The sequence below is a fragment of the Chiloscyllium plagiosum genome, unplaced genomic scaffold (assembly GCF_037043375.1).
Source record: "Chiloscyllium plagiosum isolate Xiang-an unplaced genomic scaffold, Cpla_swu_hap1 HiC_scaffold_44, whole genome shotgun sequence".
NCBI classification, from domain to species: Eukaryota; Metazoa; Chordata; class Chondrichthyes; order Orectolobiformes; family Hemiscylliidae; genus Chiloscyllium; species Chiloscyllium plagiosum.
The window spans coordinates 56646222-56790400 of record NW_028270182.1 but is presented as its reverse complement, the minus strand read 5'-3'; positions in this window follow the sequence as shown (position 1 = coordinate 56790400).

The window sequence follows — 144179 nt, the reverse complement described above, 5'->3', positions numbered from 1 at the left end:
GTTACTGTGATCATGGGGAATTTAATATGCAAGTGGAATGGGAAACCAGGTTGGTAGTGGGTCACAAGAAAAGGAATTTGAGGAATGTCTACAGGATGTCTTTTTGGAGCATCATGTGGTGGAGCCCATTCGGGAACAGATGACAGTGGATTTAATGATGCAGGCTAGACATGGGAGCTTAAGGTGAAGGAAAACTTCAGAAGCAGTAATCAGAACATGGTTGAATTTATTCTGCAATTTGAGAGAGAGAAGATAGAATCAGAGTTAACAATATTTCAGCTGAATAAAGGCAACTGGAGAGGCATAAGGGAGAAGCTGGGTAGAATTGACCGGGACAGGGGTCTATCAGGAAATACAGGAAAACAGCAAAGGCAGGAGATTCCAAGATTAATTCAGGAGACACTGTAGAGACCCATGCTGAGTAATACAGACATGGTACAGGGAGGATGAGTCAACCAGGGCTGACGAGGGAAGTCAGGGATTGCATATAAGCAAAAGAGCAAGCATATAATGCGGTGAAGGGCAGTGGGAAACTGGAGAATTGGATCCAACAGAAGGCAAGAAAAAATAAATAAGGAGGGAGAAGATTAATTATGGGGGGTAAGCTAACCAGTAATATCAAGGAAACTGTGTGAGATTTTTTATATATATAAAGTAAAAAAGTGAGGTAAAAGTGAAAATGGACCACTGGGGAATTATGCTGGAGAGACAGTAGTGGAAACAAAGAAATGGCTGAGGAACTTTGCATCAATCTTCATGGTGGAAGACACGAGTAATTTTCCAAGAATTGAAGAGAGTGAGAGGGCAGAGCTGAGTATGGTGGCCATCATCGAGAAGAACATGTTAGAAAACGGAATGGCCTGAATGTGGATAAATCACCTGGACCAGTTGGACTACACCCCAGCCTTGTAAGGGAGGTACCTGAAGAGTTAGCGCAAGCGTAAGTGGTAATCTTTCAGGAATGAGTAAAATCAGGAAAGGTCCAAGTGGCTGTATAATTGCCAACATGACACCCTGTTTAGTAAGGGAGTTAGGCAGAAGATGGAAAATTACAGACGGATTAGCCTAACCTTGGTTGTGGGTAATATCATGGAATTCATCGTGAAGAATGGGATTTCTGATACTTGGAGGTCTTTGGTAAAATAGGACAGAGACAGAATGGTTTCATCAAGGGAAGGTCATGCCTGACAAACCGGCTAGAATACTTTGAGGGAGTAATGAGCAGATTAGATTAAGGCGAACCAATAGATGTTATCCATTTGCACCTCAAGAATCCTTTGACAAGATGTCATGCATGAGGCTATTGAGAAAGATAGAGGCCCATGGCGTTAGTGGAAAGGTGCTAACATGGATAGAAGTTTGGCTGTCTGACAGAAAGCAGAGAGTGGCAATAAAAGGGGTCTTCTCAGGATGGCAGCCAGTGACAAGTGGTGTTCCACAAGACTCAGTGTTGGGACCACAACTTTTCACTTTGTGCACACATTATCTATATGAAGGAACCGAGGGCATTCTGGCTAAGCTTTCAAACAGTGCAAAGATAGTGGTTCGGCTGCAAGATCTCCTCAACTTCCCACACCTCCGCCCTTGCATTCCACCCTTCCAACTACAACAAGTTCGAACTTCTCTGGTGCTCACCTTCCATCTCACCAACCTCAGGATTCAACGCATCATCCTCTGCCATTTCTGCCACCAACTGTCAGACCCCACCACCAGAGATATACTTGCCTCCCCACCCCGATCATCATACTGCTGAGACCATTTCCTCACAACTCCCTCGTTAGGTGCATGCGCCTCCACTAAGCCACCTTCCACTCCCGGCACCTTCACTTGCCATTGCAAGAGATATGAAATCTGTGCCAACACCTCATTCCTCACCTCCACCGAAGGCCCCAAAGGATCCTTCCACATCAGACAGAGAACATCCTGTCCATCCAAACATTTCTTCTCGTCTGTCCATTGTTCCTGGTCTCCTTTACATTGGCGAGACAGGACATCAACTTGTAGAACGGTTCAGGGAACACTCTCGGAACACACAAACCCAACAACCCCACTGCCCTGCGGCTGAATACTTCAACCCCCCCTCCCACTCTGCCGAGGCCTTGCAAGTTTTTGGCCTCCTCCACTGCCAAATTCTAGCCACTTGACGTCTGAAGGAAGAACGCATCATTTTCTGTCTTGGAACCCTCCAAAGAGACGGTATCAAGGACAATTTCACCAGTTTCCTCATTTCCCTTCCCTCCACCTTATCCCAGATCAAACCCTCCAACTCAGAACCACCCTCTTGAACTGTCCTACCTGTCCGAGAATGGTGCTAGGAATGAAAAGCTTAACATATGAAGAATATTTGAGGGCTCTGGATCTTATTTGATAGAGTTCAGAAGGATGTTAGGAGGTCTAATTGAAACTTACAGAATACTAATGGCCTGGGACAGAGTGGATTTTGGGAAGATATATCCAATGGTAGGAGAGACTAGTACCCGAGGGGACAGAGTAAAGAGAAGACCTTTTCGAACAGAGATAAGGAGAAACCTCTTCAGCCAGAGAGCGGTGAATCTATGGAATTCACTGCCACAGAGGGCTGTTGAGTCCAGGTCATTGGGTGTATTTAAGAGTGAGACAGATAGGTTCTTGATTGTAAAGGGGATCAAGGGTTACAGGTAGAAAGCGGGAGAATGGGGTTGAGAAGCTTAACAGCCATCATTGAATGGCGGAGTAGGCTCAATTGATTGGCATCGATAACATTAACAGCATGACCCTCACCTGCCCATTCTGATCCTCGAATAACCATCTGAATTGTGTGTCACGTCATATTTTCTGTTAACATAGCCATGCCATTTGTCTGTTATAACTCATGTTGTCATAGGCACATTTTCCTGTCAGATTATGGACGAGAAAAGTTTTCTCCATATTTTACTGTCATTATAATTACTGATCAGTAGTTACAGACTGTATGTTTCCATTTATAAATAGTGAAACTTGTTTATGTTCTGACAATTCTTTGTCATTACTCCCATATCCAAGGCAGATTGAATGATTACACGCATTCAATCAACCAACTCCAATATTCCTTCCCTCAGTGACCCCCACATATCCCATGCCAAATGTGTAAATTTTAAACGATCTTTTGAATTTTAATAAAATCAATATTGAATTGAAAGGGGTTAACTGGAGCTATTTGTTCAGTGACTGTGATTAATGTCAATCTCCGTGGATCTAATTATCCCAGTGGAGAGTTTCCATCATTGAATGATAAATTGGCTCTTTTCAATGTGTTATTCCATATTCTGAGTAGGAACATCACTGACAGCACTAACAGGGATCAGCAGCTCGAGAGACAGGGGGAGGAGAGATCAGAATCTGAGAACATTAGACTGGAACGTTATAATAATAGTTCAGAATCTGTGGACCGTGTATTGGAACGTTCCAACAATGGATCAGAATCTAAGATCAGTAAACTGGAATGGTACAACAGTGTATCAGAATCTGAGAACTTTAGACTGGAATGATCCAACAATCTTTCAGAATCTGAGATCATTCGACTGGAATGGTTCAACAATGTATCAGAATCTGAGAAAATTAGACTGGAATATTACAATAACAGACAGGAGTTTATACTCGGGTCTTTACTATCTTTCTCAGCCTTGGATATCATTAGCATCACGGATCCAGGATATCCTTTGGATTATTCAAGGTGGTTACTATCCCATCCTCGCTATAGTTGGTGTTCCTGGTAAGTCATTATATTTGTCTACTAAACTGGGTTGAACTGAATTTCTGCTCATGATATTTAAATTTTGTAAAGTGCAAGACAATGTCTTCAGTTCCAAACAAAACCTCCTTTCCTTATAAATTATAACTATCAAACTACTATTTATAAATTACTCAATGATATGTGAGAAGGAACCAGACTGTTCTCAAACTCCATAATCCACTTTGCCCTTCACAGGTTTATATGTCCATCTCCTCTTCACTCACCAATCCTGTCCAATATGACCGTCATGATATCCCAGTCTCGTTCTCAGTCTCAGTGCAACTTCTGAATAAACCATGATTTGTGCCTTTGTTTAATCCGAATGCAACAGTTTCAAGTTCCTTCTAACCACATGTCCCTCACTAAATAATTGCTCTTGAGTACGTTTAACTTATTCTCTACACAAATAGGATGACTGTTTATGGTGTTCAAGCCATTGAATCATAATCTAGAGCCACAGAATAATATCCTGTTAATATCTCATGAGGGAAATTGGTGGAATTTAAAAACAACTATTTTCATTTGCTATGAAAGCCCATCTGCTTGCCCCAAGTCCTTTAGGGAAGTAAATGTGTTATTCTTCTCTATTCAGGTTTCAGTGTGGCTTCTGTGATGAACATGTGGGTGTACCACACCTTTAAGAGAATTAAAAGCCAGCAATAACTACTTGACAGCACCAAGTGTTCAGAAAAATAGATTTAATGTAACATTTGGTCGAACAACTCGATTAACTCACTGTCTTAAGACAAAAAACAAATTCAGCCAAACAGTTTAAATTATATCCCAAAATACCCATCTCCAATCACGATTGAAGTTAGTATATTGAGAATCTTAAAAGTCAATGACAAAATCCAATGGTTTGGGGGTACAAGACCGTGGGAAATTGAACAGCTGAGAGGAGAACTGCCAAGTTACCAGCATGCAAAGACTGCCTGAAAAATGAATCTCCTCGCGGTATCTTTATTGATTAGTAACTGGTGAAGCAGAATCCCAAAGAAGAAAAGAAGACAGGAATATGGAGAAGAACTGAAAGCAGCTTGGTTTTGAGATAAAAAGTTTCGTTTTGTAAATCTTAATTAGGAGTATAATCGGAGGAGTATAGTGGGGGTGGGGGGGAGCGGGGGAGGTGAAAGATAGGTTAGAGTAAGAAGTCGTAATTAGTCGTTCGTCTATTATTCCTCGTTATACTTTAAGAAATAAAGTTGTTAATTTTTACTTTAAAGAGTATTGGACTCTAGAATTAACACAGATTACTGCAGTGGATAAATCTTTTCTCTGTTGCTGGTTTTAAATTAAGCAGGAGAATTTATCCTATGTTGTAACACTACAACCCCACAGGAATGTGCTTTACTCTTTACTGTCGTGTGGAACAGCTGAAACGGCTACTCAGTTCAAGATCGGCATAACATGCTGCCCTGACCAGGGCTGCATACATCCAGTGAGAGAAGAACAGCAGTAAAGATAGCTCCCTTCCTATGCCTGTTTCCCGTATTCCTACAGCTCATTTCTATTCAGGTAGGTGATCATCCCCTAGTTTAGGTGAATTCAATCTCATTGAAATTCTCCCCGAGAGTGATGCACATCTCCATACGCATCTCTGGTGCTGCCTTTATTGATGCTGACGTACACATGTAAGGGACTTATAAATTCCATGTCAGTCGTAGTGCATAGAAAAGGAATGGCTTTTTTGTGGCACAGGTAAGAAACGGCGATGTCTAAGTTTGAGAAAAGGATTATTGCGATCATCCCTGAGTGTTGTTGAGGGTGTATTTGGGGTAGTGTGGATACACTTTCTCTCAAGTTTCATCAGACTAATCCCTGGGATGATGGCACCATGAGCAGTGGGTGAAGCTCAGTGAGAGAATAAGAGGTGATTGTATTGAACCTTAAGGGGGATGGACAGTCACTCATGATGTTCTAAACAGACACTGTTACGGTGATAAATTCCATGTTTTTTTTTTTACTCGGGTTACATGATTCTCAATAGGTTAAGAGCCTCTGAGGAAGTTCCCCTCATCCCACCCCCACTCCACATATTGATTGAGAGAGACAGAGAGTCAGTCTTTAAAAAAAACTCTCCCCACATTAATACAGTGCGTTTAGCGTGTGATCCTGCATTAAACGTCACGTTATCCACAATCCCGACAACAGCCACAATACCTTCATTCTAAAACAGTTAACTATTCCTACCAGCTTATGACGTCCATGGAGAACATGGGTCTGTCTTCTCAGAGATGGAAGATGCCTCTCTGAGACTTGACACAAAACATCTGTCTTCCTTCCTCACTGCGAGCAAACCACGTTAAAGTGTCATCTGTCCCACAGGTAATAGAGCCATGAGGAACATCGTGGAGCCATCTCTGAGTGCATTCTGTGCTGCATTGATTTGTCAGGTTGGAACATCAATGACACCCTCCTGTTCCTGTATAAGTGTCTCGAGGTGCTGAATGGCCTCCTCCAGGTCCCATGTAACAGGTTCATGGGTCTGACTTGGCCCTGCCTGTTCCTGCTTAACAGCTTGAGAATGAGCTCTTCATTTTACTGTGGAAATGTAGAGTGCCTGGCGGGGTTGTTACATGAATTTTACTGACACTTTAACATCACAAGCCTGAATGAACTCCGGGTCTTACTGCGCATGAACACAGACTAGTTCAGGAGCTGAGGTGTGACACATTGTTCTGAACATTGGGTGATCTTCAGTGACCATCCCCCTTTCTGATCTTATGATGAGGAAAGACAGTGATAAAGCAGCTGAAGAAGTTTGTTTTGAGGCAGCTACCCTGAGGATCTCTTGCAGAGATGTCCCAGGACTGAGAGGATTGTCGGTCACCGACCACAAACAACTTCCTTTGTGCTATTAAAGACCCCAAATAGTGGGGAGAGTACACCTGGTTCCCATTAAGCTCAAATAAGTAGGTGGTCCTGATGCAATCCTCAGTCAAATACTGCCTTGTTATCAAGGCCATTCACTCTTTCCTGAGCCCCTGTGTTCACATCTTGTTCATATCAATAGATGATGGTGTTTGTGCAGGGAGTGTTTTCCTCTCATAGAGTAATCAATGCCAGGAATTACCTGGGATAGCGGTTGAGGGAATGACATTACTGAAAGTATTCAAAGAGATAGAGTATGAATTTTTGACCTGTCAGAGTGCTAAGGGGTGTGAAGAATTGGACATTAAAGACGAATTAATGCTAACAGTAGATCAGCCATGTTGGTATACAATGGTTTGATCGTCCGAGTTACCAAATCTTGCTTCTGATGTTGTCATATTCTGTCAGTACAAAGTTAATGATTGTAATTTTCTGAACGTTCTGTTATTGAATGTTGCAGTCAGAGAGAGTAAAGTATTTTGTGAGTCATCTCTGGGTGAGGTGTCGGGGCTATATTCACAGTGAATCTGGGTCTGCCACATGACCAGCAAATGAAGCACAAGTTGCAGAGAGGAGACACTCTGTAAAGAGACCAAAGTCTTTCGAAACCAGCCTGGTTTTCCAAATAACATTTTCCAAACCACACTAAACCGTGTGTGACAGTCTTGAGGGATTAAATGATATCCTGTGTTACTGTGGACCAGGTATTTGGAGCAGGTGGCCTCCATCTGCTACTTTAAGGATCTGTGAGGGACTGAATGGAACATAGGAACACAGGACTGAGCAGCAGGAGTGGGCCATTATATACTTTGTCACCGCTCCAATACTCACAAAGTCCATGGGTTATGTGATTGTGGCCTCAGCAGCACTTTTCTGTCTGTATACCATTTTCCTACGTTCACGTGTCTGTCAAATGTTTGAATAAAACACAACTTTGAATAAATTTAAACATCCAGGCACCACAAACTTCTGGGGAAGGGAATGTCCACTTGAACAGCGCTTTGAGAATTTCTCATTTGTGTTCCCACAAATGTTGGAGGCTCACTGTTTCCTTTTCCAGTCCCACTCCTCCACTGTTTACAACAAATTTTAAATGCAACCAGTTTAGTGAGGTGGCCAATGATATCGGTCTCAGAGTAGGTCATTTTCTAGAAAAAACATCTGAGACACAGAAAGTTGAACTCATAACACTTGTTAAAGTGATACAGTGCCCCAAACGTTATTCTGCCTTTGAAGTTATTCTGCTCACACAAGCTGCTGGTAATTGGATTTTCTTTCTGGAACAGTTGGATTTGGCTGAATTACCTTTGTTTCAGGCAGTGGAGAGATTCCAATGAATCCTCACCAGGAATCCTTCACAAGTGGTAAAGGTAACTCAGGGATTTTATGATCTCACATTTTGCTATTGGGCGGAACAAAGTAAGTGAGAGGGATCAATCAGCTGCCACTTCTCAGGCAGAGCACATTTTTCTCCCTCTCTGTGTTGAAACATACAATAATGTCAATTGGACACCAAACTGGACCTTGTATGATCTCCTGGAATATTCTCTGGAAAAGCTGATTATGGACTATATGCAGGTGTGTCATTGCTCTTGTTGTACACAGTGCCTTTCTATCCCCAAAAAATGTTCCCACTTGAAAATTTGTTGATATGCTTTCATGTGTTTGTGTAATTTGTATTTATTGGTAGTACGTATGTTAATATCAATACAACTTTTTCTTAAAATTGATTCTCTAGCTTTAGTCTTCCTGATAAAAGAAAATATGTGTCAAGCTGATGCACTTTTCAGAACGTCATGGATGTTCAATAATATTTCCCAAGTAAGTTCGAAACTGATAATTCCCCCATTATTTCCTTTTTTTAGTTTCTGGGATCAAAAACGCAGGCAGTGTATCAGATGTGGTCTCAGCAATGCCCTGTACAGATGCAGTAAAACATTCATGTGATTAAACCTGATACCCTTTGATAATAACAGCATCATTCCACTTACCTTCCAAGTCACTTGCTGCATCTGCAGACTGACTTTATATGATTCATGTCCCAGGAACATGGAGACCGCCTGAATCACAGAGTTCTGCAGTCTCTCTCCATTTATATTGTTTACCATTGTTTATCCTTCCTGCCAAAATAGACAACTCACCTAATGTTCTTTCTGCTGCAGGTTTGCTCACTAACCAGTTACATCTTTGCAACCTGAAAATAAACATTTATTTATATTCTCTACTTCCTGTTAGCGAAAGCTTCCCTCTTCCTGTGTAGAAGTTCAGGCAGGTTGAATTGCCTCCTCCTGGGCTGTGTAATGTGCTCAACGGGTTGCATTACTTCATTCCATATTCCTGTGTAACTCCTTCGAGGAGCAGAATGTCTCCTCTTGTCTCATTGTAACGATCCTGTTAGACAGAATCGGTTGGTCCCCAACGCTGTAACAGCATCGAGGGTTGGATTGAGAGAACAACACGTGGGGTAGGGGCAGCGGTATATCACTGTAACAGCCTCGTGGGGTGCATTGAGGCTACAACACATGTGTTAGCGGCAGCAATATATCTGTGTAACAGCCTCGAGGGTGGATTAAGGGAACAACACATTCGGTTAGGGGCAGTAGTTGGCCATTCAGCGGCACCATTCAGAACGCTTATGGCTGATCCGAATGTGTCTTACCAACCACCTCCTGTCTGTTCCCAATAAACATTCACACTCCTGTTCAGCCAAATCAGTCGTGCTCAGCGTTGAATATCTTCAAAAACCGAGTTTTCACTGCTTCCTGAGAATGAGGACACCACGGAAAGCACAACACTAAAGGGAAAGGGACGTCCTTATTTCAATGTGGGACACTATATTTTAAACTGTATTAACCTAACATCAAATCACCACTTCTTTTCAGACATAAGGGCACAATAATTAGGAATAAACATAAATCATTCCGGACTTCAATCCTCTCCCACATTCCCACTGACCTTTTCCAATCAAATATGTATCAAACCCAGCCTCTGCTGCTGTCTCAGATAGAGAATACCTGATAGCATAACACCACACGAGCATTAAAGCAAGGAGCAGAATGAGACCATTCGGCTCATCGAGTCTAAATTTCCATTCAATAATTTCTTATATGTACCTCAACCTCATTCTTCTGCCTTCTCCCTAGAATCCTTGCTCCCCTTACAAATCCAAAACGCATCGATTTGCGTCTTAATGACACTAGTGTCTGTGCGTCTGTGTGTCTGTGTATGTGTGCGTATGTGTCTGTATGAATTTGCGTGTGTGTCTGTATGTGTGTGTGTGTATGTGTCCGTGCCTGTTTGTGTATGTATGCGCATGTGTCTGTGTGTGTATGCGTGTATTGTAGCCTCAATGCACCCCACGAGGCTGATATGCGCGTGTGTGTTTGCGTGTGTGTCTATGTGCTTGTTATCTGTGTGTTTGTGTGTCTACCTCTGTCTGTCTGTGTATCAGCCTGTGTGTTTCTTATCTATGTTTATGTCTATTTGTATGTGACTGTATATGTCTCTGTGCGTTTCTACATATGTGTATGCCTATCTCCTTGTAAGTATTGTGTGTTCATATATTGGAGTGTTTACCAATACTTCTGTGTATTTCTGTGTCTGCGCCTCTGTGTAGTGAGGTATCTGTGGGTTTTTTTTTGGAAATGAAATGACTGCCATTGGAATTGCCAGTGGGTTTAAAATGAGAATTGCCCTTCAATGAACATTGCTCCTTACTCGGTCGGTGGGACATGGATGTTTCAGAAACTCCACAATAGGCGTCCCCGTCCTCTCCGGCTCGCACCAGGATCCTCCCCACATGGGGAGGGGGAGGGGGTGAGGGGATGGATATCGGAAACTCCGCCACCCAACTTAGACCTTTCTGTCCTATTCCAGGCTGTTTCTCCTGCATTAGGAAAAAGGGAGAGCGGGAGGGAGAGTGGGAGTGGGTGCCCTGTCCTTAGTGCCGGTGTAGGTGGGGGGAATTGTGAGGTGTCTGGAAAGAGTCAGTCGACAGTTTGAACCAATATATTATTAGTGTGGGGCTATTGCGTAGGTGACAGTGAAAGAGAGAAAGAAAGTTGCTAAATTCAATAGTGAGAGTGGTCGTGCCTGAGCCTTATTTGGAGATAGAGCATGAACCTTGTTCGGGGATAGGTGCTATAACACATATACAGTGAGTGTGAGGGATCAGTGAGAATACTGTGACACTTATCCAGACAGAGATGGGAGGATATTGTTGCTTGTCCTGAATTGATGGACGTTTCTTCAGATCATCTCATTGTCGAGTTCAGCCTCCCCGAATGTCTTGTCCAAGTCTATCACTAACAACGACACAGACCTATCCCTCATATTCCACAGAATCAGTTCAGGTGGAGCATACAAATAGCAAGGCAAAAGCAAATATTGATGCATTATATTTCTAAACCAAAACACTTGCGAAAAATCTGAGTACCATATGCTCTTAAAATTAGATATGCAAGTATTGTGGATACTGTGGTCTTATTGGATGGTCTCAAGTTGCATCTAAACTGCATTAACTAAGTGACTGCTCATGTTGTGAAAAATAAATTCCCTAAGCGTATATGAGGTATGTTGAAGAGTATGTTGTGAAGCAAACTACAGAACAGGTTATTTTGGATTTGGTGTTGTGTGGTCAGGAGGGCTAATCATAACCTTGCTCTGAAGCAGCTTTTAAGGAAGAGGGGCATTAATAAGGTGCACTTTACACGGTGCCTGTATACAATATAGAATGATTGAACATTCTGGTTAAACATCATGGAAGACTGGAGGCTGGAGGGTCAAGTTAGCTTCAGTGAATTGGGAAAGTACAATATAACATTCAGTGGGTGACAAGCAATAGAGTCCTACAGCACGGAGACAGGCTCTTTGGCTCAAACCAGTCTATTCTGACCAACATGTCCATCCACCCTAACCCCATTTCCCTTCCATTGCTCCATATCCTTCTAATCCTTCCTATCCATGTTTTGTCCAAATGCCTTTTAAATGTTGTTAATGTTCCCGCCTCAACCACTTCCACTGGCAGCACATTCCATATGTGTACCAGCCTGTGTGTAAAACAGTTGTTCGTCAGGCTCTCTTTTATTCTGTCCCATCTGACCTTACACTGATGCCCTCTAGTCCGTGATTATCCCATCCTGGGAAAAAAAAGACTGAGTGCATTCACTCGGTCCATGCCTGTCATGATCTTATACACTTCTGTCAGATCCCCCTGAACCTCATACACTCTAAAGTAAAAAGTCCTAGCTTGTCCAACCTCTCCCTATAACTCAGACCATTGAGACGGTAACAACCTTGTAAATTTCTTCAGCAGTCTTTCCAATTTAATAACACCCTTTCTGTAGCAAATTGAACAAAACTGAACATTACGCGACCAGGATGGCCTCACCAGCATCCTATATGACTGCAACGTAACTCCCTGATGTCGATACTCAGTGATATACACTGACTAAGGCCAGTGTGCCGAAAGCTTTCGTCATTGTCTGTCTACCTCTGACTCAACTTGCCGAGAACCATGCACCTGAATTCCAAGGTCCCTCTGTTCCACTACACTCCTTAGGATCCAACCATTCACCATGAAACTCCAACCTTGATCTGACTTTCTAAAATGCAAGAACTTACACTGATCTATATTAAAATCCATTTGCCATTTCTCAGACAGCTGATCAAGGTACTGCTGTAATTTCTGAAATTTCTGATAACCTTCCTCACTCTCCATGATGCCGCTTATTTTAGTGTCATCTTCAAACTTACGAATCATGCCTGTACATTCTCATCTAAATCATAGATTTATGTAATATGTAGTGGTCCCAGCACCAACCCCTGAGGCATTCCACTAATCACAGGCCTCCATTCTGACCGGCATTTTTCCAGTATTACCCGCTGCTTCTTATCATCAAAGCAATTTTGTACCTAATTTGCCAACTCCCCTTCAATTCCATGCGATTTAACCTTCCAGAGCAGCGTACCATATGGAACCTTATTGAAGGCCTTACCGGAATCCATCTAAACTACATATACCACCCGGACCTCCTCAACATTGCTGGTCACTTTATCAAAGAATTCCAACAAAATTGTGAGTCATGATCTCCTTTACACAAACTCTAATGCTGAATTTGATGAAGGGCTTTTGCCCGAAACATCGATTTTCCTGCTCCTCGAATGCTGCCTGACCTGCTCTGCTTTTCCAACACCATTCAAATCATACTCCGAATCATACCCTGTCTTTCCAACTGCATGTATATCTAATTTATCCGAATCTTCTCAAGTAACCTACCCACTAGATTTTTGGTCTACTGGTCTTTAGTTCCCAGGTTCATCTTTGTAGCCGTTCTTGAATACGGCTCAGCATTTGCTACGCTCCAGTTGTCCGGGACCTCACTCGTTGGCCAGAAATGGTAGAAAAGAGCCAAGCAGTGCTCCCGCAAGTTCTTCTCTATCCTCCTATACTCCTGCGGTGTTCCTGAATATATCTGGTCAGGACCAGGAGTTTTTAGAAATACTGCAAAGTCTGAAAAATACGTCTATTTATTTCAGGTACAAACAGCAAAGAGTGAGCAAGTGACTCAATGATGGTTAACATAACAAATTAGAAAATATGTTAATCAGAGAAAGTGACTTCAGAACAATTCCAGATATTGTGGAAACCTGAGAATTCTCAGAAATTAACGATCCGAAAAGGAAGGCCATGAAACTGAAAAGGAAATCAAAAAGAGAACATACATGCTAACAAACAGGAACAAAAAGGCTGCATCAATCTACGATCGATATTTCAAAGGAAACAAAATAAAAGCAAGGTCAAATGTGGAAATTTGTAATCGGGAGATGAGAGGTCAATGTGGAGAACAGGGAAATGGCCGAGAAATAACCAGTTACTTTGCATCTGTCTTCATGGAGTAATATCCAGGAAATCCCCCAGCAATACCAAGTGAACATATCGGACTTCTGGAGCTAAAGACATAAAGTCAATTCATATCAGTAACAAGGTAGTACTTGAACATGTAGCTGGATTGAGCATTGCGAAGTACTTCCTATCAAAATGTCGGAAATAAATCACCAATAGAAGTATTAATTGCACTGTCGATGACTGTGTTTTATTTTCCTGTACATTCTGCAGAGGGCAGAATCTATTGTGGATAAATGGAAGTTAGCAAACATGATCCAAGCACTATAGATGAATGGAAGGGATCCAAACAGTTACGAAGGGAAAAAGACATAGCGTGGAGAACTGCAGACCAATTAATTTGACATCTGTAGGGAAACGTTTGAAATCTATTACACAGGATGAGATTTTTGATATTTAGAAATTAATAGCAACAATGGAGAGAATCAGCATGCATTTTTGAGAAAGAAATCATACTTGATAAACTTCGCAATTGTTTGGAATTGTTTCTTGCAGCATAGATAATGGGGAACCACTAGAAGTGGCATATGTTGGATTGTCTGAAGGATTTCTATAAGAACTCAAATAATGAGTTCGTAAGTGCAATGAATGTGAAGGGTAATTGGAGGAATATATGTAAGTGGAAAGTTAAAGTTTGGTTCGCCTTCATTTAAGAGAATCCGAACATTGATGTAAAGACATGTTGAAGCAGTTTCACAGCGTGTTGGTGGGACTGTACCTGGAGTATTGTGCACAGTTTTGGTGACCGAATCTTAGAAAGAATATACTGACCACAGAGGATGTGCAATGGGCATTTTCCAGATTAATTCCTCAAATAGCGAGATTGCCTGATGAGGAAACTCTGCCTATTTTCTCGAGAGTTTCAAAGAATGAGAGGTGGGTCACAGTGAAAGTTAGAACATTCACAAACTTATGACAAGTTGGAAATTAACAGAATGCTTCCCTGGCTGTCTATTCTACATTCAAGGCAAATAATGACATGATCTGGGAGAGGACAGTTAAGACTACAATAAGGAGGACATTCTTCACTTAGAGGGGACTGACTAACACAGAGGCATGGAAACATGCTGGCAGGGCAAGATTAGGGAGAATCCCCAGATAATCTACAAGTGTGTGAAGTGGAACAGAATATCGAGGGAACAGTTAGGACTCATTCATGACTTGCCAAGTTGCACCCAAATCAACTTTAGTGGTAGGAGACAGGAGGTAGTGGTAGAAGACTGTTTGTGTGACAGGAGGCCAGTGTCCAATGGTGTACCCCAGTGATCAGTGTTATGCCCCTTATTATTTGTGATTTGGAGGTGCTGGTGTTGGACTGAGGTGGACAATACTAAACATCACATAACACCAGCTTACAGTCTAACACGTTTATTCAGAGGCACGAGCATTTGAAGCGCTGCTTCTTCATCAAAATGCACAACCACCTGATGAAGAAGCAACACTTCGAATGCTCGTGCCTCTGAATAAACCTGTTAGACTATAAGCTGATGTTGTGTGATTTTTAATCTTTTTACTTGTGGTATTCATAAATGATCCAGCTGTGAATATGGACGAGGGGTGGGGCGGGGTCATCAGTAAGTCTGTGTTTGATACAATGATTGTCCGGGTGGTTGGCAGTGAGAAGGAAAGTCTTATGTTTCAGGAAGATAGAGAGGAAATGGTCAGATGGTTGGATCAATGGCAGATGGAACGTAATTCTGACAAATATGAGGTGATGGGCTTTGGAAGAAGGAACCAGACAGGGGAGTACTCAATGAATGGCAGCACACTAAGAACGTCAGGGTGTGCTTCTCCACACATCCCTGAATGTGACCTGACAAGTTAACACACAATTTGAGAAAACATAGCCGCTGTTAATATAACCTTTATTCATCGAAGCATAGATTATAAGACCTATGCGGAATTTCGGTGAGGCCAAGATGGAATACTGTGTGTAGTTCTGGGAGCCACATTACAGGAAGGATGTGATTGTACTGGAGGGGTGCAGAGGAGATTCACCAGGATGTTCCCTGGAATGGAGCATATCAGCTATTGAGAGAGGCCGGATAAGCTTGGGTTGTTTAGTTTGGAGGAGAGAAGGATGAGGGGGCCGTGATTCAGAAGGATAGGTTTACGAGGGACATGGACACAGTGGATAGACAACAGCTGTTCCTTTTAGTCAAAGGGCAACAATTTTAAAATGAAGGGTTTGAGGTTTCGTGAGGATTTGAGGACTGTTTGTCACCCAGAGTGTGTTGGGGTTTGTTATGCGCTTCTTGAGACGGGAGTTATTATGGTAACCTCGAAACCATTAGAAAATACACAGTTGTGCACTTGAAATTCTATAAGCCTCTCGGCTACAGGCCTTGTGTCGGAAAGTGGGACGAATGTCGACCGTGCTGTATTTCTGATGGTACAGAGTCTGTGCTTCTGGTTGTGGACAGTCAATCATTGAGTAGCTTAAGATAGTAATCGATGGTTTTCTGAAGAATATCTTATCAAAACGTATATGAGTGAACTTCTAATATCTTCTGAAAATATGTCAATGGCAAAACTAAGAGAAAAATGTGCAACTTTCTTACAGTCTGTTACCAAATAATTGAGGTCCGGGAAATAGCAGAACTATGGAACAAATATTTCAAATATGCCCTCACAGAAGAAGGCAAAACAAAAAAGAAAACTTCCTAGCAATACCAGGGAACTTTAGTCTGGTGAGAAAAAAGGAATAGAATGAAATTAGCAACTAACAGTTTTAGAGAAAGTATTGGATTGAAAGTAATGAGCATAGACAAAGTGAACAGAGATTTATGAAATGGGAATCATATTTGACAAAGTGGCTTTTAGCAAAATTATGGAGAAGGTATCAATGCAATACGATTGAAATCTCAGAAAGATTTCTGATAAAGCCCCAAGCGTTTTGTGCAAATTCGAATTCTATAGGATTGGGGCTAATATATGTTCATGGTTTTAGAATGGGACAGCTGGCAGGAAACACTGAGTAGGAATAAAACCATGATTTTTGAATGGAAGGCTTGGAGGATATAACAAGGATCGGGTTTTTGGATCCAGTTAATCCCAATACACATCATATCTTTGGTTGAGGGTCTCAAATGCAATATTCCCAAGTCTGCTGACAGCACTAAACGATGTCAGCTTGTGAGTGGATGAGGAGCTCCAAGGTGACTGAAACAAATGTAGTGACTGGGCAAATACCTGGCAGATGGAGAGCAATGGGAGAGATGTGATGTTGTGTACGTTGATGGGAACCATAGAATGGCAGCCTATCATTTGAAAAGAGATTGGTTGAAAAATGTTGCTCTATAAAGGAACGTAAGCTCGACTTTGTTTATTTCTGCGCAGCCTTCCGAGTCCATGTAGAGCATTGAGTTCTGAAGCCAGAAGTCAATAGTGGGAATGGCATTGGCACGCTGACCAGTGTACATAGACCAGCAAGTGGTGAACTGCAACATTGAAAAGAATCTAGATCTCCCTGTACACCAGTCACTGAAAGCTATATTGCAGGAGCAGTAAGCAGTTAGCAAGGTAAATGGCGTATTGACCTTCGTTTCAGGGAGATTTGAATACAGAGGTAAGGGTCATTTACTGCAGCTGTATAGGGCCTTAGTGGGACCACATCTCGAACACTGTGCAGTATTCTGTGCAGTTTTGGTCTCCTTACCTTATAAACGACAAACCTGACATTGAGAGAGTGCAGTGAAGGATGACCAGACTGATCTCTGGGATGACAGGCTTGTTGTGGGAGCAGTGTTCGGGGCAACTGAGCCTGTATTCCATGGGCTTTAGGAAAATGAGTGGAGATCTCATTGAAATACATAAAACTCCGACAGGGCGAGACAAATTGGAAGCAGGGATGATAATTTCCCAGGCTGGGGTGCCCTAAACAAGGGTCCACAGCAATATCGCATTTAGTAAATATGTGTTATTGGAGAACTGCCTGTATATTGAATGGAGGAGCAAAATTGATGGAGCGAAGGGATTACAGCAGTTCCTATTTTATAAATCACAATGTTTAAACATATTCAGAGAAATGAACACTGTATGGGAAAAACTGCATCGAGAAGACGTTCGACCATGAATTAGCATGGGGAAAGCTCAATGTGTTGAATCACCTCCTCCTTTCCCGACGTTTCTGTGCAGTCTGTGGGAAAGCTCTGTAAAAGTTGTCATTAGCGCTCAGCTGTTAGGAAGGAGGCCTCTGCAGGGTCAACAGGACTGTGTTTCCCATTCCCGATTCAGAGACCATTGAAAAATTTATCAAATGTCTGTGTGTCTGTAGTCACTTTTAGACCAGACCAGGAAAGCAGGGGAGATTCACTGCCTGAAAGTATATTGGTGAAGGAGATCAATGTTTACAATCATCATTGGACACAAGATCACTATTACTGACACCAAATTTTAGGTCTCGATATTTTATTAACTTTTAACTTGCACCAGCTGCCAGACCATTAGCCTGGTCTGGATAAGTAATCCAGTGACATTTCCACAATAGCACCATCTCCACTTGGGGACCTATCGGAAACCACACTAGCCAGGTTATTTTTGTGTTGCTTTGCAACTCTGTCAAAAAGAACTCTCACCAATTTGACTGTCGTGATGGCACTGAAGGAGTGGTAAATTGTCAGATTGTAGTTATTCCCCTCTTAGGGGATTGGACATATTTGAGTAATCTTCCACATTGTCAGGGAGATGACAGAGTTGGAGCTGGAATGAAACAGCTTCCTCAGGGACATGGCTTTTGTGCAGCACAAGCCTTCAGTCCTGTTGAAGGAATGGTGTCAGGGCTCATTGCCTTTGCCGTTTCTATTGTGTTCAGCTATTTCTTCATGTCAAGTGCAGCGAATCGAATTGATTGAAAACTGCCATCTGTGATTCTGTGGTATTATGATGAGGATGAGGTGTTTCATCCACTCAACAATGTTTCATCCGTAATGCCATCTTCAGTGATCGAAGTAAATGCGTTTCCCTCTGTTTTTCTCCCTGACCATGATTAAGATGTCTGTAGTGTCACTGACGCCAGTCTTATGCAGTTTCAGAATCAAGGAACTTGTCACCATGCATTATTGTTCAGTCCCCAATGTACGGCGCTCCAGGTTGGACGGGATGTTTGAGCATCTTTGACATACTTCTTTAGAAATTGTTCAAAAACAGAAATTGCTGAAGAAACTTCAGACGATGTTGCAGCATCTTCTGAAGTGAATGCAGAGTGAAACTTTCAGGTCCAGTGAACCTCTATAAAGCTCCCAGTTTCTCCAGCAATTTTTCGATTTTTATTTGCAGTATCCATCGTTATTTGTTCTGTTCCTATTCATTTTTGCAGAAACTCAGCAGGTCTGTCTGCATCTGCAGAGACAGATAAACAGAGTTCGCGTTTCAATCCCTGTGTGGCACTTCTTCATAACTGAAAAGGATCGGAAACTGGGATTTGTAATCCCTTGTCAGAGGTGGGGGATGGGTGACAGGGAAAAGAGGTTATGGCAAAGAGGAGCGGGCTTTTAGCACTAGTGAACGAGAAGATGATATAAAATGGGTGTAAATTAAGACGTGGCTGGGGGAAATGGATTCTCTCTATTGAGTACAAGATAAAGAAGATACAATCACACACGGTCAGAGGGAGGCCAGGAGGGAGAATATTGACTATGTGGCATTATATAGATCTGGCCTTAACTACTTTTTCACTGTCGAGATCATCACCACTTTTAGACAAAGAAATTCAAGTGTATATTGGCACTTCATATTGGCACTAGTGAACGTTTCTTGCTGCCTTAGTATTGTAATATGGAGAAAAATAAATAACAATATGAAGTTTGGGCTGAGTATTGCTTTACTGTCATGTTTAATATAGTTTCAAATTTGCAGTGCGTATCCTTAAATGCTTGTTCTTGAATTTAGTATCAGATGGAGTGTTGACGGTTGAGGGGTGACATTATAGAAGTTTATAAAATCACGAGAGGCATGGATAGGGTGAATAGCCAAGGCCTTTTCCACGGGATGCGGGAGTTCAAACATAGAGTGAATAGATTTAAGGTTAAAGAGGGAATATTTAAAAGGAACGAAGGAGCAACAATTTTACACAGAGTGTGGTTTGGGTATGGAATGAGCTGCCAGAGGAAGAGTGGTAGATACGTGTACAGCTACAACATTTAAAACTCATTTGGACAAACATATGAATGGGAAACATTTCGAGGCATATGGGTCAAATGAAAGCAGGTGGGACGAGCTTAATTTGGAAAACTTGGCCAGCATGGACATTTAGAAAAGCTTCACGCAGAGTCAGTGTGGTTTTGTGAAAGGGAAATTATATTTTGCCCTGTAAATCATGCAAAGTATTTCTGGAGATGTCTGAGAATGTTACAAGCAGACTTAGATCAGATTAGATTAAATTACAGTGTGGAAACAGGCCCTTCGGCCCAACAAGTCCACACAGCCCCGCCGAAGAACAACTCACCCATGCCCCTACATTTGCCCCTTACCTAACACTACGGGCAATTTAGCATGGCCAATTCACCTGACCTGCACATCCTTGGACTGTGGGAGGAAACCGGAGCACCCGGAGGAAACCCACGCAGACACAGGGAGAACGTGCAAACTCCACACAGTCAGTCGCCTGAGGCGGGAATTGAACCCGGGTCTCAGGCGCTGTGAGGCAGCAGTGCTAACCACTGCGCCACCGTGCCGCCCATAAAGGATAAAGGAAATCTGGTAGACACCAAGCTTTCCAGATATTTTCCACAAGGTATTAAAATAAAAGTTCTTACACAAGACAGAAGTTTGTGGGATGACGGATAATGTAGTAACATGGGATGATGATTGGTTAACACATAGAAATCGGAGAGTCAGGATTAATGGATCTTCATGATCAAGGTATATCTGGTGGAGTACACAAATATCAGTCCAATGACATCACTTATTCACAATCTATACTGATAGCCTGATGGAGGGAGCTGAGTGCAATACACATCCGAGGTTCTGAATGACTCTGAGAATCAAAAGGCAGGCTGTTATTTAATGAAGAGGACTTCCAGAAAAGGAGCAGTACAAAGGAATTGGAGTGTTCCTGTGTATGAAACATAAAGTCAGCATGCTGATGCAGCAAGTAACTAGGTTGGTTCATTAGACAGCTTCCTGGGCCGAAAGGGTTGAGTTATTGAGAACCTCTAAGATAGTGAGGCGATTATTCATTGGGGTTTAAATGAATGAGGAGTGATACTGCTGAAAAATACAAGACACAGAAGGGGCTTGAGAAGGTCAATATTGACAAGTTGTTTCCACTCCTGGGTGGAGTCTCAAACTCGAGGATATAGATATCGAATATGGAACATCAATTTCAATCTGAGACACAGAGTGATATCTTCTCTCAGAAGGTAGTGAATGTCCTGAATTCCATAACCCAGAGAGGTGTGGTGGGATACACGGAGTCGGCAAGAAAGTGCAGTTGAGCCCTGAAATACATTAGCCATGTTCTTATTAAATGACAGGGCTAGCTTGAGGGGTGGAATGACCTACTCCTGTTTCTATTTATTCATTTCACATGTTTTGCATTTGGTAAGTAACTGATTATTTTACTGGAAATTGTGTTGCACAATGCTGCATTCAGGAAGAAAAGAGGATTTGTTTGAGTTAACCCTGGGTGATGTATGAGGGCTGTATTCCCAGCGTATCTTGGTCTGTAACATGACACATATCTGGAGCAGAAGTTACAGAGAGGGGAAGCCTGGAAAGAGGGATTGTGGATGGGGGTTCACTTCCTGACCCAGCCTGGATTTTTCAAATACATTTCCCAAACTACACCAAACCATCAGAGTGGCCTCGATCTGCCACCACGTAGCAGATCGGAAGGGCTGAATGGAACATCAGAATACAGTGCTGAGGGACACGAGGGGGGCATTCGGCCCTTTGACACTACTCCCCCAGTAAATGAGGTCATGGCTCATCTCATTGTGGTCCGAGCTGCACTTGTCTCTCCATGCACCATTGTCCCTGATTCATCTGTCTATGGAAAATTAGCTGAAGCCAGCCTTAATATAATATAAAGATTCAGCCATACCAAACTACTGGGAAAGAGAATTCGCACTTGAATGAATTACCACTTAATGAATTTCTCCTAATTCTTGTTATGACTGAGGATGGAGGGTGTCACTGTTTCCTTTTCTAGTCCCACTCCTCTACTGCTCGCAGCAAATTTTAAATGCTACCACGTTGGTGATATGGGCGATGATAAAGGTCTCAGACTGGATCAGGTTCAGTGATAGGAACAAGTCAGGCAATTTCTTTAGTCAGCCTCAATTAACTAATCGAACTAACGGATGTGCATGGCGGATCTGTGGTTAGCACTGCTACCTCCTATGGGTTCAATTCCACCCTCGGGCGACGCTCTGTGTGGAGTCTGGGTATTCTCTATGCAGGTATCTGTATGGGTTTCCTCACAATGCTCCAATTTCCTCCCACAGTCCAAAGATATGCATCTTAGAGTGGATTGGCCATACTAAAAAGTTGCCCATGGTGCCTAGGTAGGTTAGTCATGGGAATGCAGAGTTACATGGATAGGGAAAGGGGGCAGGTCCGGGGGGATGCTGTTCGGAGGGTCAGTGTGGACTTGATGGAATGGATATCCTGCTTCCACACTGTAGAGATTCGAAAGAAATGACAAGAAATTTGGACAATACTCAGTGCGTATCTATCTGATCTACTCTCCTCTAGGTCTTGTATGTTTCAATAAGACCACCTCTCATGCCATGAATAACCTGTTAAAGCCTCCATAATATAAGGCCCTCATCCCTGGAAAACGTGAAGTGAAACATCCCCGAACTGCTTCCAATATAATTATATCCTTTCTCAGATAAGGAGACAAAGAAAAACTAATCGCAAACTCAGGACTTGATGTTTAGTTTTGTTTCCTCAGCATTGTAGGTCTTTGTAACTCTCTTCCCCACAGAGCATTGGAGGCAGAGATATTGAATATTTTTGAGGCACAGACAGAAGTTTCATAAATAACAACGGAGTCGAGGATTATCGGGGAATGGCAGGAATGTGCAGTGTGGCGGAAAATGTAGACAATGGTACCAAATGACACGGCTCCAGAACATCCATTAATATAATGCAAAACAAAATGATAATATTGGTAAAATGTTAAGGGGGAATCCAAGATGGCCACGATCCAGAAGGTCCGCTCTGCTGGGCTCTGCATCAATGCACGGGCAAAGTGGTTCTCTCACCCACTCCATCCCAGTCATTCACTTAAAATTCAACACTAAAAGAGCGATAGAATCTTTACTAACCCCGTTTTATCAAGTGGAAATTACAAAACATGGGAAAGGATCGAGTAAGTGCCAACACACGGTGAACCCGTCAGAAACATCGAGCATGGCCTGATGCTGTAGCTGCAACCCACTCTGCTCGTTACATGGACCCAGTTACTCACCAGGCCTTGGTCATTGAGTTCACCAAGTTACGTGAAATCATTGAAGCCATGATTGAAGAAGGGTTCAGCAGTGGCTAGAGCCGCTGTCAGCCGTGCTCCAAAAACATGACTTGAAAGCCTTGGAAACAGAACGGATGAGATTGAGCGCCGAACTGCAGTGGCAGAGACTACAACTGATTTCTCCAAGGAGCGGATGCTCGCCCTTGAAAGGCAGATCTGCACCTTAACTGAAAAAGATCACGACATTGAGAACAGGGGCAGGATGAAAAATGTTCACATCGTCGGTCTGCTGGACCAGTCGGCAGGTGGTCAGCCAGTGAGTATTTTTGAGAACTGGCTGCCGTGTTCCTTCACTTCGAAGCTGAAGAGGGACGGGTGAAGAGTGAGACAGTTCATCAGGTTATGGCGCGGAGGTCAGCCTCAGACCAGCGCCCTCGCCCTGTCCTTGAGCGATTACATAGTTATGGGGACAAACAAAGACTGATGGAAACTTCCAGAACACAGGGGAAAGATCCGATGGCTTTAATTCACGAGAGCTCCAGGATTATGATCTTTCAGGACATTTCAGCAGCGGTGATTCAAGAAAGAAAATCTTTTGATGATTTCAAGAGAAGAGTAAGGGAATTCGGGATTCAGTATTCCTTATGGTTCTGTATTGCTTTGAATGGCATACCTGGAACATTAAGGGGAGCCATCTGCCAGTCAAGAGGAAAAATATACTTTCTAGTCTTAAAAAGGAGAGGGTGAATGTTGTCCTATTGCAGGAGATGCACGTTGATGACAAGGATCATTTGACGTTACAGCAGGGCGGGTTTTATCGGGTTTATTTCTCGTCCTTTAATGCTAGGAGCAGGGGAGAAGCCATACTGGTCAGGAAGAATCTTCCATTTAAATTATTCGATTGTATGAGACACTCACGGGAGGATCATAATCCCTAAAGCCTTGAACTATGGGAAATAATACAGTATTCTGAATGTTTATTGCCCCCTGGCACACCCTCTTAAAATCCTGGTAATTACATTTGCCAAATTAAGTTATCTTGCAACGTGGCACATTATTGTAGAAGGAGATTTCAACTGTCTTATGGACCTCATGATGGGCAGAATGTTCAAACGGCCCCCAATATCCCCGTTATAATGTAAGCAATTAGTGGATGTGTGTACAGAACTAGATGGCAGAAATGGCACACGAGGGTTGATCTCTTCCCCATCCCTGCAACAGTATTAGATTTGGTGGCATCCTGCACAATTGGGAATAGTACCCCAAGATATCTGCCCCAGAAGTGGGATACATGCCACATAAGATTATGTTGGATACAGGTGAGGGTCTTATGTTTTTGTCAAATCCCACAATTTCAGGAGCTCACGTGATGTTATGCATTAATTCGCTTGTCACCTTTTCGGGCTATAAGATTAATTTTACAACGTTGGAGGCCATGCCTATGGGAGGCCTTAGGGAAATACCTGATGTTGACGGCAAATCCTGGTTTCCTTTTAAATGATCACGGTGGGGGGGGCGGGGGGAGGGGGTTTCTCTATTTAGGTATATTCATTACATCTGCCTTTGATAATTTATTTAACGTGAACTATGTCCATGTGTTTAACAAAATTAAACAAGACCTTCAAAGATGGGAGGCACTTCCAATATCCTGGCTAGGTCGAATAGCTCTTATTAAAATGATTGTCCTTCCTCATTTACTATACCCCGTGTGAATGCTTCCTTTGATGTTTCCCAGACAGATATTTAGGAGACATAATGCCTGGTTTAGCTCTTCTATTTGGCACCATAAGCAACTCTTTATCAAGCTAACCAAATTGTAACTACCCCCAGATTGTGGGGAGTAGATCTCCCAGATTAAAAGTTATCAATTAAGCTCTTTTTATCCTACATTAGTGCTCGGCGTCAATACGGTTAGATATTGAACCCTCTCAGACAAAGTGAACTCTTGTTATTAGATTACTTACAGTGTGGAAACAGGCCCTTCAGCCCAAGAACCCCACACTGACCCAGGCCCATTCCTCTACATTTACCCCTTCACCTAACACTAGCATGGCCAATTCACCTGACCAGCATATTTTTTGGACTGTGGGAAGAAACCGGAGCACCAGGAGACACCAGGAGAATGTGAAAACTCCACACAGTCAATTGACTGAGGCATGAATTGAACCCGGGTCTCTGGCGCTGGGAGGCAGCAATGCTAACCACTGTGCCACTGTACCGCCCACTGTTGTTCTTAGGCAAAATGACAATATTTATGGAGTATTGTAATAACCCAATAATTATCAATACTGTTAAAGCATGAATGACAATGCGTCAGATCGAGGGCAATACAGCCAAAACCATGTTCCTTACCTCTGCAATTGGTATACCGGGTTGTCATCCGGGGATAATGGATTCCAGGTTTAAACTGTGGACAACAAGGGCTGTACCTTGCTTGAGTGATTTAGAATTAGTAGAATCCCTACAGTGTGGATACAAGCCCTTGGGCCCAGCAAGTCCACTTCGACCTTTTGAAGAGTAACCCACCCAGACCCATTCCCCCACCATCCTATATTTACCCTGACTAATGCCCAAACCTACACATCCCTGAACACTATGAGTGATTTATCAATGACCAATTCATCTAACATGCACATCTTTTACTGTGGGAGGAAACCCGCACAGACACGACGAGAATTTTTTTTTTATCCACACAGCCAGTCACCCAAGGCCAGAACCAAAGCCAACACCCTGTTGCTGTGAGGCAGCAGTGCTAACCACAGAGCCACCACGTGTTATTTGATGGAGAAACAATGATGTCATTTGATCAAATAACTCGTATGGACTACCTAGTAGACACCTCTTCTGTGTTTTGTTTCAAGATCAGAGATTTGATTTTAAAAAAACACACTTTTGCCAGACTCTTACAGATCTGATAGAGGGAAAAGGGCGCCTATTGCTTAGAATGCACTCTCTGTCAGTACCCTTTATCATTAGTTGGAGAGTGTCCCTCAGACGAGACTGTGCAGCTTTGCGATGTCTGCTCGAGACAGTTGGGGGTTCAGAACACTTCGGAGACATGGGAGGACATTTGTGAAAATGTTTGAAGGATTTTGATCTGTAATAGGACCCTTTCCTTGCAGTTGAAAATTCTTCATAGGGTCTATCTTACTCTAGATGATCTCATAAAATGCAAAGTCAGATTATCTTCAGCATGTCCGAAATGCAGAATGACTACAGGCACTCTTACAATATAGATGATGCAGGCTTCGTCTATATTGGAGCACTGTGCCAGATGTGATAGAGTGGGTCTAGGGGACTGAATTGGAGATGGACCTGGTTTCGCTTTTCCTGGGCCTGTCCAGGGTAATTTACACAGATGCACATGGGAAAAATATTCTTACTTTCTGTGCTAGGAAAAGCATTCTGTTGTGTTGGATGTCTGAAACCCCCCGGTTTCTGTTGTGTCGTCGTAAGCTCTTCATGGAGAATATCCCTTTGGACCTTCTCAGCAGTATAGTGCACCAAAAAACAGAGATTTATGTAAGACCATGGCAGACCTTTTTGGATTACCGTGATACAGGCTTATCTGCCACTCTCAGAAGGGCTATTATACAGCCATGACGATATTATCTAATGAAATTTATATCCAAAGAGGAAGAATAATGAACATAAAAATGGATATCAGTTAATGCTCTTGAAGATCGAGAGCTATCATTTTGTTACGCTGAGCTGTATTATTTATTCATTATTTATTGTTTATTTTTGTTTTTCTTTTGTTTCGCTTAGTGTTTTTTTTAGCTTGTTTTGTATGTACATGCACATAGATGTAATTTTGATCAGTTATTTGAGTTGTGTTGTTATCGGTTTATTATAATATTAAAATTTTCCTTTTCAATAAAGATATTTTTAAAAGTATTAAAATGCTAACATTGATAGAATAGAAGCCCAAAGAACTCGCATTAGAGAGACCACTCATGGTGGTTTATCCTGAGGGTCACCACACCTCGGGTGTTGGGGTGAGGTTGAGAGAGCGTCCCCTTCATGGTAATCTCTATCAGTGTGAGGAACTGAACCTGTGCTGTTGGCATCCCTCGCATCACAAACCAGCTGTCTAGCCAACTGAGTGGGAGACTGTGTAACTGTTACGGATAGAAACAGTCACAGACAAAGGGCAAGAGGAACATCCATAACAAGGAAAGTGGTACAATTCAGATAATGGTCAAGATAACGGTTGGGGGTAAAAACGTTCTCTGCTCGAAATTGTATGTTGTAACAAGACGTGTTTAGAAGCTGTCTTTGATTTAATATAATTAAGGTGAGTGAAGTGAAATGACTAAGTGCGATTGGATATCTATAACCATAAAATAAGTGTAGATTTTTGTTTGGTCTGTGTAAAGCATGCTGAATGTTGCATGAAAGTTTATAGCTGATAGAATATACTGTGAGGAGAGTGCGTTCCATGGGAAATGCCCTCAAACAGGCATTGCAGATAACTGGGGTAAAAGTGCCTGAGTGCCGTCTGGACAGTGACAGGAACCCAGGGGTTGAATGACTGAAAGTTCCTGTAACATGGAACTGAGAAAACCATCAGATCAGCTGGGACCTTATTAAATACTAGAGCACGTTTGAAGGGCTGAATGGCCTCAACATGGATTGAAATGTGTGTGATTTGGAAAACGTGCATCTCTACTCCTTCTTCTTATGTGTTACACACTTGGGCACTGCCATTTTCCTGAAACTGGGCATTATTTGGAACATTATTTGGAACATTCCATATTCGATATTCTCCGGAATATACTCTAACTGTGTGGGGGGTATTGCAAAGGCAAGAGAGACAGAGAGGGAGACAGCAGAGCTGCTGTATGCCGCAGTGAGAGTGGTGGAGCATGAGTCTTGATTGGGGGTACGTGCTATAACATATATACCGTGAGTGTGAGGGAGCAGAGAGTATACGGTAACCCTTGTTCTGACAGAGCGGGGAAGGTTATTGATGCTTATACCGTATTTCTGGACATTTCTTCAGACCACAGATACTGCACTGAGCTGGGTGGTGAAGTCAGAACATGCTCGGTGCGCATGATGGTATGACCCCCTCTGGGAAGGGAATGGTCCCCCTCTGTACTAGCCCATCCACGACGCACACCATGCTCCGTCAACAAACTGTCGTGTAATTGCCCCTTATCTGCCATGCTTTGGGTAAACTGTACAGTGCTGCTCCAAACAGAGAAACCTCAGCTGTGTGCCCCTTGGCCTTTTAAAGATGGCACCAGTGCCAGAGAACACGGAATATCTAGGGACATCCGGGCGACTGTGAGTACCACTAATCATGTTGGATGGGAGAATCGGGCTGGCATTCACTGAGAGGTGGGTGGGTTGGGTAGTAAATGAGGTGAGTTCTATAAGACATCACCAGGAAACTAGCTCAGCTTCGTACAGACAATCCCTCTCTCACACTCAATGAAAATGAAACGGAGATAAATTACTGTTTTATACAGCTCAATGAGGCGAAGACTCTGCTGTCCTCACTCCCAGTTACAAAGCTGCAGAACAATGCTCATTCAGAACTCTCCATCACGTGAACTCAGAGCAATATCCCATTCACTCATAATTCTTCATAATACTGACCCATGTTGCATGATACCTTCAAAATGTCTTCATTTCAGCATGCTGAAACCTGTGAGCATGTCCTTCCATGACATTCTTTCTCAGTCTCTCCCTCTCTGTCTCCATCCCAAAACACACGGTTTTACAATCATACGGTTCTACTGCGTGGAAACAGGCCCTTCGGCCCAGCTGGTCCATGCTGACCAAAATGTAAGTCCACACTCACCCGATTGCCCTGCCCTTGCTCTGTATCCCTCTAATCCTTTCCTATCTGTGTATTTGTCCAAATGCCTTTTCAATGTTGTTATTGTACCTACTTTAACAACTTCCACTAATAGCTCAGTCCATATGCGTACCGCACTCTGTGTAAAAATGTTGCCCCTCAGGTTCCTTTTTATATTTTCCCTCTCCAAACTTTAACAAATGTCCTCTTGACCTTGATTCCCCAACCTTGCAAAAGAAAATTGAAATATTCACCCCGATGCATGTCTCTCATGATTTTATAAGAGTGACACTGCTATGAGAACCCCCTCAGTTTCTTACTCTGTTCTAGAAGTATGTTCTAACTTGTCCAACTTCTCCCTATTACTCAGACCCTTTAGCCCAGGAAACATCTTTGTAAATTTCTTCTACATTCTTTCTCATTCAATGATATCCTTTCTAGGGCAAGGTGAACAGAACTGAGCACAATACTTCAACAGCAGCATAACCAACATCCTGTACAACTGCAATATAATGACCCAACTTCTATACTCAATGCACTGATGAAGACCAGTGTGCCAACAGCCTTCTTCACTGACCTGTGTATCTGTGACTCCAGTTTCAGACAACGGTGAACCTGATCTCCAACGTCCTTTTGTTCCATTACACTCCTTAAGACCCTCTCATTCATCATTAAACTCCTACCTGGATTTGACTTTCCAAAATGCAAGACGTCACACTTATCTATATTAAACGCCATTTGCTATTTCTCAGCCCACTTTCCCAGCTGCAATTTCTGATAATGTTCCTCACTGTAAACGATACCTCCTATTTTAGTGACAGCTGCAAACTTACTAACCTTGCGTTGTGCACTCTGGTCCAAATGACTGATATAGATAAAAGCAGCAATGGGCCCAGTACCGACCCCTGAGGCAGTCCACTGGTCACAGGCCTCCAGTTCGACAAGCATACCTCCACCATAGCCATTTGCTTCATAATGTCAAGCCAATTGTGTCGCCAATTTGCCAGTTTACATTGGAGTGTCAGTTTACATTCTGTGGCAGGAGTAAAATGATTGAAACCGAATCTAGTTGTAAACATTTGTATGCTCTCAGTCAATGTAATGTATTTGCATTTCAGTCTACTAATAGAGGAAGATTAGGAGGTCTAAAATGAATCCATTTTTGTATATTGATGGATCATTTTATTGATGGTGGAGATGTAAGAATACTATCACTGTAAAAAGGTTACTTTCGCTCAGTTTATTTTTGAAGAGAGGTTTTAAAGGCAGAGGTGCAGAACTGCTGTCTGAAAACAGTTTAAGTAAATAACTAAGAAAGCCTTTAGGTTTTATTAAAACATTGGTAACAATGGAAGGGCAGTGGCCAGCTCTCCCAGACCAGGTTTCCTCGTTTTGTTTTTAGCTGCAGCATTCAGAAGCTGTTGGGGATCCCAGAATGGTTGGAAGTTCCAATACATGATCCCCAGCTGCCTTTCTCTCTGAGATCGCTGTTGATGTTGATTTCTCCTGGTTCAGAAAACTACATGTAAGAATTTGTATTTGAATATATCTTTGTGCCAAGCGGTGTATACCAAGAAGGTGTGGTATCTATTGTCTGTGTAAGTGTTCCAACTTATAAGCTATCTCAAAATGTCCTTCTCTTTGATTGTATTTTAACTAAAGCATTTGAATAGATTACATTTTGCTTAATGTCGAGTTGGTTGACCAGTCACAACATATCTGGAACGCACACTTCCCATATGTTTAAAATAAGGAAAGGTTTGGATCTAAGCCGCCTTCTTAAAATATTTTGTGGGGATCTGGACTTGTCCACAACATTTGTAGCCGAGGAGTTTGTGACTGAATCATTTTATTGAAAAGTTATTGGAGGTGCTGGGGACGGTTTACTGGAATTTGTGCTGTGAGCTACCTCAGACATTCAGGGAGACCTGAGGATTTGTTGACCCAATTCTGGATGGAGCATGGGGACTTTCGTTACAGCATCTGAGCCTGCAACATGAACAACAAATGGAGCAGAGGCTGCAGAGAGGGGAAGCTCTGAAACCACGGAGTGAGTGTGTGTGGGGAAAGGGATCTGAAGTATCCACCGCGGATTTTCCAGGAACAGCTTCTCAAGCTCCATTTAACCCAGGAGCAGATAGTGAGGGGACCCTGACTGAACAAGGAGCTGGTCACAGAGCGGTGTCACGTCCTTCAACCCGCAGCTGCATACGAGGCAGAGGACGGTTCTGTCAGTGGCTGTTAGGGTCACAGCTTCATTCAGCTTCTATGATCCGGTACTTTCCAGGCCGGACTGGGTGTCATATCCATCATCTCCCAGTATCTCAACATCAATGTCACCATTCGGTGACGGAGGATATATATGGTGGATGAGGTAAATACATCGTTTCTCCCTCAGCGGGAAGCTGCTGGGTGTATCCTTATTTTCCCAGTATAGTGGGATTCCTGATGGTGTACATGGCATCTGCGGTTAGCCATGTCAATGGGGAGAGGTAGAGGAACTGAAGGAGCTCTCACACTATGAATGTTACAGTGTGTCCATGCACAGTACATCATGTTGGTGAATACCCCTGTCCTGGCAGCAGTCACAGCCTCTTCATTCAGAAGCAAGCAGCCATTCCCATCGTCTTCGTCTCTCCATGTAGAAAGGAATAAATGTATCTTGGATAAAGACCGTCTCCTTGATACACATTTCAAAACACCATCCCCACCGCTAACCAACTACATCAAAATATTCCATGTGTACGGAGGGCAATGGGGTCACTTGGACTTTTTTGGGAGCAGACGATCAGGGATGAAACAAAACCTCCCCTGTCTGAACGGGTCTGAGTGAACCCCCCAGTACACAGTATCATTAATCCCTGTAATCCCTCTCCATTTCAATAACATACTGCCTTCCATTATTACTGGAAATGAAATGACAGATTATATCATGTTATATTCCACCTGCCAAATTATTATTCATTGCCTTTACCTCTCTGTATCTATCTATAGACCCTCTACCCTCTCTTGCTAATTTAATCTCTTGCTTATCACAGCAACATGACCAAACTCAGTATCTTTATATCTCTTCCATCCTCCTGATTATTGATATAGATTGTAAATAGTTGAGGACCCAGCGCTGGTCACTATGTGACTCCACTGGTTACGTTCTGTCAAACTGATTAAGAGTGATTTATCCGGAGTGCCTGCTTCCTGTTTTATACACAGTACTCCCCCATTACTGTGTAATACAGTGGAAAGGCTGAATATAAAAAAGGACCATCAGTCAGGAATCCAACCTCTCGAACATGCTCCACCATTGAATACAATCATGGCTGATGTCATCGCGCCCTCTGTTCCACTTTCCTGATATCTCTCCATCCTCAATCTCTAGTCTCTTGTTGTAGATTGCGCCACATGAAAAAAAAGCATTCCATCTCTACACTCTCAATTACATTTAGCATTTGCAGACCTCAATGAGATCTCCTTTCATTCTTACAAACTCAAGAGTATAGGCCTGAATTGCTCAATTTCTCTTCATAAGACAAACACTTCAAATTTGGAATCAATATAATGAACCTCTTCTGAATTGCCTCTAATGCAAATACCTCATTCCGCAGGACACACAAACTGTACTCCAGTACAGCCTCACAAATGCCTTGTATAGCTATACTAATACTCCCTACCTTTCTACTCTATCCTTCTATAAATAAATGCTGAAATTATGCTTGCATTTCTCAATACTTGCAGTACCCGCAGGCAGGTTTTTTTATGATAGCTGATACCCTGATCACTCTGTACCTGAGCACTTTGAAGTTTCTCTCCATTTAGATAATAATTTGCCTTTCTGTTACGCTGGCTAACTTGAATAACCCTATACTTATCCACTTCAATTTTCATTGCCAATTTTTTGCCCATTCAGCCAACCTATCCATGTAGTTTTAAATCTTTGCATCACCATTCCGAAGTACAACTGAAAATGTAGCTAAAGTATTTTCTATCCCGTCAAACGAGTAATAATATCGATCGCAAGTGATTGAGGCATGAGAACTGAAATCAATGGCACTCTACAAATTGCATTTTCCAAAAGAAAATGACACATTTATTCCATCTGACTCCATTTTGTTGTTTAACCAATCCTCCATCCAAGCTAATAAATTACTCCTAAACCAATGTTGTCTGATCTTACCACTTACTCTTTGGAGAAGCGTAACATCCAATGCCTTCTGGAAGACAAGTTATCACATATTTACGTAACTCAAGCAAACACTTTAAACTTGATTTAATCTTTGTAAAACAATGTTGACTCCGATGGATTGTGGTTTAACTTTACAAATGTCCTCAACAGTGGATTCTAATAATTTGCCTCAAATTACAGTAGTTTATTGTTACATTTTACTCATTAATGTATACAGCTATTGTAAGTTCTTCCATTTCGAAAACCTTTACATTTTCTTTGAATTCCTGTCTCATGGGCAAAAGGTGTTCAGAGATCTGCTCCAGTTGCTGCATAAGCGGTATGTGTGGCTGACTGGACTTATCATCCTGCTGGTGTACAAAATCGATGGGAAGAAGTCTTTCTGGCGTTCTCATGTTGTCATCTCCAAGGCCAGAATGACCACCTCCTGTTGATGCGTTAGAGGGGTGGGGGATGATGGAATCTTCCCGTTGCCGTGTAACATATTGAGGGGCTGATTGGTCTTCTCATATTAATCCATAATAGGTGGAGATACTGAACAGTCTCCTCGTGTATCCTGGAGATGGGACCAAGGGAGCAATTGGTCTTCTCTTGTTCCCATACAACAGACATGTGTCTGAATTACCTCCTTCTTTCTCATGAAATAAGTCTCAAATAGTTTTTATCCTTATCCAATTCCCTTGCATCAGGCTCGGTGGGTCTGAATGGCCTCCTGTTATCCCAGTGTAACAATCTCCAGTCACTGTGGGACCGCTTCCAGTTCCTCTGTTACAAACTTGAGGTATCTGAATGGACTGATCCTGTTGCTGTGTAACAGGATCCTGGTGTCGCATGGCCTACTCTGGGTCCAGTGTTATAGATTCGAGGGGCTGATTGGTCTCCTCCTGTAAATATACAACTGGCTCCAGGGACTGAAAAGCCTCGCCCTATTCTGGTGTAACAGGGTCAAAGGCCTGAATATCCTTCTGTTGTTCCTGTATAACAGGCTGGAGAACGGAATGGATTCCTCCACTACCTGTGTAATTCTCTTCAGTTGTTGACTCCTTCATGTCATCTATGTTGAAATAAGATCCGCTTTCATTTTTGTAAACTCCAATGGCTATCGGATCAACCTGATCATCCTTCCATTATAAGCTAGCATCTTCATTGCAGGAATCAGTTGAGGGGACCATTTCTGAGCTGCTTCCAATATAACAATATCCTTTCTTCATTGAAGAGACTAAATCTGTACACACTACTCCAGATGTGTTCTCACTAAGATCCTGTACAGCAGCAGCAATGCTTTACCACTCTGCTGTAAGGTTCCCACCCAGGTTAGAGCAGTCTCAGCTCTCTGGGGGAAATACAGAGCATTGTTGAACGATCATTGTCCTTCTCTACTCCACTAGCATAACGGGAAATCTGGAGAAAATGTCACAATGATGCTTAAGAAGATAATAAATAATGTGGTGAGATGATCTCTACCATTAATCTCCCCAAATCCCACGTCGCTCAGATTCTACCGAATCTAGTAAGGTGGAGCTTAAAAACAGCAAGGAGAAGGAAACATTGATGGGAATTATATATCAAAATGAAAGCTGCAATACAAATGTTGGGTATGTTATAAAACAGGAAAATGAGATATACACATTTGTGGCTACTGCAGTAATAATGTACTGTTTACATTATATCTAAACTCTGTTAACCCAACTGAATGCTAATGCTGGGAAAAATGGATTTCATGAGCATGTGTTAGATAGCTGGCATTAACATTTTGTCGAGCACGGAGCTAGAGATCAGGTTATTTAGAAATTGATGTTGGATGATCAGAAAAGCTAATTGAAAACTTTGCTGTCCAGGATCTTTTGGGAACAGTGACCACAATGCATTGGTTTTCTTTTATGCTGTTTGAGTACACGACAGTTTTTGTTTTATTTGAAGTAACCGTTATAAATCTGAATCATGCAACCCTGAAGGTGTGAGGAGACAGTGGGCACTGCAGATGCTGGAGATCAGTGGCGCTGGAAAAGCACAGTCAGTCAGCGTACTAGGAGCAGGACCATTGATGTTTCGGGCATAACCCTTCATCAGGAATGAGGCTTATGGGTCAATGGAGCTGAGAGATAAATGAGAAGGGGGTGTGGCAGGAGTCAGATAGCTAGGAATGCGATAGGTAGATGAAGGTGGTGTTGAAAGTGATAGGTGATGAAGGGAGACAGAATGCCTCATCTATTGCATCCATTAAACTCAGTGTGGTCTTCTCTACATTGGCGAGACATACGTGGATCATTTCAGAGAACATCGCTGGGATAGCCACATTGACCAACTCCACCACCTTGTGCTTGAATACTTTAACTCTCCTTTCCACTCTGCCAAGGACATGAGAATCCTGGGCCTCCTCCATCGCCAAACCATAACCACCCGAAGCATGGATGAAGAAAGGTTCTTCTTCTGCCTTGGGACCCTCCAATCACAGGGGATTATTTTGATTTCAGCAGTTTCCCCATTTCCCCTATCTCAACCTTATCCCAGTCCAATATTCCAACTCAGCACCCTCCCCCCTTTTGAACGTTCCTATGTGTTCATCTTCCTTCTCATCAATCTGGTCCACCTGCATCTCCGACCTAACCCTTTCAACCTCACCTTTAACTACCTATTAGGTCAAAGAAAGCAGCTTAGAAAAATGCCAAGTGCTGTAGTAAGCCAGTGGATTCGGAGAAATGTAGGACCCAGCAACTGATGACCAAGAAACTGAGAAGGAAATCAAAAAGCGAAACACCATGCAAACAAAAGAAAACCATAAAGACTGCTAAAGAAAAATATAAAGACTGCTGAAAAAAACGTACATCAGTGTATGAAACAAAAGTAAAAACAAGATCAAATGTGGAACAGTAGGTGTGAGGACAGCGTAATTTATTGAAGAGAACAGAGAAATCACAGGGGAAAGAAACAGTTTCTTTGTGTCTATCTTCATGGAAGAATGTCCAGAAATTCTCCCAGAAATACCAAGTGACCATGGGACTTGTGTAAGTAAAGTCTAAGATCATTCTTATCAGTGTTGAGGTCATCTTTGAAAAGAAAGCTGGATTGAGTATTTATAAACCTGACAGATCAGATGTACTTCATACAAGAATTTCAGAGGAAGCATCAATAGACGTATTGGTTGCACCGCAGATTTTCATGTTATTTTCCAATAATTCCCGAAAGATATTTAGCCAATCTGGATATGGCAAAGGTTATAAATATTATCCAACAGTTTAAGAAAGGATGAAGATGGAGAGTGGTGAACTACAGATCAGTTAACTTGTAATCCGCGGTCGGGTGTCTCTTGGGCTGAATTACAACGACCGTGTTACTGGATATATAGAAGGTAATGGGAAAACTGGGGAGGATGATAATGCATCGATGAAACGAAAACCATAAGTGGCAAACATTTTTTGGAATGGTTTGAAGATGATTCTTATGGACGTAGGCAACGAGGAGCTCATGGATAACGTATCGTTGGATATTCAGGAGGATCTTTTTTTAAGAACTCTCCCACTAACATCATAAGAAAAGTTAAAGTGAAAGGAATTGAGAAGAACGCGTGCAAATGGAAAACGAAAAATTAGGTTTACGTTCATGTGAATGTAATTGCAATATCGAAGATGTCATGCACCAGCTGCATATAGTGTTGCTGAGACTAAACGTAGAGCATTATGTACCGTTTGGATTCCCAATCTAAGATAGAATATACTGACTACAGAGGATCTGCAAAAGGTATTTTCCAGACTAATCCATAAAATAGGCAAGATTGTCGGATGGGGAAACTCAGCCTGTGATCTCGAGTTTCAAAAGATGATAGGTGATTGGAGTGAAACTTAGAAACTTAGAAACATAGAGGGGACTGAATAACAGAAGGACATGGAGAAGTGCAAGCAGACGAGATTAGGGAGAATCCCACGGTATTCTACACGGACAAGTAGAACAGAATAATCAGCAAACAGTGTCCATTAGAAAACAAAAGGGGGGCAATCAGTGCGTCAACCCGGAGAACATTGATAGATTGTTACATGAGACCATCTCAGCTGTTTTATTTAGGAGAAGGAGGATGCAGGTACAGAATTCGAGAAGATGCACTCGAAAGCTCTTCAACAGATTGATGTAAAATACGAGCAGGGGTTTGAGGCTTTGGCTGGTATAAAATTGGACCGATCCACTGGTCTGGATACTGTTGGAGTCAAGGGAGGAAATTTTAATTGGAATCTGACCAAAGGAGAGGTGCCAGAGGACAGGAGAGCAGCTAATATGATTCCACTTCACAGTAAGGGTGGTAGAGATTTGCCAAGGTAACTATGGTCGAGCGAGTATTAGATCACTTTTCGGGAAACTACTGGAGAAAATAGAGAAGGAGAAAATCATACTCCAATCAGAGTCGCAAGGTTTGATCAGGGATAATCATCATTACTTTATCAGAGTGAAGTCACACTTAATGAATTTGACTGAATTAGTTTGAGGAGGTCGCTTATTTAGTTTTGCAGCAAGGCCTTTGACAACGTTCCGCATGGGAAATTGAAAAAATAAAGTAAAATCTCAGAGTATCAAGGATAACTTGAAAAGTTACAACGAAAATTGTCTTAGTATCAGGAGGCAGAGGGTGGTGGGAGAAAGCTGTTTGTGTGACTGGAGACCAGTATCCCCTGCTCCAGATACTGAATTAGGCCATGTCCAAATGCGGCAAGATCTGGACAGTATCCAGGCTGACAAGTGGCAAGTAATATTCATGCCACACAAATGCCACACCGTGACCATCACCACTAAAATACAATTTAACCACTGCTGCTTGACATTCAATGGTGTTACTGTCACTGAATCCACAGTGGACTGCAGTGGTTCAACAAGGCAGCTCACCACCACCTTCTCAAGGGGCAATCAGGGACAGGCAATAAACGCTGGCCCAGCCAGTTACACCCAGATTCAGGAAATAAATATTATTTAAAAAAAATAACAGAGGAAGGTTGCTGGGATATCATAGAGATCGGTACTCAGGCCCCAACTGTTCACAATACCCATTAAACATTTGGTTGCAGGAATCAAATACAATATATCCCAACCTGCTGACAGAACTAAAGGATGTTGGATTGTGAGTGGGTGAGAAGGTTGTAAAAAAGATTCAAGGTGACTAAGACAAGTGGAGTGAATGGGCAAATACGTGGCAGATGGAGAGCAAGGTGTGTAGAGGTGACGGTGTGCCCTTCGGTGGGAACAATAGACTGGAAGCCTATAATTTGAAAAGGGATTGTTTGAAACATGTTGATCTACTCAACATGCTCCTTTTTTTGTTGTTTCCTTCTGCGCAGCCCACCGAGGTCCCTGCAGCGCAGTGAGGTCTGAATCAAGATGTCAATACTGGGAATGGCATTGGCACGCTGACCAGTGTATATATACCCACCAAGTGGGGAGCTGTAACATTACAAAGGATCTGGATCTCCCTGTACACCAGTCAATGAAAGCAATATTGCAGGAAAGAAAGTAATTAGGAAGATCAATGATGTGCTGACCTTCATTCCAAGGGGATTTGGGTCCAGGAGTAAGGGTGTCTTACTGCAGTTATACAGGGCCTTGGTGACACTCCATCTCAAACACTGTGCAGTATTGTGTGCAGGTTTGGTCTCCGTATCTCATAAAGGACAAACCTGACATTGAGGGAGAGCAGTGAAGGATGACCAGACCGATCTTTGTGATGACCGGCTTGTTGTGGGAGCAATGTTTGTGGCGACTGGGACTGCATTCCATGGAGTTTAGGAAATGGGTGGAGATCTCAGTGAGATATATAAAGCTCTGACAGTCTGAGACGGATTGGAAGCTGCGATGATAATTCCCCAGGCTGTGGTGTCTAAAACAAGGGGTCACAGTATTAGGTACAGACAGGCCATTCTGCAATGAGATGAGAATAAATGTCTGCACTGAGCGACTGGTGAACCTGGGGAATGCACTCGAACCTGAAAGCCAACACACTGAATATAAATAAGGATTTAGAGACAGTAAAGGAATGGTGGGCGAGCAGGAGAATGATGTGGAAATAAAGGGCAAGTCATCATTATATTGAATTGGTTGGAAACTCGATGGACCAAAGGGACTACTGCACTTCCTATTTTATAGCTTCCCAAGGTTAATCACATTAACGGATATATTAATTGTGTGGGATAAGTGCATTGTGGAGATGTTTGAACATGAACGACAATGAGGAAGTCTCAATGTGCTGTATGGCCGACTCCATTCCTGATGTTTCTGTACAGTCTGTGAGAAAGCTTTGTAAATGTTTGAGAGGGAGAGGATACAGTCGGAAGTGACAACATTTCTGTTGAATAAAGGGAACTATGGAGCTATGAGGGAGGAGCTGTCCAAAGTTCAATGGTGCAATACCTCAGCAGGGATGACAGTGGAGGAACAATGGCGGATATTTCTATGTATAATGCAGAAGTTGCAGGATCAGTTCATTTCTAAAAGGAAGAAAGATCCCAGGAGGAGGCATGGGCGGCCGTGGCTGACGAGGGATGTTAAGAAACAAATAAAGTTAAAAGAGAAAAGTATAACATAGCAAAGAAAAGTGGGAAAACGGAGGACTGGGAAGCTTTTAAAGAGCAACAGAGGATTACTAAGAAGGAAATACGCAGAGGAAAAATGAGGTACGAAGGTAAACTGGCCAATAATATAAAGGAGGATAGGAAAAGCTTTTTTAGGTATGTGTAAGGCAAAAAAAATGTTTAGGACTAAAATTGGGCCCTTGTCGACAGAAGCAGGAGAATATATTATGGGGAAAATAGAAATAGCAGAATAATTAAATTGGTACTTCAGATCTGTGTTCACTGGGAAACACAAGCAATCTCCCTGAGGTAACAGTGGCTGAAGGACCTGAACTTCAGGGAATTGATACTTGCCAGGATTTGATGTTGGAGAGACTGTTAGGTCTGAAGGTTGATAAGTCCCCGGGGGCTGATGGTCTGCATCCCAGGGTACTGAAGGAGGTGGCTCGAGAAATCGTGGTTGCATTGGTGATTATTTTCCAGACTTCGATAGATTCGGGGTCAGTTCCTGCGGATTGGAGGGTGGCTAATGTTATACCACTTGACAGAAAGGTTGGAGAGAGAAAGCAGGAAATTATAGACCAGTTAGTCTGACGTCAGTGGTGGGAAAGATGCTGGAGTCTATTATAAAGGATGAAATTACGGCACATCTGGATAGTAGTAACAGGATAGGTCAGAGTCAGCATGGATTAATGAAGGGGAAATCATGCTTGACTAATCTTCTGGAATTTTTTGAGGATGTAACTCTGAAGATGGACGAGGGAGATCCAGTAGATGTAGTGTACCTGGACTTTCAGAAAGCTTTTGATATAGTCCCACATCGCAGGTTAGTGTGCAAAATTAGGGCGCATGGTATTAGGGGCAAAGTACTAGCATGGATTGAAAATTGGTTGGCTGATAGAAAACAAAGGGTAGTGATAAACGGCTCCATTTCGGAATGGCAGGCAGTGACCAGTGGGGTACCGTAGGGATCCGTGCTGGGACCGCGGCTTTTTATAATATATGTTAATGATATAGAAGATGGTATCAGCAATAACATTAGCAAATTTGCTGATGATATAAAGTTGGGTGGCAGGGCGAAATGTGATGAGGATGTTAGGAGATTACAGGGTGGCCTGGACAAGTTAGGTGAGTGGGCAGATGCATGGCAGATGCAGTTTAATGTGGATAAATATATGGTTATCCACTTTGGTAGCAAGAACAGGAAGGCAGATTACTACCTCAATAGAATCAATTTAGGTAAAGGGGCAGTACAGAGAGATCTGCGCGTTCTTGTACACCAGTCAGTGAAGGTAAGCATGCAGGTACAGCAAGTAGTGAAGAAGGCTAATAGCATGCTGGCATTCATAACAAGAGGAATTGAGTATAGAAGCAAAGAGGTTCTTCTGCAGCTGTACAGGGCCCTGGTGAGACCACACCTGGAGTACTGCGTGCAGTTCTGGTCTCCACATTTGAGGAAAGACATTTCTGGCTATTGAGGGAGTGCAGCGTAGATTCACAAGGTCAATTCCTGGAATGACGGGGTTACCTTACACTGAAAGACTGGAGCGACTGGGTTTGTATACCCTTGAGTTTAGAAGACTGATAGGGGATCTGATTGGATGGGTGAGTGCTGAACTAGAGGACACAGCTTACAAATATGGGGTAGAATATTTAGGATAGAGATGAGGAGAAACTTCTTCACCCAGAGAGTGGTGGCTGTGTGGAATGCCCTGCCCCAGAGGGCAGTGGAGGCCCAGTCTCTGGATTCATTTAAGAAAGAGTTGGATAGAGCTCTCAAAGATAGTGGAATCAAGGGTTATGGAGATAAAGCAGGACTAGGATAATGATTAGGAATGATCAGCCATGATCATATTGAATGGTGGTGCAGGCTCGAAGGGCAGAATGGCCTCCTCCTGCACCTATTGTCTATTATTGTCACAAGCTCTCAGATGTTAGGAAAGAAGTCTCTGCAGTGTCAACAGGACTGTGTTCCCGTTCCCTTTTTCCGATGCTGAGGCGAGGGCCGGGTGTTCTGTCCAGGTTTATCCTTTAAGACCTCGGAGCAGTTTGATACAATAGAGTGTCTTGATTGGCCGATTCAGAGATCATTGAAAAGTTGTTGTGGTTCTGTTCGCTGAGCTGGAAGTGTTTGTTGCAAACGTTTCGTCCCCTGGCTAGGCGACATCATCAGTGCTTGGGAGCCTCCTGCGAAGCGCTTCTTTGATGTTTCCTCCGGTGTTGATAGTGATCTGTCCCTGCCGCTTCCGGTTGTCAGTTTCAGCTGTCCGCTGTAGTGGTTGGTATATTGGGTCCAGGTCGATGTGTTTGTTGATGGAGTTTGTGGATGAATGCCATGCCTCTAGGAATTCCCTGGCTGTTCTCTGTCTGCCTTGCCCTATGATAGTAGTGTTGTCCCAGTCGAATTCATATTGCTTGTTGTCTGCGTGTGTGGCTACTAAGGATAGCTGGTCGTGTCGTTTCGTGGCTCGTTGATGTTCATGTGTGTGGATTGTTAGCTGTCTTCCTGTTTGTCCTATATAATGTTTAGTGCAGTCCTTGCATGGTATTTTGCCCACTACATTCGTCTTGCTCATGTTGGGTATCGGGTCCTTCGTTCTGGTGAGTTGTTGTCTGAGCGTGGCTGTTGGTTTGTGTGCCGTTATGAGTCCTAGGGGTCGCAGTAATCTGGCAGTGAGTTCCGAGATGCTCTTGATGTATGGTAGTGTGGCTAGTCCTTTTGGTGTGGTATGTCCTCGTTCCGTGGTCTTTCCCTTAGGCATCTGCTGATGAAGTTGCGCGGGTATCCGTTTTTGGCGAATACCTTGTATAGGTGTTCCTCATCTTCTTTTTGCAGTCCTGGTGTACTGCAGTGTGTTGTGGCCCTTTTGAATAGTGTCCTGATGCAGCTTCGTTTGTGTGCGTTGGGGTGGTTACTTTCATAGTTTAGGACTTGGTCTGTGTGCGTGACTTTCCTGTATACTCTTGTAGTGAATTCTCCGTCTGGTGTTCTCTGTATCATCACACCTAGCAACAAATCAACGGAACACCCATGGGATCACCAATCTCGGGACTCATAGCAGAGGCAGTTATGCAAAGGTTAGAACAAACAGTCCTACCACAAATTCAACCCAAACTCTGGGTCAGATATGTCGATGACACGTTTGTAATCATTAAAAACACGGAAATAGAAAAACCACACAGGATCATCAACGCCATACTCACAGGAATCCGATTCACGAGAGAAGAAGAAAAGGATAGCAAACTCCCATTCCTAGACGTGATGGTACAGAGAACACCAGACGGAGAATTCACTACAAGAGTATACATTAGGGGCACGCTGTACAGATTAGATCTCGTTTGTAAGGAATGATTCCCTTACCACAGGCACGGGTGATGGTAACATGGGGGTAGAGTAAAGAAGCTGAGTGTTAAATCTGTGGAGCTGTGAGAGACGAAGAAATGGTGACGCTGAAACACGAGGAGTGGCAGCATCACTTATTTCCAAAACAGGCATTGACAGGGAGAGAAATTCCGTACTTTACCCAGGATTGATTGGTTTGATTTATTGCCACATGTACCTCAGTAGGGAAACACTTTATTTATGAGCAGTGGAGAAAGATCATAGTCAGCATGGCCAGACAGATCATAGGATGGAAATAAACTTGGACAGAGTAAGGCATACAGGTTACACGGAACAGGACATGCACTAGACAAGATCAACATGAACACGGTCAGCATTATTTGAACTTAGAGAGTCCATTCATCAGTCTAACGTGACGATCCCAATAGTTTATATGTCTTTACTAAATCTCCCCAAGTTATTGTGCAGTCGGCGTGTGAACCCGTACTGATCGTCATGTTGCTTACAATCCCCAACAGCAGCCACAATACCTTCCATCTCAAACCGGTAGCTTTTCCCAACAGCTTCCGCCCTACATAGAGAACACCAGGCTGTCTTCTCGGAGATGGAACATGCATTCTTGAGACTTCACACAAGACATATGGCTTATCTGCTCACCACTAGAAAACCACGTTAAAGTCCCACGTGTGTATCATAAGCAACGGAGCCAGGAGGAACAACGTGGGACAGTCTGTCTGTGCAGCCTCTACTCCAATTGTTCATCATGTTGGAGCATCAATCTGGAGACACTTAAGACTGCCGATGCTGGAGATCCGAGTTTCCAGCATCTACAGTCATTGTTTTTACCTAGTTGATTTTAACCCTACTGCGAATCCTCTTGCAAGGATGCCTGCCTTGAAGAAGTTTTCCTCCTCGAAGGGCTTTTGCCCGAAACGTCGATTTTACTGCTCCTCGGATGCTGCCTGAACTGCTGTGCTCTTCCAGCACCACTAATCCAGGATCAGAGTCGGTTGCTGGAAAAGCACAGCAGGTCAGGCAGCATCTGACAAGCAGGAGAATCGACGTTTCGGGAATAAGACATTCATCAGGAATCAGCATCAATTACCACATTCTTCCCCTGTGAAAGTGCATTGAGGTGGGAATGGCCTCCTACTGTTCCTGTATAAGTGACTCAAGGGGCTGATTGACTTCTTCCTCGTCCGATTGGACAGGGCCAAGGGCCTGACTGGTTACCCCGGTTCCTGTTTGATAGCTAAATGTACTGACAAGTGTGATGATGTTGTTGTCCTGGTTTCTTTGAAGAGAGAGATTGAACGATCGTTACCTAGCTGGTTAGTTAAGACACTTCAGTAACAGCGAGGCATGCCTTAGGTTTATTTTAATGTAACCTGAATGGGTGTGGCCAGCTCTCACAGATTAGGATCTCAGGGTTTTGGTTTCTCAGTAACATCAAAAACTATACGGGTCTCAACAGAGTTGGAAGCTTCAGGGAATGTCTCCTGGCTGCTACTCTCACTGAATTTTCTCTTGATGCTGTCACATTGCATCTGGAACAGACCCTTTACATTTCCTTTAAAATAAGAAAACATTAGAATCTAGGCTATTGCCTTCCAATATTCTCGAGGGGCTCTTGTGTAATCCATCACACTGGACTCCTTCTCTTCCTGTGTAATAGGCTGGAGGCACTGAATGGGCTGTCCCTGTTCTTCTCCAATAATATCAATGGGCTGAATGACTTCCTCATATTCCTGTGAAACCAGGGTGAAGTGCTGAATGAACTCTTGTTTTACTGTGGCAATAGGCAGTGCTGTTACATGAATGTTACAGACACGTTAACAGCACAGCTCTCAATGGAGTCTGGGTCTTGCTGCACATGGACACATACCAGTTCAGGAGCTGAGGGGGACAAAATGTTCTGAACATTGTGGAATCTTCAGTGACCATCCCCACTTCTGATCTTATGTTGGTGAGGGTGGGGACGGAAGACATTGATGAAGCAGCTGAAGTTGTTTGTGAAGAGGAAGCTACCCTGAGGATCTCCCACAGAGGTGACCCAGGACTGAGATGATGTCCATCTTCCTTTGTGCCATGTTTGACTCCAAACACTGGAGAATTTACTCTGATTCCCATTAAGTCCAGTTGTGTTAAGCTCCTTGATGTCAACAGAAGTCAACTACTGCCTTGATATCGGGGCCAGTCCATTTTACCTGAACCCTTGTCTCAACCTCTTTTGTTCATATCAATAAACCATGATATCGGAGCAGCAAGTGTTTTCTTCAAACAGGTGGGATTGAATGTCAGGATTTCTGTTCCCAAGAGTGTTCAGGGAGCGAGATGACTGAAAGTATTTGAAGAGGAGGTAGATGGATATTGATCTGTCAGAGGTGAGGGGTATGAGGAACTGGGTATTAAAGAGGATTTCAGACCGAGAGCAGATCAGCCACAATCTTAGTGAAGGACAAGGCAGGCTTGGGGAGTAAACTTCCTGCCCCTGTTTCTGATGTTCTCACATTCTGTTATTGGAAAGTTAGTGGGTGTTATTTTCATGAATTATGTTATTGCATATTGCAGTCAGGGAGACCAGATGATTTTGTGAGCCATCTCTGGGTGAGGTATGGAGGCTGTATTCACACGGAATCTGGGTCTATAACATGAAAAACAAATGAATCACAAGTTGCAGAGAGGGGAAGCTCTGTAAAGAGAGATGAGCGGCCTCTTTCATACCCAGCCTGGGTGTTCCAATTACATTTCCCAAATCACCTCAAAGCGTGTGGGACACTTTTGAAGGGCTGAATAGTCTCCTCTGTTTCTGTGCACCAGTTTATAGCAGTAAGTAGCCTCCAACTGCTCCTGTCTAGCAGGTTTGATGGGCTGAATGGAATACAGAAAAGTGGGACTGAGGAGCAGGAGTGGGTCATTAGATACTTTGAGCCTTCTCCACCAGGCACTAAGATTGTGGCTGATCAGGTTGGCGTCTCAGCCCCACTTTCCTGTCTATATCCCATTATGCATGATTCACTTCTCTGTCAAATATTTACCTAATGCAGCTTTCAATCAATGTGAGCATAGAGGCACGATAAACTTCCAGTGAAGAGAATTCCCACTTGAAAGGTCCTTTCAGAATTATTCGTCATCCTTTTTATAGAATCAGAAAGTCATGCAGAACGGAAACAGACCCGTTAGTCCAATCTGTTCACTCGGATTAGATATCAAATCTGATCCAGTCCCATTTGCCAGCATTTGGCCAATATCCCTCCTCTTTCAGATACTTTTTAAATGTGCGATTGTAACCGCCTTCAGCATTTCCTCTGACAGCACTTTCCGTACACACGCCACTCTCTGTGTGTAACATTTACCTTCAGGTCCCTTCTAAATCATTCGCCCTCTCCCCTTCAACCTATGCTCTCTTGTTCTGGTCTCCCCTATCCTTGGGAGCAGAGCGTGGATGTTCAAAATATCTATGCCCCTGATGATTTTATAAACCTCTATAATGCCACCCCTCAACCTCTGACTCACCAGGACAAAGCACCTCAACCTAATTAACCTCTCCCTAAAGCTCAAACTTCCAGTCCTGGAACATCTGTGTCTAAATCATTTCTACAGAAAACCGAGTTGTTCGCAGTATTCTTAAAGTGGTCTCACCAACATCCTGTACAGATGCAACATGCCACCACAACTCCTATACTCAATGCTCTGACTGATTAAGGGAAATGTACCAAATGTGTTCTGTCCCACATTGTTCCTGGAAAGTGGAGTTGCAGGTAGACAATGTACCTGCAGCCCTAACCCTTTGTTTGACAACACGCCCCAGGACCTTACCATTAAGTGTGTAATTCCTGCCCTGGTTTGCGTTCACAAAATTTATCTAAATTAAACTTCATCTCTCACTCCTTGCCCCTTTGTCCCATCTAATTGTGGTCTCGTTGTACTCTAAGATAATCTACTACACTACCTTTCTGATGTAATCTGTAACCTTACTAATTATGGCCCCAATATTCGCATTTAAATCCTTTACATAAATGATGAAATGCAGTGAACTCAGTACTGATTCTTACAACACACTGCTGCTCACAAGCCTCCAGTCTGAAAAATATCCCACTTCCTTCAAGCCAATTGTGACGAGCTTCCTCTGTATCTCTTGTGACCGAACCTTACTCATCTGCCTACCAATCAGAATGAAATACTTGCTATGAAGAGGGACTGAGTAGGTTAGGTTTATTTTCACTGGAAAAAAGGAGATTGAGGGGGGATTTGATTGAGGTTTACAAATTCATGAAGGGTATAGACAGGGTGGATAGAGAGGGGCTTTTTCCCAGGTTGAAGGATTCAGTAACGAGAGGTCGCACTTTCAAGGTGAGAGGTGGAATGTTTAAAGGGGATACACGCGGTAAGTACTTCACACAGAGGGTGGTGGGCATTTGGAACGTGTAGGCAGGCACTGTAGATTCATTTAAGATGCGTCTGGACAGATGCATGAGTAGGTGGGGAGCAGAGGGATACAGATGTTTAGGAATTGACCGACAGATTTAGACAGTACATTTGGATCGGCTCAGGCTTAGAGGGCGAAGTGCCTGTTCCTGGGATGTAAATTTTCTTTGTTCTTTGTTCTTTAAATGAACACCTTGCTGAAGTCCATATAGACAATGTCTACCAAACTGCATTCATCAATCTTCTTTGTTATCTCTTCAAAAAACTCAACCGAATTAATAAGACATGATTTCCCATGCAGAAAGACACGTTGTCTACCCCGATCAGCCCTTGCCTTCCCAAATGTATGTAAATGCTATCCCTCGGAATCCCCTCCAACAACTTACCCACCAATGACATCAGGCTCACCGGTCTATAGATCCATGGCTTTTTGGGGTCACTGTTTGCTTTTCTAGTCCCACTCCTCCACTGCTCACAACAAAAGTTAAATGTAACCAGGTTTGTGATATGGCCGATGATATCGGTCTCAGACTGGGTCAGGGTCAGTTTTAGCAACAAGTCAGGCTAGTTTCTTTAATCTGCACAAAACAACACGTTTATGATCCAGAGAAATGTTGTTCAAACTATGGTGGAAAGATTAATGGCAAACTGTTTGGGTATTGCAAATATATAATCAATGGCTTGGAAAGGATGGACGCAAATAAATTGTTTCCGTTAGGCGAGGAGACTAGGACTCGTGGGCACAGCCTTAGAATTAGAGGGGGTAAATTCAGAACAGAAATGCGGAAATATTTCTTCAGCCAGAGAGTGGTGGGGCCTGTGGAATTCATTGCCACGGAGTGCATTGGAGGCCGGGACGCTAAATGTCTTCAAGGCAGAGATTGATAAATTCTTGATGTCACAAGGAATTAAGGGCTACGGGGAGAATGCGGGTAAGTGGAGTTGATTAAATGGCAAAGTGGACCCGATGGGCCGAATGGCCTTACTTCCACTCCTATGTCTTATGGTCTTATGGTCTAATACCTCCCTTTCTAAACACAAACACACACACAAAGACATACACCCACAAACACATACACACACACACAGACACGCACAGATTAACAAAATTTCTGCAATTTTAATTTGAAATAACTTTGTCCAGATCTTATTGGAACTCATGACAAAAGTAAAAATTGAGATTGTCCAAAACGTTATTCTGCTTCTGAAGATATTGTACTCACACAGCTGCTAGCAATGGGATTTCATCCTGGGAGAGTTGGATTTGGCTGAATTCCCTTTGCTTTAGGCAGTGAGTAGATTCCAATGAACTCTGGTCAGGGAGCACCCAAAGGGTAGCACGGTGGTTAGCACTGTTACCTCACAGCACCAGAGACTTGGGTTCGATTCCAGCCTTGGGTGACTGTCTCTATGGAGTTTGCACATTCTCCACTTTCCTGTGTGAGCTTCTAATGGGTGATCCAGTTTCCTACCACAGCTCAAACTGTGTAGGTTTGGTGGATGTGTCACGCTAAATTGTCTGTAGTGTTCAGGGAAATCTAGGTTAGTTGCATTAGTCAGGGGTAAATATAGGGAAATGGGTTGGGAATGTTGGTATGGACTTGTTGGGCCGAAGGGCCTGTTTCAACATTGCAGGGATTCTATAAAAATAAGAATGGTAATGATGACTGTACAGTTTGTTTTAGCTTGCACACATTGCTGTGATGAGGAACAATGAAGGAGGGAGAGTGCAATAATCTCAGGAAGATTACATTTTCTGCCTCTCTGAGTTGAATTACACAATAATATCATTCTTTCCCAAACTTGATCATGTGAAGTCTCCTTGTACATTGTCAAACTATGTCTACATCACATTCCCTGTTCCATGTATGTGCATCATTGCTGCTGTCAAACACAGAGCTATACTCAAAGCAGAAAATGGTCCCGGCCGATTTGAAATATGTTTACATGGCCCTGCGTCATTAAAAAAATAAAATATTTAAGTATTCAGAATACCTATATTAAAATGAATGCATTTTTTAACAAATACAAAAATTGCTGTTAAAGCTCAGCAGGTCTGTCAGCTTCCAGATGCCTTTTACATGCTGTAGTTGTACCAGCCTCCACCACTTCCTCTGGCAGCTCATTCCATACGGACATCACCCTCTGCGTGAAAAGGTGCCCTTTAGGCCTCATCAAAACTTTTCCCCTCGCACTTTCGAACGATCCCCTCTAGTTTTGGACGCCCCAAAACTGGGGAAAAACCCTGTCTACTCACTCTATCCAGGACCGTCCTGATTTTATAAACCTTTACTGCTGCGAAGTGTGAGTCCAATCAACACGAATGGCTGTACTTTCAGTCATCCTGGGCCTAAATTCTGAAATTCAATACTGACACCTCTTCCTTCTCCTTCAAATCACAATTCTAAATCCATTTTAATCAGTTTGTTCAGATGTATCATGAGACACTTCTGTGGGCTTTACACCTAGACCTTTGTGCCCGGAGGTAGAGACACGTGCATCACTCAGCTTTACCCATAAAGCTGTAACAGTATTCTCCTGTGTGTTTGCTCATTAGCCTGTTATGACATGCTGTGACATACCTCTGCAACAGGAAGGACTTGAATCCAGGCCTTCTAGTCCAGAGATAGGAACACTACCACACAAGTTCAGGAATTCGAAGCAAATCCAGAGTTCTGGCTCAGAGGCAGGGACACTACCCACTACACTACCATACCCAGATTTTGGGTCATATTGTAGTGCCCACTTTCAGCTCGGTGTGGATTGATTATAATCAGGTTACCATTACTGAACTATACAAAACACTTAGTATTGTTAAACAATTGCAAGATATTTGTCTCAACTGTAGGATGTTGAGTGTATGTGCTACGCTGTCGAAATTAACTATGAACATCTTTAATCGCTATTATCTGTAGTCTGCAATATTAGGGAAAGAAATCCTGCAGCCATACTCTGCCCAATGAAGGGTCTCAAATGGATATTTATTACTGAACACCAGAGACGAAGGAAGAGATTAATTTCTGGTCACAAAACACCGATCACTCTTACCCCACTCTAACAATCGACTCCCCTCTTCCTGGCTGGTGATTACTGTCCAGCCTCTCCTCCCCACTGACTGTGTCTGCAATCGGTCCCTCCTCCCCCTAACCACACAAGGTAAACCAAGCTTAGGTTCTTTGTGAAAATCAAGGCTAGAGTGTGCAGGGCGTCTGGAGAGGGATGGGCATTTTAAAATTGAAGGGGAAGGGTGAGGTGGCAGTAATATCACACACCGGGCTGAGGGGTGGCAGGTGGAGTTTAGTTTGGATTAATGTGAGGTATTGAATTTGGTAAATCAAACAAGAGCAGGACCTATACAATTAAAAGTAGGGTTTTGGCAGTGTTGTAGGACAGAGACCTAGGCCGTCAAGGATAATTCCTTAAAATTTGCATCTCATACAGATAGTGTGGTTAAGAAGGTGTTTAACACACTTTCTTCATTGGTCAGTCCTTTGATTATCGGAATTGGGACGTCATGTTGTGGTTGTACAGGATATTGGTGAGACCTCTGCTGGAATGCTGTGTCCAGTCTGGTCTCCCTGTCCGCTCATTCCAAAGGCATACCACCCTCTGGGTGAAAAGGCTGCCCCTTAGTTCACTTTTAAATGTTTTCCCTCTCACCTTAAAACTATGCCCTCGAGTTTTGGTCTCCCCGCCCTTAGAAAACACCTTGACTATTCACTTTAATATTATTAAACTTGATAGTATTAAGCTGGAGAGGGTTGAGAACAGATTAACGTGGATGTTGTTAGGAATGGAGGGAGTGAGCGATAAGGAGAGGCTGGATAGTCTGGGACATTTTTTCACTGGAGAGGATGAGATTAAGGGGTAACTTTACAGGGGTTTATAAAATCATGAGGGGTACAGAGAAACTGAAGGGCTGATGTATTTTTCCTTGAGTTAGGGATTCAAAACTGAAGGATATTTTAAGGTGCAAGGAAAATGACTTACAAAAGTCACGAGACGTGATTGTTTTAGACAGAAGCTGGTTTGTGTGTGGAATGAACTTCCAGAGGAAATGGAGAAAGCAGGGACAGTTACAATGTTTACAGGATATTTAGATCAGTACATGGATAAGACATCAGTTTGGATGGTGCTGTGAGCAGCTGCCCTCTCCCTCCCCCTCTCTGAATGAATCCCTGTTGGTTTTCATCCTCTGCCAATGCCTGTGCAGTGGCGTGGGAAGGCCAGCAGAGGGTGGCATTGCATCACCTTAAGCACCACAGAGACTGCCAGACCTGCCCCACACAGAGACACACAGATACACACACTGTAATGGTTAGGACTCGGCGGGAAGCTCATCTCGTATCTTAAACTAAACATAAAGAAATGCTCAATTCGCCTCATAAACTGTTAAAATATGAGGGACAGAGAACTCCCAAATTCTACTGTTTAAATAAAAACATCAATTTATTTTTTCACTCTGAAAGTGAACTTTTTACATCAACTATTCTCAACTCTGAACCCCCTTTCTCTTAACTGCTTATTACCCGACTCCAGCTCTACAGCAATATACTGTTTCTGGGTCTGCCATCCTCTCACATCACAGGTGCTTGTAAGCTCTCAGTTCAGAACAACATCCACCCTCGCTTAAAGGTACAGTACACACTTTCAACTTCATCACATTATACCCTGATGAATATAGATAAGTGGAAACTATCCGGATTTCTCTTGCTCTGTGGTTTGTCAATATTTCATTTGCTCTGTCTCGTGTGTGTCACGACTTTTGTTGCTCCATTGACAGCATGTCATTATTCGACTCCGTCCATTGGAATTTATCAGACTTGCTCAGACTCGTGTGTGTGGGGCAGGATTTCAGTTGTTTCATGGGGACAGTGACGCTATGACAATTTCAGTGTTTGTAGATGGCACTGAACCTGGAAGAATTGTAAAGTCTATGGAGGACAGTATGGAACTCTAACAGGACAGTGACACGTTGGTGTCGTGTTCAGGTGTATCGCAGTTGTAGATCAATGCAGAGCTGTGTGAGGTGATACACTTTGGTAGGAAAGACAATGAAAGACAATATAAAACAGGTTGTACCGATATAAAGGGGCTGCAGGAGCAGAGAGCGCTGGGTGTATATGAGGACAGATTATTGAAGATGTCAGCACAAGTGGGGAGAGCAGTAACTATCACAGATTAGTTTCAGTATCTGAACTGTTTACAGCGGGAGGCGTAGGAGGGAGCCTCCGTGCTCCCTTCCTGGGGGAGGTGGGGGAGACGATGTTTTGTGAGCCCACCCTCCTGCCCGCCGAGACCGTGAGGATTCCATTTGTACCAGCTCGACACAAAAGGGAGATGGCATTAGGGCCACAGCTTCTAAGTTGTGCCGGGGGGAAACGGAGCTGCCAGTGGGTTTAAAGTGAGAATTGCCCTTCACTGAACATTGCTCCTTACTCGGTCGGTGGGACGTGGATGTTTCAGAATCCCCACACGAGGCGTCCCGGTCCTCTCCGACTTGTACCAGGGTCCTCTCCACATGGCAGGGGGAGGGGGTGAGGGAACGGATATCGGGCACTCCACCACCCGGCTTGCCCTTTCTGTCCTTTTCCAGGCAGTTTCTCCTGGAATGGAAGAAAGGGAGGGAGAGAGGGAGGGTGGGACTGTGTGGCCCTGCTGTTAGTGCTGGTGTAGGTGGGGATAATGGCAAATGTTGAGGTTTTCAGAGGGAGTCTGTCAACAGCGTTGTATCCATGCAATGTAATTGATGTGAGGGGTAAAGTGGACGGTGTGACAGAGAGAGAGAAAGACTGAGACTGAGACAGAGAGTAACAGAGAGACAGAGACAGAGAGAGAGAGGGAAGGTACAGCATGCAGCAGTGAGAGTGGTGGAGCATGAGCCTTGTTCGGGGTTGGTGCTATAACAGATATACAGTGAATGTGAGGGAGCAGAGAGAATACGGTGACCCTTATCCTGACAGAGTGGAGAAGGTTATTGATACTTGTCCTGTATTGCTGGACATTTCTTCAGACCGCTGATACTGCACTGAGCTGGGTGGGGAGCTCAGACCATGCTCGGTGGGTCTGGTGCTGTTACTCCCTCTGGGAAGAGATTGGTCCCCCTCTCTATTAGCCCAACCAGGGCCTCCATGCCCCTGTCGACAAACTGTGGTGTAATTTCCCCTCATCTGCCATGCTCGGGGTAAACTGTGTAGGGGAGCTCCTAATGGAGAAAGCTCAACAGTGTGTCCAGTTGCCTTTTGAAGATGGTATCACTGCCAAGGATTGCAGAATATCCAGGGATGTCCGGCCGACTGTACTCCAGCCATAATGGGTGGGAGAATCCGTCTGGTATGGAATGAGAGGAACACCAAGGGGTGGGGTGGGTAGGTAATGAGGTGATTTCAATAAGATATTACCAGGAAACTAGCTCAGCCTCGTGCAGACCATCCCTCTGTCACAGTCAATGAACATGTCACTGAGATAAGTTATTCTTTGATTCAGCCCAATGAGTCATAGATTCTTTTGAAGCCAATTCCAGCAACAAAAACTGCAGAACAAATACTCATCTGACCTCACAGTGTGGAAACAGGCCCTTCGGCCCGATAAGTCCACATCGACCCTCCGAAGAGCAACCCACCCAGACCCATTCTCCTACATTTACCCCTTCCCCTAACACTACAGGCAATTTAGCGTGGCCAATTCAGCTAAACTGCACAGTTTTTGCACTGTGGGAGGAAACGAGAGCACACGGAGGAAACCCAGACAGACACAGGGAGAATGTGCAAATTCCACACAGACAATTGCCTGAGGTGGGAATTGAAGCGCGGTGAAGCAGCAGTGCTAACCACTGTGCCACCGTGCTGCCCAATATCCCTTTTTCATATCTTTGCCGGTAAGACTGGCTCATGTTACAGGATGCTATCAAAGTGTGGACATTTCAGCATTCTGCAACCTGGGAACACATCCTTCCATGACACTGTCTCGCAGTCTCCCCCTCTCTGTCTAGACCCCAAATCCCTGTCATGTGGTGACATTTAAACAGATTCCTCCACCATCTCTCTCTGGCACTGCGTTTCACACCCACAGCACCCCCTTATCATGGCACAATGGTAAATGGATGTGAGCTGTCCATTCTCGCACTTCCAGCATGGGCTGCAACTTTCCCCACGCTGGGCAGTGATCTAACACTGTGCTCCTGAGCAATGCACTGAGGTTGTGTACACAGTCCTACATGCTGGGAGGATAACTGCTCCTGGTTTACAGATCAATGCACTGGGATGGGGTACACAGTCCTACATGCTGGGAGGATAACTGCTCCTGGTTTACAGATCAATGCACTGGGGTGGTTTACACAGTCCTACATGCTGGGAGGGTAACTGCTCCTGGGTTACATATCAATGCACTGGGGTGGTGTACACAGTTCTACATGCTGGGAGGATAACTGCTCCTGGTTTACAGATCAGTGCACTGGGGTGGTGTACACAGTCCTACATGCTGGGAGGGTAACTGCTCCTGGGTACAGATCAATGCACTGGGTTGGTGTACACAGTCCTACATGCTGGGAGGGTAACTGCTCTTGGGTAACAGATCAATGCACTGGGGTGGTGTACACAGTACTACATACAGGGAGAGTAACTGCTCCTGATTTACAGATCAACGCACTGGAGTGGCGTACACAGTCCTATATTCTGTGAGGGAAACTGCTCATGGTTTACAGATCAATGCACTGGGGTGGGGTACGCAGTCCTACATGCTGGGAGGTTAACTGCTCCTGGGTTACAGATCAATGCACTGGGGTGGTGTATACAGTTATACATGCTGGGAGGGTAACTGCTCCTGGTTTACAGATCAGTGCACTGGGGTGGTGTACACAGTCCTACATGCTGGGAGGGTAACTGCTCCTGGGTAACAGATCAATCCACTGGGGTGGTGTACACAGTACTACATACAGGGAGAGTAACTGCTCCTGGGTTACAGATCAATGCACTGGGTTGGTGTACACAGTCCTACATGCTGGGAAGGTAACTGCTCTTGGGTAACAGATCAATGCACTGGAGTGGCGTACACAGTACTACATACAGGGAGAGTAACTGCTCCTGATTTACAGATCAATGCACTGGGGTGGGGTACACAGTCCTACATGCGGGGAGGGTAACTGCTCCTGGTTTACAGATTAATTCACGGGTGACCACTGCACAGGTCGCTGTGCTGGTCAGACTAACTGGTTGAGGTTTATAGATAATGCCATGATGTGTTCTGTGCAGCTCCCCATGCTGGATGGATATTTGTTTCAGATTCACACATTAGTGCCCTGCTGTGGTCTGCACAGCTCCCAGTGCTGGACTGATATCTAGTCCGGGTTTATAGATCAATGCCCTGCTGTGGTATGTATAGCTCACTGCGCTAGACAGATATATGGTCTGGGTTTATACATCAATGCACTGCTGTGGTCTGCGCAGTGTTCCACTCTCGACTGATTACTGGATTGTATTGACCAGGGCAATGGATGAATCTGGACAGATTGTTGGGTTGTAATGAGCAGTACACTGGCCTGGTCTGCACAGTGTTCCACGGTGAACAGATATCTCCCTCTGGGTTGATGGCGTCTGGGCTGGTTCTGTGAGGTGGATTGAGAATGTGGCATATCTAACCATTTCAGCTGAACTGGCAATGCCTTTAGTTCCCATTCCTGTGATTGGACCCTCCGTCTCTCACCCCATTAATGTTACAGTGTTCCCAGGCACAGTACATCATGTTGGTGGGATGGATAGCGGGGAAAGTTGATGGACAGGTCAAGGAGTTCCCCGGAACGTGCTCTCCACAACATTCTATAACTGACATTCCCCGGAACGTTCTGTCCCTTACATTGTTTGTGAACGGCCGGACGTCAGTGATTGAACAAACTATAAGATCCCGAGGGAAGAGATCCCGTTCCAGGGAGAAGGAGACTCTGTTCCGAAGGCCCCTCAGGCAGTTAAAGGGGTGAATACGTTTTCCCTGCGTTTACATTTCTTCCTGACACAGGATCGACCACAATTTAGACCAAGATACAGAAATTCCCAACCTCTGTCTGTCTTCAGGAAACTGGGAGAGAATCCTTCAGGACAGCAACGTTTCCACCCTCCATATTAGGAACTGGGAAGGAGTGACCTGTGTCTGCTCTCGAGTGATCGAGTGTGTGGGAATGTTCTAAAAACCATCTGTCCTTATGGATATGTCTCTGTTTGTTTGGGGAGGGAGGGTTTCTTGTGGTCTATGTCACATTTTTGTCAATAATTCAGACCTTCCTATTTGTTATTCCAGCTCGAATAATTTTAATAAATCCCTGAATACAGGGACACATTTGAAAATCTCACTGGGTCCCCGATCAAACGGGTCCCTTTGCCTCCTGGCTGATGGATAATGTGTTTGTTTTCCTTCCTCACAGTTAACGTAGTGACCATCTACGTCATGCTTTATAAAGATTGTGGATTGTCTCCATGTGTCAGACGTTACCTGGGGGCCATGGCAGCGGCGGATCTCCTGGTCATTATCCTCGACCTGATCCTGAGACACATTCCCATTGTTTATGATGAACAGTTTTATTTCCTGATGGTCTCCGTCCCCGTGTGTAATATCCACGCCGTCCTGCTTTATGCAGCCACTGACTGCTCGGTCTGGTTCACCGTCACTTTCACCTTTGATCGGTTTGTGGCCATTTGTTGCCAGAAGCTGAAAAGTAAATATTGCAGTGAGAAAACGGCGGCTGTGGTTCTGGGAGCAGTGACTGTGCTGAGCTGTTTGAAGAACATTTTCTGGTATTTTATGCTCACGGCTCGGTATTGGCTGCGGAACGTCCCCTGGTTTTGTTTTGTCACATACGCTGTTCAATTCTCCAGTGTCTGGGTCACAATCGAGTTCCTCCACAACATTCTAACCCCATGTGTCCCATTTCTCCTGATTCTGCTGCTCAATGTTCTCACCGTCAGACATATTTTAGTGACCAGCAGAGCCCGCAGGAGACTCCGCGCTCACACCAATGGGGACGTTCAGTCTGACACAGAAATGAGAAGCCGAAAAAAATCCATCATTTTACTGTTTGTGATCTCGGCCAATTTCATCCTTTTATGGTCAACGTTAATGCTGTATTCTATATGGTACCGGATGTGGGATATTGGGTATCGGTCTGTGTATCTCCATTACGTTGTGCAGGATTTGGGCTTCATGCTGCAGCTCCTCAGTTGCTGCACAAACACCGCGATTTATGCCGTGACCCAGACTAAGTTCAGGCAGCAGCTGAAGAATGTGCTGAAATATCCCTTCACCCAAATCCATCCATCCATCAAATTCCCTCATTAATCAATCCATCCGGGATTTTCTCATTTCAGTTCAGTGTTTCAGCGATGGAGCAGCCTGTCGCTCTGGTAACAGACTGAGGGTAGCGCTGGTTTGTCCATCCTTTTCCCACAGGGGGGTTGCAGGGAAACATTTCAATGTTTCTCACAACTCAGGGGACAGTGAGTAAAGGCACCATCCCACTGACTGTATCCATCCCTTCCATTTGTAAACAATAAAAATGTTAATTAAAGCGTGCCGAGCAGCAGAGTGACCGATGTTGTTGTGTGTCTTTGTGTTGGAGAAGCTGAGCTGGAGAGAGACAGACTCAGCCCCAAGTCCTGGTCCTCAGGGAAGGGGAGGGCATCGCGCCCTGAGCTCAGGAGCAGGGTTTAACTCCCTCTTTCCCCCCACTGCAGCCTCTCCTCCACATTACCTCTCCCCAAACTCTTTCTCCTCCACATTACCTCTCCCCAAACTCTTTCTCCTCAATTCTCTCTCTCACTCTTTCAGCACACACTCTCTTTCTCAACCCTATCCCTCATCCCCTCTCTCTCAGACACCCCCAACCCCGGTTTCTCCACCTATCTCCACTCTTCCCTCTCCCGCTCTCTCTCGTGCCAACACTGTCTCCCTCCCACAATTACATCTCTACCCCATTTTGCCCACCTCCCACATCTCACCCTACCCTCCACATGCAGCCTCAATCCCAAACACTCCGTCTCCGGGTCAGAGGGAGAGGGAAGGACCAGGGAGACAGAGTATGTCAGAGAGAGAGGGTGGGACAGGAGGGAGAGAGATTCAGTCAGAGGGAAAGAGAAGGAGGTGGGGAGAGAGAGATACCGAGGGAAGTGGAGAGCGAGAAGGGGGAGAGAGAGAGATAGTGTGAGGGAGAGAGAGAGAGAGACACGGGAGGAGATAATGAGAGAGGGGGCGAGAGAGAGAGTGAGACTGAGAGAGGGGCGAGGGAGGGGACAAGAGAGAGAAAGAGAGAGAGAGGACGACGAGAGAGAGAAAGGGAGCAAGAGAGTAAGGGGAGGCGAGAGAGAGAAAAAAAGACAGGGCAGAGATAGAGAATGAGGGGGCGAGAGAGACACAGGGGTTGGGAGATGGGGGAAAGAGAAAGCGCGATGGATAGAGAGAGTTAGAGGAGGGAAGAGAGAGAGGTGCGAAGAGAGAGAGGGAGAGAGAGAGAGAGGCTGGATGAGAGAAAGGCGAGAGAGAGAGAGAGATGGTGTGAGAGAGAGGAAGGGCACAAAGGAGAGGGGGTGTGTGAGAGAGCGAGAGAGCGAGGGAGGGGCGACAGAGAGAGGGAGGTGGGGCGAGAGAGAAAGAGAGGGAGGGGAGTGAGAGAGAGAGTGAGGGGGAGAGAGAGAGAGGGAGGGGGCGAGAGAGAGGGAGGGGGCGAGAGAGAGAGGGAGGAGGACGAGAGAGAGGGAGGGAAGGGGCGAGAGAGAGAACGGGAGGGGCGAGAAAGAGAGAGAGGGAAGGGACGAGAGTGAGAGGGAGGGGGTGAGAGAGAGAGGGAGGGGGGCGAGAGTGAGAGGGAGGGGGTGAGAGAGAGGGAGGGGGACGAGAGAGAGAGAGGGAGGGGATGAGAGAGAGAGTGAGGGGAGAGAGAGAAAGGAAGGTGGCGAGAGAGAGCCAGGGAGGGGCGAAAGAGAGAGGGAGGTGGGGCGAGATGAAAGAGAGGGAGGGGGGTGAGAGAGAGAGTGAGGGGAGAGAGAAAAAGGAAGGTGGCGAGAGAGAGCGACGGAGGGGCGAGAGAGAGAGGGAGGTGGGGTGAGAAAAAAGAGGGAGGGGGGGCGAGAGAGAGAGGGAGGGGTTCGAGAGAGAGAGGGGGACAAGAGAGAGAGGGAGGGAAGGGGCGAGAGAGAGAACGGGAGGGGCAAGAGAGAGAGAGGGTGGGGGGCGAGAATGAGAGGGAGGGGGTGAGAGAGAGAGGGAGAGAGGGGGACGAGAGAGAGTTGGAGGGTGTGAGAGAGAGAGTGAGGGGGAGAGAGAGAAAGGTAGGTGGCAAGAGAGAGAGTAAGGGAGGGGGCGAGAGAGAGAGAGGGAAGGGGCGATAGAGAGAGAGGGAGGGGGCGAGAGAGAGGGAGTGGGTGAGAGAGAGAGAGGGAGGTGGCGAGAGAGGGAAAGAGAAGGAGGTGGCGAGAGAGAGAGGGACGGGGCGAGAGAGAGAGGGAGGGGGTGAGAGAGAGAGGGAGGGGTATTTAGAGAGAGGGGTGCGAGAGAGAGAGGGACGGGGACGAGAGAGAACGGGAGGGGGGTCGAGAGAGACAGGGGCGAGAGAGAGGGAGGGGGTGAGAGAGAGAGGGAGAGGCTGATCGAGAGCGGGAGGGAGAGAGAGGGAGGGAAGGGGCGTGAGAGAAAAAGGGAGGGGGCGAGAGAGAGAGGGAGGGGGCGAGAGAGAGAGAGGGAGGGGGGCTAGTGAGAGAGAAAAAGACGGCAGAGATCGAAATGATGGGGCGAGAGAGAGAAACAGGGGTTGGGAGCAAGGGAGAGAGGGAGAGAGAGAGATGGTGAGAGAGAGGAAGGGCACAAAAGAGAGAGGGGTGTGTGAGAGGGCGAGAGAGCGAGGGAGCGGCGAAAGAGAGAGGGGTTTGAGAGAGAGAGGGGCGAGAGAGAGGGAGGGGCGAGAGAGAGAGTGAGGGGGAGGAGAGAGAGAGAGGGAGGGGACGAGAGAGAGAGGAAAGGAGGCGAGAGAGAGATAGGGAGTGGGTGAGAGAGAGACGGCGGGGGAGAGAGAGAGAGAGGAAGGAGGGCGTGTGTGAGAGAGGGAAGGGGACAAGAGAGAGAGGGAGGGGGACGAGAGAGAAAGGGCGGGGACGAGAGAGAGTGGAAAGGGGGCGAGAGAGATAGAGGGAGGGGGTGAGAGAGAGAGTGAAGGGAGAGAGAGAGGGAGGGTGGCGGGAGAGAGAGAGGGAGGGGGACAAGAGAGAGATGGAGGTGGACGAGAGAGAGAGGCAGGGGACGAGAGAGAGAGAGGGAGGGGGTGAGAGAGAGAGTGAGGGGGAAGAGAGGGAGGGGTGCAGGAGAGAGAGGGAGAGAGTAGAGAAAGAGAGGGGCGAGACAGAGAGGGAGGGGGTGAGAGAGAGAGGGAGGGGAGAGAGAGAGGGAGGGGGTCATAAGAGAGAGAGGGAGGGTGTAGAGAGAGAGAGAGGGAGGGGGTGGGCAAGAGAGAGGGGGGGCGAGAGAGAGAGTGAGGGAAGGGGCAGGAGAGAGAGGGAGGGGTGAGAGAGAGAGAGGAAGGGGACGAGAGAGCGAGAGGGAGGAGGCGAGAGTGAGAGGGAGGGGGACAGGCAAGAGAGAGTGGGAGGGGGCCGAGAGAGAGAGAGAGGGTGGGGGTGGGGGGCGAGATAGACAGAGGGGGGAGACGAGAGAGAGAGAGGGAGGGAGGCGAGAGAGAGAGGGAGGGGGAAAGAGAGAGAGAGACGGAGAGGCGAGAGAGAGAGGGAGGGGGTGAGAGAGAGAGGGAGTGGGACGAGAGAGAACGAGGGGGACAAGAGAGAGAGGGAGGGGGGCGAGAGAGAGAGAGGGAGGTGGATGCAAGAGAGGGGGGCGAGAGAGGGAGGGGTGAGAGAGAGAGGGTAAGGGAGCCGAGAGAGCGAGAGGGAGGGGGCATGCGTGAGAGGAAGGGTGACGGGCGAGAGAGACTGGGAGGGGGCCTAGAGACAGAGAGAGGGAGTGGGAGAGGGTCGAGAGAGAGAGAGGGAGGGAGGCGAGAGAGAGAGGCAGAGGGTGATCGAGAGCGGGAGGGAGAGAGAGAGGGAGGGAAGGGGCGTGAGAGAGAGGGAGGGAAGGGGCGTGAGAGAAAAAGGGAGGGGGCGAGAGAGAGAGGGAGGGGTACAGGTGAAAGAGAGGGAGGGGGGTGAGAGAGAAAGGGAGGGGACGAGAGAGAGAGGGAGGGGTCGAGAGAGAGAGGCAGGGGGGTGAGAGAGAAAGGGAGGGGACAAGAGAGAGAGGGAGGGGGACGAGAGAGAGAGAGGGGACGAGAGAGAGTGGAAAGGGGGCGAGATAGAAAGAGGGAGGAGGTGAGAGAGAGAGAGGGAGGGGGAGAGAGAGTGGAAGAGGGCGGGAGAGAGGGAGGGAGGGGGACAAGAGAGAGGTGGAGAGGGACGAGAGAGAGAGGCAGGGGACGAAGAGAGAGGAAAGGGGACGAGAGAGAGAGGGAGGGTGTGAGAGAGAAAGGGAGTGGTGAAGAGAGGGAGGGGGGCGTGAGAGAGAGGGAGAGGGTAGAGAAAGAGAGGGGCGAGAGAGAGAGGGAGGCGGTGAGAGAGAGGGAGGGGAGAGAGAGAGAAGGGGTGTAAGAGAGAGAGGGAGGGTGTAGAGAGAGAGAGGAAGGGGGTGGGCAAGAGAGAGAGGGGGCGAGAGAGAGGGATGGGGACGAGAGAGAGAGGGAGTGGGCGTCAGAGAGAGAAACGAGGAGAGAGAGAGGGAGGGGGACGAGAGAGAGAGGGAGGGGGAGAGAGGGAGGGGGCGTGAGAGAGAGAGGGAGGGCGTAGAGAGAGAAAAGGGTGAGAGAGAGAGGGAGGGGGTGAGAGAGAGAGGGAGGGGGACAAGAGAGAGATGGAGGGGGACGAGAGAGAGAGATAGGGGACTAGAGAGAGAGGGAGGGGGGCTTGAGAGAGAGAGGGATGGGGACGAAAGAGAGAGGGAGTGGGCGTGAGAGAGATAGGGGACTAGAGAGAGAGGGAGGGGGGCTTGAGAGAGAGAGGGAGGGGGTGCAGAGAGAGGCGAGAGAGAGAGGGAGGGGGTGGGAGAGAGAGGGAGGGGAAGAGAGAGAGAAGGGGCGTGGGAGAGAGAGGGAGGGGGCCAAGAGAGAGAGGGAGGGTGACGAGAGAGAGAGGGAGGGGACGAGAGAGAGGAAAGGGGGCGAGAGTGAGAGAGGGAGGGGGGTGAGAGAGAGAGGGGAGAGGGAGAGAGAGTGAGAGAGGGTGAGAGACAGGACGAGGGGGTATAGAGAGAGGGGCGAGAGAGAGAGGGAGGGGGTGAGAGAGAGAGAGGGGGGTGGGAGAGTGAGAGGGAGGGGTAGAGAGAGGGAGTGGGTAGAGAGAGAGGGGCGAGAGAGAGAGGGAGGGGGTGAGAGAGAGAAGGAGGGGAGAGAGAGAGAGAGGGAGGGGGTGAGAGAGAGAGGGAGGGGGTGAGAGAGAGAGGGAGGGGAGAGAGAGAGAGTGGGGTGAGAGAGAGGGGGAGGGGGTAGAGAGCGAGAGGCGAGAGTGAGAGAGGGTGAGAGACAGGACGAGGGGGTATAGAGAGAGGGGCGAGAGAGAGAGGGAGGGGGTGAGAGAGAGAGAGGGGGGTGGGAGAGTGAGAGGGAGGGGTAGAGAGAGGGAGTGGGTAGAGAGAGAGGGGCGAGAGAGAGAGGGAGGGGGTGAGAGAGAGAAGGAGGGGAGAGGGAGAGAGAGGGAGGGGGTGAGAGAGAGAGGGAGGGGGTGAGAGAGAGAGGGAGGGGAGAGAGAGAGAGTGGGGTGAGAGAGAGGGGGAGGGGGTAGAGAGCGAGAGGCGAGAGTGAGAGAGGGTGAGAGACAGGACGAGGGGGTATAGAGAGAGGGGCGAGAGAGAGAGGGAGGGGGTGAGAGAGAGAGGGAGGGGGTGAGAGAGAGAGGGAGGGGAGAGAGAGAGAGTGGGGTGAGAGAGAGGGGGAGGGGGTAGAGAGCGAGAGGCGAGAGAGAGAGAGGGCAAGAGGGAGAGGGAGGGGGCGAGAGAGAGAGATGGAGGGAAGGGGTGAGAGAGAGAGAGAGGGATGGCAGAGAGAGAGGGAGTGGTGCGAGAGAGAGAGAGACAAAGAGGGGCGAGAGAGAGAGAGAGGGAGGGGGCTGTGAAAGAGAGTGGGATGGGACGTGAGAGAGAGGGAGGGGGATGGAGAGAGAGAGCGGGAGGGGGATGAGAGAGAGAGGGGGAGGGGGATGAGAGGGGAGGGGGAGGAGAGCGAGGGAGGTGATGAGAGGGTTAATGGGAGAGCGGGCGAGAGAGAGAGGGGACCAGAGAAGGGGAGAGAGAGAGAGAGAGAGGGAGTGAGACCAGAAAGAGAGAGTGAGTGGGACGAGAGAGAGAGAGGGAGGGGTCGAGAGAGAGAGGCAGGGGGACGAGAGAGAGAGAGAGGGGACGAGAGAGAGTGGAAAGGGGGCGAGATAGAAAGAGGGAGGGGGTGAGAGAGAGAGGGAGGGGGAGAGAGAGTGGAAGGGGGCGGGAGAGAGAGAGGGAGGGGGACAAGAGAGAGATGGAGGGGGACGAGAGAGAGAGGCAGGGGACGAAGAGAGAGGAAAGGGGACGAGAGAGAGAGGGAGGGGGTGAGAGAGAAAGGGAGTGGTGAAGAGAGGGAGCGGGGCGTGAGAGAGAGGGAGAGGGTAGAGAAAGAGAGGGGCGAGAGAGAGAGGGAGGCGGTGAGAGAGAGGGAGGGGAGAGAGAGAGAAGCGGTGTAAGAGAGAGAGGGAGGGTGTAGAGAGAGAGAGGAAGGGGTGGGCAAGAGAGAGAGGGGGGCGAGAGAGAGAGGGATGGGGACGAGAGAGAGAGGGAGTGGGCGTGAGAGAGAGAAACGGGGAGAGAGAGAGGGAGGGGGACGAGAGAGAGAGGGAGGGGGAGAGAGAGAGAGGGAGGCGGCGTGAGAGAGAGAGGGAGGGCGTAGAGAGAGAAAAGGGTGAGAGAGAGAGGGAGGGGGTGAGAGAGAGAGGGAGGGGGACAAGACAGAGATGGAGGGGGACGAGAGAGAGAGATAGGGGACTAGAGAGAGAGGGAGGGGGGCTTGAGAGAGAGGGAGGGGGTGCAGAAAGAGAGAGGCGAGAGAGAGAGGGAGGGGGTGAGAGAGAGAGGGAGGGGAAGAGAGAGAGAAGGGGCGTGGAAGAGAGAGGGAGGGGGACAAGAGAGAGAGGAGGGGGACGAGAGAGAGAGGGAGGGGACGAGAGAGAGGAAAGGGGGCGAGAGAGAGAGAGGGAGGGGGTGAGAGAGAGAGGGGAGAGGGAGAGAGAGTGAGAGTGGGTGAGAGACAGGACGAGGGGGTATAGAGAGAGGGGCGAGAGAGAGAGGGAGGGGGTGAGAGAGAGAAGGAGGGAAGAGAGAGAGAGGGAGGGGGTGAGAGAGAGGGGGAGGGGGTAGAGAGAGAGAGGCGAGAGAGAGAGAGAGGGGGTGGGCAAGAGGAAGAGGGAGTGGGCGAGAGAGAGAGACAAAGAGGGGCGAGAGAGAGAGAGGGAGGGGGGTGTGAAAGAGAGAGGGAGGGGACGTGAGAGAGAGGGAGGGGGATGGAGAGAGAGAGCGGGAGGGGGATGAGAGAGAGAGGGGGAGGGGGATGAGAGGGGAGAGGGAGGAGAGCGAGGGAGGTGATGAGAGGGTTAATGGGAGAGCGGGCGAGAGAGAGAGAGGGGACGAGAGAAGGGGAGAGAGAGAGAGAGGGAGTGTGACCAGAAAGAGAGAGTGAGGGGGACGAGAGAGAGAGAGGGAGGGGGTCGAGAGAGAGGGAGTGGGACAAGAGAGAGAGAGAGGGAGGGGGACGAGAGAGAGAGGGAGGGGTACGAGAGAGAGTGAGGGGGACGAGGGAGAGGGAAGGGGTCAAGAGAGAGAGGGAGGGGGGCGAGAGGGGAAGGGAGCCGAGAGAGCGAGAGGGAGGGGGCGTGCGTTAGAGGAAGGGGGACGGGCGAGAGAGACTGGGAGGGGGCCTAGAGACAGAGGGAGGGAGTGGGAGAGGGTCGAGAGAGAGAGGGAGGGAGTCGAGAGAGAGAGGCAGAGGGTGATCGAGAGCGGGAGGGAGAGAGAGAGGGAGGGAAGGGGCGTGAGAGAAAAAGGGAGGGGGCGAGAGAGAGAGGGAGGGGTACGAGTGAGAGAGAGGGAGGGGGGTGAGAGAGAAAGGAAGGGGACGAGAGAGAGAGGGAGGGGTCGAGAGAGAGAGGTGGGGGGGTGAGAGAGAAAGGGAGGGGTCAAGAGAGAGAGAGAGGGGGACGAGAGAGAGAGGGGACGAGAGAGAGTGGAAAGGGGCGAGATAGAAAGAGGGAGGGGGTGTGAGAGAGAGAGGGAGGGGGAGAGAGAGTGGAAGGGGGAGAGAGAGAGGGAGGGGTCACGAGAGAGATGGAGGGGGACGAGAAAGAGGCAGGGGACGGAGAGAGAGGAAAGGGGACGAGAGAGAGGGAAGGGGTGAGAGAGAGAGGGAGGGGTGAAGAGAGGGAGGGGGGCGTGAGAAAGAGGGAGAGGGTAGAGAAAGAGAGGGGCGAGAGAGGGAGGGAGGCGATGAGAGAGAGGGAGGGGGAGAGAGAGAGAAGGGGTGTAAGAGAGAGAGGGAGGGTGTAGAGAGAGAGAGGGAGGGGGTGGGCAAGAGAGAGAGGGGGGCGAGAGAGCTAGGGAGGGGGTGAGAGAGAGAGGGAGGGGAGAGAGAGAGAGTGGGGTGAGAGAGAGGGAGGGGGTGGGCGAGAGAGAGAGGGAGGGGGCGAGAGAGAGAGATGGAGGGAAGGGGTGAGAGAGAGAGAGAGAGGGATGGGCGAGAGAGAGGGAGTGGTGCGAGAGAGAGAGACAAAGAGGGGCGAGAGAGAGAGGGAGGGGTGTGTGAAAGAGAGAGAGGGAGGGGACGTGAGAGAGAGATGGAGGGGAGAGAGAGAGAGAGAGGGAGCGGGACAAGAGAGAGAGGGAGGGGACCGAGAGAGAGATAGGGGTCTATAGAGAGAGGGAGGGGGCGTGAGAGAGAGAGGGAGGAGGTACAGAGAGAGAGGCGAGAGAGAGGGGGAGGGGGTTAGAAAGAGAGAAGGAGGGGGTGAGAGAGGGAGGGAGGGGACGAGAGAGAGGAAAGGGTGCGAGAGAGAGAGAGAGGGAGGGGTGAGAGAGAGAGGGGGAGAGAGAGAGGGTGAGAGACAGGGCGAGGGTGTAGAGAGGGAGGGGTGAGAGAGAGAGGGAGGAGGTAGAGACAGAGAGGGAGGGGGTAGAGAGAGTGAGGCGAGAGAGAGAGGGAGGGTGTGAGAGAGAAGGAGGATAGAGAGAGAGAGGGAGGGGGTGAGAGAGAGAGAGGGAGGGGGTAGAGAGAGACGGGCGAGAGAGAGATGGAGGGGGTGAGAGAGGGAGAGGGAGGGGGGCGAGCGAGAGAGAGATGGAGGGAAGGGGTGAGAGAGAGAGAGGGATGGGCGAGAGAGAGCGAGTGGTGCGAGAGAGAGAGGGGAGGGGGAGGAGAGAGAGGGAGGTGATGAGAGGGTTAATGGGAGGGCCGGCGAGTGAGAGAGAGGGACGGGGGGGAGAGAGAGAGGGGGAGTGGGACCTGAAAGAGAGAGTGAGGGGGTCGAGAGAGAGAGAGGGAGGGGGTCGAGAGAGAGGGAAGACGACGAGAGAGAGGAGTGGGACAAGAGAGAGGGAGTGGGACAAGAGAGAGAGAGAGAGGGAGTGGGACGAGAGAGAGAGGGAGGGGGCGAGAGAGTGTGAGGGGGACGAGAGAGAGGGGTGTCAAGAGAGAGAGGGAGGGGGCGAGAGAGTGAGAGGGAGGTGGATGCGTGAGAGAGGGGGACGAGAGAGGGAGGACTGAGAGAGAGAGAGAGGAAGGGAACTATAGATAGAGGGAGGGGGACAAGAGAGAGAGGAAGGGGAACGAGAGAGAGCGAGAGGGGAACGAGAGAGAGGGAGGGGGACGAGAGAGAGGGAGGGGGACAAGAGATAGAGGGAGGGGCGAGAGAGAGAGAGAGGGAGGACGAGAGAAGGAGGGGGGAGAGAGAGAGGGAGGGGGTAGAGAGAGAGAGGGTGAAAGAGAGAGGGAGGGGGTGAGAGAGAGAGGGAGGGGAGAGAGAGAGAGTGGGGTGAGAGAGAGAGGGAGGGGGTAGAGAGAGAGAGGGGAGAGAGAGTGAGGGAGGGGGTGAGAGAGTGAGGGAGGCCGTGAGAGAGTGAGGGATGGGTTAGAGCGAGACGGGCGAGAGAGGGAGGGGGTGAGACAGAGGGAGGGGGTGGGCGAGAGGGAGAGGGACGGGGGCGAGAGAGAGAGATGGAGGGAAGCGGTGTGAGAGAGAGGGATGGGCGAGAGAGAGGGAATGTTGCGACGGAGAAAGAGTGAGGCGAGACAGAGAGAGGGAGCATGTGAGAGAAAGAGGGAGGGGGCAAGAGAGAGAGGGAGTGGGCGAGAGAGAGAGAGGGAGGTGGCGAGAGAGAGAGGGAGGGGGCGTGAGAGAGAGGGAGAGGGGAGAGAGAGAGGGAGAGAGGGGGATGAGAGAGAGAGTGAGGGGGTGAGAGAAAGTGGGAGGAGGGCGAAAGAGAGAGAGGCGTGCGAGAGAGGGAAGGGTTGGACGAGAGAGAGAGGGAGGGAAGGGGTGAGAGAGAGAAAGGGAGGGGGCGAGAGAGAGAGGGACGGACGAAAGAGAGAGAGGGAGAGGGGTGAGAGGGAGTGAGGGGGAGAGAGAGAGAGAAGGAGGGGGCGAGAGAGAGAGGCAGGGGGCGAGAGAGAGAGAGAGAGGGAGGAGGCGAGAGAGAGTATGAAGGGGCGAAAGAGAGGGAGGGGGACGAGAGAGAGAGGAAAGGGGGCGAGAGAGAGAGAGGGAGGGGGCGAGAGAGAGAGGTTGGGTGCGAGAGTGGGAGAGGGGTGCGAGAGAGAGAGAGGGAGGGGGCGAGAGCGAGAGGGAGCGGTCGAGCGAGAGGGAGGGAGGGTTTGAGAGAGAGAGAGAGAGATGGAGTAAGAGAGAGAGATGGAGGGGGGTGTGAGAGAGAAGGGTGTGAGAGAGCGAGGTAGGGGTGCGAGAGAGAGGGAGGGTGTGAGAGAGGGAGAGAGGGCGTGGGCGAGAGAGAGGGGGATGGGGGCGAGAGAGAGATGGAGGGGGTGTAGAGAGAGGGGGGCGAGAGAGAGGGAGGGGGACGAGAGAGAGAATGGGAGGGTGGGCGAGAGTGAGAGAGGGGGCACGGGAAAGAGAGGGAGGGAAGTGAGAGAGAGAGAGGGATTGGGACAAGAGAGAGAGGGAGGTGGATGAGAGAGAAAGGGAGGAAGGGTGAGAGATAAAGAGGGAGAGGGAGCGAGAGTGAGAGGGAGTGGGGCAGCCGTGAGAGAGGGAGGGGGCGAGAGAGAGAGAGGGAGGGGGCGAGAGAGAGTGAGGGAGGGGGCGAGAGAGAGAGAGGGAGGGGACGAGAGAGAGAGAGGGAGGGGACGAGAGAGAGGGAGGGGACGAGAGAGAGAGGGAGGGGGGATGAGAGAGAGGGGGGAGTGAGATGAGAGGTAGAGGGGAGGGCGACGAGAGCGAGGGAGGGGGATGAGAGAGTTAATGGGAGGGCGGGCGAGTGAGAGAGAGGGGACACGAGAGGTGGTGTGAGAGATAGAGAGGGAGTGGGACATAAGAGAGAGAGGGAGGGGGACGATAGTGGGGGGGACGAGAGAGAGGGAGGGGGACAAGAGAGAGAGGGAGGGGTTGAGAGAGAGGGGGCGTGAGAGAGGGAGAGGGAGGTGGACGCGAGAGAGAAAGGGGGCGAGAGAGGGACGGGGTAAGAGAGAGGGCGAGGAAGGGGGCGAGAGAGAGAGAGGGAGGGGGCGAGAGAGAGAGGGAGGGGGAGAGAGAGGGAGGGGGGGAGAGAGAGCGAGGGGTGGCGAGAGAGAGAGGGTGAGTGGGGCGAGAGAGAGAGAAAGAGGGGTCGAGAGAGAGAGGGGGAGGCGAGAGAGACAGAGGGAGGCGAGAGAAAGAGAGGGAGAGGGCGAGAGAGAGAGAGGCGAGAGAGAGAGGGAAGACGTGAGCGAGAGAGGGAGGGGGCAAGAGAGAGAGGATGGGGTGAGAGAGAGAGAGAGGGAGGGAGCGAGAGGGAGAGGGAGGGGGTCGAGAGAGAGAGGGAAGGGGCGAGTGAGAGAGGGGGGGTGAGAGAGAGAGAGGGAGGGGGAAGAGAGAGAGAGGGAGGGGGAGAGAGAGAGAGGGAAGGTGTGTGTGTGAGAGAGAGGGAGAGGGCAAGAGAGAGGGAGGGGGCAAGAGAGAGAGGGAGGGGTGAGAGTGAGAGAGGGAGGGGCGAGAGAGAGAGAGGGAGGGCGAGAGAGAGAGAGAGAGAGGGCGAGAGAGAGAGCGGGAGGGGGCGAGAGAGAGAGTGAGGGAGGGGCCGAGAGAGAGGGAGGGTTTGAGAGACAGGGGGCGAGAGAGAGAGTGGGAGGGGGCGAGAGAGAGAGGGGGTAAGAGAGAGAGGGGGTAAGGTGTGAGAGAGAGGGAGGGGGCAAAAGAGTGAGGGAGGGGGCGAGAGAGAGAGAGGGAGGTGGCGAGAGAGAGAGGGAGGGGGCGAGAGAGAGAGGGGAGGGGGCGAGAGAGAGAGCGAGGTGGCGAGCGAGAGGGAGGGAGGGGTTGAGTGAGAGAGAGGGATTGAGTGAGAGAGGGAGAGGCAGTGGGGTGTGAGAGAGAGAGAGGGGGTGAGAGAGCGAAGGAGGGGGTGCGAGAGAGAGGGAGTATGTGAGAGAGAGGATGAGTGGGGCGATAGAGAGAGGGAGGGGGCGAGAGAGAGAGAGGGAGGGTCGAGAGAGAGAGGGAGGCAAGAGAGACAGAGGGAGATGACAGATAGAGAGGGAGGGGAGAGATAAAAAGGGAGGTGAGAGAGAGAGAGGGAGGGGGCAAGAGACAGAGGAGGGGGTGAGAGAGACAGCGAGGGGGCGAGAGAGAGAGTGAGGGAGGGGGCGAGGGAAAGAGAGGAGATGGGAGAGAGAGGGGGGAGGGGTGAGAGAGAGAGAGGGAGGGGGTGAGAGAGACAGCGAGGGGGCGAGAGAGAGAGTGAGGGGGCGAGAGCGAGAGGGATGGAGTGAGAGAGAGAGGGAGTGGGGTGCGAGAGGGGAGCGAGAGAGAGAGGGAGGGGGCGAGAGAGGGGGAGGTGGGTGAGAGGGAGGGGCGAGAGAGAGAGGGAGGGGGCGAGAGAGAGAGGAAGAGGGAGAGAGAGGGGGATGGGAGAGAGAGGGGGGAGGGGTGAGAGAGAGAGGGAGGGGGTGAGAGAGACAGCGAGGGGGCGAGAGAGAGAGTGAGGGGGCGAGAGCGGGAGGGATGGAGTGAGAGAGAGAGGGAGTGGGGTGTGAGAGGGGAGCGAGAGAGAGAGGGAGGGGGCGAGAGAGAGGGAGGTGGGTGAGAGGGAGGGGCGAGAGAGAGAGCGAGGGGGCGAGAGAGAAAGAGAACGGGTGCGCGAGAGAGTGGGAGGGGGCGAGAGAGAGAGAGGGAGGAGGTGAGAGAGAAAGGGAGGGGGTGAGAGAGGGAGGGGGCGAGAGAGAGTGAGAGGGGTGAGAGAGAGAGGGAGGGTGTGAGACAGAGAGGAAGGGGGTGAGAGAGGGAGGGGGCGAGAGAGAGAGGGAGGGGGCGAGAGAGAGGGAGAGAAGTGGCGAGAGAGAGAGAGGGAGGGGGCGAGAGAGAGAGGGAGGAAGTGAGCGAGAGAGGGGGGCGAGCGAGAGGGAGGGAGGGGTTGAGAGAGAGAGGGGGATGTAGTGAGAGAGAGGGGGAGGGGATGTGAGAGAGAGGGGTGAGAGCGCGAGGGAGGGGGGCGAGAGAGAGGGAGGGGTTGAGAGGGGGACGAGAGAGTGAGGGAGGTGGGGAGAGAGAGAGAGAGGGAGGGGGCGAAAGAGAGAGAGGGAGAGGGTGAGAGAGGGAGAGGGAGGGGGACGAGAGAGAGGGGGGGAGAGAGAGGGGGAGAGAGATGGGTGGCGAGAGAGAGAGGATGAGTGGGGCGATAGAGAGAGGGAGGGGGCGAGAGAGAGAGGGGGGTCGAGAGAGAGAGGGAGGCGAGAGAGACAGAGGGAGATGACAGAGAGAAGGGAGGAGGGAGAGAGAAAGAGGGAGGAGAGAGAGAGAGAGGGAGGGGGCAAGAGACAGAGGAGGGGGTGAGAGAGACAGCGAGAGGGCGAGAGAGAGAGAGTGAGGGAGGGGGCGAGAGAGAGAGGAAGAGGGAGAGAGAGGGCGATGGGAGAGAGAGAGAGGGAGGGGGTGAGAGAGACAGCGAGGGGGCAAGAGAGAGAGTGGGAGCTGGGTGAGAGAGAGAGGGAGGGGGCGAGAGAGAGAGAGGGAGGAGGCGAGAGAGAGAGGGACGGGGCGAGAGCGAGAGGGATGGAGTGAGAGAGAGGGAGGTGGGTGTGAGGGAGGGGGCGAGAGAGAGAGGGAGGGGCGAGAGAGAAAGAGAACGGGTGCGCGAGAGAGTGTGAGGGTGCGAGAGAGAGTGAGAGGGGTGAGAGAGAGAGGGAGGGTGTGAGACAGAGAGGAAGGGGGTGAGAGAGGGAGGGGGCAAGAGAGAGAGGGAGGGGGCGAGAGAGAGAGGGAGGGGGAGAGAGCGAGGGAGGGTGTGAGAGAGAGGAAGGGGGCAAGAGAGAGAGGGCGGGGGCGAGAGAGAGAGAGGGAGGGGTTGAGAGAGAGAGGGGGATGGAGTGAGAGAGAGGGGAGGGGGATGTGAGAGAGAGAGGGGTGAGAGCGCGAGGGAGGGGGTGCGAGAGAGAGGGAGGGGTTGAGAGGGGGACGAGAGAGTGAGGGAGGTGAGAGAGAGAGAGGGAGGGGCAAGAGACAGAGGAGGGGGTGAGAGAGACAGCGAGGGGGCGAGAGAGAGAGTGAGGGAGGGGGCGAGAGAGAGAGGAAGAGGGAGAGAGAGGGCGATGGGAGAGAGAGAGGGGAGGGGTGAGAGAGAGAGAGGGAGGGAGTGAGAGAGGGGGGAGGGGAGAGAGAGAGGAGGAGGGGTGAGAGAGAGAGGGATGGGGCGTCAGAGAGAGAGGGTGGGGGACGAGAGAGAGGGGAGGGGGCAAGAGAGAGAGGGAGGGAGGTGAGAGAGAGAGGAAGTGGGGTGAGCGAGAGATAGGGAGGGGGCAAGAGAGAGAGGGAGGGGGCGAGAGAGAGGGAGGGGGCGAGAGAGAGAGGGAAGTGGTGCGAGAGAGAGGGAAGGGGCGAGAGAGAGATGGAGGGGGCGAGAGAGAGAGGGATGGGGTGAGAGAGAGAGAGAGGGAGGGGGTGAGTTAGAGAGGGAGGGGGTGAGAGAGAGAGAGGGAGGTGGCGAGAGAGAGTGGGAGCGCTGAGAGAGAGAGAGGGAGTGGTTGAGAGAGAGGGAGGGAGCGAGTGAGACAGGGAGGGGGCAAGAGAGAGAGGGAGGGGGTGAGAGAGAGAGAGGGAAGGGGAAGAGAGAGAGGGAGGGGGAAGAGAAAGAGAGAGAGGGAGGGTGTGTGTGTGAGAGAGAGGGAGGGGTCGAGAGAGAGGGTGGGGGCAAGAGAGAGAGGGAGGGGGTGAGAGAGAGAGGGAGGGTAGCTAGGGAGAGAGGGAGGGTGAGAGAGAGAGAGGAAGGTCGAGAGAGAGAGAGCGATGGGGCGAGTGAGAGTGACGGAGGGGGCGAGAGAGAGAGACGGAGGGGTTGAGAGAGAAAGGGAGGGAGCAAGAGAGAGAAAGGACGGGGGGTGAGAGAGAGAGAGGTAGGGGGTGAGAGAGGGAGAGGGAGGGGGACGAGAGAGTGGGAGGAGGAGAGAGAGAGATAAAGAGAGAGAGGGGTGTTGAGAGAGAGAGGGTGAGTGGTGCGAGAGAGAGAGGGAGTGGGCGAGAGAGAGAGAGGGAGGCTCGAGAGAGAGTGGGAGGCGAGAGACACAGAGGGAGGCGACAGAGAGAGTGAGGGGGCGAGAGAGAGAGGAAGGCGAGAGAGAGAGGGAGGGGCGTCGAGAGAGAGTGAGGGAGGGGGCGAGTGAGAGAGAGGGAGGGGGCAAGAGGAAGAGGAGGGAGCGGGTGAGAGAGAGAGAGGGAGGGGAGCGAGAGAGAGGGGGGCGAGCGAGAGAGAGGGAGGGCGAGAGAGAGAGAGAGAGAGGGAGGGGGTGATAGAGTGTGAGGGAGGGGGCGAGAGAGAGAGAGGGAGGGGTTGATGGAGAGAGGGAGGGGGCGAGAGAGAGGGGAGAGAGAGGGAAGGGGCGAGAGAGAGAGGGAGGGGAGAGACAGAGAGGGAGGGGGCGAGAGAGAGAGAGGGAGGTTGCGAGAGAGAGAGAGAGGGGGCGACAGAGAGAGAGGGAGGGGGCGAGAGAGAGAGGGAGGGTGCGAGAGAGAAAGGGCGGGGGCGAGAGAGAGAGAGGGAGGGGGTCGAGAGAGAGAGGGAGGGTGGCGAGAGAGAGATGGAGAGGGGCGAGAGACAGAGGAAGGGTGGCGAGAGAGTGATGGAGGGGGAGTGAGAGAAAGGAAGGCGAGTGAGAGGAGGGCGATTGAGAGGAGGGCGAGTCAAAGGAGGGCGAGTCAGAGGAGGGCGAGTGAGAGTTGGGCGAGCGAAGGTGACTGTGAGAGAGAGCCAGAACGAGAGCAAGAGACACAGAGAGATGAACAAAGGGGGGTGAGCAAGAGAGAGAGAGAGAGTAGAGGGAGGGGGATAGAGGGAGGTGGGATAGAGGGAGGGGGCAGAGGGAGGGGGGCAAAGGGAGGGGCGCAGAAAGAGAGGGTAGAGAGAGGTGTACAGACAGAGGGGGTCGATGGAGGGGGGTAGAGGGAGGGGGTAGAGGGAAGAGGAGTAGAGAGAGGGGGGTAGAGGGAGGGGTGTAGAGCGAGGGGGTAGATGGAGGGGGTAGAGGGAGGGGGTAGAGGGAGGGGGAGGGGGAGAGGTGGGGGAGAGGGACGGGGGTTGAGGGAGGGAGAGGGAGGGGGATGAGAGAGAGTGAGGTTGTGTGAGAGAGGGAGGGGGCGTGTGAGAGAGAGAGGGAGGGGGCGAGCGAGACAGGGAGGGTGCGAGAGAGAGGGAGGTGGGCGAGAGAGGGGGGGGGGGCGAGAGTGAAAGAGAACGCGAGTGAGAAAGCGTGAGGGGGGCGAGAGAGAGAGGGTGGAGGTAAGAGAGTGAGAGAGAGGGGTTGAGAGAGAGAGAGAGAAGGCGAGAGAGAGACGGAGGGAGCCAAGAGAGAGTGTGAGGGAGGGGGAGAGAGAGAGAGGAAGGGGGAGAGAGAGGGGGAGGGAGAGAGAGAGGGGAGGGGAGAGAGAGAGGGAGGGGTGAGACAGACAGCGAGGGGGCGAGAGAGAGAGTGGCAGCCGGGTGAGAGAGAGCGGGAGGGGGCGACAGAGAGAGAGGGTGGGGGGCGAGAGAGAGGGGAAGGGGGCAAGAGAGAGAGAGAGAGCGAGGGAGGCGAGAGAGAGAGGGAGTGGGGCGAGAGAGCGAGTGGGAGGGGGCAAGAGAGAGAGGGAGGGGGCGAGAGAGAGAGGGAGGGGGCGAGAGACAGAGAGGGAAGTGGTGTGAGAGAGAGAGGGAAGGGGCGAGAGAGAGATGGAGGGGGCGAGAGAGAGGGAGGTGACAAGAGAAAGAGAGGGGGCGGTGGTTGAGAGAGTGAGAAGGAGGGATCGAGAGAGAGAGGGATGGGGTGAGAGAGAGAGAGAGGGAGGTGTGAGTGAGAGAGAGAGGGGGTGAGAGACAGAGGGAGGGGGTGAGAGATAGTGGGAGGGGGTGAAAGAGAGAGAGAGGGAGGCGCGAGAGAGAGAGGGAGGATGTGAGAGAGAGAGGGAGGGAGGGGGCAAGAGAGAGAGGAGGGGGTGAGAGAGAGAGAGAGGGAGGTGGCGAGAGAGAGTGGGAGCGCTGAGAGAGAGAGGGAGTGGTTGAGAGAGAGGGAGGGAGCGAGTGAGACAGGGAGGGGGCAAGAGAGAGAGGGAGGGGATGAGAGAGAGAGAGAGGGAAGGGGAAGAGAGAGAGAGAGAGGGAGGGGGAAGAGAAAGAGAGAGAGGGAGGGTGTGTGTGTGAGAGAGAGGGAGGGGTCAAGAGAGAGAGGGTGGGGGCAAGAGAGAGAGGGAGGGGGTGAGAGAGAGAGGGAGGGTAGCTAGGGAGAGAGGGAGGGTGAGAGAGAGAGAGGAAGGTCGAGAGAGAGAGAGCGATGGGGCGAGTGAGAGTGACGGAGGGGGCGAGAGAGAGAGACGGAGGGGGTGAGAGAGAGAAAGGGAGGGAGCAAGAGAGAGAAAGGACGGGGGGTGAGAGAGAGAGGTAGGGGGTGAGAGAGGGAGAGGGAGGGGGACGAGAGAGTGGGAGGAGGAGAGAGAGAGATAAAGAGAGAGAGGGGTGTTGAGAGAGAGAGTGTGAGTGGTGCGAGAGAGAGAGGGAGTGGGCGAGAGAGAGAGAGGGAGGCTCGAGAGAGAGTGGGAGGCGAGAGACACAGAGGGAGGTGACAGAGAGAGAGTGAGGGGGCGAGAGAGAGAGGGAGGCGAGAGAGAGAGGGAGGGGCGTCGAGAGAGAGTGAGGGAGGGGGCGAGTGAGAGAGAGGGAGGGGAAGAGAAAGAGAGAGGGAGGGTGTGTGTGTGTGTGAGAGAGAGGGAGGGGCAAGAGAGAGAGGGAGGGGGCAAGAGAGAGAGGAGGGGGTGAGAGAGAGAGAGGGAGGGGGCGAGAGAGAGGGAGGGTGTCGAGAGAGAGAGGGAGGGGGCGAGTGGGAGAGAGGTAGGTGGCGAGAGAGAGAGTGGGAGGGGGCGAGAGAGAGAGGGAGGGGTAAGAGAGAGAGGGAGGTGGCGGGAGAAAGGACGGGACGGGTTGAGAGAGGGAGAGGGAGGGGGTGAGAGAGACAGCGAGGGGGCGAGAGAGAGAGAGTGAGGGAGGGCACGAGAGAGGGGGGAGGGGAGAGAGAGAAGGGGAGGGGTGAGAGAGCGAGGGAGGGGGAGAGAGAGACAGCGAGGGGGCGAGAGAGAGAGTGGGAGCTGTGTGAGAGTGAGTGGGAGGGGACGACAGAGAGAGAGGGTGGGTAAAGAGAGAGGGGGAGGGGGCAAGAGAGAGAGGGGGAGGGGGAGAGAGAGGGGAGGGCGAGAGAGAGAGGGATGGAGTGAGAGAGAGAGCGAGTGGGGTGTGAGAGAAAGAGAATGGGGGCGAGAGAGTGTGAGGGGGACGAGAGAGAGGGGGGGTGAGAGAATGAGGGAGGAGGTGAGAGAGAGGGAGGGGCAGAGAGAGGGACTGGGCGAGAGAGAGAGGGAGGGGGCGAGAGAGAGAAAGGGAGGGTGTGAGAGAGAAAGGGAGGGGCAGAGAGAGGGACTGGGCGAGAGAGAGAGGGAGGGGGCGAGAGAGAGAGAGGGAGGGTGTGAGAGAGAGAGAGGAAGTGGTCAAGAGAGAGGGGGAGCAGGCGAGAGAGAGAGGGTGGAGAGCGAGAGGGAGGGAGGGGTTGAGAGAGAGGGAGGGGCTGTGATAGAGAGAGGGGTGAGAGAGTGAGGGACAGGGTCCGAGAGAGAGGTATGGGTTGAGAGAGGGAGAGGGAGAGGTACGAGAGAGTGAGGGAGGGGGGAGAGAGAGTGAGGGGTGGCGAGAGAGAGGGTGAGTGGGGCGAGAGTGAGAGAGAGGGAGGGGGCGAGAGAGAGCGAGAGAGAGGGTCAAGAGAGAGAGAGGGAGGAGAGAGAGACAGAGGGAGGCGAGAGAGAGAGGGAGGGGGCGAGAGAGAGAGTAATGGGACGAGAGAGAGTGAGGGGGCGAGAGAGAGAGTGAGGGGGCGAGAGAGAGGGAAGGGGCGAGAGAGAGGGAAGGGGCGAGAGAGAGGGAAGGGGCGAGAGAGAGAGGGAAGGGGCGAGAGAGAGGGAGGCAGGGTGTGTGAGAGAGAGAGTAATGGGGCGAGAGAGCGAGGGAGGGGATGTGTGAGAGAGAGGGAGGGCGATGAGAGAGGGAGAGGGAGGGAGATGAGAGAGGGAGAGGAAGGTGGTTCAGAGAGAGAGTGAGGGTGTATGAGAGAGTGAGGGAGGGGGCGGGTGAGAGAGAGAGAAGGGGGCGAGAGAGAGAGGGAGGGGGCGAGAGAGAGGGAGTTGGGCGAGAGAGAGGGGGCGAGAGAGAAAGAGAACGGGGTTGAGAGAGTGTGAGGGGTGCGAGAGAGAGAGGGAGGAGGTGAGAGAGAGAGAGAGGAGGTGGGAGAGAGGGAGGGGGTGAGAGAGAGGGAGGAGGCGAGAGAGTGAGAGAGAGGGGGCAAGAGAGAGAGGGAGGGGGTCGAAGAGAGAGAGGGAGGGTGCGTGTGAGAGAGAGATAGGTGGCGAGAGAGAGAGGGGGAGGGGGTGAGAGAGGGAGGTGGCGGGAGAAAGAGCGGGAGGTGTTGAGAGAGAGAGGGGAGGGGATGAGAGAGACAGCGAGGGGGCGAGAGAGAGTGAGGGAGGGGGCGAGAGGGGGAGGGAGGGGGAGGGGTGAGAGAGTGAGGGAGGGGTGAGTGAGACAGCGAGAGGGCGAGAGAGAGAGTGGCAGCAGGGAGAGAGAGGGAGGAAGGGGGCGACAGAGAGAGAGGGTGGGGGACGATAGAGAGGTGGAGGGGGCAAGGGAGAGAGAGGGAGGGAGGCGAGAGAGAGAGTGAGGGAGGCGAGAGAGAGACGGAGGGGACGAGTGAGTGAGGGTTGGGGTGAGAGAGAGGGAACGATGGGGCGAGTGAGAGAGGGAGAGGGGTGAGAGAGAGAGAGGGAGGGGGCGAGAGAGAGGGAGGGAGGGAGCGAGAGAGAGAGGGAGGGGGCGAGAGAGAGAGAGGGAAGTGGTGTGTGTGAGAGAGGGAAGGGGCGAGAGAGAGAGGGAGGGGGCGAGAGAGAGATGGAGGGGGCGAAAGAGAGAGGGAGGGGGCGAGAGATATAGAGGGTAGTGGAGTGTGAGAGAGAGGGAATGGGCGAGAGAGAGAGAGGGCGGGGGCAAGAGAGACAGTGAGGGGGCGAGAGAGTGAGGGAGGCGGCGAGAGAGAGAGAGGGAAGTGGTGTGAGAGAGAGGGAAGTGGTGTGAGAGAGAGGGAAGGGGCGAGACAGAGGGGACGAGAGAGAGAGGGAGGGGGCGAGAGAGAGAAAGGGCGGAGGGCGAGAGAGAGAGAGGGAGGGGGCCGAGAGAGAGAGGTAGGGTGGTGAGAGAGAGATGGAGAGGGTCGAGAGAGAGAGGGAGGGTGGCGAGAGAGAGAGATGGAGGGGGAGTGAGAGAAAGGAGAGCGAGTGTGAGGAGGGCGAGTCAGAGGAGGGCGTGTCAGAGGAGGGCGAGTGAGAGGACAGCGAGTGAGAGGTGGGCCAGCGAAGGCGACTGCGAGAGAGAGCCATAATGAGAGCAAGAGACACAGAGAGATGAACAAAGGGGGGCGAGCAAGAGAGAGAGAGCGTGAGAGAGACGGCGAGAGAACGAGGCGGCGAGAGAAAGAGAGGTGCCAGAGAGACGAAGAGAGGGGGCAAGAGAAAGACAGTGAGAGACAGCAAGAGAGTGAGCGCGCGAGAGAGAGATGGTCAAAAGAGTGAGAGGATTGGTAGAGAGAGAGAGAAGGGAGCAGGATAGAGAGAGGGCTGCAGAGAAAGATGGGGGAAAGTGAGAGTGAGAGAGAGAGGCCGCGAGAGAGAGTCACGGAGTGAGAGAGAAGGGATAGCAAGATGGAGAGACGGGACGAGTGAGAGGTAGAGCAATAGGAGACGGGCGAAAGATAGAGAGAGAGAGGAGGCGAGAGACAGAGGGAAGGCCCAGAGAGGCAGAGACAGAGGGGTGAGAGAGGAAGAGAGGATGCGAGAGCAATGAGGCAACAGTGAATGTGGGAGAGAGGTGGCGAGAGAGAGAGAGAGAGAGAGAGAGCGGTGCCAAAGAAAGAGAGGGGCAAGAGAGAGAGAGGTGCGGGAGAGAGAGGAGCGAGACGGAGAGAGAAAGAGAGAGAGAGAGAGGGGTTGCGTGATAGAGAGAGGGAGAGAGGGACCGAGAGTGAGTGAGAGAGAGAGAGAACAAGCGAGAGAGAATGAGAGAAAGAGGGAGAGAGTTGCAAGGAAGAGGGAAAGAGGGGGCAACTACGAGAGAGAGAGTGAGAATGCGAGGGGGAGAGAGGGTGTGTGAGAGAGGGTGAGGGAGAGAGTGATCGATAAAGAGCAAGGGAGGAGATAGAGAGGGGTGACAGAGAGATCAAGAGAGAGTGAGAGAAGCGAGAGGGTGAGGTGATAGAGAGAAGGAGAGAGAGAGAGAGCGAGAGAGGTGAGCGATGGTGACAGGGGGAGCAAAGAGAGATATAGAGAGAGACAGGGGAGAAAGTGAGTGAGAGAGTAAGTGAGAGAGAGGGCCACGCGCTAGAGAGAGAGGGGCAAGAGTGGGTGACAGTGATGGGGAGAGAGGAGAGAAAGGGGGTGGGAGAGAGAGGGGGAAAAGAGAGCAAGAGAGAGAAGGAGTGAGAGAGAGAGAGAGATGGGGAGAGCGAGAGACAGAGAGATGAGAGACAGAGGAGTGTGAGACAGGGAGGGAGGGCAGAGAGAGAGAGAGCACGAGCAAGAGAGAGAACGCGAGAGAGAGCTGCAAGAAAGAGCAAGACAGAGAGAGGGCAGATACGAGAGAGAGCGAGAGAGAGAAAGGAAAGAGCGCGATTGGCAGAGTGGGAGCATGGAAGCGTGGGAACGAGGGAGTAAGGGAGCGAGAAAGAACGAGAGTTGCAGAGTGGCAGCGAGGGAGCGGCAAGAAAGAAATAGAAAGAGTTGGGGAGGGGGATAGAGGGGATAGAAGGAGGGGGGATAGATGGAGGGGGCAGAGGGAGGGGGCAGAGGGAGGGGGTAGAGAGAGAGGGTAGAGAGAGGGGTAGAGGGAGAGGGGGGTAGAAGGAGGGGGGTAGAGGAAGGGGGTAGAGGGAGGAGGTAGAGGGAGGGGGTAGAGGGAAGAGGAGTAGAGGGAGGGGTAGAGGAAGGGGTGTAGAGGGAGGGGATAGAGGGAGGGTGTAGAGGGAGGGGGAGGGGAGAGAGATAGGGGAGAGAGACGGGGTTAGAGGGAGAGCAGGTAGGGGGTGTAGCGGGTGGGGGGTAGAGGGAGGGAGAGAATGGGTGCGGGGGCGGGTTGCGAGAGAGGGGGCAAAGGGGGAGGGGGACGAGAGGGGGGCAGCAAGGGGGGGCGGAGATGGGGGCGGCGTGAGGGGGCGATGTGGTGGGCGAGAGTGGGGGAGGGGGAGAAGGGGGTATGAGGGGGGCGAATGGGGGGCTAAAGGGTGGCCCGGCGATACCAGGGGGGTGCGAGAGAGTGGGGGAGAGGGGGGGCGAGGGCCTTGGGGCGGGGGTACTGAGGGCGTGGGTGAGAGGGCGGGCGAAATGGTGGGCTGAGTGAGCGAGGGGCGGCAAGAGGGGGGCGAGTAGGGGCGAGAGTGGGGGCGAGAAGGGGGCGAGGGGGTTCAGAGTGGGGGCAGTGGGGAGTGAGAGGGGGGCGAAGAGGGGTGGGGAGGGGGCGGCAGGCGTGGGTGGTTAAGAAGGGTGTGTCGGGGGAGCGCGATAGGGTGGGGAAGGGGGGTGGGAGGGGAGGAGAGAGAGTGGGGGAGAGTGGGGGAGAGAGGGAAGGAGAGTGCTAGCTGTGTCATTTCATCATCTGTGTCATTTCATTAAGACCTGAGAAGTCCCTCATGCTGATAATTTTCTGGTCAGGACTCCAGTCACTAATTTGCTACCAGGTTCTGACAAATAACCAAAAATCACAATAGGAGTTGCACTTGCAAAGACTAAGGGTGCCATGGTTACATCAATATCAGAACACGCGGAGGCTATTTAGCTCCGTGAGCCTATTCCACCATTCACCCAAATCATTGTAATCTTCATCATCATGACAAATCCCTGTCTTTATCCCAGAATCCTTCAGCATTTTCATTCAAAATCTACCAATCTCAGATTGAGAAATTTGCAAATTATTTCCAATCAATCGCTGTTTGTGGAACTTTATCAAACGTTATCCATTTCTGTGTATAAAAGCGTTCCCCGATATCACACCTCAATGTTCTGACTTGAACAGTTTATCTGTTTAATCTTTCTTCTTAATTTAAGCCTTGGAATCCAAATATCACATCAGTAAATCTACAATGCATTTCCACTCAGAGTGATACTCTTCTTAAACGATGGTGCCCAGCCCTGACAGCTTGGTCTAACTAGGTTCGGATTTGCTGAAGCATGATTTCTAATCCTTTGGTATCTCGTCTTCTGTCGAGATCAATGTCAACATTCCACCGGCCATTTGATCATTTTTCTGAAACTGTCTGTGACATATTCATGAACTATACAGCTGGATCAATCCCACCAAGTTTCTTTGGAGTCCACTCTCTATTTTCACAATCAAGAAATATCCTATTTTGATCCAACCTCTCACTTGCCGACACAAACTCATCTGTCGTTTTTTTTTTCATTGACTGAATCTATCAATATTACTTTCTAATGCTATGATTCCATCTACCTACAATTGGAATCGCAGTAATCTGCAGAGTGGCCCCAAATTTTGAATGTGGCTTTCCTTTCATTATGAATAGTAATAATTAGGGCTCCAACATTGATCCGTGCAGGATATCACTAACCATATCCTTCCAATGAGAATACCTCTTATTATCTGCACAAATGTCTCTTGTTCAAATCAAATTTCTCTGCAACGACATCTTTTCCATCTTATTACCTTTAATGGACAGTAGAAAGGTGTAAATTCAGTGACATTCTTCGCAGTCAAATTTGCCTTGTGTTTATCTGATTGGGGGAGCAATGAATCCCAGTAAATATTAATCTTTGTCTTCACGACATGGGAACTCGATCACAAAGATTAACAATGTTAAATATTTATTCTCCTTCATGGTTTATAAACTCTGGGCACATTGTTACCGAGTGGTACTCGCTTTTTTTTTTCAAAACCACAGGCTCTGCCCAACTATTGGCTCACACTCGTTACGCCATATGGTCCTCATCCCCTCCATCTGAATATCATGGCAAGATACCCCGAACATGGAGAGGAGCAACTATTCCAAGCACTGAGATCCCACTAATTGGCACCACCACTCACCCTAATCCATAGGAGAAGTCAATTGGTCCCGCACTATGTCATCTGAATCATCCTGCTGGCTGCGTTTCTTTCCCATATTAAAGCGGTGATGGCTCTCTGATGGCAGAAGGGAATGCACGGATTTCTCTTGAATCTCATCTTTCGTCATTGACTCGTCGAACTTAAGGGAGTACTCAGTGGTAACAGAAGCAGAGTCTGGAGAGACAATAAATGATTGAAATTGTTCTTTGTTATTTTCCATTGCTCACTGAAAGGTTTAGAACTTGAACTTGAAGTTTAGTGCTAAGCTAGAATCCTTGGATTAATTACCTGCTCAAGGAGCAGAGTTGGGTTACAATTATTGATTCAACACAACTTTGATATTGAATCACACATTGTTTAAGTTTCCTTATGCACAACCACAGATCCAAAGGAAACACAATGAGCTTGCATTGAATAGCTTAAGCATATGACTGAATAAAGGAATCTTGAAATAAATCAGTGCAGGACATGTGCCTATTTGATCCACATATCCTTTGGGTAGGAAAGGAGTGCTAACGTAGCAAAAGATTTGATTGATTCAAATTATCTAACTGAAGAGACACATTTTCCCGTTTCAGTCATGAGATCAGTGGAAGGACAAAACATCATTTCTGGTTAAAGAATTCACCTTTCTCACCAGGTAATGAAGGCACACTGTCTCTGCGGAGCGAGTCGTTGGGCACTGTTTGAACCACCTCCTCAATAGGGCTATTTCCCTTTTGTGTGGCCAGAGGTTCTGCATTTCTCCAAGAATGGTAAGGGTGAGCTGCCTTGTTTACTGCTGCCGCTGCTGCTATTATAGAAATGTCACAGATCAATACAGATACATAGTTTCAGGGCACAAAAACAGGTTCTCATTATTTGTGATTTACACAGGCTTCCTTCTAACCTGAACCCATCAACATAGTTTTCTTCGATTTCTTGTATTCCAAGCTCCTCCTTGAATTCATCTGTTATTTGCTTCAATTATTCCTGATGAAGTAAGTTCTACATTCAAACCCCTTTTTGGTAAAGACTTTGTCGCCCTCTGCAAATTCCCCGTTAGATTTAATAGTGATTACAATCATATCCACAGATCCAGTGGATTCTGTCATTCACAAGCAGAAACATCTTTTCCATGTCTACCCGATCAAACGTAACTGGACCATGTCACTCTTTTTCAATGAGACAAGACTGCCCAATCTGACTTAATGAATTCAAATTCAGTTTGGATATAATTCCAGTAACTATTCTTTATCTTCCCAGATCGGAACTGTTTGCAGTGCTCCACAGGTGATCTGTCCATGGTTCTCCACATATCTAACACATTTCCATTCTGTCGCCCCAGAAATAAACCCATGATCTACTTTTCTATCTAACCTCACAAACCGGTGCCATTTGCTGCCAGTGACGCATTCCTATCTCCAGATCCCTCTGCCCTATTTAAGGACAGATTTCCAAAGAGGAAGTGGTATCTTTAGTCTTTCGACCACAGTGTACTACCTCACACATGGGTGGAGGTTAATCTTCCACAGCTTTGACTGCAATATTCCCTTCACCAAATCTTCCCAACAGTTAGTCTTCCTAAAAACAAAATTCCAATATATTAATGTAGTTAATCTCATCAACTATTTCCTATTTGAAAAGCACTAACTGCCCAGCTCAGTTTTGAACAAACATCCTCTACCACAGTTTTTAAAATGTCACAAGCTGAACTACAACCACTATTTGCATTCATTGCAGCCCAAGAATGAGAGGTGGTATCATTGAGGGTCTATACAATGGTCAAGGGATTGATCAAGTAGAGGCAGAGAAGATGATTCAATCTACAATGAGTCGTCATAAGTTTACAATAAAGGGAAAGTTGGAGGAATTACTTCTCTCAGAGGATAGTGAATCTTGGGAATTCACTACCTCAGAACAATGTGGATTCTGGGACGTTAAGTAAATTTAGATAGCAGACACACAGGATTTTAATTAGTAATTGGTTGAAGAGTTAAGGAGAGTGGCAGCAAAGTGGTATCCAGGCCAAGATGAGATTAACCATGACTGCATAAAATGGCAGAGCAGGTACAAGGGGCTAGATTAATAATCCAGCTCCAAATTCTTACGCTTTTATGTTCTTATTTCAAAAGGAGCAAGTAAGAGGAATGGACTAATACAAGGTGTTTAATGGGCATGGTATTGGAAAACCTATGGTGAGAGGCTGTTTGATTTGGTGAGGTGAGCAACAATATCTCAACAGTTGTGTCAGCAGACCAGTTGGGCCCAGCACAGAGAAAAGACCGTGATGGCTCCTTTGCAGCATCTTTCCCCACCTATCCATTTCTAGCCTCTACTTTATTCCCTTCTCCCTAGCTTTCAGCCTGAAGCTCCTTCACCTGAAGAAGGGCTCATGCCCGAAACGTCGATTCTCCTGCTCCTTAGATGCTGCCTGACCTGCTGCGCTTTTCCAGTAACACATTATCATCTCCTTCACCAAAAACCTTGCAGCCTCTTTCTCCAAACCCACCATCACCGAATCCCCCACCGTTAATATTCTGGAGGTTTACTATTGACTAGAAAATGAAGTGAACTAGCCATATAACTACGGTAAATAAACCACCCCACCGAATCTCTGAAGCCTGTCCACCAACTACAAGACACAACTCAGGAGTGCAATAGAATATTCGCTGCTTGGCTAGGTTTGGGGGCAGCTCCAAGAACACTCAAGAAGCTTGACAACATCAAGAGAAAGCAGACTGCTTGATTGGCTCTCACATTCACTCCGTCCTCCGCTGATGCCCAGAGCAGTAGCACTATGTACTATCCACAAGATACATTACATCAATTCATAACACTTCAATAGCATCTTCCAAACCTATGACAATACCAACTAAAAGGAAAAGGAAAGCAGATTCATGGGAACACCACCTCCTGCAGATTCTCTTCCAAGCCACTACCATCTGGAGTTGAATATCTTTCAGCAGCCGTGAAGTCTCATTGAGCCAAAATTCTGGAACTCCCTTCGAATAGCACTACCAATAGGCCTACAAACCACACGGAATGCAGTGATTCAAAAAGGGAGCTCACAACCACCTTCTCAAGGCATTAGAATAAGGCAATAAATGTTCGCACAGCCATTAACACCCACATTCCAGAAATCAATTCATTCCTTAATGCCTCCTCCTTCCTTCCACAACACCCACTCACATAGACAGCTGCGTTGCGCAAACACAAGGCCTTGAGCAGCATGTGGTAACACACAAGGCCTTGAGCAGCCTGTGGTAACCCACAAGGAGGCCCAAGCTACATTCAGGAATCTCTAAAGGCCCTGAGCCATGCTCAGAAAGGGATAGTCCTGAACGAACAATAATCCCCAGCGATTTACACACCGTAGTCAACAGTGAAACTATCAGTTGCCAACTGCTTCACAAAGAGATTGGTTGGGAAACGGGATGAATGGCCAGAGGAAGTGGTAGATGCAAGTACTGTTACAACATTTCAAAGACATTTGGAGAGGTACATGAATAGGAGACATTGAGGAATATGGGCCAAATGCAGGCACGCTGCACTGACAAAATTTGGGAAATTTGGTTGCCATGGACGAGTTGGACCGAAGGGTTCGCTTCCATAATGTATGACGATGATTCTATTCTTTTCAGCTACATTGGCATTTTGCAATTGTCCTAAACTATGGTGTAATTGAACAAGTCAATGGAGACTTTTGACACCAGGGCCATAGTACTCTGTAGGTAAGGTGTTGAGCAGTAGCTGCAATTTAATGGGTATTTAATAAACAAAATAATGAAGAAATATACAAGGAAGTTACTGCAGATGGTGGAATCTGTACTGAAAACAATAAATGCTGGAGATGACAGCAGGTCAGACAGCATCCATGGAGATCAAGCAAGCTAACGGTGAGTCTTGATGAATTGATCATATCTCTTTATTCATGGAAGTACATGACTGCATATTAGTAATTGATAAATCAATTCCATCTGAATCAGTACATAAACACCCCATTTTCACCCCTTTTCACAATATCTGAGATATTTACACATTGTATCACGCTCTTCTTTGGAAGGAAAAAAAGCATGAAATGGAGCCTCACGGAATCGGAGCAGGACGTACGCATTTTAATATCTGGCAGTCTCTCCGCCGGTCTGGCTGGCGTTGGGCTCCTCTCATTCCTTCTGCGATGAAACAAAGAAAAGACAGTCGATACTCCCCACTAAGTCTCTAAATTCAATTGCACTGCAGCCATAGTAATTTATTTTATTTCGAAAATGTTTCAGTAAAAGGCATTTCAGCAAGCTCACCACCTCCTGTCTCAGTTTAATAGCAAATAGGATCAAAAGGCCACTGGTTCAAGCCCTTGAACAGGCTATCAGCTATTCTGAGATTTCAATTTTGTTCTTTGACAGATTGCAAAAGGTTTTGCGCAAGGGGACATGCAGATTCTGAGGAGCTGGACAGGGGCGATGTTGACGAGATCTTCTAGCACCAGTGAAGTCTCAAACCAGGGGACATTACAGAAGGGAACATACATTTAAAAAAAAAGTAAACCATTTTTTTTCCTCTCAGTGAATGGCTAGAATTTTCTAGCCCAAATAATTGTTAAAGCTAAATGTGGTATGGGAATGGCTCTGATTGGTTAATCTTCGGGGGGTCCGTGTGGCTTGTTGGGCTGAAGGGCCTGTTTCCAAACAGTAGTGGAATCTATGATTCTATCTCAAATTATTTTAAAAGTGGGCAGATAGATTTTTGAAATATTGAGCAGTTGAGGGCTATGTGGATCAAGAATAAAAGAGGTGTTGAAGCCTGGGTTGGCCCAGCCATGATCTGACAGAATGGGGGAACAAGCTGAAGGGGATAAATGCCCTACTCCTGCTCCGATTCCGTGAGGCTCCATTTCATGCTTTTTTTCCTTCCAAAGAAGAGCGTGATACAATGTGTAAATATCTCAGATATTGTGAAAAGGGGTGAAAATGGGGTGTTTATGTACTGATTCAGATGGAATTGATTTATCAATTACTAATATGCAGTCATGTACTTCCATGAATAAAGGAAATCTACTGCAGAGCTCACACAAAGGGAATTCTTACCCTCAGTAGCTCACCCATCACATTACACAACATATCAGCAAAAGGAGGACACACTGCGCATGCTCTAGTCAACAAAACGACCCCGGGCGATTGATGTCAGCACCGAACCAATGAACGGACAGTGGGCGGACCTGGAGGACCTGTCGGGTCGGTTGGTCCTTCAGGTAAAAACAATGACTGAAGATGCTGGAAGCTAGATTCTGGATTAGTGGTGCTGGAAGAGCACAGCAGCACAGACAGCATCCGAGGAGCAGTAAAATCGACGTTTCGGGAAAAAGCCCTTTATCAGGAATAAAGGATTGGTCCTCCAAGCAATCAAAGTGAATGAGGGGCGGAATTAAACTAAACCACGTGATCACCCTCGCGCGCGGCGGAGAGTCGCTGTAATGAAAGCTCAGGAAGTTAAGGAGGGAAAGGATACGGTAAGGAAAGAAATAAACGGAGGGAAGCGGGAGAAAAACCGTGTTGCTATGAGCGGAGAGGTTTTACAAACATGTTGTTAACGTCGGAAAACACAAATTTGAACGTCCCGGTCCCGTGTTTGCAGTAATTGGGGAATTGCCTCAGCGCGGCTGCAGGCTCAAGTGAGCACCGCCATCTTTATTCGGGGCAACGATTCACTTGGACACGTGCGGAGCCGCCATCTTTGTCGGGGGAAAGGTGCAGCCAGGCGCATGTGCAGTGTTTCTCTGGTAGAGAGTCATTGTGATCATAGCAGCCAATAATTCTCTGATTCACCTCTGGGCTCCTTCATGGACATTTTGTCAACATCTAGCTTCCTCAGTCTCAAACCATGGGTGTATTTTTGCTATGTTTAGTCTGATGGTCTGGTACTATTAGTGTTATAGACCATTTGTAAATGAGTTTTTCACTGCCGCCCAGCCCCTGACCATAAGCTGTTCTATTATCAGATTACTTTTTTCTTGAATATCTTTAACAGTCAAGAATTCTTTTTTCCAATAAGCGAGTGTATTTTCCTTTAATTTCTGACTATCAAATTCTGCACCATTTTCATTCGCTGTAATCCGTCTTGCACTCCCTGAAACATCAACTGCGTCTCTCCTTTCACAGTTACCAGTGATTAATGCCAAAGTCCTGTTGCCTGTGGAGAGGGTGATGTTTGACTTTCTTGTATAGCTGCAGTTTGTGTGGTGAAGGTGCTCCCATAATGTGGTTGGGCAAGAGACATTACATATTGCAGTGATGATTTGAAGATAAGGTCCAAATCAAGAACAGTTTGTAGTTTTATTGTCTTGCTTGTAATTTCACAAAAGTATTATTGAGAACTTTAAACATAAGTCCAGAGATGGCGATGTTAGGTCAGGTGACCAAACACATTGCCAAAAAAACAGGTTTTGAAGGATGTCTTAAAAGTGGAAAGCAGACCTGTGAGGTTTTGGCTGATAATTCCAGACCATGTTGCTTTAGCAACTGCAGAATCGGCCACACAGGTGAAGTAGTGAATTAACAAATCGTTCTGAGTTGGCACTTCATTTTTAGGTATGCCTCATGCTGCTTATGGCATGCCCTCCTTTCCTGTCCATTGTGATGGGTGAGTGTGGGATTTACGAACCCATGAGATTACAGATTGTGCTGGAGTATAGTTCTACTGCAGTTGTTGGCCCACAGTGCCTCAGAGATATCCAGCTTGAGTTCCTACATCTGTTCGAAGTCTGTCCCAATTAGCACCATGATAGTATCACTCAACACAATGGAGGTTTTTCTCAACTTTAAGGCGAGGCTTTGTCTCCAAAAGGACTGTGTGATAGTTGCTCTTACCGATACTGTCATGGACAGATGCATTTGCAGCTGGTAGATTCGTAATGATAAGGTTTATTTTGTTTTTCCCTCTTGCTGGTTTCCTTACTGCCTGCCTTCTTAATAAACCAGTCATAGGACTGAAAGCAACATGGTGAGAAGACGAAATTAAACTTTGGGATGTAAAGAAGTAGGCATGACACTACTTTGCTAACTGCACAAGGCAAACAAATTCTTTTCTGAATGAACAAATCTAATTTTAGCGATCTGTAAAATCTGTTAATCACAAAATTAAGAAAGATTGACAGGGATAACAAAAAGTGCAGTTGGTTGAATTTCATCAAAAGCAAGTTTATTTATTCCGTATTTTCTTCTCAAACCCTTGCACAGACCATTCAACAGTCCAGCAATGCATATATGCAGCATTTAAAAAGAAAGAGGCCCTTGTTTTATTGAAGAATAGTGAGACATTGGTTAGGAAGAAGGAAGTATAAGATCAGAATATATAACACCCCACTGGAAAAAGGAAGCTCTTGAAAATAGGAAGAAAGGAGGCTATGAGGAATTTGAGGAAAAAAGGTTTGAATGAACGTTAGCCAGAATATAAACTCTTATTCATGGCGGAGAAAAAAAATTCAGAAAAAGGAAACCTGCTAGATCATCATTCCTTAATATGTCAAGAACAAAAATTCATAGCCCTCAACAAATTTTAATTTAAAGGAGATGGATGCTGATCCAGTTTTGGGAAGGCAGTATGGAAACGTGTGAAATGTTCTGAACCGCAATCTCTTCAAGGTCGCATGTTCCAAACATCCCCAGCTGAAACCTGCAGCGTAGTGGTGGGTTCAATCTCACCTCTAGTTGTTTGATCAGGCTGGCCTCCTGTGCTTTCAATCGCTCCTTTTGACGTTTCGTCTGCTCTTTCTTCAGCTTGTCCACAATGGACTTGCGCTTTTTAAGTTCGTCCGTCAGTGTTCGGATCCTGATCTCAATATCCCTCTGGACTGACGTAGCTTCTGTAGAAGATCCACCCAATGGATGTTAACAATTCTCATTACAAACAAACTCAATTTGGACACGAACATTAGAGGATAAGAGATATATGCAAACCTCCATAACACTTGGTCACACTTTTCACAACCTGTTCAACAACTTTAATCAAACCTGCCATGCCACTGACAAAGCCCTCGCGCAATGGACACGCTGACCACTTGGGGGCCATGATGTAGCCATGTAAATCAACGACTCAGACCTGCAGTATCACTGTACGCACAGGCCGATCACACAGCAGAACTACCTGGGCAGTCAGCATCGGTAAGCACGGTGCAATTCCGGTTTGAACCATATTTAGGAAAAAGCCAAAATGAGAAGATTGACACTAAAAGCTTACAAAAGATGTGCATTTGAAGGACAGGAGAAGAATGGGATTTGGAAAGGAATTCTGCAATCAGGCCATTATACATGGTTATAATTTTGGTTAACTCTGGAAGGGATACAACAGTCAGAGAACTTAAAACCACAAGAGGTTGGAGGACAATGTTCGACTAAAAGACATAAAGTAAGGCAGGGATTCATTATGTAAACTTTCAAAAAATGTGACAATTAGATTGGAGAAGTTGGAAGATTAGGAGGCATAAGTCATTAAGGACAGGCTGATAGTTTTCACAATAAGAGCTCTTTCCAGAATACAGGCAGCAGACGTTTGGAAGTGCTCACATTTATTGCGTATAAGAAGAAACATCTGACCAGCAGAGGATGGAATTATCAAGTCTGTTGGTGAGAGTTATGGATGATGAGGTAGGATACATGTAACTTTATAGAGACAGGTTTGTGCTCAGTAAATGCTGGGTTCAGTCGAGGCTGGAATACGCTGCTGAGATATAAAGGGTTTGGACCAGCTGAGGATAGCAAATGGGAGGCTGGAGTGGCAAAAGGATACAGGTGGAGAGTCAGAAATAGTTTGAGTTGAATTTTCTTTGTTGAATACTTCAGTTGTTTGGATTTTTTTTCTGAAAAAATCGTCCGATTCTTTCTCCAATTTCGACAGATGCAACATGACCGAAGTTACAGACCAATGAAATCAAGCTTGTATCAGTATTCATTTCTTATTGTTTTAACTCAAGAGAGTCCAAAGAAAACTAATATAACTAGATGTTAATAGACAATCTAGCACACCTATGCTTACTTACTCTGGGTTGTCAGAGTCAATGGTGCTGACATTACAGTAATAAGCAAAGCTAGAGGGAAAACATGTGACAGAACTCATGTCATCATCCCACCAAGCAAGGTGGTCGAAATCGAATTCAATAAAATAAAAAATCTGGAATTAAGAGTCTAATAAAAACCATGAATCCATTGTCGATTTTCAGAAAAAAAAAACATCTGGTTCACTAATGTGTTTCAGTAAAGAAACTGTCATCCTGATCTGGTCTGGTGTCAATGTGACTCCAGACCCACAGCAATGTGGTTGACTGATACTTAACTGCTCTGTGGACAATTATGGATGGACAATAAATACTGGCCACCCAGCAATGCCCACAGTCCACAAGTAAATATTAACAAAACTCCCTTATTGAATCCTACAGCAAGCCCAAATCAGGTGCTATTCTCACTTTTGCACAAAACAAAAGGCTCGAGAATCACCATTCCTCAATGTTGTGCTATACTCTCAGCCATGTTCCGTTTTAAAGAATAAATGCACATTGTGTTTGAATTTCGAAGCACACCAAATGACTTGAGGAAACATCTGTGAATCTTGGTCATGTTTGAAATGTTCTTCCTGACTGTGTCGCAGAAACAGGTTGATCAGACCAGCTGCCAGATGCTTGGTGGGATTTTAGAAAAGTTCTGCCATGCGCACAGACTCTGGGGCAGATTAACTGGCCATCTGGCTTTGATGTACTCTCAGGGACTTTTGAGGAAGGAGACTGAAAAACCAGAGAAGAAAGCAAACCATAATTCCAGTCTGACATTATTTTCCCAGTTTATGAAAGAGGACGAAGGGGGGATAAGAAAAGAGATTGATTTTAAACCTCCTCCTGGGTATCATGGTGACTCAGTGGTTAGCACTGCTACCTCACAGCCCTCCGTATCTGGGTTCAGTTCCTCTCTTGAGCAATTGTGTGTCGAGTTCACACATTTCCCCTGTATCCACGTGTGTTTCCTCTGGGTCCTCCAGTTTCCTCCCACAGCCCAAAGATGTGTGGTAAGGTGGACTAGTGACACCACCACTAGGCCTTCCAGAATTATGGCGGGGGGGGGGGGGTGGGGGGGAGAGGAGGTTGAACAATCTCACTTCCTAAGTTCTTGAATTCTATTCGCTCCATAATAAACAGCACAGCTTTTGAGGTAAAACGTTTATTGCCCTATGACCATGGTGTTCCAAAGCATCAGGCCTGCTCACACTCAAATTTCAATTGCTGCTGGTACTTTTACTCTAAAATATGAACAAATACACTGCCACACACGCACCCGCCAATAGAATTCCACCTGTCATCTGTACACTTTTCCTGCTCCTGCTCAAACCTCCTTACAGCTTCCATAACTTTTCCAAAGCACTAATCATTCTTCTTATTTTACAATATTCTGATTTTCAACACCACATGCTAGGCACATAATGAAATTATCAAATTAACACAGAAAAGAAAAGTGCCATGAGAAGCAAGCCCTACCAGACACCACGACTTGCGTGAACCACTCTGGAACTTCCCCAAGTCCTTTTTCAAATTTCCACCCTTCTGTTTAAATCCAGGTTGCCTTCCCTGCCTTAATTCCGTGCCAATTAATCTCATGGATGATACCTTTTCAAATAGTGTTTTTTTAAAGAAGTGCATGTACATACCCATCATATCTGCACATATTAAAGTTGCAATTTTTCAATCATAGTCATGAATTTTGAAATTTACTGTGACTGTTTTATTTCGCAGTCACCTGTTTCTTCCTGTTCTATCTTTTAAAACTTGCATTTCCAACAATTTTTTAATGTGATAAAACAAACCAAGTAGCTCCACAGAAAAAGAATAAAACATCTTATTGAACCTCATAGAGATCCAAGGGCAGATGTGAAATCTTTCATACAGTTTGAGTGTATTGAAGGAGGGAAGCGACATAGACAGAAGCAAAGTTCAGGGAAGGAGTTAAAGAGGTCACTGTCTTAGTAACTGAAGGCTCTTCCATTAGATTAGATTACATTACGTTGTGGAAACAGGCCCGTTGGCCCAACAAGTCCACACCGACCCGCCGAAGCGCAACCCACCTATACCCCTACATTTTACTCCTATACCTAACACCTAACACTGCGGGCAATTTAGCATGGCCAATTCATCTGACCTGCACATCTTTGGACTCTGGGAGGAAACCGGAGCACCCGGAGGAAACCCACGCAGACACGGGGAGAACGTGCAAACTCCACACAGTCGCCTGAGGCAGGAATTGAACCCAGGTCTCTGGCGCTCTGAGGCAGCAGTGCTAACCACTGTGCCACCGTGCCGCCCAATAATGGAACAATTAATGGAGCAATTAAAATTGAAATTCTCAAAAAACTGTAATTAAAGGAATACACATCCTTTGCCTGCAATGTATAATCATGTACATTAACTTAAGTGGTGCAATGATTGGTTCTATCCTTCACAAACCGGATTTCTGGAATTGAACACGTAGTATAATTACAATCGTCAAGTCTAGAAGTAAGAAAGGCATTGACGAGGTTTCTGCAGTGGAAGAACGGAGCTGGGGCAGAACTCGATGATCAGAGAGTCGGGAAAGTGTCAAAGCAGGCCTTTTGGCCTTTTGAGTCCACATCAACCCTTCGAAGACCAGCCAACGCAGACCCCCCTCCCCCAGCTCGACACCTGCATTTCCCATTGCTCATCCACCCAGCCCACACATATTTCCCATGCCTTCACAAAATTCCTATACTTCCCCACATTTTATTTCCAATTCCCCTTCAGAATTCCAATTCTCTGCCACAGACATTTCCAATTATCTCTCAGAATTTCTATTTCATCCCACTCCCCAGTATACCAATCCCACTCAGAATTCCCATTAACCCTCACACCTATATTTTCCATTCAGACTCAGATCTCCCATGCTGCCAACAGTATTTCCCATTCTCCCCGCCTCCTGTTTCCCATTTTCTCTCAGAACATCCATTCTCGGCCACTCCTATTTCAATTTCTCTCTCAGAAATCTTATTCTTCCTCACTCCCATGTTTCGTATTCCCTCTAAAGAATTCTTGTTCCAAAACAATGCCAAATTTTCCTTGCATGCCATCGCTCGCTGTGGCGCAATAGTTTAGTCTGTTCGACTGCTCACGGGAAAGATAGTATTGTGAAACACTGCAAAAACGAAAAACTTCTTTACTTTTCCCCCAACTGACCATACTCAGTGAAATATTCCCAGATCCTCAGTTGAGGATGATTGCTGCAAGAGGTTACCTCAGAAATCCTGGTAACTCGTAATATATTGAGCGAATCGTGAAACAGAAAACATTTAACACGAACACAAACAAAACTGGCAAACCAAATGCATTTTCAGACACAGCGAAGCATGAATGCTAAATGGGAGACAGTCCGAGGGCATGAGCCATAAACTAATCTCACAGCTAACAACAGGGCAATCCCAAACTACTCTTTCAAACATATTGGAGCCTTAGTGCACCACCACTTCCCAGTCAGTGCTGAAAGGAGAGCAAGAAAGAATATAATAAGAATGGTGCATAAAAAGTGAATTTCACCAATCACAGTCTCGATTAGATTACCTTTCCCTTCTGATGTCTCCAGGACAGAAATTAAGGAAATGAGAGAAAGTTAAGAATATATGACATTGCAATTATTTTCCCATTCGCCAGAACATCAAATAACGACGAGTCGAGTCACTGCAGGACTTTGTTTCACAACAGCAATGAAGTAACAGTCTACATTCGGTTCCATTTAAAACTCAACTTGCCTGAAACATAAAGCAGCAGTAGAGCTGCTTGAGCCTATGATTTATCGTGTGGGAGGCGAACACGTCATGACAGCACGGACACTTACCCCTTTGAGAGAGTCTTCACTCTCCCACGCTGCAGTTAACTCTACAAGAAGCAGACCTGTTTTTGTTTGGCTTTGACCACGGCACTTTAACACTCTGCAGCTGTTGCAGAAATTGCAACGGTGGGATTCGAACCTGCCAAACCGGAACCTGAATCTTAGACTGCGTGGCGACCCTACAATAGTGAAGTGTGCTGAGTTTGATCCGCAGGACACTCTGCAGGATTTTCAGACAGCGCCATCCTCCCTGTGACATGTACGTGCTGGCTCAGATTCTGTTGTGTAGATGTGTCCCGGCTTTGCCAATATCACCGTGGTCTAACTCCCTACATTCTGTTGGTCGAACTGTGATTCCACTCAGAATCACAAATGTGTCACAAACCACCTTAGGTGTGCTGACTCTCCACAGAGGTAAATGTGCTTTTCTTTTGGTATCATTCTCTTGCCTTCTCCCTGTAACTCTGCACACTTTTACGTTCAACATAAACATTGAAATAGTTTTTAAATAACTCGATTGAAACTGCGTCTTTGTCAATATCAGGCAATGGTTTACAGACCCTAACCACTCCCTATGTGAAAACGTTTCTCCTCATATACATTTTTCTTCTTTTACTAATGACTTTAAATATCTGCCGAATCGTTCTTGATCCTTTCAGGCGTAGGGAGCACTCCTCCTTCCTAATTTCCTCTGTCTAACCCACTCATGTCTTGGAAAGGTTTAACAAGGCCAGCCTTCGGCCTTTTGCTCTCCAAGGAGACCTGTCCCAACTTTCCAAATGACCTTTATTGTTGACATTCCTCATATCCCACACCATTCCCATCCACCTGTTCAGCGCTGTTTCCAATCATTTCACGTCTCCACTTCCGAGCGTTTCACACCCAGAACTGTGCGAATATCCAGATGGTGGATTTATTCAGAGTGGGATTGTGTGGGTGAGAATCCTGAAACACTTATTTCACTTTCACCACATGTGGTACTGTGCCATGCCCACTACAATGACACTTCTGACCCCAAAGATCAACGGTATTTCAAGGGGTGAAACCTAATGATTTACATCTTTATAACAAATAGTTGAATGGACGACTGGGCAAAAGCGAAATCAAACAACCAAGGCTCGATGGCGACTTGAAGTAAGACATTCTTACATGCCAGTATTAACACTAGCTGCTAAGCGAAGATCATGCCAGAGACACTCTTATATTTCCAACACCAAACCAGCAGGGTGTCGCTCAGGTCCAACTACATCCCACTGTGCTCTCGGATTTCTTCGCACCAAAGTATTTCAAAGATATTGCCTTCTCATTCCGTCTCCTTGTTCGTGGGACGGTGTTGTTTATCCCTTCCGCTTGGACTAGGTTGTCTCCATCGGCAGAGTATTCAGCTATTTCCCTCCACCTGCAAGCAGTGTAAGGAGAGGCAAGCGCGGTTACACGCTAAAGCTCGCTCTCACAGGCACAGCCAGTTCCATCAAGTGCTGGAAATCAGCAAGTTTGATTGGGAACTTCCTCCAAATATCATTTATCTGAGACAGCGATAAAGATGTTGAGCTGGTGGGAAAGACAGAAATGTACTGCGGATTCTCTACCCTCAGGTAAATTTTTGTGAGGGCATCTTTATGCAGTCTGTTTGCTGTTCAGAATCCATCTTCACACAGCAATCCTGTGGAAAGGCTTTTGTAACAGTGACATCGGCCTCTTTGCTGCAGTCGGGCAGCAGTTAACAGCTGAGCCCCAACTGTCACAGATGAAGACAATCCGAGTGAAACTCTCACTCACTGAGAGTCATCGCCACGGCCCTGAGCTGCGGGGCTGCAGACTGCCTAACGCAGAAGATAGGGTTAACAATGAGACATTGTTTCACCATCAGCCAATCTGTCCCAGAGACAGGAAGAGTGGTAGTATCAACGTGTGGCGTCACTCACGTGCCGACAGAAGCTGTTCAGCCCATCGAGTTCATGGCGATTCTCTGTCGCATGTATATCTCTGTGGTTATTCATAGTTGGTGATATATGTCCTAATAATGCGGAGCTGTGTCTGTATCGTAATGTTGTCTCCAACAAGTTGATCCAATTGTCACTCACGGCTTTTCATTTCACGGGGAGGACACTGCTGTGTGAAACAGCGTGGGAAATACCTGCAGGGCGTCATGCACATAGATCACTCTGCAACTGATATATCTCACCATCACCAGTTTATCCCCAGCTCTGGCAAATGATCTTCGAATCAGATCAAAGCAGACCGACAGAGAACAGGAAAAGAACTTCCAAACATTCAGAAGTGTGTTTCCTTACCCGTGTAAATTTGGCGGGTGAATCAGTAGTGATATTCATTTCAGATACATTGAGTGAAAGGAAGTGAAAATTAAAACAACATGCAATACCTCGAATAGACCTCTGTTAAACAGAAACACTAGCGGGGGTAGTACACACACTGAAACTGGGATTTTTTTTAACGAGCAGAGGATGCTTTCAATCCAATCATTTCCGAGTTATGAGCCGAATACACTCACGCTGGGCCGCTCTGTTAGCGCTGACCATAGCAGAATCACACTGTCTGGCGTGTGGCATGTACCTAAAAGGATGATTTCCAAAGTTCTTCACTATTATTGTGTGATACTCTGTGGCGCAGATGTATTTTGGCTGTGTAAATATAACCTGTGAATAACTTCTCACATTCTGTTGTGATCTCACCCAGAATCACAAAATATGTCACAGTGCTAAGTGAGGCCATACAACCCACCTTCGCTGTGCTGGCACCAAACAATAAGGAAATGTCTGTGTGGTTCGATTGACTGAGTTTATTGGATTGATTGATTGTCACATGAAAATGAAAACCTTTGTTTGCGATTGGTAAAGACAGATCATAGCGACCAAGGGCTTGCAGATCACATCATGAGAAAAACAACATTTTGGACAGATCAAGGCTTCAGGTTACTCCGCACAGGATGTGCATTCGGCAAAATCTACATAAACAGGATCAGCATCATTTGAAGTTAGAGAATCCATTTTCCGTCTAGTAACGGCCTACAAGAAGCTGCTGTTGTGTGTCTTTAAGCTTTTGTACCTTGATTTGACCTCGACATCATCAAGATTATACCTTCTGAGTCCAAAATGGAACTGGATGCAAAACTCCAGGGCTCAAGTGTAACTTCTCGCACTTACATCACCCACCCGAGGTGATATTACACCCAAGACGAAAAAGCCAGACCGCAGCAGAAGCATGATCCATAAATCAGGCGAGTCTCTTTGTTTTTTTTTAAAAAGGGGTTTTCTGTTGTTTCCAGAGTGAAGGCAGCATTGAGATTTAATAACAGTTCCTTGCCATTCTGACTCCCGGTTCCCCAGAGGCTGTGCTAGCCACTTACCCCGCGAGCGGGCTCCCACCATAGCAGCTGGACAAACTCATCTTATATTGGCAATCAGTGTAGTGGGAGAGAATCGTGAACGCGCTCTTCAGTTCCATATCAATCACGGGCTTCTGCAGCGGGAGGGGGTTAGAGGGAGTGGGACGTATGGAAATTCTGGAAAGGTGTAGAAAAGGGAGATCGGGCATTCACAAGAGCTCATCTTCTTTTGGGAACCTCGTGCAAATAACGCCATCTGAGACAGATAGAAAAGTTCAGAACTGCTGGGAAAGAGAGAATCTATCCCAGTCATCGAGAACAGTGTCTCTGTCCTTCTCGAAGTCACAGCGAGGACTCTGCTGTCTGAATCAGCGTATGATGTTACTGCAGCGAGTCCTGTCACTCAGGCACACTGCACCTGATGTGTATAAGCATGTGTATAAAATGATTGAACTCGATTTTGGGGACTGAAGATTACATGTTTCTCATTAGGAAATGACTTGCCGCTCTTCCAACTCGCGCTGTGCTATGCGGGAGCTTTGCAGCAAACCAAACTGAAATGGAGGCATGGGAACATAGTGGGATGTCGCAGTGACAGGAACCTGGAAGCTCAGGGTATTTTTTTTTTGCTTGCAGACAGAACGTGGTGTACACACAATTTTCAACTGCTCTGTTTTTCTCTCCCCAGTCTAGACGAGATCATATTGTGAGCAGGAAATGCAGTTTGCTAAATTGAGTCTTTGGCAGATAAATCATTGAAACCTTACACAGTGAGGAGAGACATCGTAAACGAGCAGCATTAGACCTTCTGGGATGTCGTGGAATGGTGCCATATGGCGAAGTGCTGGGGGTCAAGGAGGATTGGACGAGGGTGTACTGAGAGAAATTATCCTGCATAGTGCCAGTATTCAGTGGTATGGGCCAGTGGGGAAAGGGCAGTAGAACATATATCTTCCTGAGCTCACTGCTATAAGTAAATACCTCATTATGGAGCAAAACTATCAAATGATTTTCATTCCAACACAGGCACTTGGCAATGCTTGCAGAAGTCACGTGTTTGCACTGTCACTATCAGTCTGTCTCCCCGGGAGCAGTAGTACTCCCCCACGCTAATTCAGACAGCACAGTTCTTCCTGTGACATGTACCTTCGAGAATGGAAGGACAGGTATTACTAACCTGCACTTGGAATGGAGTATCTGTATTGCTCAATAACAGTTTCTTCTCCAACTTCCTCACACAAGGAAGCACCCATTGCTGCAGTCAGTCACATAACCCTAGTGCCGAGAACCGGAATCAGGCAAACTGTGTGGCGGAGCCACGAATACCAAACCGGAATTGGGGGTGGAAATGAACACCTGAAGCTATTCTGTGGCACCAGTGACATGATTGGTAAAGGCCCGGTCATAGAGTCATAGAGGTATAGAGATGTACAGACCAAATATCCCAACCCAATCTAGTGCCACCTGCCAGCACCCGGCCCATATCCCTCCAAACCCTTCCTATTCATATACCCTTCCAAATGGCTTTGAAATGTTACATTTGTACCAGTCTCCACCACTTCCTCTCGCAGCTCATTCCATACATGCACCTGCCTCTGTGTCAAAAAGTAGCCCCTTAGGTCTCTTTTATACCTTTCCATTCTCAACCTCAATCTATGCCCTCTAGTTCTGGTCCCTCCAACCCCAGGGAAAACGTTTTGGCTGTTTATCCAAGCGCGTGAAATGCTGAGGCTGGGAGTAATTCTGGTCAAAGGCGGGGTAGAAGGCATGTTGGTCTCAATTTATTATATTATTAAGATTGAGAGGCAGCATTAACCCGCACTGAGAATTGTCTCAGAGGAAGCGTGCTGGAGCCTTTAGTGGGAAGTAAACGTATTGAAACCATTCTGAGAGATTTTGCTAAACAAAGCGGTATTTTGTTATTTTGGCAGTAAGAACTGCTTTTGCTCAAATCGTCTCCACATCAGTCTCTTGCTTCAGTAAACACTCCAATCCAGCATACATAGCTTCCATTCCCACACAGAAACGCGTCCGATTCTCTCTTCATCTGGGATAATCTGAATTGACAATGTCATCTTTGAATGGAGAAATGCAGCAGGGAGTTATTAATGCAGCGGCGATATATTCGGGTAGTAATCTTTGGAGACTGGAACGTAGCAGCTGCTGTTATATAAATTCAATGAATAAAATCTAGAAAATGAACCCCATCTCAGGAACAGAGACAATGACTTTAATATGCAGAAAACTCATTCATTCATGTCCCTTCGAAAGGGAAATCTGCCGGCCGTAACGAGTCCTGTCAACATGTGTCTGCAGACCCACAACAATGTGGTTCACCCATAAATGCCGTCTGACTCAGTTCAAGGTGAATTCAGAATGAACAACAAATGGTCGACAGACTTATGATAGCCACATTCCCTGGGAGAATAAGGAATAATAAAAATACATGAACAACGGGGAAAATGGGAATCGTGTCTGTGTGGACTCGAATTCAACTGATATCCAAACTAAATAGACACAAGGATACCCGCAGCGCCAAGAAGTCAGGGCCATGGGGTGACTGCAGGAAGGGATTCAATTACCCGCTGAGGTGTAAACTCACTTGCTCAGTCACAATGCGCACTGGTCATTCACCAGTCCCATATGCGACAAGTAATCACTCAGGAGACCCACTGAAAGAGTCACCCGCAAGTTTACAAATGACAGCAGGAGTTCGATTCTGCTGTTATTGAAGCTGTTAATCTTAACAAGCAATGAACTCTGTTTGGATGCCTTTTCCAGTGGAGTTCCTCTGTTTTCTGATGTAGATCAATGATTTAGACTTAGTTGTAGAAACCATGACTTACAAGTTTCTGATGATTCAACAATTGGTCGTGCAGTTGACTATGGCGAAGAATGCTAGGGACTGCAGGCATGCAGCAATCAGGTGGAAAGGTAAAATGCTGAATGGAATTGAATCCAGACCAAAGATTATTAATGAATTTGGGGATAAGAAGCAATAACAGTGAGTATTCTGTTTGGTGTAGACGGACAAAGAGATCATGGAGTGGACAGTTGCGATCGCTGAAGATCAATGGACGGGGGATCAGTTGGACGGAAGTGGTAGTGTAGATGCTGAAAATCAGAATCAAGATTAGAGTGGTTCTAAAGAAGCACCGCAGGTCAGGCAGCATCCAAGTTGCAAAAAAAAATTATGTTTCGGGCAAAAGCCCTTCATCAGGACTATAGCTGGGAGCCTCGAGGGTGAAGAGATAAATGGGACGGCTGTGTCTGGGAAGAATTTAGCTGAGAGTGCTGTAGGTGGATGGAGGTGGGGTTAAAGGTGATAGATCGGAAATGAGGATGGAGCGCATAGGTGGGAAGGAAGGTAGACAGATGGGACATGTCAGTAGGATGGTGCCAAGCTAGAAGGCTGGAACTCGGTTAAGGTGGGCGTGGGAAGAGTAGTAATCTGGTGAATACCACATTAAGGCCCTGGGGTTGAAGGGTCCCGAGGTGGAAGATGCGGCGTTCAGTGATGACAGAATGGTGGTGGAGGAGGCCCTGGACCTGCATGTCCTCGGGAGAGTGGATGGGGGGGTAGATGATGTTTTTGGTCATGGGGCGTTGGGGTTGAATGTTGCAGGTGTTCTAGAAATGTGCTCTGAAGCGCTCAGCGAGAAGGTGTCTGTTGGCCCCAATGTAGACGACACTGCATCAGGAGGAAAGGATGCAACAAATAACGTGTGGAAGTGCAGATGCACATTTGATGAATGTGGAACGATCCATTGGAGCCTAGGAAGGATATGAGAGGGAAGATGTGGGTGCAGGTTTAGCAATTCCTGCGGTGGCGGGGAAGGTGCCAGGAGGGGAGTGTGGGTCATTGGAGGGCGTGGACTTGACTAGGTTGTCGTGGAGGAAACAGTCTTTGTGAAAAGTGCATAGGAGTCGGGAGGGAAATATATCCCTCGGGGTCAGTGTTACTGACATTTTTTACAAACCCACTGACTCCCACATCTGGATTATACCTCCTTCCACCCCACCTCTTGCGCAAATGTTATCCTGTATTCCCAATTCCTCCACCTCCATCGCATCTGCTCCCAAAGGACCACGTCGGCCACAGAACACACCAGATGCCCTCCTTCTTTAAAGACCGGAACTTCCCCTCCTTTCTGGTTGAAGATGCCCTCCAACGCATCTCATCCATGTCCCGTACCTTCGCCCACGAAGTCCACATCTCCAACCGCAACAAGGATCTCATCTTCTATCCCACCAACCTCCACATAAATCACATCATCCGCTGACAGTTTCGCCACCTCTAAACGGACCACATCCCTATCCACTTTCCGCCAAGACCATTCGCTCCGTGACTGTCTAGTCAAGTCCACGCCCTCCAATGACCCACCCTTTCCTCCCAGCGCCTTCCCCTGTCACTGCAGGAACTGCAAAACGTGTACCCACATCTACCCCCTCACCTCCGTCCAAGGCTCCAGTGGAGGCTTCCACATCCAAAAAAGGTTCACCTGCACTTCCACACATGCCATTTATTGTATCTGTTGCTCTCGATGTGGTCTCCTTTAAACTGGGGAGACTGGATGCCTTCTCGCAGAGCACTTCAGAAAATATCTCCAGGACATCCGCAATAATCAACCCCAGTGCGCCTTGGCCAAACATTTCAACTCCCCCTCCCACTCTCCCGAGGACATGCAGGTCTTGGACCTCCTCCATCGTCACTGCATCAACACCCGATGCCTGGAGGAAGAAAGCCTCATCTTTCGCCTTGGGGCCGTTCAACGCCATGGCATCAATTTGGACTTCACCAGTTTCCTCATTTTCCCTCCCCTACCTTTCCGCAGTTCCCACCTTCCAGCTCAACACCGTCCTCCTGACTTGTCCCACCTATGCATCCTCATTCCCACCTATCCGCTCCACCTTCTTCTCTGTCATATCACGTTCACCACCCACCTCCATCCACTTACTGCACTCTCAGCTACCTTCTCCCAAGCCCCACTGCCTCCCATTTATTTCTCCATCCCATATGCTCCCGGTCTCAATTCTGATGAAGGGCTTTTGCCTGAAACGTTCATTTTTCCGGCTGCTCAGATGCTGCCGGATCTGCTGTGCTTCTCCAACACCACTCAAATCTTGAGGGGAATCCGTTGATTGAGAGGGTTTTCGGATATTTTCTATTGTTGACCACAGGCTGTGGATGATAGTAGAACTTTAGGGAACAGCTAAAGGACAGATCACAAGTCTGGTCACCGCATAAATCAACATTTTTTAAAAAAATTGTAAGATAAAAGATGGAAGGCTGAAATATGCAATGTTGCCCATCAAGACTGTTTGAGTTTATCACTGATTCCTTTCCAAGTCAGGGTGCTATGCGCCTTGGAGGGTAACTTGCAAATTGTGACGTTTCGTTGCATCTTCCAACCTTGTCCTCTTCCAACCACCCCCATCAGGAATAAAGGCAGAGAGCCTGAAGCGTGGAGAGATAAGCTAGAGAAGGGTGGGGGTGGGAAGAGAGTAGCATAGAGTACAATAGGTCAGTGGGGAAGGAGATGAAGGTGATAGGTCAGGGAGGAGAGGGTGGAGTGGATAGGTGGAAAAGGAGCTGGGCAGGTCGGACAAGTCCAGACAGGTCAGAGGATCGAGTTTCTGGAGGTTAGAAGCTAGGATGAGGTGGGGGAAGGGGAAATAAGGAAACTGTTGAAATCCACATTGATGCCCTGGGGTTGAAGTGTTCCGAGGCGGAAGATGAGGCGTTCTTCCTCCAGGCGTCTGGTGGTGAGGGAGCGGCGTTGAAGTAGGCCCAGCACCTCCATATCCTCGGCAGAGTGGGAGGGGGAGTTGAAATGTTGAGCCACTGGGCGATTTGGTTGATTGGTTCGGGTGTCTCGGAGATGTTCTCTAAAGCGCTCTGCTAGGAGGCGCCCAGTTTCCTCAATGTAGAGGAGACCGCATCGGGAGCAACGGATACAATAGATGATATTAGTGGATGTGCAGGTAAAACGTTGATGAATGTGGAAAGCTCCTTTGGGGCCTTGGATAGAGGTGAGGGAGGAGGTGTGGGCGCAGGTTTTACAGTTCCTGCGGTGGCAGGGGAAAGTGCCAGGATGGGAGGGTGGGTCATAGGGGGGCGTGGACCTGACCAGGTAGTCACGGAGGGAACGGTCTTTGCGGAAGGCGGAGAGGGGTGGGGAGGGAAATATATCCCTGGTGGTGGGGTCTGTTTGGAGGTGGCTGAAATGTCGGCGGATGATTTGGTTTATGCGAAGATGGTAGGGTGGAAGGTGAGCACCAGGGGCGTTCTGTCCTTGTTGCGGTTGGAGGGGTTGGGTCTGAGGGCGGAGGTGCGGGATGTGGATGAGATGCGTTGGAGGGCATCTTTAACCACGTGGGAAGGGAAATTGCGGTCTCTAAAGAAGGAGGCCATCTGGTGTGTTCTATGATTTCAACTTCCATTTCCCATCTGTGCTTGAAATTTCAATCGTTCCTTCACATACATTTCTCTACTTGCCTTAATAATATGTAAGGACGCTGCAGGGAACAGCAGAGATTTGAGAGGATGTTGTCAACACTGGATAAACTGGACCTTCGTGGAATGATTGGTTAGGCTGGCATTATTCTCCTTGAAACAAAGGAGGCGGAGGGGAGCTCTATTATCACATAATAACATTTATTAACGTTCAATATTCATGGGATCGTAACAGGGTAGTTACGGGCAGGTAGTTTGCCCTCTGGTATGAGGAGAGCACCAGAGGACATGAAGTCAGAATTCGTTATTGCCATTCAGAAATGAGGAGTAATTTATTTGCTCAGGGTCCAGTGATTCTGTGGAACCCTTTCCAGAAACTTTTGTTTAGGCTGAGTTATTGTGTATTTTCAAAATGTGCCAGACAGATATTTAACCAGAAATACGATGAAGCTCTGTCGATGTAAGGCTGGAGAATGGAGTTGAGGATTATCAGATCAGCCATGAGTTCGTTGAATGGTCGAGCAGTCTCGATGGGCTGAATGGCCGACTTCCAATCCTACATCATTTGGTCGAACGTATTATTCTATTGATTAGTTTGGAATTCTGAGGGGATGGGATGAAGTGATAGAAAAGGTTTCTCAAACTTATCAGACAGATCAGGAACAAGGCTGATAAACCCATGAAATGTGTTGTGGCCTGAAAACAACGAATGGCACTGGGCACACAGCAGTTGGATATGTGCAGAAGTTGTAATTGCTAAAGAAAATTGGTGGATCTAATACTGTTGGCAACTTGGTGATCGTGCTGGATGATCGATCGCAGTGTGATTCACAAGGCAATAGTTTGTGAAAGAATGAAAGGTTTTTTACATTGGAGAAGTTTTCTGCAGTTCCAATTCCAATTGACTGTTTGAAATACTGATCAGACCTTTGTGTGGAGTGTTACATCAAAATACTCATTCACAATCCCACTGGATAAACTATTGCTCTCGATCTCTCCTTATTTGTTTCTCTTTCATTCGATGTATATTCATATAAAGTCAAGATAGAATGAAGGGATGAAACAAAAGTTGCACTCCTTTTCATTTTCCCAAATCAACTTACAACAGAAGCAAACTGTTTTGTTTCGAATTTGATGTGGTATCAATTTATCGCAAATCTCCGGTGCAATGAAGGGCAAGAGCAAGATTCTCCATCTAATGTACACTAAAGATGCGAGGCACAAAGGAAAACCACAGCTGCGTTTAATAGAAGTAACAACCAGAGTAGGATTTGAACCCACGTGTCAACGATGAATTACCAATCCGTCGCCATAACCTCGGGGCCGTTTCCTCGCAAAACAAAGGAACTCACATGTGACCCTGTTAAGATCACATATGGTGCTAATAGGGGATGAGAAATTCCTTGAGCGGAATCGAATCCACACCATTATGTTTCTGCTTTCAGCGGAATGATAATATCAGCAAAATCCAAAGAATTGACACCATCCTTGGAAGGAATACCTGTCCTTGATTCATTCTGAGTCGGAACTGTCTCAGAATGAACCAGCGAACAAGAAATTCCCGTCACAGTCACACGCATATTTAGTCTTGACTCATAATTCCTTCAGACAGTTTCTCCCTCACGTGAAGAAGTATATATGGAGAGAGACGTGAAGGTGATGGTTTAGCTCGATGGCTTTTCTCATATGGCTGAACCTGAACTGGGTAAAGTTCCCGGAAATGCAGTTTTGTTCGCTTCATTTTATTAATTTTGCTGCAACTTCACTCTGCTCATTGCAATGATCGGAAATGAATTGGATTTATATCATTGGAATGTTTAATATTGTATTCAATTTTGATCCGAATTTATTTCAGCTTAAAGAAAATACTGATGAGAAAAACTAAAAGTTTAACTGCAAAGAAAAAGCCCGTTTTGATGCTCAGTTACTTTGGCAGATTTCAGTGGGTATCTAATGAACCCAACATCATGGCGATTGTCGGCCCGTCTTTAAGGCATGGGATTAAAGCAGAAAATCGACCTCCAAGCAACATGTCACTTCCTATTCATTATGGAATATCTTTCCTTGACTATCTATAAAATCTGCTCAGTTCCATTTATAAAGCTTAATGTGGAATATTAATGCAAACCTTTCAAAACTCTGCATTTTTTGCTGACTCTTATTCGGCTGCATACGTTTCTGTTATTTCTTTACATTTCCATTCATCCAAATTATACATTGTTTCCTCGCACCTTCCATCCCCCACACCCCAATTTTACACTTGTACCCAGCCACAGGCTGACTCTCTCTCTCCTGGTGAAACTCACTGCTTGTGTGTCTCTAAATGTGCCTTCCCAAATATTTTGGAAACGGATCCTCTGAGTGACAGAAATTCTGCTCCCATCATTTCTTTGTCCTACATCAATGGTTTTGAAAGCCTGACGTTCAGAAATGTAACAATTTGAAAGAGTGAATTTACCATCTATTTCCTCCCACCAAACCTCACATACTCTGGAAATCTTCCATTTGGTTTTCCTTGGTTCAGTTCCAAATTTTCCAAAACACAAATAAATAAAATCCCATCCCCACTAAACGCCGTCAGCATCGCCTCTAATGTCTTAGCAGCCCAGTAAACGCTGGCAGTGTCCTCTCTGATAGAATCACAGATTCCCTACAATGCAGAAAGTACAATTCACCTTATCGAGTCTATAGGGTCACTCTGAAGAGCATCACAACCAAACCTAGCCCCCGACTCTATCCCATATATTTCATCTGAAGAAAGAACAGCCATCTGGCTTGTGATTTCAATTAAACCTACTGGAATAAAACATTGCATCGTGTGACTGCTGACATTATCCCAGCATTACCCATGGCTAATTCACTTAACTTAGTGATTTCACTCCCTGCACATGACAGAGCAATTTAACTTGGTCAATCCACCTCAACTGCAGATCTAAAATCAGTGCGAGCCACTCAGCAATTATATCATAACAGTGAGCACCATCTGCATCATGTTTAATAGCTTTATACACTGGTAACTCAGCCTAGTGAAAGCAAGCTGCGACCATCAACCATAATTCAATGCATCCAAACGCGATTCTGCGCTGTACAACCTCAGTCGTGCTGCAGGAAATGTTTCTGCACTGAGATCTGAATGGGTTTACCCTGTTATCTTCCTCAGGTTCCTGCTTTAAGCAAACATTTCAGTCAGGAACAAATCGAAAAAAATGGTTTTCATTCCAACACAGCTACAATGTGCAGTTTGCAGAGGTCACGTGTTTGCACTTTCACTGACACTCTCTCTCTCCAGGAGCTGGTGTCCTTCCCCACGCTGATTCAGACAGCACTGCCCTTCCTGTGACATATCCATCGAGAATGGAAGGCCAGGCATTAATAACCTCCACTGGGGAACAGAGCCACAGGTTCAAAACCTTTACGATGCCCCTAGCGGAGAATTGAGCCCTTTGACAGGCGGGGACACTAAGAACGATACTGCCAGGAACAACAAGGTCGAAGGAGGCCATTCAGCCTGTTGTGGCCTCACTTGCCCAACACAACTGCTTAACGACCTGAATCAAGTTTTCCACTATTCAGACCATAGCCTTATATGCGTTGGCATCACAAATTCACATCTGAATTTTTAGTGTAAAAGGGTTTCTGCCTCTCTGACCGTTTGCGCACATCTACTCAAACTTTGCTGCCCTTTCATGAAATCTCTTGGCCCGGTGTTCGGTCCCTCCATCAACAGAAAACGCTTCTTTCAATCTATCCTATCCATATCCCTCATTATTTTGTCCATCTCAGTCATGGCTTCTCCAATCTCCGTCCAATCTCTCCTCATAACTGAAAGTCTTCAGACCAGACAATACCTCAGTGAATCTCTCCTGCACTGTTCCCAGTGCGATCACTTCCATGCTGTAATGTGAATTGTAGAACTGCACACAGTACTCATGCTTGTTACGTTATGAGGACGTCGCTGGCTCGGCAGCATTTATTGCTATCTCTAATTACACAGCAGGAAGCTGAGTCCCAACCATATTGCAGTGGGCCTGGAGTCACATGGAGGCGCGACCAGGTAAGAATAGCAGTTCCCTTCCTTAAAGGACGTTAGTGAAACTGATGGTTTTGTTAATTTCAACAATTGACCCTGGGTTTATAGGACGTATTAGATTCGTAATTCCAGATATTTATTGAATTCCAATTCTAACACCTAGCATGGTCGGAGTCAAACCCGAGTCCCTGGTGATTGAATTAACAGTCCAGTGGGAAGAGCGCTCGGCCATTGTGGAAAATCGGTGAAACTGATCTTTTCCAATGAAGTCGCCTTTCCCCGAAACTGTCCTATCAATTTCCTGAGCTTGACAGTGAGGTCTGCAGATGCTGGAGATCAGAGCTGAAAATGTGTTGCTGGAAAAGCGCAACAGGTCAGGCAGCATCCAGGGAACAGGAGAATCGACGTTTCGGGCATAAGCCCTTCTAAGCGATTCTCCTGTTCCCTGGATGCTGCCTGACCTGCTGCGCTTTTCCAGCAACACATTTTCAGCTCCAATTTCCTGAGCTTGACCCTCCAATAATATCTGGTCAAGGTCAGTAAAAGCTGCTACATGAGCATTGATCTCACAACACAGTCACCAAATGGATCAACTGGTCATCTGTCCCGATCATGGGGTTGTGCACTTTCACCCAGCAACAGTAACCGCAGCAGCACAGACTGAACGGTATCAATGGGAGAGTCAGTGTTAGTTTCTGCAGTGCCTTAATGAAACAGGAAATGACTCCACAACCACATGATAAAAGAGCAGCACTCCGAAAGCTAGTGTTTCAATTAAACCTGTAAGACTATAACCTGCTGTTGTGTGATTTTTAAATTTGTACACCACAGTCCAAAACTGGCAGCTCCAAATTAATGAAATGGGGGTGTGGGACGAAAAGTTGGGTTTGTGATCGTAGGAGGGAAGTAATCTCTGAGAAGGGGTGAATTTGAATTCTGACATATGAACATAGGTATGTGAGCGAGTAGAATTTGAAGGGAAAAAAATCATCACCTTGGAGAAATTTACGATGTTATAACAACTGATTCTTGGAGTTTCACAAAAGCTGGGGCAGATACAGCAATTACTGCCGTGACTCGGATTCCAAACGAGGTTGTTGCAGCCGCAAGTCAGAGTACTAACCACTATACGATAACAGCAAACCACAGACGAGCACACTGACAGCAGGTAACAATACAGTAGCATAGGAAATGTTAGGCAGCGTACCAAATGCACAATATCAGTGCTTAGCGAACAGTGGCAGATATGCGGGAACTCAGAATTGGCTGACCGTTGAATATCATTTCCCCCCGAGTCTGTGATGATTCCATCATTAATATACTGAAGGCTGAGATAAATAGATTTCTCCAAAACATCAAAGATTCTGGGACAGTGCGGGTTTTATTGAAATGTATGCTGCAATAGCAATGCAGTTTTACATTGGTTACTTCACCAGTTTCCCCACACAAGGCAGTAACCACTGCTGCCACATATTCCCAATTCCCAGTCCCAGAATCAGAGCAACTGAGTGGCGCAGTCGCGTAGATCCAATTGGAAATCGGGATTGGAATGAGGTCGTAGAGCTACTCGATGACTCCAGTGACACAACTGGTGAATGCACGGTACTTCTATGATGGTTTAGAGCACAAGCAATTCCGAGATTGGGAGTGCTCCTGCTCAAAGGCGGGGCAGAAGGGAAAATTTGTTCCCTTTTATAAAAACATAGCAATCTACACAGCATCTTACTGAGACAGCTGAGTGCCACAACTGGAGCGTGGGCGGTTGGTTTGAAGTTTGATTTTGCTTTACTATCACCCACATTCCTGGAATGAATTGCTTTCACATTTTTTTCTTTCCAATTGTTTGATATCTCCCTGCAGTCTGCGGCTTTCTTCCTCATAGTTGCTTGCATGACTAACTGTTGTATGATCTGCACACTGCTGAATCACGCCCACTACAAGTAAATATGAATCATTGATCGATATAAGAAAACAGTGGAACTCACAGCAGGCATGCTTCGTAAGTTTGCAGGTGACACCAGAATTGTAGACAGTGAGGAAGATTATCTAAGATTCAAAAGGATCTTAACCCAACGAGTCGTTGGACTGAAATATGCAACAAGGAGTTCAATCTGGGTAAATGGAAGGTATTGCATTTTGGTACAACAAAAAGAGTAGGGCTTATACAGTTAGTGATAGGGCTTTGCGTGGTGTTGGAGAACACGGAAGCTAGTGGTGCAGTTACATAATTCTTTGTAGTTTGTATCACACAGAGACAGGATGGTTAAAAGCAACTTGGCCCTCTTCCCTTCACTGCTCAGTCCTTTGTGGACAGGAGTTGGGACGTTATGTTGAAGTTTTGCAGGACATTAATGAGGCCTCTTCTGGAATATTATGAACAGTTCTGATCGCCCAGTTGAAGGTATGATATTATTCAGGTGGAGCACGTTCAGAAAAGGTATGCACACATGTTGCTGTGTGTGGAAGGTTTGAGTTATAATGAAAGGCTGGATAGGTTGAGACTATTTTCAGATTCGAGATTTGAGTGCTTGAAAACCACAACAGGTAAGGCAGCATGCGAGGAGCAAGAGAATCATTTTTATGCGCAAGTGTCATTCATCAGGCTCTTGCCTGAAACATCGATTCTCCTGCTCCTCAGATACTTCCTGACCTGCTGTGCTTTCCCAACAGAACACTCTCGACTCTGATCTCTCATGTGCATTTCTCACTTTCTCCTAGCTGAGACTGTTTTCACTCTAGGTTAGGGGTTTGAGCGGCGACCTTATAGAAGTTTATGAATTATTGAGAGGTATGTTAGAGTTAACGATAGCTGGCTTTTCCCAGGAGGGGAGTTTCAAGACTAGAGGGCAAGAGGAAAAGAGAGAGATTTTAAAAAGAAAGACATGTGAGGCTTTTTTTTCAGAGAAGGTGTTTTACGTGTGCAATTAACTTGCTGAGGGTTGTGATGGATGAGGGTACATTTGCAACGTTTAAAGGACAATTTGATCCAAACATGAATGGGAAAGTGGGATTTTTAAAATAAATTTATTCATGCCTAGTACATCAGTTATTTCCCAGAGGACAGTTAAAGGTCAACCACGATATTACCCATCTGGAGTCTCATGTGGGGCAGAACAGATTAATATGACAGTTTGCTTCCCGAAATGGCATGAGTGAATTAGATGGGATTTTCCACACAACTGATTAAGGTCATCATGATACTCTGCAATTCCAAGTACTTGTTGAATTCAAATTCCACCATCTGTCATGCCAGGACCTGAACCATTTGTCCCCAAAATATTACCTGGGTTTTTGGATTAACAATACAGTAATAAAACTACAAGGGCATTATCACCACTCACCGGCTACAGGAGAGGCAGATGGGATTAGATTAGTTTGGCAGTACGTTCAGCTTGGATTGGTTGCACTGACGGGCCTGTTTTCATGCTGTATGAATCTATGATTGACGCTATGGAACAAATAGCTAATCACTTGACTATCACCTGATGAAGGAGCGTCACTCCGAAAGCTAGTGTGCTTCCAATTAAACCTGTTGGACTATAACCTGGTGTTGTGTGATTTTTAACATAGTTGATCTGATAATCTTGAATTTCTTTCTGCTCACTTAGCTCGACACAGTTTCATCATCTTTCTGATTAACTATCTGGCACGGTTTGAAATACCCAACCACACAGTCTCAACAGCGGTTACTGGAAAATGCCACAGATTCTTTGACCCCTGAGCAAAGAAATTACTCCTCATTTCTGAATTAAATGGGCAATATCTAATTCTGAGATTATGTCCTCTGATGCTCTCCTCAGAGCATAGGGCAAACCACCTGCCCGTATCTACCCTGTCAAGATCCCACGAATATTGAACATTTATAAATGTTATTATGTGATTATAAAGTTCCCCTCCTCCTCCTTTGTTTCAAGGAGAATAATCCCAGCCTAACCAGTCATTCCACGAAGTTCTACTGTATACAGAATTAGCAACATGTTAGTAAGTCTGCGCTGTCCCTTGCAGCGTCCTTACATATTATTAAGACAGGTGGAGAAAGTTAGGCGAGGAAACGGGTTGAAATTTCAGGCGCAGACGGAAATTGGAACTTGAAATCAGAAAGCGATTGGAATTGGATTGGTGCACAGAAGGACCAAATAGAGCAATGATAACTCTGACAAATGAGAATCTAATCATATTCGATTGACGTTCATCGGCTTCATTGTAACTGCATTCCTCCGTGTAATCGTCCTGGGACCGAGTATTTTGGAGAAATGGAACCTGACCGCCGATATAAAGATGTTGACGACAAAAACATGTCCGTCGATCGACTTTGTTTGATTATTAACTCAAATCTTGTCTCCGTGAAGCCCACATCGTCCACAACGCACAAATTAGATGTTTAACAGAACTCTCTCCATTTGCCGAGGTGGGTGCAGCTTCAATACCACTGAAGGAACTGGACACCCTCCACGACAATGCAGTCACTTAACTGTACATTGTTCAACACCAGAATATTTTTTCCCTTAACTGCTGAGGCACAATTGCAGCAGAGTGCACCACCTAGAAGATTCACTTGAGTAAGTCATCCAGGCTTTGTTGACGGAACCTTCACAGCTCAAAAACTGTACCGACAGTAAGGACAATGTTGAAGATGCACTGAAACGTCACCATTTGCATGAATCTTCAAGACACCTGCCAGCATGATTTGGAGAGGAATCAGTGGTAAATTCATTGAAACGGTCTTGATGTGCAAAGATTTATACTTCAGCCCTCCACCATTTAGCTTGCTTTTTTAAAACATGCTGATTATTGCATTGACCAGACTTGTGCTCATTCCTTTAGGTGTTTCCTGAACTGGCGGTTGCTAAAGATCGAATACAATCTCATGTCTGTGGTCAACAAAAGAAAATATCCAAATATCCTTTCGAATAACTGATCTCCCTGTCCAATAATCTTCAGAGATCTGTGAATGTCCACTCCAAGATCTCTTTGTTCCTCTCAGAATCCACCACTCAGAATCCACACTGTTATTCTTACAACGCCCCAAATTCATTCCCACTTATTTATCTGGATTCAATTTCATTCGCTGGTTTTCTTTTCCACCTGATTGATACGTCCCTGCGGTCCCTGACATTATTCATCAAAGTCAACGACACGACCAATTGTTTTGTCATTAGTAAACTTGTAAATCATGACTCCGACAACTAAGCTTGTATTATTGATCTACATCAAGAGACAGTGGTCCTTCACTGGAAACAGGCATCCAAACATGGTACATTGCTGGATTGGATGACAACCTGCAATAACAGCAGAATCGGACCCTTGCTGTCATTTATAAACCTGATGGCAAATTTGCAGGTTGGTCTCCTGACTGATTACCCCCGAGCTGTGGGCATTGTGAATGACCTGTCCACATGATTTGGAGATGCCAGTGTTGTACTGGGGTGTACAAAGTTAAAAAGCACACAACACCAGGTTATACTCCAACAGTTTGAATTGGAAGCACACTAGCTTTCGGGGCGACGCTCCTTTATCAGGTGATAGTCACTATCACCTGATGGAGGAGCATCGCTCCAAAAGCTAGTGCGCTTCCAATTAAATCTGTTGGACAATAACCTGGTGTTGTGTGATTTTTAACTTTGTAGACCTGTCCACATTGTGACTGAGCAAGTAAGTTTGCACCTCAACAGGTAATTGAATCTCTTCCTGCATTCCGCAACACCGCCCCACCAATGGACCTGACTTCTTGGCGGCGTTGGTATCCTTTTCTCTGTTTAGATTGGATAATCAGTTGAATTTGAGTCCGCACAGAGACAATTTCCAATTTTCCCCATCATTCATCTTTATTTTTATCCTTTCTTATTCTCCCACGGAGTTTAGCCATCACAGTCTGAACAGCATTCGTTGTTCATTCTTAATTCACCTTCTACTAAGTCAGGGGAATTGATGGGTGAACTGCACTGTTATGGGTGTGGGGTCATATGTTGGCAGATCTCATTAAGGACGGCAGATTTCCCTTTCGAAGGGACATGATTGAATGGGTTTTCAGCAAATCATTTTTTTCTCTGTTCTTCTGATCGGGTTTATATTCCATATTTTAATCATCGAATTTAAATACTAGCAGCTGCCATGTTCCAGTCTCAAAGGGTTGCTATCCCAGTATATCGCCAATACATTTGCAGACGTCACGAAGATTGATGGAGTAGCAAGAAAGCATAGTTTACTGTCAAAGAATGAAGGGGAATACAGATAGACAGAAGAGTTGAGCGTAGAAGTGGCGGATGGAGTTCAATCCAAGCAAATGTGAGGTGATGCATTTTGGGAAGCCTAATTCTAGAGCCAACTATACTGTAAACGGAAGATCCTTGGGTAAAGTTGATGAGCAGAGAGATTTGGAAGTTAGGTTCTTTGTACCCTGAAGGTGACTGCACAGGTGGATAGAGTGGTCAAAAGGCATATGGCATGCTTGCCTTTACCGGATGGGGCATTGAGTATAAGAGCTGGCACGTTATGCTAAAATTATGCAAGATTTGGTTCGCCCGCATTTAGAATACTCTGCAAAGTTCTGGTCGCCAAATTAGCAAAAGAAGGTGTACGTTAGGAAAGAATGCAGAGAAGGTTTACGAGGATGTTGCCTGCTATGGAAGATGCTCGCTCTGAAGAGAGGTTGAGTAGGTTACTTTTGTTATCATTAGAAAAAACGAGATTATGGGGTCCTGATTGAGGTCTACAAAATCATGAAGGGTACAGACAGGGTCGATGGAGGAATGTTTTTTTCCAAGGTGAAGGATTCAATAATGAAAGGTCACGCTTTCAAGGAGAGTGGTGAAACGTTTAAGGGAGATAGGCATGGAAAGTATTTTACACAGAAGGTGGTAGGCACTGGAATGCGTTGCCAGCAGAGATAGTAGAGGCAGGCATTTAAGATTCATTTAAGGTGCGCCTGGACAGAGTTATGAGTAATTGAGGAGTAGAGGGATACGGATGCTTCGAAATTGGGTGAACGTTTTAACGTTGATTTGGATCGGCTCAGGCTTGGAGGTCCAAAGGGACTGTTCCTGGGCTACAATTTTTTTGTGTTCTTTGTTCTTCTTTGTTCACTACACTACCAACTCCATGCTACATTGTTCCATCTCAGCGAATGACATTGTCAATTCCGATTATTAGAGAAGGAATGAGAATATGACATGTGGTTGTGTCGGAATGAATTTGATGCACGCTGGATTGAAGTGTTTAGTGTGAGCAAGAGGCCGGTGTGGAGACGATGTGTTCAAAAATCAGCTCTTCGTGTAAAAGTAACAAAACGGTGCATTGTTAAGGAAAATTTCAGAGAATGTTTCCAATTCATCGACCTCTCGTGACCTCCAGCATGCTTCCGCTGAATCAATCTGCAGTGCGGGTTAATGCTGCTGCTGTATCTTAATAATCTAATAAACGGAGACAAATATGCCCTTCCTCCCCGCCTTTGACCAGGAGCACTCCTAGCTTTGGCATTTCATGCGCCTCTGTGCCATCATAGAAGAACCATGTGCTCACCTTTAACCAGTCAATCCATTTCAATACCACGGTCGTGAGATCACTTCTCATGTAGCAGCTTTTACTGATATGCGCGAGAGATTATTGGAACATCAGACTCAAGAAAAGGAAACAGTGCAGACCTATTTCTGTGGATTTCTACATTATTTATTTCATTTGCTCACTAAACTATTGTGTGCAGTTCTGCAATTCACATTGTAGCAGGGGTGTGATATCACTGGAAATGATGTAGGAGAGATTTCCCAGGATATCGTCTGGGAAGAAGAGTTTCAGTTAAGAAGAGAAATTGGATAGATTGTAATTGTTTTTCTCAGACCAGAAGAGATTGAGAGGAGACATGCTTGAGATGTGCAAAATAATCCGGGATATGGATGGCGTAGACTGAAATAAACTTTTCTCTTTGATGGTGAGATCAATCGCGGGGGAGAGGGGGTGGGGGGGGGGGGGGGTGAGGGTGGCGTAGATTTAAGGACAGAGGAGGAAAGATTTAAGTGAATCTGCAGACAAATGCTTTGTAACAGTGGGTAGGTGAGATCCGGAACTCAGCGCATGCAAGGTTTGGAGAGGCAGAAATCCTCACAAGTTTCAGAAGTATTCAGATGTGAGTTTGTGATGCCAAGGCATACAAGGTTACAAACCAATTCAGGTAGCTGGCAAACAAAACCTGAATGGTCTGTAATTGCTGGGAATAAAAGAGAAAATTAGAATTTGCAGCTCGGGGGTGAACAGAATGACCATTTCCGGTCAACAGACACTTCCTCGGAACTGTTTTTGATTCACAATGTTCACTCTGATTTCTCTCCACTGATGCTGCCTGACCCGCTGAGCATTTGGAGTAATTTTTTGTCAGTGCATAAATAATGTGGGTTTAGAAAGATAGGGTGGGGGAGTGAGAATCTCGTCGTGGCACAATGCAGACTCAACTGGCCAAATAATTTCTGTCTGCACTGTGTCTAATACTAACTCTGAGTCTCGAAGTGTTTGTCCATTTTTTCAGTCTTTGATTTTTCACATCTCTCCTCTAATGTGAATTTCAGAACAGGACAACCAATGGTTCAGGCATCAGCCACCACCAAACCGTTACCACCTGATGCCTGGAAGAGGAACGCCTCATATTCTGTCTTGGGACACTGCATCCACCCGGCTTAAACGTGGATTTCAACGGCTTCCTCAGTCCCCCCACCCACATTATCACAGTCCGAAGCATCCAACTCGGCACGACCCTCCGGACCAATTAATCTCTTCCCCTTCTCGCTTTCACCTTCTCCCCCGCTTCCATGCACCATTTGCTTTCCAAGCAACCATCCACCCAACCCCAAACCCCTCCCTTTTATCTCTCAGCCCCCACCCCCAAGACTCATTCCAAATGAAAGACTTACGTCTCCTGCTGCTCGGATGCTGCCTGACCTGCTGTACATTTCTAGCACGACACTTTCGCCATGGCGAAGATAGACGACCTCAGGTCAGGCTCTTTATCTGAGAGCGGACAAGGCTGAGTGAGGAAGTGATTAAGTAGCACATTAAGGGGATCGGTATGTGTGATCGGAATAAACTTCTGATGGGAAGGGTTAACAACCCGGGATGCACGATCGACGCAAGGGAGAGGATGTTCAGAGGAGATATAGGAAGAATGTTTTCACTCTGAGACTGTTGTTTATTTGGAATTCACTGTTTGAACGTGTGGTAAAGCTATGAGTCAACAAAACATTTCAGGAGTATTTAGTCGAATACTTGAGAAGCTAGAGCACACATGGATAAGGACCAGGTACTGGAAAGTGGGGTGAAGATAAACAGATGTCTGATGAAAGATCCAAACACCGTACCGAAAATATAGAGCATGAAAACATGGGAAGGGCATAAGCATTGAAACTACTGGTGATCTGTTACAAGCAGTCTGTGGATTGCTACACTTGTCAAAAGATCACTTTTGCAGGATGGGGCTGCTGTGACAGGATGGCATAAGAATAGTGGAATGCTCCCACACCAATTAGCAAAGTCAGACTGAGGTTGGAAGGCTACTGCGGCAGGCTGAGACAATAACAACTAGTAAAGTCAGCCATGCCTGCTAAACATCATCATGGCAGTTTGGGACAAGTCGTGAGAATAAATATTTAGGACATGACTTTAAATATTCAATTGAAAGTTATGAGAGTCAGCCTACTTGAGACCCTCGTAGCAGGATATGACATTAAATATCGAATTAGTAGTTAGTAGAGTCAGCTTGGGACAGGAAAAACATTGTGGTAGATTTCCACATGGTAGGGAATCTAATCATCACAGCAAAAGTAAAGCAGTTGAGTTAAAGATTCCCAAAGTAGGAGTAGTCCACGTGGTTTTTTGCTGTCTGCGGCTCTAGTAGCGCAATGTGTCAGCGCCTGGCAATTAAAGGTGCGTAAAATGTCAAGGTTGTAAGTTCAGTGCTTAGCTAAAGACACTGTTACTGTCATTGACCAGGGAATATTGGAACATCAGACTGAAACCCAGTTGAAAGCTGAAAACAATATTGAGTAAAGTAGCATTTATTTGAAAACTCTAGTTTCTGATTTGGGGAAATGTTCTGTCTTTGGGAAACGTGTTAATTATTAACTGAAAAGGTCGAGTCTTGTCGCATGATCTTTCAAGCGGAGATCAGTGAGTATGAAATGGACTCACTCCCCTTTTCGGTGATTGTGACTAAATGTTCAAGACAACAGATGGCAATGATAATGATGTTTTACATCGACAGGCCAAATCTTACACTCCAGAGGCACCATAGTATTACAGATCAGGAGAGCGAGGAAGATGATGCTCCTTTACCTGAGACATGAGAGAATAAATCCCATGCAGTTGGTCTCACTTTTCTCATAAACCAGTTAGGCAGTGGACTGAGCTAACCGACATCCATTCAATGTAGAGCTAAATCAAACAGCTCACTGCATTTACAATCTATAATACTTCATGTAGAATGAGCTGCTGCACCTTTCAACGCCAGCAGCTCTTCTTAACATTTTCAGTTGCAGGTGTTATGAAATCGATTTCCGATGAATGTTAACCAATTCGAGAGTATGTCCCTTTGACCTCGCCATCCAGACAGCCCAAAATACCAGTCGCTGTTAAATTCACTCCGTGTGTGTCTGCTCACGCTTTTCAAATACACTGGAATCAGCTGCTAAAATGTTTTTATTTCTGAAAACCCATCTCCGATTTCAATAACTCTCAGAATAAAAATGATTGCTCCAAACATCTTTATCATTCCCCACTAGCATTGAAGTTCTAATCTCTAGTTTCCATTCACCTAAACGAGGGAGTTTCCCTCATATTTACTTCTACCAACTTCACATCAGCTATATAACCTCTCTCCAGACTCAACTAAGTTTTTCCCGAATTCTCCCGCATAATTCTTTACCTATTTTAACATCCCATTAACGCCCCCCCTCCTTTTTCTTTTCGACTGGTTTTATCTCCCAGTAAATCACTTTCCTTCGCTTCTGTCGATTTTGTATCAAGTGAAATCTGGCCGTGTCATTCCTAACGTCTATACATTCCAGTAAACGGTGCCCATGGCTTTCATCATGTCTTTATATATCAGTAAGTTTCAACCTAAGAAAGGATGCTGGGTCCAATTCAACGCATGAAATCTCACCACTAAGCTATGCAATCTTATCACCGACACAGGAAAGGTGGAAGCAATTTCAATTACAGATGAATCGATTGGCTGGAGCAGCATCGGGTCAAATCCCAGTCACTTCAGTGGCTTTTATTTTTATATTTATTTCTTCTCGACGTGTGCTGAAGTAATACAGTGAGGGATCAATTACTATTGTCAGACGTATATATACGGGCTATGAAATGCTGAAGTTGTGAGATCAGAGCAATTTTTATTAACATAGACCATTCACTGTTCGAATCTCAGACTCAGGAATTTGACATAGAGCGATTTTGAGCGAACTTTGACCGAGGGTTTAGGTTATCCCCAGAACGTAACGCAGGTTTCTGTGGTTTCTTTGTTGTTTACCTCATTTGTGCGTTTTGCCTCATTGAGGATTTTGAAGTTGTCCCCTCTATACAAAAAGTCCGTGCTTTTGCACCATTGTACAATAGTTACAGTACATTAACACCCAACGCTGATTCAGTTTACTTATCCAGATATTGACTCCTGGAAATAGCACTGTGCACTCTCCTCGAGTCTGGAAAGCAGTTTCCTCACAGATAATGTTACATTCCCATTCTCATTCCATCGGCTTCTGTTCTTCACTGAATCCAATTCAGCAGGTTTTGTCACTAAGTCATTTCTTTGCATGTGATCCGACCATATGAGCAGAATATCACAGTGGGAGTGCCCTGGGCCCATAACCCAGAAGTCAGACCATACTCAGGGAACCGTACTCTGCTCGTCATCATTTCATGAACACCAGGAAGAAATATCTATGTCTTCAAAATTTACTCGCCTGTTTTAAGAAGAAAGGTAAACAGTTTCTGGTTCCTGCTTTGGTTGTCACACGGACCAAGATTGCAAATGTTGGAAACAGTCTAGACTGTCCGCTCTCCCACATCCATTTTATCCCCAGGAGTTATTAAGACGATGGTCTGAATTGCTTCCTTCTGTTCCCTATCTGTCACTCTGGGATGATGTGAGCTCTGAAATCTACTCTCTGAGCTGGGGGTAACGTGGTAAAATGTATACACATCAGGAGAAGTCTGTGTGAGCGACAGGACTCGCTGCAGTCGCATCCCATACTGACTCAGACAGTGGAAGTCTCCCGTGACTTCGAGAAGGACACAAACACTGTTCCCATTAACTGGGCGAGATTCTCTCTTTCCCAGCAGTTCTGCACTTTTCTATCTGTCTCAGATGGCATTATTTGGACAAGTATTCCAAAAAAAAGATGTGTTCCTGTGCATGCACGATCTCCCTTTTGTACAGCTTTCCAGAATTTCCATACCGACCCCTCCCACCAGCCCCCTTCCCTGCTCCACAAACCCGTGTTTGATAGGGAGCTGAAACCGTGTTCATGCTGCTCTCCACCAGCACTGCCTGCCAATGGAAGATGATTTTTTGCAGTCATCAACGGAGAGCGCCCTGTTCCGGGGGAAGCATCAAGCACAGCCTCCTGGGAGAAGCGAGTCAGAATGGAAAGGAGCTGTTATTAAAACTCTGTGCTGCTTTCACTCCGAAACAGCAGAAATAGCCTTAGTTTACAAGAAAAATCACCGGATTTATGTTATCACGTCTGACGCCATTCTGGCTCGTTTGTCTCGGGTGTGATATCACCTCAGGCGGGTGACTTACGTGCGAGAGGTCTTGGGTTCACATCCCGGATAAGCTCTGGAATTTTGCTCACTGCCTCAGTTTTGACTGAGAATGTATGATTTTGACGAGATCAAGGGCAGATCAAGATTCCAAAGGTTGAAAATACTCACTAGCAAGTTCAAGAGCAGCTTCTTCTAGGCCGTTACTGCTCTGAGAATTGGATTGTCTAATTGGAAATAATGCTGATCCTGCCAATGCGCATCTTGCTGAGCGCACGTCTTGTACGGAGCAACCTGAATTTCTGAATCTCTCCAAATTTTGCTTTTCGCACGCTGTGACCTGCATGTTCTTAATTGCTATAATCTGCTTTTACCAATCACAAACAAAACTTTCCACTGTACTTACATCCATGTGACAATCAATCAATCAAAACACAGTCATTTCGTCATTGTGTGGAGCCAGCACAACGAATATGGGCTGCATGGCCTCAATCTGCAGTGTCGCATATTTTGTCATTCTGAGTGAAATCGCAGTTAAATCAACAGAATTTGAGAAATTACAGAGTGGTTATGTTGACACAGCCGGGGCACATCTGTGCCACAGTGTATCACACAATAACAGTGATAATCTTTTGACGTCATCCTCGAAGGTACATGCTACAAAACGCTGAAGACAGTGGGAAACTGCTGTGGCCAGCGCTAACAGAACGGCCCAGCGGGAGCGTGGTCGGCCCAGAAACCAGAAATTAATAGCTAAAACGCATCCTCTGCTCATTGACAACTCCAGCTTTCAGTGTGTGTACTGCCCCTGCCAGTATTTCTTTATAACAGTGCTCCGTTCTTCACATTACATGTCGATGAGCCTTCTGTGTCCTGTCACTCAATGGTATCTGAAATAAATATCTCGTATTGATACACCAATTTACACATTTGAGGAAACACACTTATGAAGGTATTTTCCTGTTCTCTGTCGGTCTGCTATGATCTGATTCGCAAAGCCACTTGCCTGAGCTGGGAATACTCTGGTGAAGGTGAGAGATACCAGTTGTGGTGTGTACCATGCACATGACGCCTTGCAGTTATTCCCCACACTGTGTCCCACAGCAGGGTCCTCCGGTGAAATGAAAAGCCGTGAATGACATGTGTATCAGCATATTGGAGACAGCATTTCGACACAGACACAGTTCCCCATTATTAGAACAAACACCATCGATGATGAATAACCTCAGAGAGAAGCCAGCAATGGAGAGTTGCCGTGGACTCGATAGACTGAACTGTTTCTATCGGCATGTGACTGACGTCCAACGTCGCTGCTGTTCGTCTCCATGTCTCTGGGACAGAGCGGCTGAGGGAGAAACAATGGCTCGTTTTTAACCCTCCCTTCCTCTTTGGTCTGCATGCAGCACCGCAGCTCAGGGCTGTGGGGATGGCTCTCATTGAATGAGGGTTTCACTCGGAGTCTCTTCATCTGGGACAGCTGGGGATCAGATGTTAACTGCTGCCCGATTGCAGCAAAGAAACCGACGCCTCTAACACAAAAGCCTTTCTGCAGGATTGCTTTGTGAAGATGGATTCTGAACACAAAACAGGCTACATAAAATTGCACTTATTTGAATTTTACTGAGGGAAGACAGTCCGCAGCCCCGTTCTCCCATTCCCACCAGCTCAGCATATTTCTCTCTGTCTCAAATAAATGATATTTGGAGCAAGTTCGCAATCAAAGTTGCTAAGTTCCAGCGGCTGATGCACTTGGCTGTGCCAATGATAGGAAGCTTCAGAGACCATCCGTGCTTCTGTCCCCTGACACAGTCTGCAAGTGGAGGGATATGTCTGAATACTCTGCCAATGGAGACAGCTCAGTCCGCAGGAATGGGGTAAACAGCACTGTTCTGTGCGGGGAAATTCTGCAGTGTGTCCTGTGGATCAAACACAGTACACTTTATCATTCAGATCATACCAGAGTGAGAGCGCTCGAGAAGGCCAATCGGTCAGTCGTACCTGTGTCAGCTCAGGAGTTACAAAAGATGGGTGAAAGTGGAAACGTTGTGGATTTGTTCAGGCTTCAAGTGTTTACATGAAGCAGGAGGCAGAAGAAGATACACTGTGAAGCGATTGAGATCTGACTACAGAAGCAGCAAATAAGTTGTACAGCGCAAAGGACAGCTTTGAACGATTAAATTCTGGTTGATGGGCCGATCATGCTTTCACTCGGCCACGCTTCTCCAGAAGATAATGTGTCTATGCCTCTTGGAATTGTGATGACGCAGGCAAATACCACCGTTACACTGCAGGAAATTCATTTTTCCAATGTGACGACAGTCTGTATGTAAAATAGCTTATATATCGAACCCTTTCACATAAATAATTCCACTCCATCTCAGTGTGTTGTATTGTCTCCTTTCCACTTTACCTGTCATTGTCCCTGCAATAAAGGTGCTTTGCTCCTTCTGCGTGTCTTTTATACTCGGTGATGTGATGCAGTTGTACTGACCCACCTTGTGACAAAGTTTTCCACTTCACTTCAGCCCACCTTAACTTCGCTATCTGATACTATTCCCGTTATTTAAGTGTTAAGCGCTCGTCTCAAATCCAGCGTGCCCTCAGCCAAAATAAATGCAAAACTTAGTCACACTGACCCCTGCAATCCAGGGGCATTTTCACTCTGGGGTCATTGATTATTCCTCGAAGAACGTTAGGACAACAGATGCTGGGTAACAGAATCGGAAATGTGGTGTTGGAACAGCACAGCAGGTCAGGCAGCATCCGAGGAGCAGGAAAATTCACGTTTCAGGCATAAGCCCTTCATCAGGAATAAGGTTTGTGAGTCTGGGCTGAAAGATAAATCGTAGGGGTTTGGGGATGGAGGGAGGTTGCTGGGAAAGCGATAGGTGAATGAAGGTGAGGGAAAAGATGATCAGTCAGAGGGGTCATTGAGAAAATGGGTCCAGAGGGTGGTGTCGAGTTGAAGGCTTGGGTTTGTGGGGCGGAGACATGAGGAAGCTGTTCAAATCCACAGTTATCCCGTGTGGTGTTCGGGTCCCAGGGCGGAATATGTGGCGTTCCTCCTCCAGGCGTTGTGTGGGAACGGTTTGGCGGTGAAGGGGGCCCAGGACCTGTACGTCATTGATGGAATGGGGAGCGGATTTGAAGTGTTCAGTCATGGGGCGGTGGGGTTGGTGGGTGCGGGTGTCCCAGAGATATTCTCTGAAATGATCTACAGGAAGATGTCCTGTGTCCCTGATGTAGAAGAGACCACACTGGGTACAACGAATTCAGTAGATGATGTTGGTAACGGTACAGGTGAATTTCCAATGGATGTGGAAGGATCCCTTGGATCGAGATGAGGGGAGGAGTGTGGGCGCTGGTTTGTGCCAGGAAACGGTGCCATGAGAGTGATGTGGGCTGGTGGGGGGGGGGGGGGGGGGGGTGTGGTGGTGCTGTGGACATGATGAGGGCATCATGGAGGGAATGGTCTTTTCAGAATGCTGATAGGGGTGGGAAATATACCTTTGGTGGTAGGGTCTGTTTGGAGGTGGCAGAAGTGGCAGGATATTATGTATTTTATGCACAGGTTGGTGGGGTGGAAGGTGAACACCAGGGAGTTCTGCGCTTGTTGCATTGGGGGTGGGGGGGTGGGGTGGAGTTCAAGGCTGGTGGTGGTGAAGTGGAGAAGATGCACTGGAAGGCATCGTCAACTACGTGGGAAGGGAGTTTGCGATCGTGAGAGAAGGAGACCAACTGGGACTTTCTGAGGTGCAATTGGTCATGCTGGGAACAGATGTGGTGGAGAAGGAGGAATTTGGAATAAGGAATGGAGTTTCTTACACGAGGTAGGGTGGGAGGAAGTGCAGTCTAGGTAGCTGAGGGAGTCGCTGGGCTTATAGTCTATGTCTGTGATTATTCAGTCGCCAGAGACGGTGATGGAGAGGTCGAGGAAGGGGACGGAAGTTGCCAAGATGACCCAGATGAATTTGAGGTCTGGATGGAAGGTGTTGGAAAAGTTAGTGAACTGTTCATTCTCCTCATGGGAGCACAAAATAGCGCCAATATTTTCATCAATGTAGCGGAAGAACAGGTGGAGTATGGTGCCGGTGTAACTGTGGAAGATGGACGGTTCCACATTTCTGACAAATAGGCAGGCATAGCTGGATCCCATGCGGGTGCCCACGGCTACCCCTTTGGTTTGGAGGAAGTGGGAGGATTGGAAGGAGAAGTTATTGAGGGTGAGGACCAGTTCAGCCAGGGTGGATGAGGGTGTCACTGGAAGAGGACTTGTTGGAACGGAATGAGATGAAGAAATGGAGGGCTTGGAGACCTACATCGTCGCAGATGGATTTGTACAGGGACTGGATGTCCATGATAAAGATGACGAATTGGGGTTCAGGGAAACGAAAATTTTGGACGAGGTGAAGTGCATAGGGGGTGTCACGAACAGAGACGGGGATTTCCTGGACTGGAGAGACAATATGGTGTCGAGGTAGGAAGAGATGAGTCCGGTGGAACAGGCGCAGGCTGAGACAATGGGTCGACTGGGGTAGTCAGTTTTGTGAATCTTAGGAAGGAGATAGAATCGGTAATTGCGGGTTTCACGGACAATGGGGTTGGAGGCTGTGGATGGTAGATCCCCAGGGGTGATGAGCTTGTGGATGGTCTGGGATATGATGGTTTGGTGATGGGAGGTGAGGTTGTGATTGTTGGCAGTAAGAGGGGTTGTCTGCGACTTGGCGCTTGGCTTCAGCAGTGTCCCTAAGCCCGACTCACAATCCTCATTCCTGATGAAGGGTTTATGCATGAAACGTCGATGCTCCTGCTCCTCGGATGCTGCCTGATATTCTGCGCATTTCCAACACTACACTCTCGCCTCATTCATTACTCTCTCATTTCACACTACCAGGTCTGTGCTGTCTGTTTGCTTCTAGAAAGTACTGTTCTCATAAACTGCCAAAACTTCTGCCAATCTCAAACAAAAAACAGAAATTGCTGTTAAAACGTCAGCAGAGCTGGCAGCATCTGTGCAGGTGAATCACAGTTAAGGTTTCACATCCACTGGGTCCGTCCTTCCACAGATGCTGCCAGACTTTCTGAACCTTTCCAGAAACCTCTGTTTTTGCTTGATTTTCAACATCGGCAGTTTTTCGGTTTTATTCCTTTTTTCTGCCAATATGATTTGGCTAAAGATTAATTTAAATGTATTAAATGTGACTGTGAAAGAACGGCCAGATACCACCAGCCCGCTACTGCTACTTGGTTCACATGACGAATGCCTTTCCACTTGGTTACCGCGGCCTACAGCTGCACTGCATATGAATTGACAAAAGTATGGCGTTCTCTCTGATTGGTAATCAGGAGCGAGATTGATTGAAGTAGATCTGAAAATCTTGCTGTAATTGTTTTGGTTTTAATGAACGCACGCATGGGGTTCGGTGCTGTAATGATCCCCTAAACTGGAGAAGGAATTCCTTGCTTTCGAAGATACGTTGGGAATGTTCACTAATTCATCCCAATAATGGCAGGACTGTCCTCTGGAAGCATATGCGTACAATTATTCAATGCTCCATGGAGTTTCGAATAAGAGGTGAAGGTATTCAGAAATTAATCATTAAGTAGAACTCAATACAGGGACACATGAATTGATGAACAAAATGGACAAGAACACGGAAATACGATACAAAATAGCTACAATAATTATATGTGCAAAGTGTTGATTTCAGATCCACGGTGTCCTTTGGTGATGGTATTTACTGTCCAGAACCAGTCTGCACTGGAATGACTGTAACCCACTATGAGGTATTTGAACTTCAGCTATCTTTAGAAATAGCTGAGACTCACTCAGGGCACAGTGACTTAGAGATGTTGGCCTTACAAACCTTTCGAACATTCCATGGAAGACTAAAGGAAGTGATAGAACATTTTCATCTCCATGGATACGATGTTCATGAATTGGATAGAAAATACTTTAGCTAATTGAAGTTTATAAATAGATAAATCATATTTAAAAAGCAAAGAGTTCATAGCGTAACTGTGAATTTTTTAGATCACGCTCAGTGGGAGCATTGTGTGCAATCCTGGTCCTCATTCTCCACCAAAAGCATGTAATGAGGTTAGAAAGGGAACAGACGCTGCTTCCTGGAAAGCAAGATATTATAAAGCCCAGGGACGGGGTTTACTGAGACATAAAATCATCAGAAAGGATACAAATGGTTTCATTGGGATGATAGAGAGAATTAATGAGTTTATTCACGAGATTTGGAAATACTGGATCAGAACCACGCAAGTTTAAAGGTGAACAAAAGAATTTTTCACACAACGTGAGGTTTGAAGTGACTAAATCAGGGTAATTCCCTCTTTCGAGTGAATCAATAACTTTAGTTAGAGCCTCAAAACTAGTTTCTTCCACTCAATAGATTTATTGAAATCCTGAATGACTTTCCAGAAATGAAACGTAGAAGCTGATTTCAGATTGAGCTGGAGAGCCCTTCAGAAGAAAGTCAGTTGCTTTTGAGATATGACACCGACTTGTTTGACATGCATTGAACAGAAAACTGATCAATATTGTTTTTGTCTCCAAATGATAACCAGACTGACGCTGTTTCCAAACATCGTCAGAAACAAAACCCAGAATGCATAGTTTGGAATGGACGTCAATTACTTCAAAATCCAACTTCTGACGTCACTCAATGAACTTCTGGGTGTTTCACAAGTCCTAATGAACCAGACAATTCCTGTTCTCACACTGTGTAGATTGACTGCCTTTACCCAATAAGAATGTGTCTGTATCCAACACAATGTTGATTATTTCTAAAACCAGGTCCTCCAGATACGCAGTTGTGTTAACATTTTAAATGCCAAAGACAATTATCGATTACTTGGTGTAAATAAAAGAAAATAAAACCCTGCACTATACCCATTTATGAATTCGCTGGCATTTCAGCAGTTTGGGTGACAAAGTGAATGCTTTCCTACAATCACAGCCAATAAATGGTCTCTCTCCAGTGTGAACTCGCTGGTGTGGTAGCAGGTTAAATACCTGACTGAATTCCTTTCTACGCACAGAACAGGTGAATGGTATATTCCCAGTGTGAGCTTACCGTTGTATTCACAGGTGGATTATCTGAGTTATTCCCCACACATGGAGCAAGTGAATGTTTTCTCTTTCATGGAAATTCCTTGGTGTATCCTCAGGTTGGATCCCTAACTGAATTCTTTCCAACACACATAGCAGATGTATTGGTCTCTCCGAAGTGTGAACTCAGTAGTGGTCTCAGTAGGCTGGGTGACTGGACGAATGCCTGGAAGCAGGTGAACAATATCCCGCCCCCCACTCCAGCGTGAATTTGCTGGTCTCTCATTCTGGAGGATTACTGAGTGAATCCCTTCCCACACATCGAGCAAGGCAAAGATCTTTCTCCAGTAAGAACATATTGGTGTGTTACCAGATTGGATGAACAAGTTAATTCTTTCCAATGTGGGAGCAGGTGAAAAGTTTCTCCCCAGTGTGAACTTGCTGGTATCTCTGTAGCTGGGATGAATAAGTCAAATATTTGGAGACAGTGAGGTCCGCAGATGCTGGAGATCACAGTTGAGAGTGTGCTGCAGGAAAGGCACAGCAGGTCAGGCAGCATCTGAGGAGCAGGAGAATTGATGTTTTGGGCCAGCGCCGTTCATCAGGAATGAGGCTGGAAACTTCACATGGAGAGAGATAAGTGGGAGGACGTAGAGGTGGGGCTCGGGAGAAGTTAGCTGAGAGTGCAGTAGGTGGATGGAGGTTGGGGTAAAGGTGATAGGTCGGAGAGGAGGTTGGGGGACAGGTGGAAGGAGATGGGCAGGTGGGACAGGAAATTAGGATGGTGCTGAGCTGGAAGGTTGGAACAGGAGTAAGGTGGGGGAGGGGAAATGAGGAAACGGGTGAAGTCCACATCGATGCCCTGGGGTTGAAGTGTTCTGAGGCGGAAAATGAGGCATTCTTACTCCAGGCGTCGGGTGGTAAGGCAGCGGTAATGGAGGAGGACCAGGACCTGCATATCCTCGGCTGAATGGGAGGGGGAGTTGAAATGTTCAGCCACGGGACAATGGGGTTGGTTGGTGCGTGTGTCCCAGAGATGGGGCGTTGGGGGCCGGGGAAATGGAAGCCTTGGAGGAGGTGGAGGACGTTGGTGGTGGCCTGAACGTGTGTGGGAGTTCCTGGAACACGAGAATCGGACAGTATCGAGGAAGGTGGAGATGAGTTCGGTTGGGCAGGAGCAGGCTGAGACAATGGGTCGGCCAGGGTGGTCAGGCTTGTGGATCTTGGGAAGGATGTAGAATCAGGCGTTGCAGGGTTCCAGAGTATGACGTTGGAAGAGGTGGGGTTCTGCATAGTCCCAGAGAGGAGGCGTTGGGGGCCGGGGAAATGGAAGTCTTGGGGTAGGTGGAGTGGGTGTGTGGTGTCCCAAATGTATGTGGAGAGTTCCTGGACCCGGGGATAGGACAGTAACGAGGTACATGCAGATGGGTTCAGTGGTGCAGGAGCAGGCTGAGACGATAGGCAGCCGGGGTAGTTAGGCTTGTGGGCCTTGGGTAGGAGTAGAATTGGGCAGTGAGGGGTTCCCGAACTATGAGGTTGGAAGCTGTGGGTGGGAGATATCCTCAGCTGATGAGATTCTGTTTGGTCTGGGAGATGATGATTTGGTGATGGGGATGAAGTCATGGTCGAGGGGACGGTAAGAGGAGGTGTCTTCGAGTTGGCGCCTGGCTTCAGTGGTGTAGAGGTCAGTGCACCAAACTACCACAACACCCCTTTTGTACGCTGCTCTGATGGCGAACAGTATAATCTCCACTTAAGTGTAAATATCTTTTGGAGTTTACGCTGTGGTTTGTTGTTATTGATATGATTGGTTTACCCTGCACTGAACTGTAATAATTATTGAATACCCTCAGTCATTTATTTACAGTTCAGTGCACTTTACACTGCTCATGTCAATAACTAAAACTTCAGGGTAAACTCAGACAGATATTTAAAGCTCCGTGCAGAATGTGCTACTCATGTCATAAACTAATAATTGTAGGTTAAACGCATACATTTATTTAGTTATTGACATGAGTAGAACACCCTGCACTGAGCTGTAAATAGCTCTCTGAGTTTACCGTGCAGTTTGTAGTTATTGACATAAGTCATATAATCTGCACTGGACTCTAACTAGCTCTCTAACTTTACCCCGTAGTTTGTTTTTATTGACGTGAGCAGTGTAATCTGCACTGAACTGTAAATATCTGCCTGATGTTACACTGTAGTATGTAGTTCTTGACATGAGCAATATACCCTGCACTGAACTGTAAATATCTGTCTGAAGTTACCCTGTATTTTGTTGTTATTGACATGAGGTGTATAACCTCCACTGAATTGTAAATAGTTGTCTGATTTTAACCTGCAGTTTTCAGTTATTGACACGAGCAGTATATACCCTGCGCTGAACTGTAAATAGTTCACTGAGTTTACTCTGTAAATATTTAATTATTGACATGAGCAGTATACCCTGCACTGAACAGTAAATAGCTTTCTGAGTTTATCCGGTAGTTTGTATTTTCTGACATGCGCAGTATAACTTGCACAGAATTAAAAATATCTCTCAAGTTGGCCCCTGTAATTTGAAGTTCTTGACATGAGCAGTATACTCTACCTTGAACTGCAGATAGCTGTCTGAGTTTACCTTACACTTTTTAGGTATTGACATGGTCAGTATACCCCGTTCTGAATTGAAAATAGCTTTCTGCGTTTACCCTGCAGTTTGAAGTTATTGACATGGACGGCGTACCCTGCACTGAAATGTAAATAGATTACTGATTTTACACTGTCCTTATTAGTTATTTAAATAAGTAGGACATTCTGCACTGAACTGTAAACAGCTTTCTGAGATTACCCTGAAGTTTGTCGTTATCGACGTGAGCAGTATATCCTGCGCTGACCTGTAACTATCTGTCAGAGCTTACCTTGTAGTTTGTTGTTATTGACATGAGCTGTATAACCTGCACTGAAATGCAAATAGCTGTCTGAGGTTTACCCAGTAATTATTATTTATTAATATGGGTAGTACATCCTGCACTGAACTGTAAATAGCTGTCTGAGTTACCTTGTAAATTTTTAGTTATTGACATGAGCAATATACTTTACACTGAAGTGTAATTATCTGTCTGAGTTTACCCTGTACATTTTTAGTTATTAACATGAGCAGTAAACCTTGCAATTAAATGTAAATCCTTGTCTGAGTTTACCATGATGTTTGTCGTTATTGACATGAGCAGTATATCCTACTCTGAATTGTACATATCTGTCTGAGTTTACGTTGTAGTCCATAGTTATTGACATGAGCAATATACCCTATACTGAACTGTAAATAGCTCTCTGGGTTTGCTCTGTAGTTTGTTATTACTGACATGAGCAAAATAACCTGCACTGAACTTAAATGCCCATATAATTTTACCCTGCAGTTTGTAGTTATTTACATAAGCACTATAAAAGATCTCTGATTTTACAATGTAATTATTAGTCATTGACATGAGCAGTAGACCTTGCACTAAACTGTAAATAGTTATATGGGTTTACCCTGTAATTTGGAGTTATTGACATGAGCAGTATAACCTGCACTGAATTGGAAACAGCTGTCTGAGTCATAGAGTCATAAAGATGTGCAGCATGGAATCAGACCCTTCGTCCATGCCTACCAGAGATCCAAATCCAATCTAGTCTTGCCTGCCAACATGCAGCCCATATCCCTCCCAGCTCTTCCTATTCATATACCCATACAGATGCCTTTTAAATGCTACAATTACACAAGCATGCACCATTTCCTTTGGCAGCACATTACACACACACACAAACCACCCTCTGTGTAAAAAGATTCCCCTTAGATCTCCTTTATATCTTTCCACTCTCACCCCAAACCTGTGCCGTCTAGATCTGGACTCTCTCATCCCAGGGAAATGATCTTGTCTATTTACCCTATCCATGCTCCTCATGATTTTATAAACCTCCATGAGGTCACACTTTAGCCTGTGGCGCTTCAGGGAAAACAGCCCCAGCCTGTTCAGCCTCTCCCCGTAGCCCAAATCCTTCATCATGGCAACATCCTTGTAGATCTTTTCTGAACTCTTTCAAGTTTCACAACATCTTTCCGATAGGAAGGAGATCAGAATTGCATGCAGTATTCCAACAGTGGCCTAACCAATGCCCTGTACAGCTGCAGAATGACTTCCCAACTCCTACACTCAATACTCTGACCAATAAAGGAAAGCATACCAAACACCGCCTTCATTATCCTATCTACCTGGGACTTCATTTTCAAGGGACTATGTACCTACACTCCAAGGTCTCTTTGTTCAGCGACATTCCCAGGAACTTATCATTAAGTGTATAAGTTCTGCTAAGATTTGCTTTTCCCAAACATAGAACCTCACATTTATCTAAATTAAACTCCACCTGCCACTTCTCAGTCCTTTGGCCCGTTTGATCAATATCCGATTGTAGTACGAGGTAACCGTCTTCGCTATCCACTACACCTCCAATTTTGGTGTTAAAACCAAATAATTTATATAAATGATGGAAAGTAATGGTCCCAGCACCGATCCTTGAGGTACTCTACTGGTCACAGGCCTCAAATCTGAGAAACAACCGTTCAGCACCACCTTCTGTCTTCTTCCTTTAAGGCAGTTCTGTATCCAAATGACTAGTACTCCCTGTATTCCATGAGATTGAATCTTGCTAACCAGTCTCCCACAGGGAACCTTGTCAAACGCCTACCTGAAGTTCATCTAGATCATGTCTACCACTCTGCCCTCATCAATCCTCTTTGTTACTTCTTCAAAAAGCTCAATCAAGTTTGTGACATATAATTTCCCTCGCAAAAAGCCATGTTGACCATGCCAAATCAGTCCTTCCCTTTCCAAATACATTTTCATCTTGTCCCTCAGGATTCCCTCCAACAACTTGCCCATCACCGACGTCAGGCTTACTGTTCTATAGTTCCCTGTCTTGACCTTACTACCTTTCTTAAATAGTGGCAACACGTAGCCAACCTCCAGTCTTCCAGTCCCTCACCTGTGACTATCACTTAACTGTGATATTTGTGGCATTCATCCACAAACTCCATCAACAAACACATCGACCTGGACCCAATATACCAACCACTACAGCGGACAGCTGAAACTGACAACCGGAAGCGGCAGGGACAGACCACAATAAACACCGGAGGAAACATCAAAGAAGCGCTTCGCAGGAGGCTCCCAATCACTGATGATGTCGCCTAGCCAGGGGACGAAACGTTTGCAACAAAAACTTCCAGCTCGGCGAACAGAACCACAGCAACGAGCACCCGAGCTACAAATCTTCGCACAAACTTTGAACTTAACTGTGATATTTACAGTTAAGTAGAGATCATATTGCTCACCTCAGATACCTGCCCTGCCTCAAGTCGGTCAAGTTTTACACTTTCTCTTGTAGGTGCGTCCACATACTAGATCAGAAAATGTTCTAGTAAGCATTAACAAATTCCACTCCATCTAAATCCTTAACACTATGGTTATCCATGTCGATATTTGGAAAGTTAAAACCCCTGCCATTACCATGCTTTGTATTCTGACAGATAACTGAGATCTCCTTGCAAATTTGTTTTTGAATTTCCCTCTGACTATAAGGGGTCTATAATGCAATCCCAATAAAGTGATTCTCCCTTCGTATTTCTCAGTTCTGCCCAAATAACTTCCTTGGATGTATATCTGGGAATATTCTACCTCAGCAGAGCTGTAATGTCTTGTCCATCACTGATCCATGTTTCTGTAATCGCTATGATATCCCAGTCCCACGTTCCTGACGATGGCCTGAGTTCATCTGCCTTCCCTGTTAGCCTTCTTGTATTGACAAAATGCAATTTAATTAATCATCTTACCTTGTTCTCTGCTTTGTCCCTGCCTGCCCTGATTGTTTGACTCACTTCTTTACTCAACTGTGCCAGACTCAGATTGGTCTTTTTGCTCACTATCTCCCTGGGTCCCAGCTAACCACCTTACTAAGTTAAATCCTCCAGAGCAATACTAGCAAATTTCCCTGCCAGTATATTAGTCCTCTTCCAATTTAAGTGCACACCATCCTTCTTGTACATGTCACTTCTACCCCAAAAGGGGTTGCAATGATCCAGAAATGTGAATCCTTCTCCCATATAACAACTCATCAGCCATGCATTCATCTGCTCTATCCTCCTATTCCTACCTCACTAGCTTTTTGCATCAGGAGTAATCCAGATATTACTGCTCTCGAGGACCTCATTTATAAAATATTGCCTAACTCTGTAATCTACCTTCAGAATCCCAACATTTCCCCCTCTATGTCGTTGGTTCCAATGTGTACAACGACCTGCTGGTCGTTCTCCCCCTTGAGAACATTCTGCAACATTTTTGACATATCTTTGGTCCTGGCACCAGGGAAGTAACGCACCATGCCGATTTATTGCTGTTGGCCACAGAAACGTCTTGTGGTTTCAGGTTTGTGGTTCTGATTTCCAGCATCCTTAGATTTTTATTATTCCGAAATATTTGCTCTCCCCTGAATTGCAACCTCCCGTGGATTTCCAATGTTTCAGGATGTGCGAAATGAATGAGAGTAAATATGGTGCAGACACTTTTAATTAATATAGACTCAAAGCAGAACAGTGAAATACTGTAGTACAAACAATTCCTGACTCTGATACATACTGTGGGAAGGTAACGTTCCTAAATCCTTTGCACATGATCAAAGTAATGCAGGAGAAACCTCACTGAGATATAATTTGATAAAGTGACAGAGGGAATTAAACATTCAGGTACGCACACTATTCGAGGCAGAGGGAAACAGAAGTGAAACAGAGCTATGTACTGAAATGGATTCAGATCCACGTTAAAGAAGATACAACAGCTTTACAGCACTAAACATCTCACAGGTAACAGGCACAACAAAAAAACTGCAAATTGTTGACCATTGGTCACAAATGCTCAATAACGTCACTACTGTCAATTTCAAAATCTCCTGTGGAACCTGCAGCAGGATAGATATCTGAAGTACTGGAGTGAGTGAAAAATCATACAGTTGAAGAAATCCCCAGGAAGTGGGTGATGTCACTGTGCAACTGCCACTGCATGATGACATAGAGCCACAACTGGCCCTTCGGTCCAACCCGTCCATGCCGACCAGATATCCCAACCCAATCTAGTCTCACCTGCCAGCACTTGGCGCATATCACTCCAAATACTTGCTATTCATATACACATCCAGATGCATTTTAATTATTACAAACGTACGTGCCTCCACCACTTCATCTGGCAGCTCATTCCATACACGCACCACCCTCTGAGTGAAAAAACTTGCCACTTAGGTCTCTTTTATAACTTTCACCTCTCATCCTAAACATATGCCCTCTAGTTCTGGACTACCCGACCCCAGGGAAAAAAAAAACTTTGTCTATTTATCCCTACCCACGCCCCTCATGATTTTATAAACCTCAAAAAGCTCACCCCTCAGCCTCTGAAACTCCAGGGAAAACAGCCCCAGCCGATTCAACCTCTCCCTGTAGCTAAAATCCTCCAACTTGGAAACATCCTTGTAAATCTTTTCTGAACTCTTTCAAGTTTCGCAACATCCTTCTGATCGGAAGGAGACCAGAATTTTAAGCAATATTCTAAACGTGGTCTTATTAATACGTTCCAGGAGAAAGTGAGGACTGCAGATGCTGTAGATCAGAGCTAATAATGTGTTGCTGGAAAGGGCTGAAGAAGGGCTCATGTCGATTCTCCTGCTCCTTGGATGCTGCCTGACCTGCTGCGCTTTTCCAGCAACACATTCTCAGCTCTTATTAATATATTGTCCAGCCGCAACATGACCTCCCAACTGCTGTACTCAATACTCGGACCAATATAAGAAAGCACACAAAACATCTTGTTCACTATCCTATCTACCTGAAATTCCAATTTCAAGGGGTTACGAAACTGCACGCCAATGCCTCCTTGTTCAACAACACTCCCCAGGACCCTAACATTAGGTGCATAAGTCCTGCTAAAGTTTCCTTTTCCTCAATGCAGCACGTCACGTTTATCTAAAATAAAATCCTTCTGCCACTTCTCAGCCCATTGGCCCATCTGGTTTAAATCCTGCTGTAACCTGAAGTAACCTTCTTCGTTGTCCACGACACTTCCAAAACATCACCCACAGGAACACAGAGCAGTTGGGTTTGTACAAACCAGGGATCACCAAGGATGGACGGCAGAGTCCCTGAGAGGGGGCAGATACCGATCATATTGGGAAGGATGGCACGATCAATAATTGGGGGCAAATCAATAATTGGGGGCAGATCACCCACACATTGGGATGGATGGCAGTGTCCCTGAGAGGGACAGATCATCACTTTGGAAAGGATGGCAGGGTGCCCGAGAGGGACAGATCACCCACACAGTGGGAAGGATGGCAGGATCCCTGAGAGAGGGACAGGTCAGCCTCACATTTGGAAGGATGGCAGGATCCCTGAGAGGAGACAGATCACCCACACATTGGGAAGGATGGCTGGATCATTGACAGGCTGCAGATCATCCACACATTTGGAAGGATGGCAGGGCCCTTGAGAGGAGACTGGTCACTCACACGTTGGGAAGGATGGCCGAGTCACTGGGAGGGTGAGGATCACCACATATTGGGAAGAATGGCGGGGTTCCTGAGAGGCGGCAGATCACCCACACATTGGGAAGGATGGCAGGTTCCCTGAGTGGAGACAGATCACCCACACATTGGGAAGGATGGCTGGGTCTCAGAGAGAGGGACAGATCACCAACAGGTTGGAAAGGATGGCAGGAACTCTGAGAGGAGACAGACCAACAACACATACAACCACACATTGGGAAGGATGGAAGTGTCCTGGGAAAGGACAGATCACCCACACATTGGGAACGATGGCAGGATCCATGATCGGAGACAGATGACCCACACATTGGGAAGGATGGTAGGCTGCCTGGGAGGGACAGATCACCCATACGTTGAGAAGGATGGCAGTGTTCCTGAGAGGGGACAGATCACCCACACGTTGGGAAGGATGGCTGGGTCCCTGCGAGGGGGCAGATCACACACACATTGGGAAGGAAGGCAGGATCAGTGGGAGGAGGCAGATCACTCACACATTGGGAAGGGTGGCAGGGTCTCTGAGAGGGGGCAGATCACTCACTGGTTGGAAGGTTGGCAGGACCCCTGAGAGGGGACAGACCACCCACACATTGGGAAAGATGGCAGGATCCGTGGGAGGAGGCAGATCACCCAGACATTGTGAATGATGGCAGTATCCCAGAGAGAAGACAGATCACCCACACATTGGGAAGGATGGCAGTGTCCGTGATATGTGGCAGATCACTTACACGTTGGGAAGGATGGCACGATCCCTGAGAGGGGACAGATCGCCCACACATTGGGAAGGATGGCAGGGTCGCTGAGAGTGGCAGATCACCCACATATTGGGAAGAATGGCAGGGTCCCTGCGAGGGGGCAGATCACCCACACATTGGGAATGCTGGCAGGATCCGTGGGAGGAGGCAGATCACCCACACATTGGGAAGGATGGCAGGATCTCTGAGAGGAGACAGATCACCCACACATTGGGAAGGATGGCAGGATCCCAGAGAGGGACAGATCACCTACACATTTGGAAGGATGGCAGTGTCCTGAGAGGGGCAGATCACCTACACATTGGGAAAGATGGCAGGGTACCTCAGAGGAGACATCTTACCCACACATTGGGAAGTATGGAAGTGTCCTGAGAGGGACAGAACGCCGACGTTTTCGGAGTGATGACAGGTTTCCCGAGAGGTAGCAGAACACCCACACATTGGGAATGATGGCAGGTTCCCTGAGACGTGGCAGCTCACCCACACGTTGAGAAGGATGGCAGTGACCCTGACAGGGGCTGAACACCCAGACATTGGGAATGATGGCAGGATACCTGAGAGGGGACAGATTACCCGCACATTGGGAATGATGGCAGGATCCCTGAGAGTGGCAGATCACCCACACATTGGGAAGAATGGCAGGGTCCCTGCGAGGGGGCCGATCACCCACACATTGGGATAGATGGCACGATCCCTGAGAGGAGACAGATCCCGCACACATTGGGAAGGATGGCAGGATCCCAGAGAGGGACAAATCACCGACACATTGGGAAGGATAGCAGTGTCCTGAGAGCGACAGATCACCTAAACATTGGGAAGGATGGCAGGATACCTCAGAGGAGACCGCTCACCCACACATTAGGGTGGATAGAAGTGTCCTGAGATGGATGGATCGCCTACATATTCGCAGTGATGGCAGGGTTCTCGAGAGGTAGCAAATCACGCACAAATTTGGGAGGATGACAGTGACCCTGACAGGGGCAGAACACCCACACATTGGGAATGAAGGCAGGTCACCTGAGAGGGGGCAGCTCACCCACACATTGAGAACGATGGCAGTGACCATGACACGGGCAGAACACCCAGACATTGGGAATGATGGCAGTGTCCCTGAGAGGGAACTGATCACCCACACATAGGGAAGGATGGCAGGATCCATGAGAGGAGACAGATCACCCACACATTGGGAAGGATGGCTGGATCATTGACAGGCTGCAGATCATCCACACATTTGGAAGGATGGCAGGGCCCTTGAGAGGAGACTGGTCACTCACACGTTGGGAAGGATGGCCGAGTCACTGGGAGGGTGAGGATCACCACATATTGGGAAGAATGGCGGGGTTCCTGAGAGGCGGCAGATCACCCACACATTGGGAAGGATGGCAGGTTCCCTGAGTGGAGACAGATCACCCACACATTGGGAAGGATGGCTGGGTCTCAGAGAGAGGGACAGATCACCAACAGGTTGGAAAGGATGGCAGGAACTCTGAGAGGAGACAGACCAACAACACATACAACCACACATTGGGAAGGATGGAAGTGTCCTGGGAAAGGACAGATCACCCACACATTGGGAACGATGGCAGGATCCATGATCGGAGACAGATGACCCACACATTGGGAAGGATGGTAGGCTGCCTGGGAGGGACAGATCACCCATACGTTGAGAAGGATGGCAGTGTTCCTGAGAGGGGACAGATCACCCACACGTTGGGAAGGATGGCTGGGTCCCTGCGAGGGGGCAGATCACCCACACATTGGGAAGGAAGGCAGGATCAGTGGGAGGAGGCAGATCACTCACACATTGGGAAGGGTGGCAGGGTCTCTGAGAGGGGGCAGATCACTCACTGGTTGGAAGGTTGGCAGGACCCCTGAGAGGGGACAGACCACCCACACATTGGGAAAGATGGCAGGATCCGTGGGAGGAGGCAGATCACCCAGACATTGTGAATGATGGCAGTATCCCAGAGAGAAGACAGATCACCCACACATTGGGAAGGATGGCAGTGTCCGTGATATGTGGCAGATCACTTACACGTTGGGAAGGATGGCACGATCCCTGAGAGGGGACAGATCGCCCACACATTGGGAAGGATGGCAGGGTCGCTGAGAGTGGCAGATCACCCACATATTGGGAAGAATGGCAGGGTCCCTGCGAGGGGGCAGATCACCCACACATTGGGAATGCTGGCAGGATCCGTGGGAGGAGGCAGATCACCCACACATTGGGAAGGATGGCAGGATCTCTGAGAGGAGACAGATCACCCACACATTGGCAAGGATGGCAGGATCCCAGAGAGGGACAGATCACCGACACATTTGGAAGGATGGCAGTGTCCTGAGAGGGGCAGATCACCTACACATTGGGAAAGATGGCAGGGTACCTCAGAGGAGACATCTTGCCCACACATTGGGAAGGATGGAAGTGTCCTGAGAGGGACAGAACGCCGACGTTTTCGGAGTGATGACAGGTTTCCCGAGAGGTAGCAGAACACCCACACATTGGGAATGATGGCAGTGTCCCTGAGACGTGGCAGCTCACCCACACGTTGAGAAGGATGGCAGTGACCCTGACAGGGGCTGAACACCCAGACATTGGGAATGATGGCAGGATACCTGAGAGGGGACAGATTACCCGCACATTGGGAATGATGGCAGGATCCCTGAGAGTGGCAGATCACCCACACATTGGGAAGAATGGCAGGGTCCCTGCGAGGGGGCCGATCACCCACACATTGGGATAGATGGCACGATCCCTGAGAGGAGACAGATCCCGCACACATTGGGAAGGATGGCAGGATCCCAGAGAGGGACAAATCACCGACACATTGGGAAGGATAGCAGTGTCCTGAGAGCGACAGATCACCTAAACATTGGGAAGGATGGCAGGATACCTCAGAGGAGACCGCTCACCCACACATTAGGGTGGATAGAAGTGTCCTGAGATGGATGGATCGCCTACATATTCGCAGTGATGGCAGGGTTCTCGAGAGGTAGCAAATCACGCACAAATTTGGGAGGATGACAGTGACCCTGACAGGGGCAGAACACCCACACATTGGGAATGAAGGCAGGTCACCTGAGAGGGGGCAGCTCACCCACACATTGAGAACGATGGCAGTGACCATGACACGGGCAGAACACCCAGACATTGGGAATGATGGCAGTGTCCCTGAGAGGGAACTGATCACCCACACATAGGGAAGGATGGCAGGATCCATGAGAGGAGACAGATCACCCACACATTGTGAAGGATGGCAGGATCAGTGAGAGGAGACCGATCACCCACACATTGGGAAGGATGGCAGGATCCTGAGAGGAGCAGATCTTCTACACATTGGGAAGGATGGCAGGATACCTCAGAGGAGACCGCTCACCCACACATTGGGAAGGATGAAAGTGTCCTGAGAGGGACAGATCGCCATCACATTCAGAGTGATTTCAGGGTTCCCGAGAGGTGGCAAATCACCCACACATCGGGAAGGATGGCTGGGTCTCTGAGAGGGGGCACATTACCCACTCAATGTGAAGAATGGCAAAGAGTCAGAGAGGGGGCAGATCGCTCACACAATGGGAAGGATGGCAGGGTCTTTGATAGGGGGCAGATCACTCACAGGTTGGGAAGGATGGCAGGATCCCTGAGAGGGGACAGATCACCCACACATTGTGAAGGATGGCAGGATCTCTGAGAGGAGACAGATCACCCACACATTCGGAGTGATGGCAGGGTGCCTGAGAGGTGGCAGATCACCCATACATTTGGAGGTTTGGCATGATCCATGATCGGAGACAGACCACCCACACATTAGGAAGGATGGCAGTATCCATGAGTGGAGACAGATCACCCACACATAGGGAAGGATGGCAGTATCCATGAGTGGAGACAGATCACCCACACATAGGGAAGGATGGCAGGATCCATGAGTGGAGACAGATCACCCACACATTGGGAAGGATGGCAGGATCCTTGAGAGGAGACCGATCACCCACACATTGGGAAGGATGGCAGGATCCTGAGAGGAACAGATCACCTACACATTGGGAAGGATGGCAGGATACCTCAGAGGAGACCGCTCACCCACACATTGGGAAGGATGAAAGTGTCCTGAGAGGGACAGATCGCCCACACATTCGGAGTGATGTCAGGTTTCCAGAGAGGTGGCAGATCACACACACATTGGTAAGGATGTCAGGTTCCCTGAGAGGAGACAGATCACCCACATATTGGAAAGGATGGCTGGGTCTCTGAGAGGGGGCACATTACCCACTCAATGTGACGGAATGCAAGGAGTCGGAGAGGGGGCAGATTGCTCACACAATGGGAAGGATGAGGGTCTCTGAGATTGGGAAAGGTTGGGAAGGATTGCAGTGTCACTGAGAGGGGGCAGAGCACTCACAGGTTGGGAAGGATGGCAGGATACCTGAGAGGGGACAGATCACCCACACATTGGGAAGGATGGCAGGATCTCTGAGAGGAGGCAGACCAACCACACGTTGGGAAAGAAGGCAGGGTACCCGAGAGGGGGCAGATCACCAAAACATTGGGAAAGATGGCAGGTTCCCTGGGAGGGGGCAGCTCACACACACATTGCGAAGTATGGTAGTGACCCTGAGAGGTGCAGAACACGCAAACATTGGGAATGACGGCAGGATCCCTGAGAGGAGACAGACTACCTAAACATTGGTAAAAACAATGACTGCAGATGCTGGAAACCAGATTCTGGATCAGTGGTGCTGGAAGAGCACAGCAGTTCAGGCAGAATCCGAGGACAGGCAAAATCGACGTTTCGGGCAAAAGCCCTTCATCAGGAATAAAGCTTTATTCCTGATGAAGGGCTTTTGCCCGAAACGTCGATTTTGCCTGTCCTCGAATGCTGCCTGAATTGCTGTGCTCTTCCAGCACCACTGATCCAGTACCTAAACATTGGGATGTGTGGCAGGATCCCTGAGCGGAGAAAGATTACCCATACATTGGGAAGGATGGCAGGATCCGTGGGAGGAGTCAGATCAACCACACATTGGGAAGGATGGCAGGATCCCTGAGAGGGACAAATCACACACACATTGGGAAGGATGGCAGTGTCCCAGAGAGGGACAGATGACCCACACATTGGGAAGGACGGCAGGGTCCCTGAGAGGTGGCAGATCACCCACACAATAGGAAGAATGGCAGGTTCTCTGAGAAAGGGCAGCTCACCCACACATTTAGAAGGATGGCACTGACACTGAGAGGGGACAGATCGCCCACACATTGGGAAGGATGGCAGGATCCCTGAGAGGAGACAGATCACGCACACATTGGGAATGATGTCAGTTTGCCCGAGAGGGGACAGATCACCCACACATTGGGAAGGATGGCAGGATCCCTGTGAAGAGTTAGATCACCTACACAATTGGGAAGGATGGCAGGATCCCAGAGAGGGACAGATCACCGACACATTGGGAAGGAATCAGTGTCCTGAGAGGGACAGATCGCCCACACATTCGGACTGATGGCAGGGTTCCCGAGAGGTGGCGGATCACACACACTTTGAGAAGGATGGCAGGTTCCCTGAGACAGGGCAGCTCACCCACACATTGCGAAGAATGGCATTGACCCTGACATTGGCAGAACATCCACAGATTGGGAACGATGGCAGAGTCCCTGAGAGGGGACAAATCACGCACACATAGGGAAAGATGGCAGGATCCATGAAAGAGAAAGATCACCCACACATTGTGAAGGATGGCAGTGTCCCTGAGAGTGGCAGGTCACCAAGACATTGGGAAAAATGGCAGGGTTCATGCAAGGGGGCCGATTACCGACACATTGGGAAGGATGGCAGGATCTTGAGAGGGACAGATCACCGACACATTGGGAAGGATGGCAGAATACCTCAGTGGAGGCCGCTCACCCACATATTAGGAAGGATGAAAGTGTCCTGACAGGGACAGAACACCCAGACATTCGGAATGATGGCAGGGACCCTGAGAGGGTCAGATCGCCATCACATTGGGAAAGATGGCAGCGTCTTGAGAGGGACAGAGCACCCACACATTGGCAAAGATGGCAGGGACACTGATAGGGGGCAGATCACCCACACATTGAGAAGTATGACAGGGTCCCTGAGAGGGCAGAACGCCCTGACATTGGGAATGACGGCAGTGTCCCTGAGAGGGGACAGATCACCCACACATAGGGAACGAT